The sequence below is a fragment of the Sinohyriopsis cumingii genome, chromosome 16 (genome assembly GCF_028554795.1).
Source record: "Sinohyriopsis cumingii isolate HCF-2022 chromosome 16, ASM2855479v2, whole genome shotgun sequence".
In the NCBI taxonomy this organism is placed as follows: domain Eukaryota; kingdom Metazoa; phylum Mollusca; class Bivalvia; order Unionida; family Unionidae; genus Sinohyriopsis; species Sinohyriopsis cumingii.
Window position 1 is genome coordinate 18,489,177 of NC_142976.1, and position 144,179 is coordinate 18,633,355.

The 144,179-nt window shown below is 35.9% G+C and overlaps 1 protein-coding gene across 5 annotated transcripts; it reads right to left on the reverse strand.

Moving 5' to 3' along the window:
- Positions 1-6,138: 6,138 nt before the first annotated feature.
- On the reverse strand, positions 6,139-111,770 carry LOC149780014 (large proline-rich protein BAG6-like). 5 transcript variants are annotated; one of them, XM_089936754.1, is made up of 24 exons: positions 111,691-111,770; positions 108,778-108,860; positions 107,728-107,769; positions 104,332-104,407; positions 98,689-98,876; positions 93,526-93,597; positions 90,267-90,404; positions 87,161-87,344; positions 83,408-83,663; positions 77,603-77,726; positions 74,916-75,098; positions 73,168-73,308; positions 70,500-70,776; positions 64,949-65,098; positions 56,211-56,731; positions 53,285-53,623; positions 46,718-47,024; positions 37,394-37,617; positions 33,887-33,989; positions 29,853-29,983; positions 24,929-25,189; positions 24,077-24,262; positions 21,117-21,224; positions 6,139-15,329 (listed from the first exon to the last, which is right to left on the reverse strand). In XM_089936754.1, exons 2-24 carry the CDS (start codon positions 108,838-108,840, stop codon positions 15,036-15,038), a joined length of 4,368 nt encoding a protein of 1,455 aa, XP_089792880.1. In that variant the 5' UTR covers positions 108,841-108,860; positions 111,691-111,770; the 3' UTR covers positions 6,139-15,035. The 5 variants fall into 5 exon arrangements, with proteins under 5 accessions (XP_089792880.1, XP_089792884.1, XP_089792882.1 ...); XM_089936758.1 differs by having other exon boundaries at positions 70,686-70,776; positions 111,621-111,770; XM_089936756.1 differs by having other exon boundaries at positions 64,955-65,098; positions 111,621-111,770.
- Positions 111,771-144,179: the final 32,409 nt, after the last annotated feature.

Genomic DNA, 144,179 nt, shown 5'->3' on the forward strand with positions numbered 1-144,179 from the left:
TATATATTTATGTTAGGTCTAACTGCAGAAAAAGAGATCCTGATTACCATCACATAATGCACACACATATTGGAGTTAATGCTTTATGCTATTTGTTCTATTGAATATTCCCAGCAAACTGCACAGACCTGAATCTGCCAGCACATTATGTAACAGGAGATCTGGGTCTATGCAGTCTGCAGTTGGACCCGATTTAGAAGAGAATGTATATGGTATTCATTGTCCTGTAACTAACTAATGTCAGTTCAAGGCTTTCTTATGACATCTGGTTTATCATTAACTACGTAAAAACTTTTCAATTACAAAAGGAGAGGAAAATCGAACAAACAAAAACTGAATATCTAACTAGACGAAGGCCACATAACCAATAAAAGTATTCAATTAAGGAATTGGCAATTAGGACATGTACATTGCTAATTAATCCTTATACAAATAAATCAGAACTTAAAACATAATATCAAACTGTAGACCACATGACCTTGATAATTTATATAAAGGGAGATTACCAATAATCAGCATCAGTTACCATGGTATCCTGTTTGGAAGGTAGATATGAAATGAAGCATAGAACAAATGTCAATGGATATCTGAACCCACCAACTGCATAGCAGAAAGATTTTGTTCCAAGCACTCTTTGTGAACAGAGTTGTATATAAATTGGTTACTTTTAATTTTTCTTATGTATTTGCTACATGTTGATGATAAAAGAAAAACAATAATGAAAGTTGCCTTATAAATGCCAAAAACATTGAAATTGCAAAAATGAACTCAGATACATGTATATTGTCAAGGTCTTGAGCTTCCATACAAACGTGTGCAGAACATGATATTTAAAAACAAACAAATTACAAAAGGCAGTTATTTACCATTCATGGACTGCATAACTGTTTTGTTCCATGGAGAAGATTTTTTTTGTTTTTGTAGGGTTTAACGCCATTTTTCAGTACACGATAGGCTATTTATGGCGGCTAGTATTATTGGTGGAGGAAGAACCCGGGAAAACCCTGGAAAGAACCACCGACCCACAAGAACTACTGGCAAGCTTTCTCACATACCCACATTGGCAGATTCCTAGACTCGAACCCACACAGACAGAGGTGAGATGGCAGTGATCCGTAACGGAGAGCACGTTAGACCACTCGGCCACTCGAGGCTCCACAGAGAAGAAGAATAAAGAATCTAGGTTGATAGTGTTAGTGATTATACATCAAGTTTCAAAATGGAGTTATCAGGTTAACTGGGTTGAATGGTGTATTACTGTGTATCCATGCAAACATCCACTCCTTGTAAGGATTTTTAGGTCTCAAATCTTGACATAGCATACAGGAAAATACAGGTTTGGCTTGTTTGAGACATGACGATATCATAGTCAAGCATGACACCTTCTGGTAAATTTACACAGATTGGTTGTAAAATGGAACTTTGTGACAGCAGAAAAGATGATGTTATGAATGTTGTGCTCATAAAGTAAAAAGGTCAAGTACTAGTGAGCATAAAATTTATTGTACAGGTAAAATTGGTTTGCATTTATCCATCACTGTTATGGCAGGTATCTTTATATGTTCTATTTGTGATCTTGTTTTCAATCATTATATACTTACATATCTAGCCAGCTAAATAGCTAGCAATCTCTTTTTATCTTCTTTATTTAACATGTCAAGGACCATCATTTTAGTGTGTTGTGTTGGTGTTGTGTGGTTCAACACCATTTTTCAGCACACGATAGACTATACATGGCGGCCAGTATTAATGGTGGAGGAAGAATCCGGGGAAAACCCCGGAAAGAACCACCGACCCACGAGAAGCTTCTGGCAAGCTTTCTCACATACCCACATTGGCCGAATAGGAGACTCGAACCCACGCAGACAGAGGTGAGATGGCAATGATCTGTAATGGAGAGCGCTTTAGACCACTCGGCCAATTGGGGCCCGCCATCATTTTACAAAGTATAAAAGATCATCCTTATAAATCTACTTTCATAAATAACACAAGGTCATATCAAGATGTAACAACCTACATGATGACATGAGATGTGAGGTCATTACTAATTTTAATGAAGATTTATTTTTTTAAATAAAATCACTTAGAACATGCTTGGTATGGCTCCAATTAGAAAATTTCACTATATTATTCTAATACAAAAAGAGGTCTGATCCTCCCTTACTTACAGATGGTGACAAGACTACACTTGTATATAGTATATGTCATATTGTGACATCATTTTCTAGTATATGTTATAAGACATCAGTTCAGTTCATTGTATAATACATTGATATTAGGAGTTATCTAATAATTTTTATTAAAACAAAATACTTTTAGGTTCTATTACTGGTTACAGTAATCTATCAAACTGCATTCAGTATCTGATAAAGAGCTGAGGACACCTTCAGTTCATATTAAATATGGATTTATAAAAATATTTAAACTATTTAAATTAGTAAATCTGGTGTAGTAATCCTGGGATACTGTCAAGTTGTCAATTTTATATCAGCAGACTATAAAATCAATACATGTATACATTAGTGGCATGGTTACTTAATCTGACCATATAATCAATACATGTATACATTAGCATGGTTACTTGATCTGACCATGCAATCAATACATGTATGCATTAGTGGCATGGTTAGTTCATTTGACCATAAAATCAATACCCTTCCATATTAGTGGCATGGTTACTTCATCTGACCATACAATCATAACATGTATACATTAGTGGCATGGTTACTTGATCTGACCATGCAATCAATACATGTATACATTATTGGCATGGTTACTTGATCCGACCAAAAAATCAATACTTGTATACATTAGTGGCATGGTTACTTGATCTGACCATGTAATCAAAATACATGTATACATTAGTGGCATGGTTACTTGATCTGACGATGCATTCAATACATGTATACACTAGTGGCTTGGTTACTTGATCTGACCATAAAATCAAAACACTTCTACATTAGTGGCATTGTTATTTGATATGACCATGCAATCAATACATGTATACATTAGTGGCATGGTTACTCGATCTGACCATAAAATCAATACATGTATACATTAGTGGCATGGTTACTTAATCTGACCATAAAATGAATACATGTCTAAATTAGTGGCATGGTTACTTGATCTGACCAAGCAATCAAAACACATATACCTTAGTGACATGCTTATTTGATCTGACCATGCAATCAATACATGTATACATTAGTGGCATGGTTACTCGATCTGACCATAAAATCAATACATGTATACATTAGTGGCATGGTTACTTAATCAGACCATAAAATGAATACATGTCTAAATTAGTGGCATGGTTATTTGATCTGACCAAGCAATCAAAACACATATACATTAGTGACATGGTTACTTGATCTGACCAAGCAATCAATACATGTATACATTAGTGACATGGTTATTTGATCTGACCATGCAATCAATACATGTATACATTAGTGGCACGGTTACTTGATCTGACCATAAAATGAATACATGTCTAAATTAGTGGCATGGTTACTTGATCTGACCAAGCAATCAATACACATTTACATTAGTGACATGGTTACTTGATCTGACCGTGCATTTAATACATGTATACAACAGTGGCTTGGTTACTTGATCTGACCATAAAATCAAAACACTTCTACTTTAGTGGCATTGTTATTTGATATGAGCATGCAATCAATACATGTATACATTAGTGGCATGGCTACTTGATCTGACCATGTAATCAATACATGTATACATTAGTGGCATGGTTACTCGATCTGACCATAAAATCAATACATGTATACATTAGTGTCATGGTTACTTAATCTGATCATAAAATGAATACATGTCTAAATTAGTGACATGGTTACTTGATCTGACCATGCAATCAATACATGTATACATTACTGGCATGGTTACTCGATTTGACCATAAAATCAATACCCTTCTATATCAGTGGCATGATTACTTCATCTGACCATAAAATCAATACACATATACATCAGTGGCATGATTACTGGATTTGACCATAAAATCAATACATGTATACATTTAGTAGCATGGTTACTTGATCTGACCATGCAGTCAATACACCAATACATTTGTGGCATGGTTAATTGAACTGACCATGCAATCAATACAAATATACACTTATGGCTTGGTTACTTGATCTGACCATGCAATTCATATGTGGATACATTAGTAGCTTGGCCACTTGATCTGACCATGGTATCAATGCACTTTTTCAATAGTGGCATGGTTGTCTTGTCCTAGCATGACATCATACACAACAACTAAGGCTGATTCTATGGAAGTAATACAGTCAGTAATTTTGAACTCTAATTCTTCATTAATTTTTATAGTAAATTTTGGTAATTTGGCTGGAGTAAATTTTAGCAGAGAAAATGATTTTAATCTGCAGATCATGTCCATCAAAAGGCAAGATTAATTACCATTTTGAATGTTTTCTCTGTTAAAGACCTTGAAAAACTTGGATTAAGTTTATAATGTTACATCACAGGAAAAAAATCCTTTATTTCTACTTAACAGAAGGTTGATCTTTGTCAGTGTTCTCCTACAATGATCTAATGTGAGAGAATAAAAAAGTTGTTTGGTAAGATTCAGCTTAATTTAGTTACTGGAAGTCTCAACTGTCAAAGATTAATTTAGTTATTGGAAGTCTCAACTGTCAAAGATTAATTTAGTTATTGGAAATCTCAACTGTCCAAGATTAATTTAGTTACTGGAAATCTCAACTGTCAAAGATTAATTTAGTTACTGAAAGTCTCAACTGTCAAACATTAATTTAGTTACTGGAAGTCTCAACTGTCAAACATTAATTTAGTTACTGGAAGTCTTAACTGTCAAAGATTAGTTATTGGAAGTTATACCTGTCAAATATTAATTGAGTTCTTGGAAGTCTCAACTGTCAAATATTAATTAATTATTGAAGTCTCAACTGTCATAGATTAGTTTAGTTATTGGAAGTGTCAACTGTCAAAGATTAATTTAGTTACTGGAAGTCTCAACTGTCAAAGATTAACTTAGTTACTGAAAGTCTCAACTGTCAAAGATTAATTTAGTTACTGTAAGTCTCAACTGTCAAACATTAATTTAGTTACTGGAAGTCTCAACTGTCAAAGATTAGTTATTGGAAGTTATACCTGTCAAAGATTAATTTAGTTCTTGGAAGTTTCAACTGTCAAATATTAATTTAGTTATTGAAGTCTCAACTGTCATAGATTAATTTAGTTATTGGAAGTGTCAACTGTCAAAGATTAATTTAGTTACTGGAAGTCTCAACTGTCAAAGATTAACTTAGTTACTGAAAGTCTCAACTGTCAAAGATTAATTTAGTTACTGTAAGTCTCAACTGTCAAAGATTAGTTATTGGAAGTTGTACCTGTCAAAGATTAATTTAGTTCTTGGAAGTCTCAACTGTCAAAGATTAATTTAGTTATTGGAAGTCTCAACTGTCAAAGAATAATTTAGTTATTGGAAGTGTCAACTGTCAAAGATTAATTTAGTTACTGGAAGTGTCAACTGTCAAAGATTAATTTAGTTATTGGAAGTGTCAACTGTCAAAGAATAATTTAGTTATTGGATGTGTCAACTGTCAAAGATTAATTTAGTTACTGGAAGTGTCAACTATCAAAGATTAATTTAGTTATTGGAAGTGTCAGCTGTCAAAGATTAATTTTGTTATTGGAAGTCTCAACTGTCAAAGATTAATTTAGTCATTGGAAGTCTCAACTGCCACGATTAATTTAGTTATTGGAAGTCTCAACTGTCAAAGATTTAGTTATTGGAAGTCTCAACTGTCAAAGATTAATTTAGTTACTGGAAGTGTCAACTGTCAAAGATTAATTTAGTTATTGAAAGTTGTTACTGTCAAGGATTAATTTAGTTATTGGAAGTCATAACTGCGGTCGTAAGGAAAAATATGATAAAAAAACTTTTAATTCTACAAAAATATATAAAGTTATCAGAGAAGTTAATGGCTTTTTAAAGCAAAGTTTCACTCTTATTCAATTAGCACCCCAGAGGAGTGGTCATAAGGTTCAAAAATATGTTCAAAAATAAAATATATAGAGAGATAGAGGATGTAGCGGAAACTATATTGCTTTAGAAGCTATTATAAATGATCAAAACTAATATCAGAAGTTGTTTATTAACTGAAAGAAGACAATTTATTTGTAACAACTCTGTGCACATATAAATTTTATAACCAATCAATAATAACTGGAGACTGGACTCTGTTATATATACATGTAAATAATAAGATGGGACCACACAGCAAAATACATTTAATAATGCAAGAATTTGACCTTATAGGTGTCTGATGAGAGAAGAACCCTACTCTTATAAAATATAGTTGGGAGGCTTTTTGAAAAAAAACAGGCAAGGTTTGATTAATTTTATACCATCAGACCTTTAATATATTACCAAGTTCCAACAATGACATCTGTTACAAATCTGATCATTGGCCTGTTTTCGTGACCATTCAATTTATTGACCAAGCAAAATGATGCGGTACAAGTTTAATAATAAGAAACCATGTATGTGTCGACTTCACTAAAAGTTGTACATCTCATACTACTGATCAATAGAAAATCAATAATGGTAATAATCAAGATAAAAATTAATTTTAATACAAACGATCACTTGTTTGGGGACACTTTAAAACTTATGATACAAAAAAGCTTTGTCTTACTCCTCTTTTGAAAAAAAAATGACCAAAGAATAAACTGGAGAGAAAGACAGTTTAAACAAAAATGAACAAAGAATAAACTGGAGAGAGAGATAAGAGCTTCAATTCAAATGTTTGTATGAACATGATATTATTTAAGATGGGCTAATGAGACTGGCATAATGAAAGCAAATCTAAACATTCTCCAAGAAGAAAAGTTAAAGGCATCATCTCAAGAGCAAAACCAAGATGGACAGGAGAGGGTGTGCAAACAAATAAATTCTCTTGCAACTGTAAGGAAAGGTTTTATGTTGAAACATGCGTATGTATGCTTATCCTTCATGATTGAAGTCAATTAACAGATCTGAATAGCATTAAATTGAAGAGAAAACCTTTTAGAAATACCTTGACTAAAGTCAAATTATTATTTTCATCTTAATGTTTTTGACTCTTTAAATCAATCTTGTTGCACCCTGTTTGCACATGAAAATAAAGAACCAGATGGGTCTCTCATTGCAAGAATACATATGCATTAAAAAGCATGAAAAGTATGTTTAAATGATTTTATTGTCAAATACTGGATTGACCTAGGACTTCTTAGGCAAGAGCCGTAAATAATGAATGAAATCAATTATCAGTTACACAAATCACAATTATTTCTAAGGAAGGAAAATCGTAATCTGCCTAAAAAAAAGATCAAAAACCCATTTAAATTTTGAATGTTGATTTGAAAACTGCGTATCAGACATCACAAATGGAATAAATAAGGTCTTATGATAAATAATAAGTGAAACAAATAAGTTTTATTCAAGAATCAATATATTGTTCAAGGTACACACATTTTCTATTTATTTAAAACAAAAAAGAACGTGACATCTCAGCACCTTTAGTCTTTTTTAATTTTGAAAAAGCATTTAACAGAATGGTCATTTATAGAAAAATCATTAGAAATTTTTTTTTATTCTTCCTATCATGAAATGGTTTCAAATCTTTTATCATGGTATATCTAGCTCTGTACTCAATAATGGATATTGCTCTCAATTTTTCCCTATCCAGCATGGGGTCAGACAGGCTGACCCCCTAACCTCGTATTTATTCAGAATAGATTTACTGTTATCATGTGCTGCTCTAAAAAATAATCCATACATAAACGATATAAATATCAACAACTCTGAATACAAGTCAATGCGCTTTTCATATTCTAGCTGCTTATGCTGTTCTACATTGGGGGTGAACTTTGACAAAACCCAGGTCATATGGCTTGGTGCTAAAGGGGGTTGTGGTGAAGAATGAAGAACAGCAAAAAACATATTGCTTGGAATCAGCCTGATTGTTTTACACAACTTGGAATTAAATTTGAGTTGAGCAAAAGCAGTACTAGTAATCTATACTGAGAAAATTGAATCAATTAAAACATTACTTGCTAATTGGTAATTTAGAAATCTAACCATGGTTGGAAAAATCACTGAAATAAAACATCTTGTTCTGTTAATGTTATTTCACTGTTTATGGTACTTTCAAGTTCTACAAAGGAAATCATAGAAAATCGTCAAATAATCTTAAAAACTTCCTCTGGTGTACAAAAAGTGATAAAATTAAATGACTCATTCAATGACTACCGTGATGGCTGACTGAAAATGTCAAACATTCAATCATTTTGTCATGCACTTGTGATTATATGAATTTTTGTTAAAAATTCATAAATCCTCTCAATCATTCACAACAGAATTTTCTTCTTATGGACACATTTGAAGATTTTGGATTGGACAAAATTTGTAAAGAAGGCCCCCACAAAGTTTCACATAAGTTAATACTTTTGGAAAAAAGTGTTTTTGCATGGTCAGAATTATATGACTACCTCACCATAATTCCTGAACAAATTTAAAAATGACACTCTGGTAGAATAAATATACTAATATAAACGATATTACAATCTTTTGGAAGGTTTAAAGTCTGTATATATTTTATTAACGACATAATAAAGATGGCATGATCCTTGCATATGAGTTCATACACAAATTTAATGTTGATATTACTTTTGTAAAATTCTGTGTAGTTCTTGATACAATACCAGAAGACTGGAAAAATAAAATCTGAAATAATAGAAAATTACAATGTCCACTATAGGAAAATATTAAATGTCAGGAAGCAAGACTAAACAACAAAATAATTGTATAAGGTATGTCAGAGAAAAATGAAATGGTCTCCACTTCAAATTTAAAAAAAACTGTTTTAAATACAAAGTATTCACATAATGATCAGGGAAAGAATATTGTGACTTCCCTTCTGTAATACTAATCAAACAGGATTTCTAAGTTTTCAATGCCACATTTTCCACAGAATCCTCCATACTAAAAGTGGAGTGTTTACAAAGACAATCTCTGAAACATCATTATATACCTTTAGTAATGAAACTGAAGTGATTTAACTACATTTATCTTTATATATCACTTTGAGAAAACAATATTGGAAAAAGGGTATGCTAGTTCTCAGATATCAAAATCATATTGACTTGCATTTTACAGGAGTCCATATTATCCGGAATAAGAAATTCACCAGAATTTTATACATATCCACATACACACACACACACACACTTAAGATGGCTTCTCATTGTTGTGGCTTCTGTAGAACAATGGCAGAAAAAGACAGTGGGTGATGATGATTCAATGACGTCTATTAAATAATTGGTAATATTTGTGTTTTATGTTTTTAATTACATGACTTAGTACCATGCTTGTTGAACTGACTGGGATTTAAATCCCCTGAATATAACTTATTCATGTAACAGGTCTCAATTCTCAATTCAAATAATCAAATTGTCTTTAAGAAATCACTTTCTTTAACTGTTTTGTGTTCATGCATACAATCTTCATTTATATGCAGAATTTAAATATATACAATACATAGTTTCTACAGACACTTGCAAATATACTACATAACATAAATTTCATTTTAAATACAAACTGTCAACTACTTGTAGATATTGATACACATTGTTGTACCTAGGTTGAGCCATCAGGGTACATTTTGTACACCTCTGTCCACCTTCTGAATCAGGATATGAAAATTTGCTAAATTTCGGTTTCAGGTGAGGGATGTCCCATCGGCTCATACAGGTGCAGCAATGTACATGTATGTTCTAAATTAAGAAGCAGATGATATATATATCAATTCATGAGTAGTGATAAGATTTTCAAGATGGCTGCTGTGACACTCATACTGGGTGTCCAAGTGGCACCATTTTCATTTTGGACTATCTTAACTGGATCAGTGTGTGTGTGTAATATGCTGCTGCATACCTCCAAGTAGTTTAGCAGGACTACTGATAATAAACCTGTGCTAAAGGACAGATGGAATTTTGAACAACTAGCAACTGGTACATGATCAGTAGAAGAAAAATTAAGACCATAGAAATGCTACTTATCAAACAGGGAACCGAATTGAATACACGTGTCTGTAAAAACACCTATTTCTGGCTGTCACATCTTTATCAAAATAAATTATCAATCTCATGGCAATTTTTTCCCCCTTAAGTAAGCTCTAAATTCATGTACATCTACTGAGAGCCACCATTCTGAATTACATTTGCATTACAACTGTGCTTAAGGTGTTTCAATTTACAAATGAACTAAAATTAGTTGCTAAATTATTTTGCAATTTAAATTATATTTTGAAAAATATGCAATTTTTCTATGGCCTTCATTTTCAGTAAGTGACATGGGTATTTTAATTTAGTGAAAAGTCCAACTTATAACAGTTGTGGTAAAAACAAAATTATACCAGATGTGTATACAAGGATAAAGGATTAAATTAGAACTTCATTCCCCTTGTTTTAAGTTGTTAAATTATTTCCTTTTGAGGTATAAGTTTTTACTAATGTTTTGAAAAAAAACTGTACAACAGGTCAAGATATCATGTAGTTACTCACTGGACTATGTGAATTCAAGATGTAAAATAGGTCAATATATCATACAGTTACTCACTGGACTATGTGAATTCAAGATGTATAACAGGTCAAGATATCATGTAGTTACTCACTGGACTAAGTGAATTCAAGATGTAGAACAGGTCAAGATACAATGTAGTTACTCACTGGACTATGTGAATTCAAGATGTAGAACAGGTCAAGATATCATGTAGTTACTCACTGGACTATGTGAATTCAAGATGTAGAACAGTTCAAGATATCATGTAGTTACTCACTGGACTATGTGAATTCACGATGTAGAACAGGTCAAGATATCATGTAGTTACTCACTGGACTATGTGAATTCAAGATGTAGAACAGGTCAAGATATCATGTAGTTACTCATTGGACTATGTGAATTCAAGATGTAGAATAAGTCAAGATATCATGTAGTTACTTATTGGACTATGTGAATTCAAGATGTAGAATAAGTCAAGATATCATGTAGTTACTTAATGGACTATGTGAATTCAAGATGTAGAACAGGTCAAGATATTCATGTAGTTACTCACTGGACTATGTGAATTCAAGATGTAGAACAGGTCAAGATATCATGTAGTTACTCACTGGACTATGTGAATTCAAGATGTAGAATAAGTCAAGATATCATGTAGTTACTTATTGGACTATGTGAATTCAAGATATAGAACAGGTCAAGATATCATGTAGTTACTCACTGGACTATGTGAATTCAAGATGTAGAATAGGTCAATATATCATACAGTTACTCACTGGACTATGTGAATTCAAGATGTAGAACAGGTCAAGATATCATGTAGTTACTCACTGGACTATGTGAATTCAAGATGTAGAACAGGTCAAGATATCATGTAGTTACTCACTGGACTATGTGAATTCAAGATGTAGAATAAGTCAAGATATCATGAAGTTACTTATTGGACTGTGTGAATTCAAGATGTAGAATAAGTCAAGATATCATGTAGTTACTTACTGGACTATGTGAATTCAAGATGTAGAACAGGTCAAGATATCATGTAGTTTCTCACTGGACTATGTGAATTCAAGATGTAGAATAGGTCAATATATCATACAGTTACTCACTGGACTATGTGAATTCAAGATGTAGAACAGGTCAAGATATCATGTAGTTACTCATTGGACTATGTGAATTCAAGATGTAGAATAAGTCAAGATATCATGAAGTTACTTATTGGACTGTGTGAATTCAAGATGTAGAATAAGTCAAGATATCATGTAGTTTCTCACTGGACTGTGTGAATTCAAGATGTAGAATAAGTCAAGATATCATGTAGTTTCTCACTGGACTGTGTGAATTCAAGATGTAGAATAAGTCAAGATATCATGTAGTTACTTACTGGACTATGTGAATTCAAGATGTAGAACAGGTCAAGATATCATGTAGTTACTCACTGGACTATGTGAATTCAAGATGTAGAACAGGTCAAGATATCATGTAGTTTCTCACTGGACTATGTGAATTCAAGATGTAGAACAGGTCAAGATATGTAGTTACTCACTGGACTAAGTGAATTCAAGATATAGAACAGGTCAAGATACAATGTAGTTACTCACTGTACTATGTGAATTCAAGATGTAGAACAGGTCAAGATATCATGTAGTTACTCACTGGACTATGTGAATTCAAGATGTAAAATAGGTCAAGATATCATGTAGTTACTCACTGGACTATGTGAATTCAAGATGTAGAACAGGTCAAGATATCATGTAGTTACTCACTGGACTAAGTGAATTCAAGATATAGAACAGGTCAAGATACAATGTAGTTACTCACTGTACTATGTGAATTCAAGATGTAGAACAGGTCAAGATATCATGTAGTTACTCACTGGACTATGTGAATTCAAGATGTAGAATAAGTCAAGATATCATGTAGTTACTTAATGGACTATGTGAATTCAAGATGTAGAACAGGTCAAGATATTCATGTAGTTACTCACTGGACTATGTGAATTCAAGATGTAGAATAAGTCAAGATATCATGTAGTTACTTATTGGACTATGTGAATTCAAGATATAGAACAGGTCAAGATATCATGTAGTTACTCACTGGACTATGTGAATTCAAGATGTAGAACAGGTCAAGATATCATGTAGTTTCTCACTGGACTATGTGAATTCAAGATGTAGAATAGGTCAATATATCATACAGTTACTCACTGGACTGTGAATTCAAGATGTAGAACAGGTCAAGATATCATGTAGTTACTCATTGGACTATGTGAATTCAAGATGTAGAATAAGTCAAGATATCATGAAGTTACTTATTGGACTGTGTGAATTCAAGATGTAGAATAAGTCAAGATATCATGTAGTTTCTCACTGGACTGTGTGAATTCAAGATGTAGAATAAGTCAAGATATCATGTAGTTACTTACTGGACTATGTGAATTCAAGATGTAGAACAGGTCAAGATATCATGTAGTTACTCACTGGACTATGTGAATTCAAGATGTAGAACAGGTCAAGATATCATGTAGTTTCTCACTGGACTATGTGAATTCAAGATGTAGAACAGGTCAAGATATGTAGTTACTCACTGGACTAAGTGAATTCAAGATATAGAACAGGTCAAGATACAATGTAGTTACTCATTGTACTATGTGAATTCAAGATGTAGAATAGGTCAAGATATCATGTAGTTACTTACTGGACTATGTGAATTCAAGATGTAGAACAGGTCAAGATATCATGTAGTTACTCACTGGACTATGTGAATTCAAGATGTAGAACAGGTCAAGATATCATGTAGTTACTCACTGGACTAAGTGAATTCAAGATATAGAACAGGTCAAGATACAATGTAGTTACTCACTGTACTATGTGAATTCAAGATGTAGAACAGGTCAAGATATCATGTAGTTACTTACTGGACTATGTGAATTCAAGATGTAGAACAGGTCAAGATATCATGTAGTTTCTCACTGGACTATGTGAATTCAAGATGTAGAACAGGTCAAGATATGTAGTTACTCACTGGACTAAGTGAATTCAAGATATAGAACAGGTCAAGATACAATGTAGTTACTCACTGTACTATGTGAATTCAAGATGTAGAACAGGTCAAGATATCATCTAGTTACTCACTGTACTATGTGAATTCAAGATGTAGAACAGGTCAAGATATCATGTAGTTACTGGACTATGTGAATTCAAGATGTAGAACAGGTCAAGATATCATGTAGTTACTCACTGGACTATGTGAATTCAAGATGTAGAACAGGTCAAGATATCATGTAGTTACTCACTGGACTATGTGAATTCAAGATGTAGAACAGGTCAAGATATCATGTAGTTACTCACTGGACTATGTGAATTCAAGATGTAGAATAAGTCAAGATATCATGTAGTTACTTATTGGACTGTGTGAATTCAAGATGTAGAATAAGTCAAGATATCATGTAGTTACTTATTGGACTATGTGAATTCAAGATGTAGAACAGGTCAAAATATGTAGTTACTCACTGGACTAAGTGAATTCAAGATATAGAACAGGTCAAGATACAATGTAGTTACTCACTGTACTATGTGAATTCAAGATGTAGAACAGGTCAAGATATCATGTAGTTACTCACTGGACTATGTGAATTCAAGATGTAGAACAGGTCAAGATATCATGTAGTTACTCACTGGACTATGTGAATTCAAGATGTAGAATAAGTCAAGATATCATGTAGTTACTTATTGGACTATGTGAATTCAAGATATAGAACAGGTCAAGATATCATGTAGTTACTCACTGGACTATGTGAATTCAAGATGTAGAATAGGTCAATATATCATACAGTTACTCACTGGACTATGTGAATTCAAGATGTAGAACAGGTCAAGATATCATGTAGTTACTCACTGGACTAAGTGAATTCAAGATACAGAACAGGTTAAGATGCAATGTAGTTACTCACTGGACTATGTGAATTCAAGATATAGAATAGGTCAAGATAGCATGTAGTTACTCACTGGACTAAATGAATTCAAGAAAAGATGGGCCAAACCCAGCACTGTGGTACCCCTAATCTATGGGAACAAGAAGTTCTCTTGCATGTCACAGTAAGCATTAATGAATTAAGTTACAGCATAGCAAATATTATACTCATATGATATGAAATTAAATTAAAATCCTAACATTCAAACAAATTCATAAGATCAAGACATGCACCATTATTTGTTGTTTAGATTTCCAGTATGAACCAAAGATGATTTTCCAAATGGAAATTTATTTCATCCCTGTGCTTTAAAGTCAAACAAAGATTCTCAGAAACAAGACCTAGTGGATGTCACAATATAAATGAAACCTGTACAATCTCAAAGTTTCTACATGCATTCCACCACTATATACGCCACTTGTCCACAAAGGACATAATTCTGTGGTCCTTCTGTTCATGTTCTTTATAGACAAGTTTCATTGCATTTCTTGGGACTGTTTGCTTTCTTGCAAAAATCATTTGTATTAGGAAATCTCTCAGGAATATAGTCCGGCTCATCCTGCAATCTGTCCCTAACTACGCTACAAACTTCCTCTTCAAAAGCATTCTGCAGTTCAGTATTTTCTGCAGCTTCATTGGTTAAATTTTCCATACTGCTTATTGGTTCAACCCCTGCTGCAGCCACTGCTCTTCGAATTGAGTCTGGGAGAATTTCAGAAGCACTGCCTAGATTTTCAGGCCGATCTTGAGTCATCAACTAGAAATGAAACAGACCTTAAATCAGTTGTGTTTACTATACAGTGCATTTGTTTAAGTTTATTTCCAGTCATCAACTTAACTCAGGGTTGCGTATTTCATACAGTACATTTATTCCAGTTTATCTTGATTCATCAACAGAAAATAAAATGAAGGTTAAATCAGTGATATTTTTTTATACAATGTATTTGTTCTGATTAATTTTCAGATATCAACTGAAAATAAAATGGAGGTTAAATTAGGGCTGTTTTTTTATACAGTGTAGTGGTTATGATTTATCATGAGATATATAAAATGGAGGCTAAATGAGAGCTTGATTTATAAGAGTTCTTGTTCTGGATATAAAGTACACTTCCAAGACTAATCTTGCACACAAAAACAGCTAATGTAAATCCCTGTCCAGTACAGAACACTAATATACACTACCAATCAAGTGTGGCCCCAGCAGTAGTACCTTTCAATCAATGCAATAAATTCCACTTACAAAAAACCAATCAACTGTGGCCCCAGCAGTAGTACCTTTCAATCAATGCAATAAATTCCACTTGCAAAAATCTCTTTAATCTGACAACTCAGTAATATCATCAATCTTACTGAAACATTTGTAAGCTCATAAAATCTGGAAAATGTATTCGGTAAGGTTGTAAAGTCAATTTGGCATTGAGAGTGATGAATATACATATAAATAACACCAAACCCATAACTGGAGTGGCATCCCTCTTACAGAACAACTCAGAAGGCTGAAGGATTGTGGTGATCATGCACTTGACACATTGGTGTTACACTATCATGCATAAGAAAATTTTAGGACACACTTATGTTACACTGAGCATGCATAGGACAAACTTGTGTAATACTGAGCATGCATAAAAAACAATTGCATTAGACTGACCATGCATAGGACCTACTTGCACTCACTGACTTGTGTATAGAACACACCTGTATTACAGATTCATGCATAGGACACACTGGTTTAAACTTGTTCATGCATAGGACCTGTTCGTGTTACACTGATTATGCATAGGACACACTGACTTGTGCAAAGGAACACACTTGTGTTACACTATTCAAGCATAGGACACTTGTGTTACACTGGTTCATGCATAAGATACACCTGTGGTACACTGCTACGTACTCGACAGACTGAGGTTACACTGACTCATGCACAGGACATGAGTCTCTTGCACAAAACACATTTATGTTATGCTGACTCATGCATAGGACACTTGTGCTACACCAACACATGCATCTGACACAGGTGAGTTACAATGACTCATGCAAAGGACACACTTGTGTTACACCGACTCATACACACCTCCTTAAGCGTAAACTTCAATCTGTGTGCATACCTTGTAAGAGTTCACTTACAGAGGAATACATTCTTGTCAAGTGAATTGACTTCTACTCTGTGAGACAGATGTTCTTTTATGGGTGTTATAATTTGTTTACCTTAAATTTATATTTTATTTCATATACAATTAAAACATTCTGCACATATTTACCATTCTTGGAATTTTTTCATCAAGTTTTGTAAACATCAGAAATGAACAAACAATGCAAAATTTTAGAAGAATCAAGATCATATGTGGCAGGAACATAAAATATGGATTTATTGTGATACAAAATGGACACAGCTGCCATCATTATCTGTGATTATAATTTGCTTCTCGGTTATTTATTTTTTTAAACTAATAAATTACATGGCTGTAAATTTTTTCCCCCATCACCTATTCCAAACATGTAAGCTATATATTCCAAATCTAAGAGAAAGCATGGTAATTTATATAAAGTTTCCACCAATCTAAATCTGCATTAAATACTAATTAGCTTCTGTATGAAACTTTTACTGATGTGTTTTATCTAACCCACAGAAGGCTGCAGACAAACGTTTTCACAAACCAACAATGGCCAAGCCCAAGACACCAACCCATGTGGACAGAGGTGAGATGGTAGTGATTGCTAAAGGTGAGCACTTCTGACCACCTGGGGATCCTCAGAAGCAATTTAGTACTAATTAGCTTCTGTATGAAACTTTTAGAGCTGTGTTCTATTCATTTATTGAAAATATAGCCAAAACCAAAGCAACTTGGATGGCTAACCATCACTAATCTCCATGTATTTTATATATCAAATAGCTGGAACATTTAATGGTTGAGAAATTTTAGTAATATGCCAACCTCTGCGTCAGGGACGGATGGGTACCTACCTGGATATATGGAAATCCAGCCAGGTTTTGCACAACTTGAAAAAACGTGGCCCAGCTGGGTTTTAAATATTTCATCTTGCTGGGTCAGGTCCACCCCATAGAAATAATACATTTTTTTTAAATAATACAACATTGTTTCATTCTTCACTGGGTGAGAGAGGTGGTGGGGAAATTGGACAAAATTAGAGTGGAGAAACCCAATCCAGTAAAACTGACCCTACTCTGAGTGGATCTCAAATATGAATACCATCAAAATTTATCACTTCAATTATTTATAAACTGTCTACATCAACAACTGTTAAAATTAAAATCTCCTACTGGCAATACTGGCTAACACCAACACATACATGTATCACACCTCTGGTTTGTAAGCTCTAGGTTACGATCTGTCATGATTGCATACAAAGGGAAATGTAGGGGACTTGCTTATTTCTTTTTGCACAGAGGGCTGTTTAGGAAGATTATTCATTTCTAACTTTGTTTTAAAGTTACTACACGTAACTAAATTCTTTTCAAAACAGTACATAAACACAATTCACATTTCCAAATATTGCTATGAGAAAACTGTTTATGCTTTGCAATATTTCTTGACATGATCTTTATTTCTCCAACATAAAAACATGAAATGTCATATACAAGTGGATGAAGCCTTGTGCGTTCTTTCTTATAAAAATGTACTTATCATGAGTAGTGATTCAATAACAAAGGACTCCGGATACTAATTTATTCCACGTGACATAAGTATTAACTATGGTTTATGAACCAATTTTATTAACAAAAAATTCTAAATTTGCAAAACTATCGAAATATTGATGGAAGTTTATGTTATATTATGATGTGCTCTTTGTACGAAGTTGATAGTAGTTTGTCCTGAAAAAAACATTCTCACAGACACTTTCCTTACAGGTCACAAAAAATAAGGTTCTCAGGTTATCACCAAATAATGTGTCAAATCATATTCGTGTAGAGTTTATTAGTTTGATTTTTTTCAACACAAACTTACTGTGCATGCAAATGCTGAGCTTCAATGTAGGTGCTATTGCATCTTATTAGACTAAGCTCAGTAGACAGGTTGTTTCTTTTTTCTTCCCTTGATTTTTGAGAATCTCACAGCGTAAAGCCCATGAACTAATAAACAAATATGTATTGCAGACAAGAAACAGTAAATATTTTTGTAATGAATGTTTCTCTGATATACTTACCTGATCACATTAATGTTTGGAAATCAGCCACACTAACTCTCAAATCTAGCTATCTCAGAAAGACAAAAAGTGTCTCTTTACAGTTGATGTGTCATAAAAACAAAGGAAAAAAACTCTTACTTTCTCTTGCCACCAGTAAGTGACTTCTGTTGTTTACCAGTTTAAGCTGAGCAATAGATAAATAAGGATGCTTGCAGAAGGCATGGGAATGTTTAAAAGTAATAAGATAGGGTAAGTATTCTCAGTGAAATTAGTTTACTATAAAATGAACTTTATCCATTGAATACATTTCCTGGTCACATTAACATTAGGAGAAGGGTTAAGAGGAGGAGGATAAAATGCATGCACATCCAACCTCTACCACTGGCATCAAAGGAAAGATTGTCTCAATTCCCTCAAAAATGGATAAACCAGACTCCTAATCTGACTGCAGCACAACCAATGGTCATGTAATGTGTGAAGACAACACTCAGATAATGAGAACAGAGTGAATTTTAGTTACTTAGCAAATAACAGGGCAAAAGTACTACACCCACACCAGTGAGGATATTCTGCCATCCTCATATGGGTCTGGTTGACATCTGAGCTGAAGCAAATGGACCCACTAGATTCTGTTTTCAGGTATGTGACATTAGATCTTGGAGATACAAACTCAAGCAGGTTAACTGTGCATGCCATCCAATAGCTTCTATTAATCTGTTCAAAACACTGTATTTGAACACAAGACTTGGCAAGACAAATCTAATACCATTACTGGAGATCCTCAGAAGATATTCTGTGACAATTTAGAATATGCCAATTGTTATTAACCACATCTACCAATATGTCAGGGTCTAAGGGAAATCTCCCAGCATATCCAAATAGTGCGAGAATGGTCCAAGGTGGGAAAAGGGCAAAACCATCCTTCAAAGCAACTGTGATGTCATCACTTGAATTAATCTCCTCTTAAGCGTATCCAGGAATTTGTTAGATTGGTGCACTAAGTTGTCTGCCTTTATCTACCCAGATGTGACTGAAGCCAATGCCCCTTTCCAAGAAATATTTTGATAGAGGTTTGACATTAAATATCCCCCACTATACTCAGGGGGACACATTTGACTACTACACTGGAATTTGCAAATAATTAATAATGCTTTTTTTTCTTTACAGCCAGCCAGTTGTTGTAAAAATTTGATTACATCATTTACTTCTTGTTTCCAACATTTCAATTGGCTACCTATAATATCAGACATGTTTGCTAAAGGTATTAGTGATGCAGTCCTTAGGCCAAATGTACTAATCCTCATTTGGCCATTGTGGTGATTTGAGTTTGAGACCCCTGCTTAAAATAATGCCCTCCAGTGTTTACGATTTCTTCTTCCTATCTCTTGCCTTCAGACTTTTCCACATGGCTGAAGACCAAGTTTTCTCTGACTAGGTACCATAAACATTACAATGCGATGCTGAGTTCAACTTATGGCATTTAAAGCAATTAGTTGCCACTGTGTTCTGAAAAGTCAACAAATGACATTTTGTTCTTTTGGGTTTCATGCCATTTTCAGCACATGATTGGTTATATATGGCAGCCTGTAAATTTGGTGGTGACAATACTCATGAAAACCTCAGGAAGAACTACATGCCCATCGAAAGCTACTGGCACACTTTCTCACATACCCAGATTGGCCGTGCCCAGGAATCAAACAAATGCCGGCTGAGGTGAAATGTCATTGATCTGTTAAGGCAAGTACTTTAGACCACTCAACAAAATCTGGCCCTAATGACGTCAAATGGGAAACCAGAAAATTTAAATAAATAACTATAACTAAAATTCTACCAATATTTGCAGTACATAATACAGCCTGTGTGAATGGTGTGTTGTTGTTAATGTTTTTCTCGGTTTAATGCCATTTATTTGGCACATGATAGGCTATATATGGCAGCCAGTATATATGGCACAGGAAGAACCCTGCATGGTGTGGATACTGTGTTTGACTTACTTGGTCTGAAAGCTAAGTCAACAAATCTAAACAAAATATGAAAAATCATTCACTGAAAATCATGAAGAAATTTACCAGTCCTTTGCAAAGACCTACAAATGCCACCACTGCTGAAGGATGGATTTGCTTACTGAAGATCTGGGATCTGTACAATGTACACTGATTATACTGACTGTACTAAAGATAAAGCATAAACTGGTCAACAACAGCACTCACCTAAAGGTGACAAGGGGAAATAATGGGCAAGAGTTTCTGCCTTTTGTCTATATGCCATATCGATGGGTATGACTAAATTTCAATCTTTCTGAAACTACAGGATTTGAGAGGTAGCACAGCTTATTTCCCAACATTAATGTGAATAGGAAATGTATTTGATGGAGAGACGGCTTTCACTTCTGACTCACCCTTCTTCTCTTGGGTGGTATTCCCTGAAGATAGGCATCACTATGAGGGTTTTGTGGCCTCTGTTGTCTTTGTCTCTGTATATCACGTGTGATCACTGGAACCCAATCCTAAAAAGGTGAAAAACAGAAGATACTTTATAATTTATACTGCATCTTTTAAGAAGTCTAGGCTTGGTTCTAATGACACCTGCTGAAGACAAGACTAATAATCTGTACTGACTCTTTTTTTCTCTCAGAGTTTTCAATGACTTTTCATCTCAAAAATCCTACTTGCAACACAAATTACTCAATATATTAATATTACTTAAAGGTATTTGTCACTGATTGCATAAATCGATTAAGTAACTAGAAGTGTCATGTGTCCCCACCAAAATCTTATTATATAACCTCTTCCCATTTTCTGAGTGAATTACATACTCAAAATTAAATTCTCTCCTCAAAAATGACAAAATTATTAAAGTTGTAAAATTGTGTCTTTATATATTTAATTTAAGAACATCATGACAAAATTATTTTTTGTAAATAAAGTCATGGGATTTTCAAAGGCAATCTCTTTTTTCAAGGACTTTACAATATTATACAAACAACAGACTCAGAAAAGAATCAAATCATTAAAGAACTTATTTACACATAAGCACAGCCCTAGAAAGTCTGAGTGAATACTTCGTAACATTATAATATGTATATCTTAAAGTCCAAAGCCTTGAAAATATTCACAATCAAAGATGAGAAAATTGATCAATTATGTCCATTAATTTCTTAAAGACTTTCTCCAAATTTTTTAAACTTTTGCTCCAAAAGTAAATCATTAAGGTCTCAAACAATGTGGCTTTGCAGAAGAATAAATATATACTTTTTCATTTTTTAAATAAACTTTAATTTGTACACATGTTGGATTGGAAAAGCAGATTAGAAAAGCATAAATTAAATTTAACATGCTTCCGATTCCTATATGGTTCATTATTTTTCCATGGTCAAATGCCTTGTTACAACATAAGAAAAACAACTGATAGATTAAACATTAGAACAGCTGGTTGCGTTGATTTGTTCAGATGTAGTTTCTTTATTATATCTTTCCTTTTTTCCAAACTGTGATGAGTAAATGAATCTTTCTGATGCACTGAAGTAGGATGGGAAATTTCCACCCTAGGGTCAGAATTCTGCATCAGACCCAAGTCAATATGGCATATTGTAAATACTAATGCAACTTTAGAATAGCAAAACACCCACTGAAAATGTCATCCTTAGATACAGCATATCAAGTTTACATGGAAAACTACAAATGATGTTTCAATACATATCTGCATTCAAAGAACACTGGCCCAAATTGTCACAGAATTAGGGAAAAAAAATAACTTGTTTTGCCTTAGAACTATCTGACTATTTTTCGTTGCACAGGCGTACAACGTTATCTAGGGTGAATAAGTGTTTTCCAGGTAAGCGACTGTACTAACATGTACCTTGATGGAAATTAGTTGCGACGAGGCACATTAAAAGCATGATATGCACGGGTATTTTACCCTGAGTAGTACTCACTCTCCAATGGATTTAAGCAGATTAATTTATAACTGACACACTGGTCATTTTGGATCACGTCAAGGAGTGTACGCTCTCCACTATTCTCCAGCCATAGGGGTAAGTATTAAATTTATATTTCATTTGATATGTGAAGCTTATTCAGTTTGTTATTGTTGTTATTGTAGGGTTTAACGCCATTTTTCAGCACAAGATAGGCTATACATGGCGGCCAGTATAACTGGTGGAGGAAGAACCCCTGGAAAACCCTGGGAAGAACCACTGACCCACGAGAAGCTACTGACAGGCTTTCTCACGTACCAACGTTAGCCGAGGCTGAGACTCGAACTCACGCAGACAGAGGTGAGATGGCAGTGATCCGTAACGGTGAGCGCTTTAGACCACTTGGCCACTCAGGGCCCCTATTCGGTTTGTAATGTCATATTGTGTAATAATGCATTTATTACAACGCACATTTGAAACGTTGTGAACTTTGCTATTAGAGTTTAATATATTTGCATATATCTAGAGATTTTACAGAATCAATTATTATGACCAGTTTGGTTTTATTGTAGCTGTCTGTGACTATGACTAGAGCTGTCTGGAGTTTCCAGAGTATTTAGGGCTGCGTGATGTCGATACTTATGTATGTACGTATGTCTGTACATGTGGTGGAGCCACGGACGTAGACGTAACTAATTGGAGGGTGCTGTATGATGTCTGTACATGTGGTGGATCTGTGAAGAGGGCGAGCGGCCGATAAAAGTGTGCCAACCCAAGGATGCGGTGAAACTGTGCAGTTCATCAGAGTATGAATCGTACAACTGTACAAGGATCTAGAAGCATGTTTGGTCCACTTGTTGTTTCAAATGGGTGCATTTTTATGTTCGTAAGATTATTTTGAATCTTAGTTGTGTTCCAAGAGGTTTTGTGAATCTCTCTTATAGTTTATAACATTATCTGAAACACATTTGAATATCATAAAATTATTTTGAATCTTAATCAGAGTCCATACTTGAGATTATGTGAATCAATCTTGTAGTGTATATTATTTGAAACGTATCTGCAGTCCATGAGGTTTCTAAGATCTGTAGTTCATACTGAATTCATATTCTTGGTTTATTTTCAATGTGTGAATGTTTGTGAAGAGTGATTGGATCAATCGTATGTTGAGAGCGTGAGAGAATCATTGTATTTATACACCATATATTTTTCTTTATTAATTCATTTCATAAATTTCCATCTTTCACACAGTGTGTTTGTGTTATTCATTTAATCCAAAACCCACTCAATTTCTATTCTGCGACACAGATTGTAATGAGAGACAACAGTGAAGTGATGACATATATTGTTCAAGGCTGTTTTATACAGAAAAACACAATCATACAATCACACATGGAAAACACAACCATACACACATAGGAATGTCAGAAGAGTCCTCTTACTTCAGGTACAACTGTCATCCAATCTTCCATTCCATTCACTGCCTCTTGCGGACCTTCATTTGCACTTGCCTGACTGAATGGGGATGCTGCCTCCCTGATGGCCCCAATTTCACCATTTCTCCCCTCTGAAGGTTTTGTAATTGGACTGCCTGTACTTGGTTTAGCTTCTTTAGCTTCGACATTCAACTGAAAGACATTCATACTTCAGGAAATGATGATGACGTTTTAAATAAGTCTCTGAAAACTGCATACAAAAAACTGATTGCTATTAAAAAGCTATGAAAAATGCTCTTACATAATGCCGAGAAAATCTGATGATTTGGGAGATTCAAGCATTAGCCATGCAATTGGTTGAAGCTGATTGCAAAAGAAGTGCTTGCTAGGCCATAAATTTTATTAAAAACTCAGATTCATTTCTAACATTTAAGTCATCAGATTCCAGATTAAAATCCACATGTTCAGAAATGCAGAAAGTTTTATTTAAAATTGGTACCAAGGACTACTAATCACAAACTTTTCACATTTTAAAAAAAAAACCTTTTAGTAATGTTTACAGCAATGTAAAAAGTGAAATTCTGATTGATCAAGCCACATGGTCAACAGTCACAACTTCTCAGTAGCTGAAATCAATGAAGTTTATACAAAATATAATAGATTCTGCTAAGACAAGTCCAAGCAATAATGGGTGATAAAGTCAAACAGTTCCAAGCTAACGAGGTTCTAATGTTGGTATGTTAAGCAAATTGTCAAAATTCTATGACCAAGACACTATGATGATTTTTTATTACGTTAAATATTTTATGTGCCAAAATAGCTGTTATTTATAACAAACAAATTAGAAATTGAACATACCTCAACAGCACCAGGTGACACCCTGGGTACTTCAGTTTCCATGGGAACTGATGAACTTGCATCTAATACAGACTCAGCCATCCCCTCTGATGCTGATGTTTCAGATTCTGCTGGTTTATCATTACTTGTACACTGTACAATATAATGACTAACTTGCTCCTCTGTTATTGTAATGGATGGAAGGAAGGAGGCCAGCTGTTGTGCCGTCATTGAAACCATCCACTGTTGAATCATGGGATTGACACCCTGAGATAGGCTTTGCTGAAAAACCATGAGTAAAGTGCAACACTTCCATTCCAATTGGTTAAATATGACCAACTGTAACTAGTGCACATTGGTTAAATGTGTCCAAAGGTAACTTGCACAAATTGGTGGAATGTGACCCATGGTAACTAGGACAAACTGACTGAATACAGCCAAAGGTGACTAGTACAAATTGGTCACATTAAGTTAAATATGAACAGATATAACTAATTTTACTGATTTGAGTGTCATTAAAGGTAACTGGTAAAAAATGGTCATGTAACCTATGGTAACTGGTACAAATTTGTCCAGTATGACCCAAGATAACTGGTACAAATTTGTCCAATATGACTAATGGTAAATGGTACAAATCTGTCCAATATGAGCAAAGGTAACTAGCAGAAACTGGCATAATGTGACTGAAGGTAACTGGTCCAATTTGTCCAATGTGACCAAATATAACTGGTACAAATTGGTTGAATGTCACCACAGATGACTGGTACAATTTAGCTAAATGTGACCTGAGATAACTAGTACAAATTGGTTGAATGTGATCAAAATGGTATAAATTGGATGATTGTGACCAAACTGGTATAAACTGGATGACTGTGACCAAACCAGTACAAACTGGATGACTGTGATCAAACTGGTACAAATTGGATGATTGTGACCAAACTGGTACAAATCAGATGATTGTGACCAAACTAGTACAAACTGGATGAATGTGACCAAACTGGTATAAACTGGCTAAATGAGACCAAATGTACAAACTGGATGACTGTGACCAAACTGGTACAAACTGGATGACTGTGACCAAACTGGTACAAACTGATTGAATGTGAACAAACTGGTACAAACAGGATGAATGTGACCAAACTGGTACAAACTGACTGAATGTGACCAAACTGGTACAAACTGATTGAATGTGACTAAACTATTACAAACTGGATGACTGTGACTAAACTGGTACAAACTGGATGACTGTTATCAAACAGGTACAAACTAGATGACTGTGACCAAACAGGTACAAACTAGATAACTGTGACCAAACTGGTACAAACTGGAGGACTGTGACCAAACTGGTACAAACTGATTGAATGTGACCACCATAGATAACTGGTGCAGACTGACTGAATGTGATGAAAAATACTGGTATATATTTGGTTGAATGTGACCAAAGGTAACTACACTGTGCAAGTTCTATATCATCTCTTAACAAAGATCTGTTAAATTTAGAAAACATCTGCATCACTTTTTCAAAGATGAAGCATTATTTTTATTCCAGCATTTTATAACTGTACAGGAATTATGCCAAACTCAAAGCATATTTAACATGTACATAAAGGGACCATATTATATTTGAAACACTAATTTATAAAATGTTCGGACTTTTCATACATAATTATAAAAAATACCTGACAAAAGTTTAAATTATAATCAACATATTAGCCATATAGTGTCTGCATTGATCCTTCTTAGATTTCAAAACAGCAAATTATTTTAGAAAATTAAGTTTATCCAAGACATAAACACATAAATGTTGGAAGATGCTGCCAAATCAATAAAATCTAGTGATTACAGATTTTTTATATAAAAAATTCATTTTTCCCTTCCATATTCTATACAGAGAAAAAACACTTTACATCCCTTCCCCTTATCTCTCCTTACCACTGCTTGATGGATACATTTATTTACCAGTTCTACTTGACACCTTGATAATGCTCACATTTGTGGCGAGTTGTTGAGTGCAACTGGTGAGGAGGTTGGACAGCAGCCAGAAAGGTGCCATGTAGCTCTAACTGGTGGCCAAATGGCTTATCCACGTATGAAAAATACCCCCATGCACCCAGATTTAGTGGCACCAGGGCCAAATTCAAGGATGCAAAAGGGCCTACACCCACTGAGCAGCCTCATAAAGGGAGGACAGTCTCTCAAATGATCTGATTTATTACTGAAGAAATATGATGGACATGAAAAAACTAATTTACTGGAGGTCAGCAACTGTATCATCACTTTATGTAATAGTCCATGCATCTTCAACTCCAGCAATGCATGGTGAAATACCAAGCGTGGCATATCCACAACCTCTTGGTTTTTCTGTTTGATGCTGATCCAATGTACTGGTCTCTTTGCATGCATCAATTTGAGAGCAGAAAGTACCATCAAACTGACTCTCCACTATTAATGTTGGCTAGTCTCAACTTCTTCAACTGTAAAGTTAATAAACTGCATTTCTTTTCCCACGACTGTTTGTGTCTATTTTTATTCTAAGTTCTCATCACAGTAACATAGCCTATATGTTCTCTACCCATTAATATTTTGTACAAGCAAGGCTTGTCACATGAGTATTTAAACTTTTACAGTTTGTTCATTTCAGTGACACAGCCTAATTTATGAATGACAAGAGTGATTTAAAAAATTAGAGAAATAACAACCTGATTTTTTTACTTCCATAAAAAAAGGATGCTTATTACTAAATAAGCAAACAAATATCATCAGTGTGCATGAAAATAACTAACAAGAGGTACTAACTGTGGTACAAACTATATGGCACTGGGAGACAAGTTCAGAAATAAAAAACCTAAGTCCATGACTGTGACAAATTCACATAGTTCTCAATAAATTTAAATAAATAATGATTGCAACATCTAGTACATAACTTTACACTCAATACTATTCTGAATTTGTTGACGGTGTACAATTTTAAAAGACTGACTTTGATAACTTAAAACCTATTGAATACAATATATCTTATATAAGCAAAAGCAAATAATCTGGTAAACAACTGTAGCCACCTAGTGGTCATAAAGGGAAGACTCGAAACATCTTCTTCCCTTTCTCTGTATGAAGCATAAAGATGGGAAATACGAATTTGTCATCTTTCATAACGGCTTGATTCAAGAGGTACTGGAGCATCTTCCTAATATTAATGTGATCATTATTGTAATAGAGCTGTACTGAAAATATCATACCTTTAATTTAAAGGAGTTATCTTTCTTGTCTAATCATTCTTAAACCAGAATGTAAAGGAAAATGAGTCAGAAATATGAATATATACCTCGCATTAGTATTGAATAAAATTAATAATTTTTTTAATTTTATACATATTTACCAATAATGTAAATACAGTGTTTATCTTCTGAAACAATAAAAGGACAATTAACAAGAATGGCAATATCACTGTAAAGAATGAAATGTAAACTGAACTATGCAATTTGATAACAGAAAATTTATTGTGGGATAAAAAGCTAATTATTTTGTTATAAAGATGAAATTTACCACTGAACATGTTTCTTCCAATTAATTTTCTATCAAACCCTAAAATATTCCATTCTTACATCATTATAACACCAGCTGACTGTATATCATTACTAGGGTGTAGAAATAGCTCCCTCCTGCTCGTCTTGGCAGGTACTCAAACAGCCACATGTTATGATATATCTTTTAGTGCTTTACAATTAGATGATTCCATTCAAACAATTAATAACCGGGGTTTTTTTAGAGAACATTCAGTATCAACAAGTTCATTGGTATTGATCACAGTAGAATTCTGCTGACTGGTTGATCAAGTAAATTGCTGCTCTTGATCTTTGCCCATTACTGAAAATCAGCTGATATGTGATTGGTTTATTTCCATAAGCAAACTATTCAGTGACTGATTTATTTCCACAAGGCAACCATTCAATGACTGGTTTATTTCCATAAGTAATCATTCAGAAACGCTCTGGTGGCCTAGTGGTTACAGCATCCGCCTTAGAAGTGGGAGGTCATGGGTTCGATCCCTGGCCGAGCCATACCAAAGACTTACAGAAATGGTACTAACAGCTGCCTCGCTTGGCGCTCAGCATTAAGAGGTTAGTGTTAGGACTGGTCGGTCTGGTGTCAGGATAATGTGACTGGGTGGGACATCATGCTACATGTCTGTGGCATGATGCCCCAGTGCTAGACATCACTATAAACTGTCACACTGCAGATATCATAGCAATATGACTGAAAAATTGTTACAGCTATGTTAAAAATCCAAATCACACACACACACACACACAGTAATCATTCAGTGACTGGTCTGTATTTAATCAACCATTCAGTGGCCAGTTTACTGTTATAAGGCAACCATTCAGTGACTGGTTTATTTTTATAAGGCAATCATTTTGAGACTGGTTTATTTTTGCAAGGCAACCATTCAGTGACTGGTTTATTTTTGCAGGCAACCAGTCAGTGATACCCAACTATAAATGATTTAACATGACAACTTCCTGTTTAATAAATCTGTATAGTAAGTATGTGGTGACAGTGACACATTTTTCTGAAGATAAAACTCCTCTTGCAAAAAACGAGAGTTGCACAGAAATATGAAGCAAGAGTTACAGAAAATGAAAGAAGAAAAAAAGAACTAAGGTATTAACTAACAAATGGCAAGTAAGCTGATTTCTGTTTGTTATCAATAATAACAAAAGAATGAATAATGAAATACAAATGACAAGACGACTTTACAGTATTTTCTACATTTTTGCTTTTAAGGTAAGTGTGAAACAAATCCTGGTGAGCACATGTTGCAAGTCACTTGCCCAGATTGGAGAGTGCTTCAAAATTAAAATGAATTCCCTGATTTACAGAACCTGGCAAAACTATTTACAAGGAGGTTTATAAAGTATGTACTTAGCTTGGTCAAGAGACTTACAATTCTATTGCATAGAAGTGTCTGAAATCCAGGTAAACCTCTAACAAGACAGCATTCACAAAGTTTTATTAGCTCTGTAAAGAATGTGTGTACACTGTTGTACAGGCTTGTGCCAAAAGACTGGTCTCCACCTATATTGTTCACAAAAAAGAAAGTAAATCATGGTTCACACAAGATCATAAATGTAGGTAACAAGAGCTAACTATTGGTGTAAATTACTGATAATACAAGTTGTTTCAAGTTCTTATTAATTTTGGTGTTGCTTACCCTTTGCTATCATGGACCTTTCCATGGGTCATTCTTTAAAATATTTTATTATTCTGGAAAATTTAGACTTGAATATGCAGTTCTTCAAAAGATAGTTTTGGGGACACAGCTTCAAGTACTTTACTAATAATATAATTTCAAAACTTCTACGAGAACACAATTTTCACTAATTCAGCAAGAAAGCAGAATTTTAATATTCTACAGCAATAAACCTAGTTATAAAGAAAGCTAGTGAGCAAATAGTAAAGTCTTTATGTTGCTAATAACAAAGATTTTAACCAACTAATAGCAAGAACTTTATTTGCAAATAGCAAGGACATTATCTTGCTGATAACAAAGAATTATCTTGCTAACAGAAACAGCTTTATTTTGCTGATAATGGCTTTATCTTGATAATAGAAAACAATGTACACTGCTTATAGCGGGGACTTTATCTTGTTAACAGCAAACTGTATGTTGCTTATAGCAGAACTTTATCTATTTAATAGCAAATACTGTATGTTGCTTATAGCGGGAACTTTATCTTGTTAATAGAATATACTGTATGTTGCTTATCTCATCAATAGCAAACACACTGTTGCTCATATCAAGGACTTTATCTTGCTAATAGCAAACACTGTATGTTGCTTATAACAAGGACTCCATCTTGCCAATAGCAAACACTGTATGTTGCTTATAGCAAGGACTCCATCCTGCCAATAGCAAGCACTGTATGTTGCTTATAGCAAGGACTTATCTCACTAACAGAAAGATCTTTACCTGGCAAAGACTTTTTCTTGCAAACAGCACGGACATTATCTTGCTGATAACCACAATTTTATATTACTAATTAGCAGTCTTTATTTTGCTAATAGCAGGACTTTATATTGCCAATAGCAGATTCAATCTTGCAAACAAAAAACAAAACTTTACTTTGCTATTAGCAATAAAGTTATTTTGCTAATAGCTAAGACTATCTTGATACTTCTACTACTACTACTACTACTAATAATAATAATTTGATTTAGAACAGCACCTAATAATACTTTATCTTGATAATAATAATAACAAGAAGAAGAAGATGTAGAATGCTGATTTAGTACAGCACCAAATCATTAGCAATTCTAAGCGCTTTAAAATATTATATAACCAGACCTGCCAACCCTGACAAGTCGGTCTCAGTAAGGTAGTTGATTTTTTCCTAAGATTGACCAGCTTTCAGTAAGATGTAACAAAATATCAATAACTGCTATTGTAAAGCTGGAAGACATTATTAAAAGTTTGACACAGCGATGATAAACATTATGTTTAACTGACAAATTTTTAAAGTACACAGACTTTATTTACCAACAGTACAGTTCCAAGAACTTTAGTTCCAAACCCTATGCAACTCAATGGCTTGTTGACATTTCTCAACTTGATATAATTCTTCGAAATTCTTCTTCCATTTCACATGATGATGGCAATCTTATCTCTGCCACGAGATACACTCAAATTGGAATGTGATGTCCAATAAACTTGTGTCCTTTCCAGCTTTTGTTCACAAGAATCTGAATATTCTTTTTTATTCTTCTGTGTTGATTATTAACACTTTTCTAAAGTCTCATTTTCCCTTTTGTCTTAAACATGCATCTCTTTCTGGATGCCATTTTTAAAAAATTCCTTAATAAACATTTTGATCATGCAGACACTTCGCATGAACAAATAGGTGCAGTTTAAAGCTTCTGGTATGGTGCTGTAAAGTTAGTCTGGTTTCCTGACTAATGTGACTAATTCTAATATGAAACCGAATCAAAATCAAAAACAGATGCACCACTTATCTGGATTTTTTGGCAATCATAATTTTTCCAAAGATTTTGCTTGTATGCCATAAGTCTGTATTTTAAGGGTTATTTTCGTAAGACTTGCGGCAAAATCATATGGGTTGGCAGGTCTGCATAATATATAAAAACATTAAAACAACATTATAGAAACAAACACCATGAACTTACTAAAAGACAAAACATGCTGGCAATAATTAAGGAATTAAATATTATTAAGTCTTTAACTCTGTTCTTGTAGTTGAAATAAAAGAGTTTTAAGAACATTCTTGAATGAGATCAGTGTCCTTGTGTCTAAGAATTATGGGCAATTTGTTCCACGTAGCTGGGCCATAATATGCAAAAAAACGTTGTCCATATGACTTAAGTTTTAACAGAGGGAACAATAAGAAAGAGTATTGGAAAAGAAGTGCATTTTGTATTTGATTGTGGATTATATGGGAAGTCTGTGAAGGGTACAGAGCATAGGGGAGAAGTGTCCAGTTCTTCGTACTATAAGGATGATCTGAGTGGCCATGTTTTTAACTTTTTGAAGTTTCTGAAGTAGATACTGACATGATCCAGATAGAATTTAGTAACAATAGTTTAGTCTTGAAAGGAACATGTTTTAGTGGCATCAACGTAAAGAAAATTACAAATGGAACTTGTGCATCTTAGCTCCAAATGTGCAGCCTTATATATATATATATATATATATATATATATATATATATATATATATATATATATATATATATATATGTTCATGAAAATTTGGTGTAATGAGAGCATACTGTCAGGACTGACACCTAAGTTTTGTACTGACTATGTAAATTTAATGTTTGTATTCCTGATACTTATTGTTTGAGGTGAAGAATGTGGATGAGAAAGTTTTTGTATGGTGATCAGGATGGCTTCAGTTTTATCATCATTCATCTGCAGCTTGTTATATGTCATCCATGACTTATTGGAAATGCACCTCTCTACACCTTGGATGGTAGCCTCAACTTCCGCAGAGCAGCTAATTTGTATATCTGAGTGTTACCATCAAACAACTGGTGAGACACCAGATGTTAGTCTATGACAACTGAGAATGGCTGAGTGTACAGAATGAAAAGAACAGGGCTAAGAACAAATCCTTATGAAACACCAAAACATAGATCAACTTGGGTGAAATGTTTTCCACTTAGACAAAATTTGTGTCCTGTTGACTAAGTAGGACTTAGACGATAGTATGGCTGTATCATAAATGCCAAACACATGCTGCAGATGAAGTAAAATATAAACAGTCATTAACTTCTCTCAGAAAGATAGTTTCACAATGCTGATAATTTGGGACAATTTTAAGAACAAGAATCGCATGATTTACAGCATTTCACATTCAAAAATGTAAACATTCAATCAAAGAGTAATTCCTAGTAAAATCTATAAATGACACATTTTTAATACAAGTATTGTTTCTTTGAAATTGTTTCTCTGAAATATTTTTAGATCAACATTCCGTTTCATTAACATTACCAAAATACAGTTGGGGTCCTGAGTGGCTGAATGGTCTAAAGCATTCACCGTAATGGATCATTGCCATCTCACCTCTGTCTGCATGGGTTCGAGTCCAGGTTCAGCCAGTGTGGGTATGTGAGAAAGCTTGCCAGTAGCTTGGTGGTTCCTTCCAGGGTTTTCCCAGGTTCCTCCTTCATTTATACTGGCCACCATGTATATCCTATCTTGTGCTGAAAATAGCAGTAAACCCTACAAAAACAGCAACAAACAAAAGGCAGTCAAATCTTTGCATTAACAAACATTCTGGATTACATACAAGATAAGTTTGTAAGGTGGTCCACGTAAATTTGCAAATGTGTATTGTTATCTATAAATATTACCAACTGAACAAAGCCTTTAAAGGCATGTGGTCATTGTATAAAGGCTGTCAATTCAATTGATTTAAATGTACATGTATAATAGTAATGTTACAAATAGACTATTACTTACTTTGTGTATTCATGATCAGGTTCGTCAGAGTAATTAAATGATTGGTTAAGAATCCATTAAGAGTGGCACGAAAATCAATATTGGGTCTGACTTCTGCCTGGGCCTGCCAAAGAGAACATACAAAAAAATTAAATGGAAATGGACCTCAAATACTGAATGATGGCAAGTACCTTACTGTAATTTATAGAACAATCAGTCAGTCACCTAATGAAGGTAAATTAGCCTGTAAGCATTACCATGAAGCTGCCTGAATTGCTATACATTGAATTTTCTTTCTAAAATGGAATGCTTTAATGGCATCATGCCCAAGAAATAGGAGCTAAGTGTCTTTCTTAAGGAACACCAGGACTGCTGATATAGGCTGATGTGGGAGAGTATCAATCCTGTGACCCTCAGATAGTGAGTCTGATGCCCTACCAACTGACCTACAATTACTGCAAATTTACTCAGTGATGTTATACAATACAGTGATGCTAAATTTGTCAATAAAGTGATATAGAGGCAATTAGAAGGTAAGGCTGTCTAACATAAGCAACCACCTTTATCAGACTACTTAATTGGCTGACAGTAGCAAGACCTGCCAGGTGATGTGTCCAGTCAAATTCTGCTGTGGAGGAGTCCATTTCACAAATTTGCATAGGTAGAGTACACAAGTTAGAACAACCCAATTTAATGACAGTTAAGTACATCAACGATATATGCTGAATAACGTATGTTATTACACATAAATGCACTGAATGAGAATGTTGAAACTAACTTTAATAAAGTTTGTGATTAGCAATGTTTCTTAGAATTTTTACTCCATATAATAAATGCAAAACATGATTATTTCAGTTGTCAGAATTGTGCTTATCTGTGATTCATTATAGAGTGCAATTCAGGAAGTAATAAGCTATCAGCAAAGGAAGCAAAGCCCTGCATAAATAAATTTCAGATGGTTTTACTTTGTCAAGCACAGCAGCAAGGGGGAGAATTCATTGCATATACTGCAAATATATCTAATTTACAATTATTCTGAAGTATGCAATGTCCATCAAAATAGGAGCACCATCTGTATGCAGCGTATTCAATTTGTTATGTTGTTATTCTTGTAAAAAATACTAACTATTAATTGACCCATACTTCTGTTGATTATTTTCGTCACAAAACAGATTTACTGAAAGACAACAATAAACACAAACTTGTGCTTGCACGGTTGACTTGTGCTCATAAATATTAACAGCCAAACTGAAGAGGCATTTATGACTGCTGTATTACTTGTTTAAAAAACATTTAACTTAAAAATACTATGTTCTCCCCCTTCTTCCAATGAAAAGACCAGTCCCAAATGTGATATATATTCATTTAGATATAAGCATATCTCATGGTCAAACTGCTTCAAATATAGTTATGGCAATGCTAATGTTATGGTCAACATGAACAACTCAGTTCTGACCAGGATTCACGTTGATAATCCAACAGGGAAGTTTGGACAATAGTACCATGCAGTCTCTATTGAGTGCAAAGATGATCACTAATGACACTTCCTTTTCTTCAAACTCACTAATTTAGTACTGTGACCAGTGAAGACCGCAAAGTAAACAATATATTTTGCCATCCAATTTTTTTAAAGACAGAAACTTGATGTAAATTTTCAATTAAATATCAGTGTAGTTGTGATTATGTGAATGTTTGTAAATGTGTATGTGAATGGTGTTGATATTTGACAATGCTAATTCTACCAAACATATATTTCTTTGTAAATGTATTAAATGCTTTTGAAAAACATAAGTTGTTTATTCAGATTTGAATTTCCAAACATTTTCTATTGGCTTATATGAAAAAATAGCTCATGATCAATTCCATAAAATAGGTTTTTGAGGTCATGTGGACTGACCCAACTGAAATCCCAAACACACTTTATGAGTCGCACAAAAAACTAACACTGTCTATTACATGCTACAGTAATGTAATTTTATTTACTGGATTTGACATTTTCCAAAATTTGAGTTCAGTTTTTTGCAAACACTAATAATAGAACTTTGTATCTAATGCTGACCTAGCTTCTGACCTTGATTCATGAGTTGAAGTAAACAAAATTTCTTTTTTTATTCTTTCTTATAGAGTAGGGTGAAATCGAGGCCATACTTGAAATAACTGACAAATAACATGTAGCAAATGTTTTGAAACTCTGGTTTTACCAAAAAGTTGATCCTCGTCTAGGCATCCGTTTTGTGCAGTAGCCAGATTTAATATGTATTGAGAAATAATTTTATTCTTGCCTTAACCCTGGAGTAGCTCACGTCTTTTTTTTTGCGACCAGATTGAGATTAATTTTTTATTTTTCTTCAAAGTATTTGGATTTTAAGATATTATTTTTCCATGGAAATACTTGTGCTCTAAATTAATTCTTGGACAAGGACAGATATCGAAATTTACAGAATTCAAACAATGGAATATTATTCTTTGTAATTCAAAAACGAACTGTTGACACATCAATACTACACCGACCATAGCATATGTCATTGCCTTCCATTTGGGATTCCATCGAGATTCTAACTCAGTTTCATTAAAACATTTTATTACTAGGACTTCTATTTTTTAATTCTTGGATTATTTTTGGATTTGATTTGGAAAACCTTAAGTTCTTTTTCTCATTTTTACCTTGCTTTTCGAGGAAATAAATTATTTGTTAAATTTTAAAAAGCTTGTTGTCTTCCCTTTTTTCTTGTTACTATTTAAAAGAGTCTAAACACGTGACAGGGTATATGGCAGTAATGAGCAGAAACCGTAAAAAAAAACTGGGGAGAACCAATAACCCACGGGAAGCTACTGGCAAGCTTTTTCACATACCTGCACTGCCTGAGCCTTGGACTCAAACCCACATGGACTGAGATGATCTGTAAAAACCAGCACTTTAGACCACTTGACCACCTGGGGCCCCAGCTTATCATTCATAAATGTTGATAATAAAAGATTTGCTGAAAGCAAATGTTTGCACAGCAGACAGGAAAGGTTCTGAACTCTTAGGCTCAAACACTGCTGTAGTGCTCCAGGAAACATCTGCATACAACAAAAGCTGTTCATTACTTCTAGATTTTACCCTTCTTTACTGCACTCGCCTGAATTCAGAATATAATATAGTCACTTTTATTCTAGTGCTGGTCTTCCATGGTTCCCTTTGCATAATATTAACATCATGTACGGTAATATGGAATGTAATTGTTTTGGTTTCCATGCCATTTTTTAGCATATAATAGGCTATAAATGGCAGCCAGTGCAGGTGGTGGAGGAAGAACCCCGAAAAATCCCAGGAAGAACCACCAGCCCACAGGAAGCTACAGGAAAACTTTCCCACAATACTGAATGTAAAGATAATATATAAAAAGCAACTGACCTGTCCATAAGGGGTAACAACAAACTGAACCAACAGAAGTTTAAGACTATAGTTCATAACCACTTAAAGCAGGGATCTGGAATACTAAGGTTATGGTTTAAACAGATTCTACTCTATGACCCAACACTCACCACAGTTTCTCTAATTTCATCTTGCATTCTTTCAATCAACCTTTTGACATGTGTCTGTATATTTATTACATTGACCTCCGCCTTTTGTAGGATATCTTCCCTTACAAAGTTCTGAAGAGGAACATGAACACGGTTCAATGGAGCTGGTATCCCATTAAACACTTGCAAAAGATCAGTGATTTGTAGGTGTGTAAGGACACAGTTCATCAGATCATTGATTAAACCTGAAAAAAAGATATAAATATTCAAAGAAATTGGTATGCAATGAGATTTGTGCAATTACCTGCATGTGACACATGGAATATTGAACTATTTAGTCAATTAAATGCTGACTTGAGAAATTATTCCCAAACAGATGGGTCTTTATGGATAAAATATATTTTCTTTTCTCGCAATTATATAATATCTAACAAAATACAAACAGAATAAATAATCTTTAGGTAAGACTGCAATGTTTACCAACATTTCAAAACGATTACAAAACCTACAATAAATGAATTGATCTGTGTACTCAAAATGATTAGGGGCCCAACATTTCCCCCTATACCCAGACTTACTGAACAACTGTCTAATACTATATTATGCATGCTTGCAATTGTTTCACTGGCTGTATTTAGCTTTAGTATTTAGTTAGTATTTAACAATATTACTCATTAATACTAATGACATTACTAAATACAGTAAAAACAAGCAACCACCTGTCATTTCCAACCACAATTGTAGAGCATGCATTGATTTTATTATACAAATGCTCTGCTGTGAGCGACCACCTGCTGTATGTGACCAGTGACAACGTCTTAGCAAAATATGCATTTCTACATTGCAATGAATGACTGCATCGCAAAAACAAGGGTAAACTCCACCAACTTTATTTAATCCTTGTAACAACAACCGCTCATACCATTCTAAAAACAATTAAAATAGATAAAAATAGGCTGGCTACCAATATCTGAAATTTTGCAGCTATGCTTCTAGCATTTATACTTTCTGTTGTAAACATGACTAAAGTACATGTAGATTATTCCCATATCTGGTTCCCTGCTTCATATGCTTCCTGTGTTGTTCTCTACTAATTGTATATGGGAGAGCAATGCAGGGAGAATACGAAGCAGGAACCTGACTAATTATTCCCCCACTTAGCCTGGTTAACGGCCTTATAGTAGGACCTTGCACTGTTCTCTGCTATTCGTATATGTGACAGCAATGCAGGGAGCATACAAAGCAGGAACCAGACTAATTATTCCCACACTTAACCTGCTTCCTGGCTTTATAGTAGGACCCAGCATCATCCCTATGAACCACCATATTGTGAGAACATTTACACCACTGACCTATATGCAATCAAATGTTATGACAACTGCTTAATTAGTAATGATTGCTCTGATCAAAGCAAACATAAAAGGAATAATAATTTTAAAGAAAAAAGGATTGGGGCTACAAGTGATAGATGCTACAGTCCATTAACCAGGCTATGTAAATGTCACGAATTGCCATTGTACTGCCCAGGTTGATGTAGTGGTCACGTATATTGTCTTTAAAGTTAATCCTTATTGCTTGGTGGTGAATAAGGTCACTGTCTATTAAACCAGCAAGAGAGAATCATTTGTGGGATTCGATTAATAGTGTTCAAGACTTGTGATGTTTGTTGTCCCCCCCCCCCATGTTAATTGATTACATCCCAATCACAAAGCTGTCGTCTATTCAAGTTGATGCAACTGGGTTATTTTACTTGCAGAGTTAATCCCTGTGTGTCTTCTTTGAATGAAGCCATTGACTTTTGTCTCTGAGTAAATGGTTCTGTTTCTGGATGAGATAATTGTTTCTTATTATTTCATTACTTGCTAGATATGCAATACACATGTATAGATTTTTCATATTTTCCCAAAGCCCAGTAAAAACCGTCTTTAAGTTCGATATTACAACTAAGCACTAATAATTTTAACTCCTAGAACCTTAATAACAATCGACAAAGCTTCAACTAAAAAGAGACAAATTTTAAGGCTGGAGAAAATAATTATTGTAACTGAAGGAAGTGAAAAAGAGCAGACTACTCACAAAAAAGTGGTTTAAACATTGGTAAAACAAATTTAGGTTGTTATATAGGAAAAGGAGTAATTCAGAAATGATTACATATGCTATAATATGTTATCTTCAAATGTAAATGCGATTTCATGCTTAATGATAAAAGTATATCTTTACTGCTATATAATTTTGTTTTTAGATGAATGCATACAATATTTTAGCATTAACTATCAATAAAGAATAGAATATATGTACAGTGATTGTGGTTATTTTTCTTTAAATTGTTCTGAAACTGGACCTTGGAAACGTCTTTTTGTACAAACCTGTTATGAGAGACCACCTGTCTTGAAAGACCACTTTTTGTTGGCATAAGGAGTGGTCTCACATAACAGGTTTTACTGTAATACTGATGACTTTACTCAATAATACTGACAACATTACTCATTACTTATACAATAATGCAGATTATATTACTGAAAAATTACTCAATAATGTTACTGAATAAATACTCAATACTAATGACATTATAATACTCATGACTTTACTTAATAATACTGACATTATTCAATAATTACCCAATAATGCTGATGACATTAATAAATAATTACTCAATACTCATTACTGAATAATTATAGAATAACATCACCCAACATTACTCAATAACACTGATGACATTACTGAATAATCTGAATAATTACTCAATAATACTAGAGACATTACTCAAAAATATTGATGACATAACTGAATAATTACTCAATAATGTTGATAACATTACTGAATAATTACACAATGCCTATACAAATACTGAATAATTACTCAATAATGATAACATTACTCAATAATACTAGAGACATTACTCAAAAATACTGATGACATCACTGAATAATTACTCAATAATGTTGATGACATTACTGAATAATTACACAATGCCTATACAAATACTGAATAATTACTCAATAATGATAACATTACTCAATAATACTAGAGACATTACTCAAAAATACTGATGACATCACTGAATAATTACTCAATAATGTTGATAACATTACTGAATAATTACACAATGCCTATACAAATACTGAATAATTACTCAATAATGATAACATTACTCAATAATACTAGAGACATTACTCAAAAATACTGATGACATCACTGAATAATTACTCAATAATGTTGATGACATTACTGAATAATTACACAATGCCTATACAAATACTGAATAATTACTCAATAATGATAACATTACTCAATAATACTAGAGACATTACTCAAAAATACTGATGACATCACTGAATAATTACTCAATAATGTTGATGACATTACTGAATAATTACACAATGCCTATACAAATACTGAATAATTACTCAATAATGATAACATTACTCAATAATACTAGAGACATTACTCAAAAATACTGATGACATCACTGAATAATTACTCAATAATGTTGATGACATTACTGAATAATTACACAATGCCTATACAAATACTGAATAATTACTCAATAATGATAACATTACTCAATAATACTGATGACATTACTGAAAAACGATGATGGTATTATTGATGACATTACTCAAAAACAATGATGGTATTACTGATGACAATACTTAATAATACTGATGACATTACTGAAGAAATGCTAGATGACATTACGCATAGCTGCCATCACTGAATACAAAAATACTGACTGCTTGTGACAAAAATACTGATTTTTACAATTTTAATGCAGATGTAACTATTTACAACATATACAACGATCAGTAAAGTAGGACAGTGCTTTGCATAATTCTTTAATGTTAAAGATGCATGTGTTGTACCATGTTCCATTCGGGTGCCCATTAAGAAGGTGCAAGAGTGCAACACACAACTTTCACTGATGATCTCAATTCTGTGTGATTTTCTTATTGAACTGTTTTCGTTCTAGCATACGAGTAATCTTTTGCGATTTACTGTTTGGAAAACGTGCAAAATAAATTGCCAGCAACACTAGTAATTGAAAGATGAAGGTTAATTTCCAAAAGAAATTTAACAAACCAAATTTCGATCAAATTACATCAAGGTTCTCTCTGGTATTTATATATGTTGCAAGTTCAGGCTGAGTTGTGTATGATGAAGCAGCAAGCTGATGTTTATTAGCTTTTTCATGCTCTTTGTTTCATGGGCGCCTCCATGCCCAATAGCAAAATCACATTACACAATTTGCAAAACGTAGAGTTTTCTCCTTTACTATATGGTTTCACAAATCTAAACAAGATGGCACAATTGTCCTCCCAGTTCTGTTTTCTTGTCTTTCCTGGAGAAAACTCTGAATATTCTGCTTTCCTTTTCAACAGGATTAGAAGCTGAATATTACGAAGATGAGATACAGTGACAGCACTAACTGTTTGCAAATTCCAACATGATGGATAAAGACGGGCATTGTAACCTCAATTTCGAATGAACCAATCATATTGTAAAACTGTATTCCGTTATACATGCGATACATTTCTATCAGAATGGAACCGCGTGCCCGTTCTAAAATGAAAACTGCAAGGAAATGTTTTTATAATTTTTTTAAATAAAAAAACATAGACCCATATTCAGATCCAAAATACGGGACGAATACGGAAAAAAAAACAGGATACTTGGCAGCTATGCATTACTTAATAATACTAATGACATTATTTACTGATGACATTACTAAATATGCTTATGATGTTACTGAATAATAAAAATACTGATGACCTTGCTTGATAACTACGTGACAAATCAATACATGTAATTATTCAATTATGCTGGTGACAGTACCCAATAATTACTTAATACTGATGACATTACACAACAATGATACTGACATAATATTATGATACTAATTAAATCAAATATGTAATACTAATACTCAAACCCATAATGCTGTTTGGTCAGTTTTATGGGAACTTTTAATTCTTAATGGGACACTTTTTATCCATTAATGGGGCACTTTTAATTCATTAATGGGGTACTTTTAATCCATCAATTGGGCACTTTTAATCCTTTAATGAGGCACTTTTAATCCATTATTGGGGCACACTTTTAATTCAATAATGGGGCACTTTTAATCCAATAATGGGGCACTTTTAATCAATTAATGGTTATACAGTATAATGATGAGGAAATGGGAGTAATGTACCTTTCCCAAAGACACACAAAGACAGTTGATGCTGATAGCATGAGCAGATAGCAACATTGTGACCCCTGAATTTAAAAAACAACATTAACAATTAAGCTATCATGGGTCCTTCTGATTGATAAGGTTAAGATTTTTATTGTCAGACTAACTGTACTGAAACTATATAAAATATTTTCCAGCTCGTAACTCAAAATGTTTATATCTTTCTTTAAAAAGTGTGATGGTTGGTTGATTTTTAATGGTGCCTTCTGGGCTTTACTCTTACATAATGCTGAAAAAATGACTTAATTCCTGGAATATACAAGGGAATACTCAGAGATTCTCCCATCTTTTATGATGAGACCTCATGTGTCCTCAAGCTGGCATCACTTGACCAAGTTTGCAATGCTTCGTTCATTGCTGGAACAAGAGATTATCTGTATACTGTACCACTGATTGAGAACCTCCTGCATTTTCTGGAGGACTTGTGACTAGGAATATGGAAGTATGCATCTTGGAGATCTCAAGTGATTGCAAAATCTTGATCCTGAACAATCTCTGTAAGAGCCTGGTTTTGAAATTCCACAGCCTGCAATGTTTCTTTTGACAGAGGGACTGGGTTTTGAAATTCCAAGGCCTACAATGTCTCATTAGACAGATGGACCATGTTTTGAAATTCCGAGGCCTGCAATGTCTCTTTTGACAGATGGACCATGTTTTGAAATTCCAAGGCCGGCAATGTCTCATCAGACAGATGGACTCGATTCTTAATAACAGGCATATGCATCTTGTAGAAAACCTTGTTAAAATTTGATGTAAAATGATGTATCTGCTGATACCCGAGTCTTGAAGTTGACTCTCTAATCAATGTAATAAATCAACAGCTCAATGACAAGCAGACTGATGGTCAGCTGGTTTTTCTTGGCCAATAGATCTGCAGATGCAGGAAATTCAAGTTATGAAGGAGGGAATATGCAGAAGGGAGCAAAACTCAAATAGCAGAAGCCAGAAAACTTCTTTGTTCAATGTCTGAATAGCTGAGTCTATTCTAGACATTGCTGAATCTTGGCTCTTGGGATGTGTGTGATGAAAATGGCAAAGCCACCTGAGATAGACAGTGAACACTAGCAAAAATGAACAATTCTACCAAAGCTTAAGGATAAAACATTCCAAAAAACAGTAGGGTTAGAAGTGAAATTCAGGTTTAAAATTCAAGTTTTTTTTAAAAGCTTTTTCAAGGTTTTAAAAAAATTTGCATTTCAAGACAAACCGATACAATATTATCTCCATGGTGAGCGTAACATTTATTAAAAATCTGATAAAGTATGCTTTGTTTCTAAATAAAATGAAATAAAAATGAAAATTAAGATATAATTAAAAAACAAATATTTCAAAGTGCCAAGAAATGTGTTAGCTTCCTTGACGGCTAGACTAGCCTAAAGAAAAACCGTCTAAAAAAGCATTTTTGTGGCATCCAGATAGCCATTCAACATTTTACACATTTTTAGGCTTTTTATAAATAATAAATTTAGGCTTCCTTCATATTTTTGGGCTTTGTTAGGTTTCTAATGTCAAAATGAAATCTTGCAGGTGTTTTTTTAAGGTTTCTGAGGCCCATTTCTAACCCCAAGTTACACACAGTGAAGATGCTAACAGTCTGTAAAAGGTACATCGAAAAGAAAGAATAATGGTAAGGCATGCATAATCCTTGAAACATATGGCTAAATTAAGTTTTATAAACTGTATTCCCAAAAAATGCATACTTTTTCCAAACTGTATGAGCAAACCACTTTTCCATACAATCTGGGATATTATGGGTTGTCATGTTTAACGTTTTGCAATACATCCAGTATGAATTTTTATTAAATTTACTTTTGAGAAGTTTCTATGGAGTTCAAAGATTTAAATATGGCTGTTATTTCTGTGGTAAAATTGAGGCCTAATCCAATTTATCAGCTTGAGATGGAGTCATGGAGTGTTGCGAAGTTCCAACCTTGTCTCCATCTTCTAAACTGTCTGTATATTGGGTGCAGGGAATACACACGTCACAGCTGTGAAAAGACTAGCAATTTCATTTCTTGGGAACTGTGTCGGTAATTGGGTATACCAGGAGACAGACTACCATACCCGATCCTGGGACCTACAAGCATAAGTTGAAGTTGTGCCAGTGCTTGTATTGTCTGTGGAAACAGTCAAGACAGACCGCCATACCAAGGCAGTATGGCCCAAGAGATATTGCCATGAAGACCTGTTCTGGGTGTGGAGAAAATGCTAAATTTGAAACCCACAATGATTTGGCATGCCTAATTTTCTTCTTGACTAGTCAGCCTTCTACCTACAATATATGTTATCAGAAGGTTATCAACCGAGGAGGCAGATTTGGCAGCAATACCAACTGAGGCCACATCTTTTTTAGTGCATTTCTTCACTCTCTCATCTGTCTGATACATTTGTTGGGCCAGCACAGACACATATACATTTCTGTACATACATGTCAAGCATGGCCCAGACTGCACTTGATACAACTGATACAGGTATCAAAGTTGTCCTGCACCACCTTAAAACGCTCCATCCTATGAATTTACTCCTGTCCATTGTGCTGACAACTGTAACTATCCACAGCAAAAAATGGCATATACATAGGAAATCAGTCAAGCATTGTATGAACATATGGTACAAATATGTTAATGAAAAACACAACTGCCTAAAATAGTTACATGAATGACCTCACTGTATGTAATATTATCACGCCGTGTACTCAGATGAACTGATTTACTACACACCTTAGGACAGGTAACTCGGGTGGCTCTTACATGAATATCTTAAGATAAAGTTTGACAAAAAACATGAAATTCTTCATCTATAATAGAAGTAGAGGAAGAGTCAGACAGAACTACAGATGGAGCATAATTCTATATTCTGTGAAATTTCCAAATAATCACTGAAATGATGTAAATGCACAAGCAGTTTCAATTTTGTGAGGTCTCAAAAATAAGTGTGCACACAAGCAGAAGTACTAATTGATTTAGAGATGGGATTTTAGTGTCAGTTCCTCAATCCATGGGGATGTTACTTTTGTCTGGCATCCATTTAGATTGGCAGACAATGTTGAGCACTAATGGTGCTCAAAACAAGCTTATGCAAGCTGGATCTGAAAGTGTGTAGTGGCAGTCATAATGTATCATCATCAGGTAATGTACCTTTAAGCTTGTAGTGGCAGTCCTAATGTATTATTATCTGGTAATGTACCTTAAAGCTTGTAGTGACAGTTCTAATGTATTATCATCTGGTAATGTACCTTGAAGCTTGCAGTGGCAGTCCTAATGTATTATCATCAGGTAATGTACCTTTAAGCTTGTAGTGGCAGTCCTAATGTATTATCATCAGGTAATGTACCTTGAAGCTTGTAGTGGCAGTCCTAATGTATTATCATCTGGTAATGTACCTTAAAGCTTGTAGTGACAGTCTTAATGTATTACTATCAGGTAATGTACCTTGAAGCCTGCAGTAGCAGTCCTAATGTATTATCATCTGGTAATGTACCTTGAAGCTTGTAGTGGCAGTCCTAATGTATTATCATCAGGTAATGTACCTTGAGGCAGATATGATGTGATTAAATCCAACTTAAACATACTTGTTATTTGTTGTTATAGGGTTTAACGCCATTTTTCAGCACAAGACAGGCTATATATGGTGGCCAGTATTAATGGCGGAGGAAGAACCCGAGAAAACCCCTGAAAGAACCACCAACCCATGAGAAGCTACTGGCAAGCTTTCTCACACTTAAAAATACTTCATGTGAAACTTAAATGTACTTATATGAATTCAAAGCTAAACATATCTAATTCTTACTCAAAATCTGTAGTCACATAAAAAAGATACTGACAGCATATTTTCTAATGTTTTAGAGCCCATAAATCACTTATTCACCAAAAATAATTCAAATAAACACAAGGTTGTAAATTTCATATTTCACTCTGAAAGAAAAATAATTCTATTCTATTATAATAATTATCTTTTTTTTTTGGTGCAACTGATTACTAGCATTGAATGATAAAAAACTTACGGTGAACCTGCATATCCAGTGGACATTTTGACAAGTTACAATCTAGGTAATTATTATAAAAAGTCAAACCCTATATCCAATTTACAACCTAAAGTTAATACTCTACCTTCTCCATGGGGTACATTATAGCTGTCGCCTAATGAGGAAAGAAAATCGGCCATGTTTACTTGTGGCGCAGCACCCATCGCAGCTTGTGACATAACTGTACTAATCCCAAGAACCAGTTGCGTAAAAGCCTCATCAGACAAGGATCTGGCCATGCCAGACTGGGATGCTGAACTCTGCGTTGTAGTGGTGGTAGTAGCAGTTGTACTGCTGGTGCTGCTGCCACCAGTGCTTGCTGTTGCTGTTGTTGTGGTGGCTCTGGAGTTTTGGGATTCTTGGATGGTTGCAACTGCTGCCTGACCTGCATGCTGTTTAGAAAAATGGTGGAGTTTCCATTACCGAATTGTGCCAAAATATTGTTCTTGTTTATAATCTAACAATATCTATATGCTTATATAAAGTATGACATAACAGGTAGAAGGCTCATAAGCCAATTACTGTTGAAGCCAAAACCTGTGATAATTGGACATTTAATTCACATTTAAGAAATTATTGATAGCTGACAGGCTTTTAAAATATTTTTGAATATATTCTTGATTTTAAATGAATGACCAAATATCCCTATATTTTTAAAAATTAAATTACAAAGCATTACGAATACATGCAGACATTTTTTGTTCACCACAGGGTCAAAAGTGAGTTTAGCTTTAATTTGGAAGACCCCTTGTCAACAATAGCTTCTCAAGTGAAGATGGGGTGGGTGGGCTTACTTTTGATCATGGGTATTTTCATCTGAAAAAGTATGGTATACTAGGAAGTGATTGGCATGTTGAGTCTTAAATGTGTGAAATGTGGACCAATGACAAAGAGACAAATGGACAAAAAAGTAAAAGCATTTAAAACTAAAAATGGGATGAAATGATACACATCTGCTGCATATTGATATGTTTCACGATAAATGGTCTACAACAGGTGTAAGCAACTTACGGCACACATGCCACAAGGTGGCACGTCAAGAGGTTATTTGTGGCACACAAAGGGCAGCAAAAAATCTTAATTTTAACAATGTTACTCTCTTACTGGTGGCTTGCACTCATTCTTTTGTAATTAATCCAGAAAAAAGTGGCATGCTATGTAAAATAGGTTGCCAAACCCTGGTCTAAAATATGATACTTTATACACAATAGTCTTTACATCTTTAGAAAATCTGTCAGTGTTAGGATGGTGCCATTTTATATGCTGACATACCAGTTGTATTTCCAGCGTATAGAATTTTTTTTACAGACATAGACTTATTATCTATTTATATGCCATTCTCATCCTTGACAAGATGAAATAAATACTTCCAAGCCAAGAACCTGTTAGCTGCCGTTTATTTTAATTGAGCCTTTTACACTCCTCCATTTAATCAGATGCAGGTCTCATCTTGGTCATTATTGGTGTTGCTTTTTATCTGTTTGGACTGAGTCCAGATGCAAATATATCCAGTGTGTTATCAGTGAACAAGTTACAGTTAGTTGATTGCTGTTTATTATTTTACTCTGGACTTGAACAAGCAATGACTATCAATCAGAACTGAATGCATCATGACACACTGAAAGTGCAGCCTTCAAAAATGATCCAAGTAGACAAGAAACAAAGCAACAGATAAACTTCATGTAGAAGTGGTTATTAAATGATCTGCTAAGGACTTAAATCAATAAATCTGGAATGTCTTCTTTACATTGATATATGATACCAGTGGCTGGACATGCTATCAGGATAAAATATTTAGCAACAAATGGATTGGTGGGGGGAGGAAGATTTTGAACCATACGAGACTCCTTGTGTTAGTCTGTTGGAGGCAAATGGGTGATGTCAATAGTTTTTCTTCTCTACTGACATAAATGTGTGCCTGCACCTGATATGGCTGTTTCTCAATTTAAGAATGAAAAGGCAAATGACTAATAACTATTCGACGGCTGAAGATTAAAGTAACTTTTACAGGGTAAGTATTGTGTCAATTCTTCACCTTTAGTACTGATATGGAAAAATTATTGACACAGTGAAGAACTGCGAATAGTGAATGGCATATATAAAACACTAAGCTGTATACTGCTGTGCTTCTATGGTCTTAAACTAAATAACAGAAAGAAATGAAAGCAACAAGTTTAGTACAATTCAACAATTTATTTTTCAAGAATACAAAGTGAAAATTCAAAAGGCACAGTATTGTGAATCAAATCTCAATGATCCTAAATGTCCCACCATGAATACAAAAGTATAGAATGTTCCAAATCAATTCAAAGTTTTGTATTGTGCCAAGGTACCAATAGTCTTGAATGTGCTAATGTATCAATAGTCTTGATGTACCACAATGATACAGTCCAAATTGTCTGTGAATGAGTCCTCAATAATCCCAAAGTAGTGTTCAAGTCCATAATGCCAATAAGCACTTTGTAATTCCAATGAATGATTTAAAAATAATTTCTCCACAATTGTATCAGAACACAACCACAAACTCTGACCTTAGATTTCCAAAGTCTGATATGAAATAGGAATGAAGACAATGTTTACATCGGCCTTATTTACACATCCCCACCTGACATAGATGTTAGTCATTCTAAAAGAAACATTCACTAATTTATAAACAAGTTCAGACCTTGAACTTAATTTTAGTAAACATGTTGTTTATAATGACCATTACAATCTACAACCATGGACAAAAGTTTAGCACACATTATAGATATACATAACGTGTACCAAATTTCGCAGAGATATAACAGTTTTGAAACTGTGGTAAAGTAGCAAAGTGGGGATAATGGACCGACAAAAACATTAAAAGTATTTAAACTTAAGAACGGAAGAACAGCATAAGGTACATCTGCACTGGTTTAAGATGTTCACTAGGATCCATGTAGATATTTTAAAATGGTTTTGGAGTTATTCTCCAGAAATAAAAGTGTGAAATATGTAATATGTTTTGGTGGATGAACAGATAAATGGATGAAAATGCTAAAATATTAAAACTTAAAAACTTTGAACAGCAAAACCCATTTGGTCTGATCAGATAGATTGAAACTACTTCATTGTACTGGTCATCAGTTTTTATCCCTTACTATAAATCTTTTTATAACTACTATATAAGGTGATCTGTCAAAACAGTCCAAATCAAAACAGTTGAAGTCAAAACAGTCCAAATCAAAACAGTCCCAACAAAAATGAGCAAAAAAGCTCACAGATAAAATTGCACAGACAAAATATGCCAGTAAAATTATCTCCGTTTTTGAATTTTACAAATTTGATTAATATTATGAAACTTTTAACAATTAATAAATGGTTACTTATTTTTTTTGATATAGTAAACTCCAAGAGAATTGATGTACAATGACATTGTTGTGAATTCTGGTTAAAAAAATTGAAAAAGAAATTCACTTTAAAAATTTTAATAATCACAATAACAGTTTTGCAAAATAAAATGATGATGTCAAAAAAAAACCATACAAAACCTTTTTGGAAATCTTTAGCAAATTATAGTCTGACTAAATGAGCTGTGCATGTTTATTGTTCTTAATTAGTGCATACTGTCATACTGAAAAAATTCTGTCACCAACATTCACCTGGAATCTCTGATCTGTAAACTGTGCAGATCTGATAACATTTTAAGTATTCATTCATTATTCAATGGACTATTCATGACAAGACACTTTTTCCCAGACACTTCTATCTAATAACCCTTACGTGGAGACAGGGTACTTTTTCCTGTATTTTTCTATGTGATGACGCTTACATGGAGATAGGGTACCTTTCCTGTACTCTTCAATGTGATGACCCTTACATGGAGATGTGTGTGTGTGTGTGTGTGATTTGGATTTTTAACGTTGCTTTAAAAAAAATTCAGTTGTATCACTATGATGTCTGCAGTGTGGCAGTTTATAGTGATGTCTAGCACTGGGGCACTGGGGCATCATGCCACAGACATGTAGCATGATGTCCCACCCAGTCACATTATCCTGACACCATAATGACCAGTCCTAACACTAACCTCTTAATGCCGAGCGCCAAGCATGGCAGCTGTTAGTACCATTTTTGTAAGTTTTTGGTATGTCTTGGCCAGGGATCGAACCCATGACCTACCGCATCCGATAAATATTTGAATTGTAAAGATTCTTAGCTATTTAAAAATGTAAATTTACAAGTGATAATCCCTAACAGAGTCAAGAGTGGCTAAAGACTACTAGGGCTGACTAGAACGGCACATGGACTCACTGACCAACTTTACAGATTGGGACACCATAACTTCTCAATGATTAGCTGACAGACTGGAATGCCACAAGGAATCAGTGATCCACTTGTCAGATTGGGGCCTCACAAGGTCTCACTGATTAGCTTGAAAAAATGGGATGCCACAGGGACTCGGTGATTGGGGTGCCACCGATACTCACTGATTAGTCTGAAAGACTAGGATACCACAGCGACTCAATGACATTGATTGTGGTGTCACCAACACTCAATGATTAGTTTGAAAGACTGGGATGGAACAGGGACTCAGTGATATTGAGGTGCCACTGATACTCACTGATTAGTTAGAAAGACTGCGATGCCACAGTGACTCAATGATAATCATTGGGGTGCCACCGATACTCACTGATTAGCTTGAAAGACTGGGATGCCACAGAGACTCAATGATTGGGGTGCCACTAATACTCAATGATTTGTTTGAAAGACTGGGATACCACAGGAACTCAATGATTAGTGTGCCTCTGATACTCACTGATTAACTTGACAGACTGGGATGCCACAGAGACTCAATGATTGGGGTGCCACCAATACTCACTGATTAGTTTGAAAGACTGGGATGCCACAGGTACTCAATGACTGGGGTGCCACATATGCCCATTGATTAGTTTGACAAAATGAGATGCTGCAGAGGCTCAATGGTTAACTTGACAGACTAGGGTGCCACAGAGACTCAATGATTAACTTGACAGACTAGGGTGCCACAGAGACTCAATGATTAACTTGACAGATTAGGGTGCCACAGAGACTCAGTGATTAGTCTTGACAAACCAATGATTCAAATGGTACAGGTTTATCATTATCAGTCTGGGTCATCCACAGTGGTATTTCCTAGGGCAAAGTTGTTTACTCCAATTGTTTTCGCACTAAAATAACCTACCCCACTTATATTTTGCCACAAAACACCAAACTAAACCAAACAAGATGGTATTACAAAATACAAGCAGTTTCTTCCAGTCAAAATTTCCAAAACAGTTGATGTAATAATACATTTAGCATCATCAGTGGAACAGACATAACATCCTGAGTAACAAATTTGTATCAAATGATTGTTATGAACATGAATCAAAAGAATATAAGGTTAGTAATAATGATATGCACATACTGAAGTGTTCTGCGTACAAAATACTATGGATACAAGTTATGGATAAATTGAAATAGCTGTATGGAGCCCAGGATATTTGCTGTAAGTTTTTCATGTTTCCAATTTATAACGAATATAGCGCAATACCTATATTTGTCTGAAGGGGCCCCGAGTGGCTGAGTGGTCTAAAGCGCTCTCCATTACGGATCACTGCCATCTCACCTCTGTCTGCGTGGGTTCGAGTCTAGGATTCAGCCAATGTGGGCATGTGAGAAAGCTTGCCAGTAGCTTCTTGTGGGTCGGTGGTTCTTTCTGGGGTTTTCCCGGGTTCTTCCTCCACCATTAATACTGGCCGCCATGTATAGCCTATCGTGTGCTGAAAAATGGCGTTAAACCCTACAACAACATATTTGTCTGAAACATTTAAATTGGTTTGGCCTGGTGTCTTATGACACACCAACACTTGAGGGTCATTTAGTAAAGCACCTTGCCCAGAGATGCACAATGCAAGACTCATCCAGTGCTAGGATTCAAATCTGCTCCTTTCTGTTTGCGAGTCTGAATGCTACAACTAAATCTGAAATAAATGTTCCACAAATTTCTGAGATAAACTTTTCTATTTAAATCCAATATATACTAAATTGTGAAATGAGGTAACTATTCATTTACTCTAATTGCTAAAATATGCTCTTAAATGATATGGTCATAATATAAATTGAGAACAACTATAATTGGAAATACACAAATATTGTTTTAAACACTAGAAAAGACATGATGTCATAAATTTTGGAGGGTTTCAAGGCATGAAGTACAAATTTTCACCTGAAGGGTTCTTTATAAAGATGTCAAATTTTGGAGGGTTTCATTTTCACCTGAAGGGTTCTTATTAAAGATGTAAAATTTTGGAGGGTTTCAAGGTATAGGTTTTCACCTGAAGGGTTCTTATTAATACTTATTAAGAGTTCACATCATTGTATTTTCCACCAGGCCATCATTTAGGTAAACTGAAAACTAAATTCTTATTCTTAACAGTACATGATTTAGCCTTAATTTGTAATAAATACACACTTTACTTGCTAAAATACTGTTTCCAAATATAGCAAAATGCTGCTGAAAACCAATGTCAATCAGTCTACTTATTAAGAAAAATTATCAATGGTATTAAGATTTACCCATCTTCTAAAAATATTCTCCAAATAGGAAAACAGTGGTCAATGGTGCATTTCATTATAGCCAGGTGCCTAATACTACATATATTTAGCATACCTGAAGTAATGTCCTTAAATCATTCACAAACTGGGGCTCAAGCGGGTTCTGTGTGGATTGTGAAGCTGGCCTTTGACCTCTACCTGCTGCAGAGGTCCTTTGTATGCCCACACGAAATCCAGGCATAAACGTGGGGTTTCTCATCCCTGGAGGCATACCCATTCCCCTGGGAAGAAAGCCTGGAAACATGGCTCTACCTGATGTGCTACCTGGTGGTTCTGTTGGTGTTGCTGATGTTGGGGAACTTCCAGCAGGCTGTCCATGTGTATGAGGATTTGTCTGCCCTAAAAGCCCTAACATCAGATTCCCCACCATATCAACTAAAGCTGTTTCACCAGTCTGAGAAGAATAAATTAATTAGTCAAAAGTGGTTTAAATTTCACAACACAATTTTTCATCCTTTTAGGCTGAAACTTTGTTTTCCATTGATTTTATACAGCATGTTCTTAAAATTTATATAGCATTTTCTCAATGGCTATGGTTGGGTCCTTGATATGGAAAAATAGCCCAAGCAAGTGAGGAATCATCAACTCTTGGATGAGTAATCACCTACCCATCCATATATGTGCTTAAACCGGGAATTAAACTTAGGACAAGAGTGACGCACAGCAAGCTCATTAACTAGTAAATTGTCAAAACTACATTAAAAATCCGAATATCTCTCTCTCTCTCTCTCTCTCTCTCTCTCTCTCTCTCTCTCTCTCACACTCTCACACACGCACACACACACACACACCCACCCACCCCCGCGTCATAAAATAAGATAAATTTCAAATAATCACATTTGCAAAGTGTGGCATTTTTTAAACTAATTATTGAGGGCCTAACAGAAACAAAATAATCGAGAAATATCTTACAAGAAATGCATCAACAAGATTTGGAAGCCCCTTTGAATACAAAGCTACTGATAGGCAAAGTGCTATGTAAAAAAAAATGGACATAACTCCATAAAATTATAAATATATTTAAGAAAATAATGAAAATCAAATCAACAATTATTTTGGATGCAAAGTCTCAAACCAAATCTGATTTCATGCCATTAAGTTTTATTTTCAAACTTACTGAGTGGAAACTATACTTAAGGACAAAGTTTTTTAAGTTAAACAGGAGTCACAACTCCATAAAATGTTGTTAGAAACTGAAAATCTAATGTTGTGCCTCATTACTAAATTAAATATATAGAGTTCTTCGAAAGATTTTAGGTGGAAACTAACTGAAGGACAAACTTCTAGGTCAAACAGGCTATAACTCAAGAAAAACACTTTTGCTGGAAAACAGTGAAGATAAGACGTGTAATGTCTAATACCAAATCTGATTTCAATCAATCAAGTCTTTCAAAAGTTACTGACAGGAAATAAAATTGAAAGGCAAAAAAAACCCCCAAAAAACCCAGGTCTGAGTTTTGCAAAATATTGCCTTAAAAAGGTGAAAATTGAACTTGAACTAGGTCATTTTAATATAAGGCCTTTGGGGCCCCGAGTGGCCGAGTGGTCTAAAGCACTCTCCATTACGGATCACTGCCATCTCATATCTGCGTAGGTTCGAGTCTTGGATTCAGCCAATGTGGGTATGTGAGAAAGCTTGCCAGTAGCTTCTTGTGGGTCGGTGGATCTTTCCTGGGTTTTCCTGGGTTCTTCCTCCACCATTAATACTGGCCGCCATGTACAGCCTATCATGTGCTGAAAAATGGTGTTAAACCCTACAACAACAACAACACATAAGGCCTTTTACCAATATTTCTTTATCCACAAGTCCTTCAAAGGTTACGAGCAGAAACAAAATTTATGATGGACGGGGACAAGATGGATGGACATGAACAAATCTACATCACCCTCCATAAATATGACGGTATTTTTTTAAAATACTCAAATCTACATTTTTACAGTACAGTTGCACCAAAAAACAATAATGTATGGCTTCTTTCATGGAGAAGATGGTTAGAACATTTTTTTTATAGTAATGACAGGCATATTTAAAGGCAGATCAGCACCATTTGTTGAAATTTGAAAGTCTTAAGGCTTGGATGCTTTCTGTCAACTTTGGTCAAATATTTGTTCGGCAGTGTTTGAGAAAAAGTCATTTAATGTATTAGGTACTGTTTGTGTACACCTAAAAAGCCTTCATGCCAGGCTATTTTCTATCCAGTTTTAATCAAATTCTTGGCTCTGATTTTTGTGAAGTTTTCTTTCAAATAATATACTTCTGGTAAAAGCTGCAATATTGGCATCATGTGTACAAACTCTAAAGCGCTTCCAGCCAAGATGCTCTCTGCTAAGTTTCATTCAAACTGGTCTGGTTTTGAAGAAGAATTAGTAATTATTGATCATTTGATTATTGATATTCCCGTTGATCGGGAAGCTTTATTTTGCACCGTTACCATCTTACCGTTTTAATTTCAACCATTTGTTCTTTTATATTGCTGGTTGATATAGGACCTTTTAAAATTTTTAAAAGATTATACAAATAACATTTTGTTTGGCGCTAAATAGCCTAACAGTGATGATGTGCCGTTAAAAATAAAAATCAATCAATCAGTAATTATTGATGGGCAATGACAAACAATGCATTATGCACAAAGGGCTTGCATGCTAAACCCAGCCCCAGAGCTTCTGGAACAATGGTGCTGCACAAATCAAAATGTATCTACATATGAAGCAAGATTATTCTATGGCCAACTGTACTTGAAAAAAGACCAACTGTCCTTGGAAAATGACGTACTTGGAAAATGACCACAAAAGCATGCAGATGGATGGATGGACAGACAAATGGAAAGACAGATATGAAAATGATTATTAAAGTTTCTGCCAAGGTAGGTTTAACAATAAATCGATACATACTAACTAGCATACAGATACTATATTCCTGATGGTCCTCAAAACAGTCATTATACACAGGTTTGATTTTATTTTCTTTAGACAGAACATACCTGTGGTTGTGATTCATTTGCCAGGTTACGGGCCTGCTGTGTCAAGAAGTGCCTGGACATACAGGGCAAATATGGATCGACTGGTCTAATGCCTCGGGGCATCATGCCAGGCAAACCTGGAAAACCAGGCATTACAAATGCTGCTGCCCTATGCTGACCTCCAGGGGTCTGAGTTCCAGAGTTGATTATTGGGTTTGTTCTTGTCTGAACTCCAGATGAACTCACTGAAGTGGGTCTAGTCTGAGTTGCTGAAGAGCTTGTCTGAATACTATCTGGACTGCTCTCCAAGCCTACATACGCGTCTTCAGGAAATGCATAACGACTTTGCATTGATGCTGCTATTAGTTCTGATGTCCGTCTTCGGTAATCAATTGGGTCTGGGCTAAGAGAGAAATCAGACGGTGTAAAAGGGTACCTCATATTCAGTGAAGGAGGAGGAATATCAATGGTTCGGGGCGACATACCAGAAGAACCTGCGGGGAAAGGCAGGAAATTCATTTGCATTGGTTGATGCTGTCCATCTGAAGAAAAAAATTGAAAATTTCAATCTTTCCTACATCAATACATAGAAGACATTTTCTTTTTCTATAATAATACTGGATATATTTCATATGTGGTACAAAAATAACATTTTAACAGGTGGCAAATATCTCCACTGAATCTAATGTAAAACCCAGATTTAAATTAAACATGGACAAGCCAGCATCCATAGTTTATTGCAACAATGGAGTTTTCATAATTTGTGCTTTTGTTCCATAAGTCCATATTTTAAGGGGCAATGTCTGTAAGACTTCCTGCAAGATCATAAGGGTTGGCAGGTCTGCAAGATGACTGACACAGTGACATTTCATTTAGGATCAGACACCAGCAGAAGGCATTTAGAGAAAATCGCATGCTGATATAGCCATCTACTCAGAAGAAAAACTAGGGTCAAGATTTTCAAGGTGACCAAATTGAATGTCAAAGGGGCATGATTAACTTTCTTGTAACTATGTACGATTTGATGTCTTTTAGTGAAAACCAATTCCTAGTAAACTATTTCTTTGAGAATACTGACCCAATCATAATACCTTAGGAGAACTACTACTACCTCACAAATGCCACCCTCCCTTACTGTTAGCCAAAGGGAGCTAAACATTGTCTGTCCAACCTAAGTGGTAGTCTGGCAGAGTGATCTTCCCTTAGGTATAAGACTTGATGGCAAACTCTAAGAACATGTCAGTTACTACTGGAGCAGAAGGCACGCTCTCTATCAATATAACTGTAAGGAGGCCAGAAGGATGTATGTGTATTATGATTAGGTAAGTATTCTCAAAGCAACATATTTTACTACGAAAAATTGGTTTCTTCTTTAAATATGTTACACAATCATAATACCTTAGGAAAATGGGTAAGAGGTGGATGGAAGTACATACCCTTACCCTGGAGATACCATTTCTGGTCCCCTAAGGTATGTAAGACAGCTTCTAGGTATTGACAACACCACTTGAGAAAGTCCCACACCATGACAAAAAAGTTTCGGGACTTGGTTCTTCCTTGTTGTATGTGATAAGTTACCACTTTAAGACTTGGCTACGCCTTGTCATTTGAGATAAGTGAAAACTGCTATAGACAGAATGACAACTCCCTTGCCATGCAGATATTCCTGTCACCAGTGAAAGGCTTTTGCTATAGCCGTCATCCTCAGAATTTACTGACATGAAGATGTCATTCCTGGGGAAAGCATGCACCGCTGATTTCCTGAAAGGATGGCAGAAGGTTGGCTCCCCAGCCTTCCGTTATTATATAGGTACAGACTGTTTTCTCGGGTGGTAGTACTGTTAGATGTATAAATTCCAGAGATGGTGCCTCAATTTGGTGCAGATGGTGAGAGGATGGTCCAGCAGGCAAGCTTACGACTCCATTCAGGCAAAAGAATCAATGCAATGGATGCATAAGATGGAGATCTAGGACCAAGAGGTCCACTGCTATGTTGAGCAAGCCTAATAGGCGAAGGAATTCCCAGTATGGATGGAATTCCTCTAACGTAAAGGTGCTACCATGGTTTGAATTTTCATGCCCAATCCTGCAGGAGACAAAATATGTTTTCATGTATTAAACCCCATGTGATGGTGAAAAAATTGTTGAGATGGTACAAGATCAGATTTGTCCTTGTTAACGAGAAGTCCACATTGGTAACAAGGGTTATCATATCCTGTTAGATCTAAATCAATGATGCTTCTACAGGTGTTTTCCCGGTAACTTGATTTTGCCACCATTGAAATGGTCTGGACATGTGCCATTACTTGATTCATCATATGAATGAAGACCCCGGGGCTGATGTTGAGTCCCAATGGGAGTGCCCTGCATTAAATCACAGTAACATGAAGGTGTCCACTGTTTTAATCCACACTGATGGTGAAGTCTTCTTCATGAGTGGCATTCAAATGTACATGTACTTAGTGTTCCCACTGAGAACCAAGGGGCATGAGTGATTGAGGGTGATGACCAGACGCAGCGTGCCATTTGCCATTGGGACCAAGAAAATGAAAGAAAGGACAACCTCGGTGCTATATCCTCCTTGGCATGCAAGAACTATGGCATTTGCTGGGAATAATTTTGATAGGATAGTTTTCAGAGGTTTGTGCCCTATAAGTGGTCCTTGGGTCCTTTTTTGATTTCCCCTACTATCCCTGCATCAATGCCCTGGTTATGGGAGAGAGGGAAATTGGTCTCCTGGGTGGCTTGTTTGCAGAATTCTTCAATCTGGCTGTTAAACAGAAGGTTATAGGATACAGATCGTGCTCTTAGCTTAGCCCTATGATAACCCTTCAGGAAAGTACAGGAAGAGAGCACAGATTTGGGTTCTGCCAACTGTAAATTTATAGCTGCGGTTATGTCATTGGTAAAACAGTGTAGAGCTGCTCTGTTCAGTACTCTGGCTATTCTTGAGACCAACTCCCATGCATGCCTTGAGGTATTTGGAGTGAAAGAAGATAAGTTATGTTCTGCCTGTTGAAAGATAGGCACAGAGATAAAAGTTCAACACCAAAGCCAGAGCAACAACATTGTGCACTAACTTTTAAGTGTCATCAATTACTATTCATCCATACATATCATGTGTGGCTTTGTCATCAACTGCTGGATTTCAAAATCAAAGACTGGTGTGTGGCAAGGGTAGAACTGCTGGCAAACTGATGATATAGGTGGGTCAAAATGTCTGTAACTCTCCCTGACTGAAAAAATGAAGGCAAGAGTCTTCTGTTCTGTAATAAGATCAACTGATGCTGGAGCTCTGGTTGATGGAGTGGAAGGACAAAACTCTGGGGGTCATAGGTAGAAAGGCTGAATCTTCTCATGCCACTGGATAGTGTAGAATAGATGACAACACTGGAGAACAAGCAACATCATCTAGGTTGCATGAGGTGAGGCCAAGGCCACCTGTAATGCTGCAACTTAGCTGGCGATGAGTGACATGGTAGCTCACTAAACTCGCATGAACACACTGAATTAGAAACTGTGACCTCAAGACAGTCATCGAGTAAAGAGCCTCTTCTCATGGCAGAGTGAGGAGAATTTTTGAAACGAAATTGACTGCAGCATCAGGAGCTATTCATGGCATCATGTCAAAAGTGAGTTAGACAAGTACCTGCACGTCTGCAAAAGTCAAGTTCAACATACTGGAAGCTTGGCTGTTAGTGATTGAGCCCGTAATATTGATGTTTTGGCCCTTCGTGATCCCTAGTACAAGGCCTAGGCCAGTCGTAACAGAAATAGGCTATGCGTGTGGGGAGAATATCATTAGGGTCATCAGTTTGGAACGGGTAATAGGATGTTGATATGTAACCTGTCTGTATGTCTGCTGAGTGAGAGGGCTGTCTGTTAGCTAGTTCCCTTGCTGTTCTGCAAGAGGAATCAAGTCGAACCCCAAGGAGGCAAGGTAGAATGAGTTGCCAAAAATGACGAGTCCTGTGGTGGTGACTTGGGTGCCAGCGCTGTTTCAAAGCATGTCAATGTCAGGCACTTCTGCGCTGGATATTTGTAATTATCTCCCTTGTCCATCAGAAATTCTGACGCTGAGAAAGGATAGCATCTTCATCCTGAGCGAAGTGTTTTTGCTCTTTGCCTATAGTTCTAATCTTTAAGTTAAATGGAGCAAAATGGATAAATCTGTAGCCCTGCACCTGTCTTTTAGAATGCAATGTTGATGCATAGGAAAATCTTAAAAAGTTGACAAAGAAACTGACAATAGAACATCTAATAATACAATAGAGCAGGTTAAATATAATGACAATACCACCTGTTAGGAAGAGGTATAAACCTGTGGGCCTACACTTGTGATGTTTGAACAATGTTGTGGGCACAGAGCTATACCAACTGATGGTAAAAAGAGATAGCAGACAATCTTAACTACAATGCTAACTGTCAGAATGGTCAAGGACAGCATGTACAGGTAGAATCATTGAAGCATGGCATTCCAAGGCTAGGAATGCAGTGTAAAGGAAACTCACCTGTATGTACCAAAAGTGATCGCATTATAGGGTATAAAGAGATACACACATATAAATATTGTAGCCTGAACCAATCTTGTAAAGTTGCATAGGCTACCTGTGCGAGTGACTAAGTGTACTTTAAATATGATGGAATGCTTATGCAGATAAACAGGAGTATAGTGTCGCCTATAGAAACATGCATGAGTTGGACATGACTGAGAAAACCGTGAATAGAAAGCTGACCTGTACTTATTGGGCCAGAGTGTAAGCAATACAGAAATGTACACGAGTGTCATCATTTACACACAAAAAACCTTCACATAAAAGGGAACTGAGGCACTGTTACAGACACATACAATGTAGGTGGGGCCCCGAGTGGCCAAGTGGTCTAAAGCGCTCTCCATTACAGATCACTGCCATCTCACCTCTGTCTGCGTGGGTTCGAGTCTAAGATTCAGCAAATGTGGGTATGTGAGAAAGCTTGCCAGTAGCTTCTCGTGGGTCGGTGGTTCTTTCTGGGGTTTTTCCGGATTCTTCCTCCACCATTATTACTGGCCATCATGTATAGCCTATCTTGTGCTGAAACATGGCATTAAACCCCACAACAACAACAACAAAGTAGGCGCTACAATATCCATTATGAGGCAATTACCTGTATTGAAAAAGTCCCAAAGACTGTCTATACAAGCAAAACACATTGAAGTTGGTGCCTGGATCCTATGATTGCCTTGTAATAGAAACTCACTGATATGTACATGTTTGTAATGGAATTACACATATATTAGGAGTTTTTATAAGCACTAGAGACTTGTCTGTATAACATAATTATAGCCTGAACTGAATGTGAAGTTGCTTAGGCTCCCTGTGGAAGTACCTAACTTTGTGATGATGACATAGTGTTAGCTAATTCTGAAAGCAGAGCTTTGTCACGACAGGAAGAGAAAAAGTTGGAAATATAGATAGAGTTTACTTTCCAAACAGGTGGAAAAATTCCTCCAACCTGTAATGGATTACGTTCTATATGGATTCTGGCTTTTGCAAGGTTGCTCGTGACAAGCGTGCTTCTTGGAACAAATGAAAGTAGTAACAGACACGTTCTTTCACTTTGCCGCTATGTCTCATACCTATGGGCAGATCACTCTGCCCAAATGCCACATGGGTCTGCAGACAACTTTAAGCTCCCTTTAGATAAAAGTTGTATCTGAGAGGGCTGGATTTATGAGGCAGTAGCTCCCCATAGGTATAATGATTGGGTAACATAGTTAAAGAATGTGAATAAGACTATTCATTCAGAAGTAGGGATAACAGTGTTTTCAATACTGCCACATTCTGAATGCCTAATGTTTTCATTTAAGACCAACAAGACATCATAAAAAGTCCATCCGCAAAGACCCCATTTCAATTTGGCCATCCATTAAAAAGAAGCAGTGTTCACAAGGTTTCATGATGTTGGTGCTAGTTGTCAGAGCAGCCCATATTCACTTAGGGCCAACCTGACATCATACGAAGTCTTTCTGTGAAAACCCCACTCTATATAACTATCAATTCAGGAGGATTAGCATCTTCGCTAGCCAAGCTTCTAGTGTGTTTATCCTATCTACACCATAATGGATTAATCAGATATTTCACTGCTTCAGGTCTGTGAATTTCATTAGATGTGGCGGCAAGCCAACACAATAAATCAAAATAAAGTTTTCAAATCTGAACACTGTTCCAACAACGTACAACTGGGAATGGACACTGCCGGTCCATATTTGTCCAAATACATCCTTTTCCTCAAATATGCCTGTATTGGATTCTCTTTAGTACAATGTCATATTTTCGATCTTTAACTTACAAAGCATCCTTTTGAAGTCAGTTGCTTCCACTGTTTCATCTGACATACAATACAACACTGTTACACAATACTGATTAGTTGGCATTACATATTAAGGGAGAGAACTCATGAAATCCAACAGATATTGATAGGACAAAGCACTGAAATACCTGAATGATCTGCCAAGGTGTAGATAGGTTTAACATATTGGAACCTAGCAAAGATGGTGGAGTATCTATAACATGATTTTCAAGATGGTGGCAATATTAACACCCAAGAGGCACCATTTTCAGTTATGACAAACTAGACATCATAACAAATCTTTTAGTGTAAACCCAAAGTGATCACTATGTCAGGCTTCCAATAAGGCAGGTTATACAGTGTGGAAATGGACAGATTGAGAGCCAATACAATTTATTAGTTTAAACCCAAAGTGATTAATTTGTCAAGCTTTCAATAAGGCAAGCTATACAAACACTGTGAGAATTGACAGACTGACAGGTAAATGGAGATAAATACTGAAGCCAAATTGATCACCAAGACAAGTTTCCTAAAAGACAGGCTATACAAACAGTGTGGGAATTGACAGACTGACAGGCAAATGGAGATAAATATTGAAGCCAAATTGATCACCATGACAAGTTTCCTAAAAGTCAGGCTATACAGTGTGAGAATTGACAGACTGACAGACAAATGGAGATAAATACTGAAGACAAATTGATCACCATGACAAGTTTCCTAAAAGTCAGGCTATACAAACAGTGTGGGAATAGATGGCTGTACAAACAGTGTTGGAAAGGCTGGCTATACAAACAGTGTGGGAATGGACAGATTAATAGACATATGGACACCAAAATGATCATGTCAAGCTTCTGATAAGGCTGGCTATACAAACTGTGTCAGAAAAGTAGGGAAACATCTCAAACAAAATACTATATGTACTTCTGTACAAATTTATCACCATGTCAAGTTTCCTATAAGGCTGGCTATACAAACAATGTGGGAATGGACAGATTAACAGGCATAAGGACATAAATGTCAGCATCAAAATGATCACCATGTCAAGCTTCTGATAAGTCTGACTATACAAACTGTGTCAGAAAAGTAGGGAAACATCTCAGACAAAATACTATATGTACATGTGGAACAGTCTAGATCCAACTGCAAACAACAATGTAACCTAATGTACCTGCATATCATGGTCCATGTTGCTTCTTTTACTGGTTAGTTGTAATGAACTCCACATATCTAGATCTGCTAGAATATGATGTACTTACAGATCTGGGTCTAACACATACATCCCATGCCCCCGAGGTACAAGCATAATTAATGCTATTATAAGTGTCAAAAAAGCGTAATTTGGGCATAAAATGTGTAATCTATATTACATGCCAGAATTACAGCATGTAAGAAAAGATGCATTTTTACGACTTACCTGGATCTGCATCTGGTCAAAATTCTTGTTACAAAGGGCAAAATCTATATGGATTGAAACCAAAATACAAACACAAAATATAATGAAAACTTATTTATATTCAGCACTCACTTCAACTAGTCTACATGTGTAACTTTTGCTGAATGATCGTCAACTGGAATACTGCAATGATCATGGTCTTCTTTTAAAGTTTGTAAAGCGGTCATCATTTGTCACCTTTTATGATATGACATGTTTTGAAGTTTTGAAAAGATCCATTTGCTCTAACATTTTCAGCCAAATAACATCCCCAACTAACACCAAAAAAGCATTTAACTTAATATCTGATGCCATCTTGTTTAAAAAAATAGTCTAATTCACTAACTAACTATCGTATCAATAACATAAATCTGTTAAGCTAAGTTCACATTTGAAGAAACCCATTTGTTTTCTTGGAAATGGGGTAATATACAGTTGCTATAAATAGCAAATAAGGAAAGTACATTTATGCTATTCTTATGTGGCAGTCACCTTTTTAAGAATATTTTCAAATTTATACGAATGGAATTAAAGAGATGATAATAAAATTACAAGAACATTTTATTGCTTTATCTTTATTTTATTTTTTAATGCAGCAAAATGCATAATCCATAAGCAGCCTAGCAGAAAGGATAAGTTTCTGAAAAAAGCGTAATGATTACGCCAAAATCTCCATGGTTGGCATTTATGCTAAGAGTTTGCAGGTAGATTGACTGCTGTAGGGCAAAATCTATGTAAACAAGATCAAAGACAATATATATACGAGGACTTCATATCAGAATGTTATCTGACAGGTTGGGTCGAAACTGATCCAGTCAAGTTTGCAAATATGAAAATAGCAATTTGTTGACAGACAACACAAGCTGAAACAGGTACAACCATGCTGTAAGCTCACTTGTCTTATGGCCAGATTAAACAAAAATAATTTTTTTTTAAAAAGGTCACCAAAAATGTAAGAAAAAGCAGGAAAACAAACAAAAAGACTCTTTTAACTTACGTGTACCTTGTGGTGGTAAGACAGCTGATTGTGCTATTGATTGTAACAACTGAGGGATAAGTTCTGGAGGAACTGGTGTCTCTGTTGTACTGGTTGTTGTGGTGGCCGTTGTACTGGTATTTCCTGTATTTGTGTCGGACACTGAAGTTCCTAATAATATAAAAGTGGTCCAGTATAATTACTATAATTAAATGAACTATGAACTGATTGGAATTTTTTAAAAGATATTTTAAAGATATTTCCAGGAAAAACTACAATGTTCCTGTTTACAGTGTGCTCAAGGTGATGTTTGTATCCTCATAGGGACCTAAAAATTGTAGCTCTTGCACTATGCGATTACTTCTGACTCAATGTAATTACTTCTGACTCAATGTGATTACTTCTGACTCAATGTGATTACTTCTAACTCAATGTAATCACTTCTGACTCAAAGATTTGAGGATATTAAATATTCAGTAGGTTGGGTAATAAGTTTTATTAAAAAGGATCAAAGAGAGGAATATAAAACATAAATTATAGCAGATTCAACTTACATTTCCTTTTAAAGATCACGAGCTAATATCCATATAAAAACTTTTTAATCTGATTTTTCTTTTTATCTCTGAACAGAGAAATGATCAAAAATATTAATAAAGCTTTTTGTAAGAAAATATTTAAGCTGTTATCTTTTAGGAACATTTTCTACTGAAATATTTCTGTATTATGTCAGGACCGCTCCGGTGGCCTAGTGGTTAGAGTGTCAGCCTTGGATGCAGGAGGTCATGGGTTCGATCCCCGACCGAGTCATACCAGAGACTTACAAAAATGGTACTAACAGCTGCCTCGCTTATCGTTCAGCATTAAGAGATTAGTGTTAGGACTGGTCGGCCTGGTGTCAGGATAATGTGACTGGGTGGAACATCATGCTACGTGTCTGCGGCATGATGCCCCAGTGCTAGACATCACTATAAACTGGCACATTGCAGACATCGTAGCGATATGACTGAAAAATTGTTAAAGCTACGTTAAAAATCAAAATCACATCACACTGTATTATGTCGGGCATGTGTAACATATGACCAATCACCTGTATTGTCAACTTATATACATCTTAGTGTGTGGCTTTAAAAATTGTGTATCCAGCCCGTGCCCTGGAGGTAGTAGCACATGCCTGTGTACATGTTAAACAAATTAAATAGACTATGTAAAGAGAGGTAACCACTCTAAGTCTAATCATTATTCATTGGCTTAAAATCAGAGTCATGTTCCTTTATATGTGCTGACACTACTTTCCTAAACAAAAAGGTTAACAGAACTAAATAAAGAAAAGTGCCTTTTATAAGAAACTAACTATTCTAAATAATGGATATAAGATCGTCTGACAGGTTTTTGAAGGACTGAAATCACTTCAAGTTTGCAATGAGATGTTTTGTACATATGGGTGTTTGGCCCAATCAGGATTGATTTAATGGGCTTTTATTATTATTATTACAACTGAAATCTGGAGGAGAATCTGAAATAAGTTCATTCTAACCCTAACCTTCCACCTTCTTACAAATGATTTTGGAACAGCCCCAATCAAAATCTAGAGTACTTTTCAAACAATACTTTTCATTTTCTGTGAGCAGAAACTCAAACTCAAGCTAAGCATTTCAGAATCTCAATGCTTTATCATCAAACTAAGTAGTTTAGAATCTTCAGGTCTGATGGTCCGACCCAAGATAAACATTTAATAATCTTCAGACCTGATGTTCAGACTCAAGCTACATAATTTAGAATCTTCAGGTCTGATGATCAGATTCTAGTGACGCATTTTAGAATCTTCAGACCTGATGTTCAGACTCAAGCTACATATTTTAGAATCTTCAGGCCTGAAGGTCAGACCCAAGCTATGCATCTTAGAACCTTCAGGCCTGAAGGTCAGACCCAAGCTATGCATTTTAGAACCTTCAGACCTGATGATTAGACCCAATCTACGTATTTTAGAACCTTCAGGCCTGAAGGTCAGACCCAAGCTATGCATTTTAGAACCTTCAGGCCTGAAGGTCAGACCCAAGCTATGCATCTTAGAACCTTCAGGCCTGAAGGTCAGACCCAAGCTACGCATTTTAGAACCTTCAGGCCTGATGATTAGACCCAATCTACGTATTTTAGAACCTTCAGGCCTGATGATCAGACCCAAGCTATGTATTTTAGAATCTTCAGACCTGATGTTCAGACTCAAGCTACATATTTTAGAATCTTCAAGCCTGGTGATCAGACCCAAGCAACTTATTTTAGAATCTTCAGGCCTGATGGTCAGACTCAAGCCATTTATTTCAGAATGGTCAGACTCAAGCTATGTATTTTAGAATCTTCAGGTCTGGTCTGATGGTCAGACCCCAAGATAAGCATTTTAGTATATTTAGCCCTGATGATCAGACTCAAAATAGTATTTTAGAATTTTCAGGCCTGATGGTCAGACTCAAGCTACTTCTTTTAGAATGGTCAGTCTCAAGCTACTTATTTTAGAATGGTCAGACTCAGGCTACTTATTTCAAAATCTTCAGGCTCGATGGTCAGACTCAAGCTACTTATTTTAGAATCTTCAGGCCTGATGGTCAGACTCAAGCTACTTATTTTGGAATGGTCAGACTCAAGCTACTTATTTTAGAATGGTCAGACTCTAGCTACTTATTTTAGAATGGTCAGACTCAAGCTACTTATTTTAGTATCTTCAGGCCTGATGGTCAGACTCAAGATAATCTTTTTAGAATCTTCAGGCCTGATGATCAGACTCAAGCTATGTATTTTAGAATATTCAGGTGTAGTATCAGACAAAAGCCATGTATTTTAGAATTTTCAGGTGTGGTATCAGACAAAAGCTATGTATTTTAGAATCTTCAGGAATGACAATCAGATTCAAACTATGTATTTTAGAATATTCAGGTGTGGTATCAGATTCAAGCTATGTATTTTAGAATCTTCAGGTGTGGTATCAGACTCAAGCTATGTATTTTAGAATGTTCAGGTGTGGTATCAGATTCAAGCTATGTATTTTAGAATATTCAGGTGTGGTATCAGACAAAAGCTATTTATTTTAGAATCTTCAGGCCTGACGATCAGATTCAAGCTATGTATTTTAGAATATTCAGGTGTGGTATCAGATTCAAGCTATGTATTTTAGAATATTCAGGCGTGGTATCAGACAAAAGCTATGTATTTTAGAATCTTCAGGCCTGATGATCAGACTCAAGCTATGTATTTTAGAATCTTCAGGTGTGTTATCAGACTCAAGCTATGTATTTTAGAACATTCAGGTGTGGTATCAAACAAAAGCTATGTATTTTAGAATCTTCAGGTGTGGTATCAGACTCAAGCTATGTATTTTAGAATCTTCAGGTGTGGTATCAGACTCAAGCTATGTATTTTAGAATCTTCAGGTGTGGTATCAGATTCAAGCTATGCATTTTAGAATATTCAGCTGTGGTATCAGATTCAAGCTATGTATTTTAGAATCTTCAGGTGTGGTATCAGACTCAAGCTATGTATTTTAGAATCTTTAGGTGTGGTATCAGACTCAAGCTATGTATTTTAGAATCTTCAGGTGTGGTATCAGATTCAAGCTATGTATTTTAGAACCTTCAGGTGTGGTATTAGACAAAAGCGATGTATTTTAGAATCTTCAGGTGTGGTATCAGACTCAAGCTATGTATTTTAGAATCTTCAGGTGTGGTATCAGACTCAAGCTATGTATTTTAGAATCTTCAGTTGTGGTATCAGATTCAAGCTATGTATTTTAGAATATTCAGGTGTGGTATCAGACAAAAACTAAGTATTTTAGAATCTTCAGGTGTGGTATCAGACTCAAGCTATGTATTTTAGAATCTTCAAGTGTGGTATCAGATTCAAGCTATCTATTTTAGAATCTTCAGGTGTGGTATCAGATTCAAACTATGTATTTTAGAATATTCAGGTGCTGTATCAGATTCAAGCTATGTATTTTAGAATCTTCAGGTGTGGTATCAGACTCAAGCTATGTATTTTAGAATCTTCAGGTGTGGTATCAGACTCAAGCTATGTATTTTAGAATCTTCAGGTGTGGTATCAGATTCAAGCTATGTATTTTAGAATATTCAGGTGTGGTATTAGACAAAAGCTATGTATTTTACAATATTCAGGCCTGATAACCATGTTATTATTAATTGTAAATTTTACAATATTAATTATAGTTAATTCTGAATAACAATTATGGCCTGATGAAACATGAATAATAGCTGGTATCAAACATTACAAACACAATAGGCTAATATCAATGTTTCATGTAAAGAAATAATGGAATAATGTTTAATGCTGGTTTGCAAAAACATTTGTTTGGAATACTGCCTTATCTCTTTGTTGCTATCTGTGGACAAATTTTAAAGGAAAAATTACATCTTCAAAATGCATGCTCTCATCTACAACTATATGGCTGACTTATCTACAGGCCATAATCTTTATCCTTTTAATCGAATGTTATCTTTATCTTTCGTGCCAGTGTGTATCTATCATGTCTAGATTGAATCATCTGATGCAACCAACAAATAATACCTGAGATGAGAAAAAAAAACTATTAACTATCTTATTTAATCAATGCTATAATCTTATTAACAACACTAAGATAGCATATCACAATAAATTTTCTGGCAAGGATTTCACATTATAATAATATAATTTTCAGATGTAAGAATGTCTGTATCAGCTATATGGAAGAACAAGAACAGCCACAGTGTACCAATGAAAAGCAAAGTCTAAAAATATTAAATAATAACTCAATTTTAGTACAGTTTAGTTTCACTGACATTGACTGAAATGTCAATTTTCGTGAATGTTGGTAAAATGGGTCAAAGATATAGAGGGCATAACAAATGAATAACTCTAAATACAAAAGTCATTCAAATGTGCAAATTAGGTCACAGTCATCTAGTCTTTGTATGGTGGAGTTACTCTTGTTTAGATGCAACCACATACAATTTTCACGAATGTGAATGAAATAGGGTTAAATATATTGAGAATGTATTGCAGGCATGTGCAAGCTACAGCCTTTGTTCAGTATCCAGCTCATGACCTGGTTCTATCTGCTGATTTACATCATACCTTTACATCATATAGGTAAAATGGGTCAAAGCTGTTGAGTTGCTCTTTCTGAGATGTATCTACATTTCAATTTTCATGAGTAAAAGTGAAATAAAGTCCATGATAACAAGGACACAACAAAATATGAAAATACAAAGGTCATGCAGGCAAGCAAATTAAGTCAAAGTGACCTAAATTTGGTATGGCTGAGTTACTCTTGCTGAGATGACATATCATAGTAATTTTCATGAGTACTTGTGAAATTGGATCTACAATATTGAATGTGTAACGAGCATATGGTTGAAAATTCAAACCACTTAAGTATGAAACTGTGTCACAGTGGCCTGGTTAGCAATGACAAGGGAAACACTGTCACTGCCATAAAAGTGATCCCTATGAACCTTGATTGGCAAAATACAAGATTAACAAAAATTCCTGACCCATAAACGGTCTTTAGTATATGAGCATCAATTCATACCTGTTGCCACAGGGGCACCATCACTATCATTGTCTGATTCCATTCGCCTTTCTGTGGTGGTAACAACATGAGCTGAGATGCTGTTCACAGTTATATGTTCTGGACCAACCTCTAGAAACACATAGGGATTACTAGATGTTGTTGTACTACCGCTATTGCTCAGTGGCATAGAAACAGGGATCCTACCTTCTCTTTCAGATGCCCGAGACCCAACAGTGCTAGTGGGTATTGAGGACACGCTGCTGGTAGTATTAGATGTAGTGGATGTACTTGCAGCCTACAAAAGCAAAAACGATTGTTCAGAACTGTGAATTGATATCTTTTAGAGGATATAAATGGATACAGTTTTGCTTTCAAATGTACTAATGTTTGTGGACTTGGATGAGGATCATACTGTTAATGGCTTGTGGCAAAATACACTAACCATAAGCCCAACTCAAAAAATTTACTTGCCTGACAACTGCAACAAGCTTAAATCTGGCTCAGGTAAGCTCAAGCTTGCACGACACTAGCCTGCGGGCAAGCCAAATTAATAGAGAGGGTGAGAGAGGTTGTGTTCCACTTGGCAGTGCTTTATGCTCTTTAAGCTTTATACTCTGAAAATTTGCCACACTGTATATCAGCAACTTTATATAGCATTTATATGTACCTTATTTTTCTTTTACACAACTCTTTGCAGTTTCTTTCATCCATCTACCCCTCATTTCAAATGATATACTATCACAACTTATTATTTCCAATTTGTAGCCAATGTCAAGATCATTTCTACATTTTCTGGCATGATAATCTGAATATTTACTATTGGAAGCAAATTTGTAAAAATAGGTAATAAATATTTACATTTCAACATATCACTTGCAATGTCAACTAACCAATAGTGTCTAAAAGTGATGCATTGTATCTCAGCCAAATATGGTGGAGGCAATTGACTTCAAAAGGATACTTTGCAATCTTAACATTAAAAGTACAACTATATACCAGAGAGAAAACATTACAGGTGTATTGAGTGAAAGATATTGGTACAAATATGGACCGGCAGGGGAAAATTGCTTATTTATGAGTATATTAAATTTGTGTACACACCTTGTCTCAATCATGTAGGAACAGTATTCAAATTAGAACTTAATTTTCACTAGATATGGTGGCTTGCGGCTGCATACAATGAAATTCACAAACCTGAAGCACAGAAATATCTGCCAAGGTGCAGATGGGGTTAACATATCAGAACCTTGGCTAGCGAAGATTAGTGCTAACATAGCCACAGGCATTTAATTTGTTCAGATAAGTGCTGAGATTGCTGACTCCAAGACAATCAGCTTATCAATATTGTTTTGATGCATGTTACCATTTTTAATGTGACTATCTGATTAGGTGAAAATTGTTAGTAATATAACTCATGAGATTTCTTCAGTTTTTGAAAATAAAAGGAATTCTTTGATAATTATAAGCCATTTAGATTTCTTTAAAAGCATGAACAATCAACTGCAAATATAGTACATCCAAGCAATGTTTATTATCTATTGTTTATGTGATGAATTATGAGACTGAAAAATAAATCATTATAAAAAGTTGAATTTTAATTGATTGTTTATGTAGTTGAAGAGAGGAATCTGGGCAAAAAAAGGGAAACTTTACAAAATTTCCAACAACAAATCCAGTGAACCTTGATTTTTGTCTGACGCCAGCGATGTCCAAAACCCTTAACTGTATATCCATTTATCTGTCCAATTTTTTAGTCTCGCTAATAAATTCCAGAAATTTCTGGCATCATTCAAAGACGTAACAAATTCAATGACTTTTAAGAACAAAACTAACCTTAAATTCAAGGAATTTTGAAGTCAAAATCTCAAATTCAAGGACTTTTAGGTTGTACAAAACTCAAATTCAAGGACTTTTAGGTTGTACAAAACTCAAATTCAAGGACTTTTAGGTTGTACAAAACTCCAAGATTGACCTTCTGCTCAGGCCATTTTTTAGATTAGTTCTGCATTTTGTATTCCTGGATTTCTCTAACTCTAACCATTTTTTTAATCCTTTTCTGGATCATTGACTTGAACTTTTTTATTAAGTCTAGACTCTCCCAATATACAGAATAGTTATGTACACTTGTTGATTATAGACATGACTATCTCTTTCCCTTAATCTTTTCAACACATTAACTTTCAGAATAAAATACAAAAGTTGACTGTCATTGATTCGCTGATTTACTTGCCTTTGTAAGTCACTCCGCCACATAACATGAGGCAAGTAAGGTTTTCTTGAACTGTGTAAATGGATTAGTTGTTCACCTGTTCATTACGACTCACCTTTTCAAAACAAGCAAATTAAAGGATGATAAACTAGTCAAAAGTACACAATTCCAACAGTAATCAAACATCAGCAGTTTATTTTATGCACTTATAAACTGACTATAGGTAAATTAAGTACCTGTATTTTAAAATGTGATTTTTCTTATGAAATCTGGATGATTGAAAATAAAAGATATAAAAGATTTTCCAGCTGTCAACTGTAGGCTTTCTGATAAAAATAATTACCACTCATGGTGATCAAACGCTACCTGCAATATTGGCAATCAGAAGAGTGATCTAGAGAAAGATCAAAAGACAGAAATTAAAGAAATATTTGTAAATTACTTTAAACACTGCTATAAAAGCTCTATCAACAATACCTGGGATGGTTGGGATGGTGTAGCTTGACTACTAGTTGTTGATGTGGTGGAGGTGGTGGTGGAGGTGGTGGACTGACTAGCTAATCTAGCCTGAAGGTTTGCTGCTGCTGCAGACATATTTACTGGAACACTGATCTGAGCCTGAAATTTATCAAATCTGACTTAAGAGTATAAAATGGAAGGGAGGATGGACAGTAGGTAGGTCGGTATGTATGAAGACAGACAGTGACATGCATGCATACATGCATTAACTCTCTCTCTCTCTCTCTCTCTCTTTCTCTCTCTCAATATACAAATAAACCAACATGCACAATTAACAAATAAATGCATTGTCCATTCAAAGAATAACTGTATTAGTTTATGTTTCTTTTAAAGTCTTACTTTTAACAGTCTCCTTTTAATCAATATAAAGCAATATTATAGCCCAACACATTACATACAAATCAATACAAAAAGCCAAAAAAATCTTTTTAACCAAATGGGAGTTAATTTACTGCCTTTCATAAAATGTGCACTATCATCGGTTTCATTGTACTTCGTCCTAGAACACATTTATCCAAATATCAAGGAGGATAACGATTCATCTTCTTTCTAATAAGTTACACTTGAACTTTAAAGAGCTTTCTTTAATTGCAGCAAAGTTAAAAACCAACAAAATCTGCAATGACAAGCTGACTTTGTAATCCAAAATAACGCATTTGTCTCTGCAAGTTTACTGATTTCTTTACTGTAAAAGAATGTCTTGGGTTATAATGTGTTCTCCAGAAATCTTGTGGCAAACGAGGGCAGATTTTTAAAACTTCTAAAACCCTATCACGAAAGGATTATTCATTTTTGCAGTATTCACAATCACGTGATCAGAAGTCATACCTGTAATTCTAATGGAAGTGCCGTATTCCAGTCAAGGGAATCATTTTCTCCATTTTTCATTAAAGTTAGATCCACAGTTACTCTTTTGTGTTCTGCTTCTTTCACTTTCTTCGCTAATGATTTTTAGTGCATGACTTTTTAATCTGGAGATCACTTTCTAGTGCAACAAGCACTGAGGTTAAACATCTAGATGATAGCTTGCTGAGCTCGATGGAAATCGTGTGACAGCTTCCGAGATATGGGGAAGCTACTCCGTCATAACATTGCCTATGCTAGTCTGGTTCATTGCTTTGTATGTTCCCTGCATTGCAGTCTGCTATATGAATAGAGGAGCGCAAGGCAGGGAGCAAACAAAGCGAGAACAATTCATTGCCTCTGCTCGAAGTATATACGATGCCATCCATCGTCCAATGCATTGGGTATTAAATGAATCCTGATCATATTATGAAAATCTGTTGCGTCAAAAAACGCACGGCAACAAAATGTATGCATCAATTTTCTCCAGCGTGTGTCCCTGATGCACAAATGTGCATAAAGGGAAACACTGCATACATACATACATACATACATACATACATAAACACAGACAGAGAGACACACACACACATGCATACATACATGGAATGGCTAACAACAGACTTGTAGTCAAACATAACATGATAAAAATCCTCACATACTTTATAATGCAATTACCTGTTTAAGATATATTCCAACCAAAAGTCCCAGTAAAACATAAAACATAACACATTTACTTTGTTACAGCAGATAAAATATGAAATATGTAATTTTGCAGTACCCTTAGTGCCATGTAGACAAAGTTGTGCAATAAGAAAACTGTTTTGGTCACAGCAGAGAGATAGCATGACATTTCAACTAACCTGTACTGGAATAGTCTGCTGTATGACAGCAGCTGACGTTGGAACTGCCAGAGCAGCATACAACTGTCTGGGTGGTCGCTGACCCAAGTCCACCATTAGGTCACTCAAACAATGATAGCCATGACTTGTGGCATGAAGCACATCGGTCATCATGTTACAAATTCGCTGAGCTTCTTGGACCTCCTACAAGAAAATCAAAATGCTCGTTTCTTATCAATTTTGAAGTAGTAGCTAAAACTTGTGAGCTGAAACGCTTTGCATCATCAGCAGTGAGGCCCTCAACAGAGCCACTGATCAATTCTTCTCACTAATCCAGATAAAAATTTAGATTTTCTGCATAATTTGTCTAAAAAAATGAAAGGGTAGTGATCTGTTTTGAGAGTTTCTAAATATGCAAGTAACAAAAAACTAAATATGCAAATAACAAGATACTCCCTTTCTGTTGCACCAAGCTTTAATGTAACATATATACTCATTTAAAAGTTGACTCTAGCAAACAATACAGATCCTGAATTCCCAACATATAATGGGCCAGAAGAACAGAGTCTATGTTATTTATTATAATGATTACTCCTAATAAACTACAAAAACCCAGATTTGCCAGGCTGAGTGCATTATGATATGGCAGATCTCAGTCTGTGCAGTTTTAAGTTGGAGCTGACTGGTAAGCAAGAACAGACAATAGCTAGAAAGTAAAAAGCTCAAAACTTTGATTGATCTTGAATACTTTAACACTCAGCTTAAGATATGAAGTGGATGGGTACACAAATAGACACCAAAGAAATCGCAATATTGAGCCTGCATCAAGGCAGTCTTGACAACAGTTTACAATAAAGCCTGCATCAAGACAGTCTTGACAACAGTTTACATTAAAGCCTGCATCAAGACAGTCTTGACAACTGTTTACATTAAAGCTGCATCAAGACAGTCTTAACAACTGTTTACATTAAAGCCTGCATCAAGACAGTCTTGACAACAGTTTACATTAAAGCCTGCATCAAGACAGTCTTGACAACAGTTTACATTAAAGCCTGCATCAAGACAGTCCTGATAACAGTTTACATTAAAGCCTGCATCAAGACAGTCTTGACAACTGTTTACAATAAAGCCTGCATCAAGACAGTCTTGACAACAGTTTACATTAAAGCCTGCATCAAGACAGTCTTGACAACAGTTTACATTAAAGCCTGCATCAAGACAGTCCTGATAACAGTTTACATTAAAGCCTGCATCAAGACAGTCTTAACAACTGTTTACAATAAAGCCTGCATCAAGACAGTCTTGACAACTGTTTACAATAAAGCCTGCATCAAGACAGTCTTGACAACAGTTTACATTAAAGTCTGCATCAAGTCAGTCTTGACAACTGTTTACAATAAAGCCTGCATTAAGACAGTCTTGACAACAGTTTACATTAAAGCCTGCATCAAGACAGTCCTGATAACAGTCTACATTAAAGCCTGCATCAAGACAGTCCTGATAACAGTTTACATTAAATCCTGCATCAAGACAGTCTTGACAACAGTTTACATTAAAGCCTGCATCAAGACAGTCCTGATAACAGTTTACATTAAAGCCTGCATCAAGACAGTCTTGACAACAGTTTACATTAAAGCCTGCATCAAGACAGTCTTAACAGTTTACATTAAAGCCTGCATCAAGACAGTCTTGACAACAGTTTACATTAAAGCCTGCATCAAGACAGTCCTGACAACAGTTTACATTAAAGCCTGCATCAAGACAGTCTGGACAACAGTTTACATTAAAGCCTGCATCAAGACAGTCTTGATAACTGTTTACATTAAAGCTGCATCAAGACAGTCTTGACAACTGTTTACAATAAAGCCTGCATCAAAACAGTCTTAACAACTGTTTACATTCAAGCCTGCATCAAGACAGTCTTGACAACTATTTACATTAAAGCCTGCATGAAGACAGTCTTGACAACATTTTTACATTTGCTTTTCACAAGAAATTCGATGGAACCCCTTTATACAAAAAAAAAAAGATGTTTAAAATGTCCATGTGATTCATTTATTTTTCTGTTCAAGTTTTTAGCAAACTAAGTTCAGCTGTCCCTGTGATTTTACTAAATGCCACACTATGTAATGGAATTCATTCCAGATTTACTAATTGGATCAATATCTGGTGAGGGAGTGGGGTTTTAGGAATGAAGAAGTAGAAGAAATGTGAATACAACGATGGTGAATTTAGCATAAAGTAAAGGAAGTCGTTAAATTTAATTTATACATTTTCTAGACTACATTATATACACAGGAAATTTCTGTGCATGCTTCAGAATTGGTTTCTTACATTTATAAATATCAGACCACATATGTTTATGTAACAAAATGGCTTGGATTGCCTGCCATCAGTTCAAGTTTGGCAGAAACACCAGTGAAGCTTATTGACTCTGGCTAAATTGTGCAATATTTTGCACACAGACAGTTCTGTAACTTTGTAGATCTCCAAATAAACAACTTATTCACAGGGGGTAGGTGGGTGGAGTTTAAGGATTTAATCAGTTTTTGTATTTGAACTGAAAATATGCAATCGAAAAAAGAAACAAAATGAATTTGTCGAAACAATCACAAAACCATTGCATCATACATGTAGTTAAAAAAAACAAAAAAAATTATAAACATCCACCATCTAATCATAAAAGATTTTATCAATATTAAACTCACATTTTCAGGTAGTTCTGCATCTTCCATGAGGATTCTTTGGAATCTCTCTAAATATGGCTCCATTCGCCTGTTTAGTTCTTGTACCTCCTGTAACACCTGACCTAATTCAGAAATATTGGGACGTCTGGAAAATAGAAATGAAAAAAAAAAACAAGAATATAAATACTACAGAAGCTAATATCTCCATCTAAACTGCTTACTGCAAGACATGGCTATTTCTTAATGTCTCATTGTTAGATTTAATTTCTTTACAAAGAAAGAAATAATCTAAATTTTAATTTAAAAACGAGAGTACATCACAGGGACTGATACTATTGCCCATAATTGTTTTCCTGGAATTTAAGATAAGATTATTGTTTTTTTTTCAATACTGTGTTAAAACCCCTTAGGTAATCTTGAGTGCCAATGTTTTCATATTAGCTACAGTGGCAGCCTAATTTGAAGTAAGATCTGATCCATTTTCATTTTAGACAAAATGGGGACCTCGAGTGGCCGAGTGGTCTAAAGCGCTATCCGTTACGGATCACTGCTATCTCACTTCTGTCTGCATGGGTGCAAGTCTCGGATTCGGCCAATGTGGGTATGTGATCAATCTTGCCAGTAGCTTCTTGTGGGTCAGTGCATCTTTCTGGGGTTTTCCCGGGTTCTTCCTCCACCATTAATACTGCCCGCCATGTGCTGAAAAATGGCTTTAAACCCAACAACAACAACAACAACATTTTTGACAAACTAGACAAAAGTAGAAGACTTTTGGTGCAAATTCAACACTGACTGACATGGCCATCCATTCTGGAAAATTTGTGACATGATTTTTAATATGTCATATTTAAGGTCAGATCTGCACTATTTTCAAGCAGGACCACCAGACAGTATAACTAGGCTCATGTTGAAAGCACATATGACATTTCCTTTACAAGAGAGTAGCAATAACAACATTTTCGAGATAGCTGCCATAGTGGCCCCACTGGAAGTCAGATCGGTACCATTTTCATTTAGTACTAATGTGACATCATAAGAAGTCTCTGTTTTATCCTTGCTGTTGGTTGTCCCTTCTCCGAAATGATCCCTGAGCAGGACATCCAGATAAGGGAGCTGCTTTGACAGATTACTGTCACAACTCTTGTGCCCAATGTTTTCTGACATCCTCAATCTGACCCAAGAAACAGAAAGGGAGAGTCAAACGGGAGGTTGTGCAAGAGTGCAACACGGTGGGACTTGAGAGAGAAAGGGTGCTAGAGTACATCTTATCTAAGTCCATGTTGCAGTAGGCCATCAGGGCATTAGCCATGGTGTAGTGAGAAGCAATTTTCATGACCTTGGCTATGGATCACTGACTCCAGGAATAACTGTTTCTAGAAAGATGAAAAATTGCCACAGGTGCTAAGTCAAGTAGCAAGGGAGCTGATACTACATTTCTCATTAGCTTGGCGGTGGCATTAAAATCTTTTAAATAAACCAGATAACAAAGTGGGGCAGTCAGGCCAAAAGCAGAAGCATCGTCGTCCACATTAGGTATTTCCAAACAGAATGCATAAGAGTATGACTTCTACCAGTCAGACAAGATGCTAGCTTACAAATGACTCAAAGAAAATAAGGGTTTTGCATTACTGGGGTTGCAAATATTCTCTCAGTGATGACGGTGATTTCTGAAACATTTGCGCCTTTCAATTTCTTGAATTTGTTGCACCATGTTGTCATCTATGAAAAAGAATAAACAAGTACAGACAGCACTATATATACATATTCCACAGGAGAAAAATGTATGTTTCCAATTAAAAGTATAATGTACAATATGATAATTAATGCACAAGTTTAAACACATTTTTACTTACTGTACCACTGAAAATGAAAAGTGGATAATTAATTTTAAGTTATTTAATTTAACTGGATTGTATGGAGGACATCCTAGTTCTTAATGTAATGTGATCAGGTATTGTATTTGCTGTCTAACATACTGTTGTAGGCAATATGGCTAATTCTGATCAAAGTTTGTCCGTCCTTCTAGCGATGACTGCCTTGTCCTTGGAGCTGAGATTGCTGTGGGCAAAAAGCAGAAGGTAACCAATTTCCTTATGTTCTTGATAAGTCATAGAACAGGTGGAAAGAATCGAAAGGTTATGATAGCAGTGACAATTTGTGGTGGGGCCTGAGTTAACTCATTAACCACTGGAGTTTTTGTCATTTTCACCTGAAATACGAGTAGAAAACATGTATTGGGGCTGCTTCTGAATATATCCTAATAAATCTGCATCTGAGTGATTTCCATTTGGCCTGAGGCCTAGTTGTGTTAGAAACACTGGTTTTCATTGGCTATTTCGCTCGCAAATGTACAGAAGGGTATAAGTTTGTTTGTTTGGTTGGGGTTTTTTTTGCTTATTGGACCCATCATTTTAGATTTGAAATCGCCAACTTATCCTACTTTTTAGCAAATGTTCGCCTGGCTGTGTGCAGTTCAGACCTGTCTACCTTAGAGATGAGGACAAAAGTATAAAATGTGAGAAAGCTTGCCAGTAGCTTCTCGTGGGTCGGTGGTTCTTTCTGGGGTTTTCCCGGGTTCTTCCTCCACCATTAATACTGGCTACCATGTATAACCTATCGTGTGCTGAAAAATGGCATTAAACCCTACAACAACAACAACAACAAAAGTATAAAATCCAGATGCAAAATCTGATTCCAACGACAGGCAAATATTTTGTGTTGAAAAAATCAGGTCTCAAAAAAATACATTATTCCCTTTGTATATTGTAATGTGAGTGAGTAAAAGTCCAAATAATTTGGTATCATTGTAGAGCTACGTCAGTCAACCTTTCTGTAATACCATCCATTTTGGTGTATCTTAAATGACCTTGATGCTACAGAGGTCGGAAGTAGGATACTACCACCTGAAGCTCAAACATGGCACCAGGGGTTAATGGGTTAAGACACAGCATTGTCATGTCTCACTAAATCCAGACTGCACATAGCAGTCAGCATGTTTGTGAGCTGACCTGTTTAAAGTTTTCTGTAATGAGACATGTTGACCCCAGGCATGAAAATTACCTGCTTCTTCTGCAGGTCTGAAGATTGCCAAGTGAAGTCTAGTTAAGTAAAGATGAAGGCACTATAATATTTCTCACTAACTCTGACGCTGCCTCAAAGGTTTTATTGTCAAATTTATGGAAAAAATGGGAAAGACAAACTTAATATTCCTACATATTGTTCAAATTTAAAACTTTTATGTGATTGGTGTCCAAGTACATTCTGTACCAAGAGGCTGAGACTTATGCCAACAAAGGGTTTTCTGAAATGAATAGTTACCAGAGTCCTGAAACGGATAGTTGATAATCACATTAATCTTAACAAAGGTGAGTTGGTCATCCTCGTTACCTGTGTCCAAAAGATGCCCAATTCAAACATGATAGTGATGGCAGATCAGCAGGATCCAAGATCCTGTAGATCTCTTCCATCACAGCTGAAAGCTAAACTCAGTATTCTCCATAGAAGAACCAGAATTCATAAATCCATAGAGATTGTCCCCACAATAACTTTGTGGGGGAGGGGAGGGGCTATCCTTATTAAGCAAGACTTTCACATCCACACAGAACACACCAGGAAGAAGCATCATAATGATCATGTTCTGATACTGGACAATAGGATAAGCAATAAAATGTGAAAATGCCATCTGCATTGATTTAGAAGGAGCTTGACTAATGGGCAACTGGAGGAGCTCTAGCTACTGAAGAAGCCAGCAAAACAACCATTGTAAGCAACATGATGACCATAATTAGCAACATGGCAACCATTGTAAGCAACATGATGACCATAATTAGCAACATTACAACCATTGTAAGCAACATGATGACCATACATTCAATAACAGGCTAAAGATGATACAGTCTGATAGTTTGCAATCTGACTTGCTGTTATAACTAATCTCTGATCAAAAGTAGCAATGGAGAGCTGGTCAACTCACTGGATGGACTGCTCAGGAGCTAAAACAATAGTATATGGTAATAATGACAGGTACAAAATGAAAAAACTCATGATAGGTCAGCAGAAAACCTGTGCTGAGATTTTACAAGCACTCTGGCAATGCTGTAGCATGTGGCATCCCTATACACAATGGACTGCCAAAAAAGGGTCCATATGCACAATGGGGTGTCATAAAGGGGTCCCACACACAATGGGCTGCCAAAAAGGGGTCCCTACACATAACGGGTTGTCAATATGGGGTCCCTACACAATGAGCTGCCAAAAAGGGGTCCCTACACATAAAGGGTTACCAAAAAGAGCAAGCTCGCCAATCATGTTCATGTAGTTTACAGGCAGGAAGAACGGGTCTCCTGGTTTAATCTACTAATCTGAGATTGAGCAGTAAATGGGGTTGCAGAAAAACATTTTAATCCAAGTTGTCTGGAAGTGATAGTCAATTAGCATCACATCATAGATACCATGGGAGGGGAAGGGCATACAGGGGTTCACCCACTGTACTGAGAATCAACTCAGTGTGGGATGAGGATTCTGGACACAAACATGGTTCTATCTTTCAATTGTTCCCACAGAAGCTGACCCCAAATCAATGATTAGTCTAAAGCAACTGCCTTTACTAACTACTGACATCTAACCTCTGTCTGCATGGATTTTGTTCATGAAGGCACGCGATAAAAAACTTGCCAGTAGCTTCCCACAGTCTGTGGTTCTTCTTGGGTTCTTTTTAAATGAGGGATACTGGCTGCTTATCATATGCTGAAATATGACATTAATCCCACCAAAGAACCAAAGACAAATTCCCTTCCAGCAATACAACATGAAAATGAAATACATTTAGTACACTGGCATGTCTCATGAGTGTCCTTTTAGACCCCAAACTTGTAACACTTGGTGCATCTAGTCACCATTATATATTTATAATGACAGTGAAAAATGACAGTCATGCAATGAACTGACAGAGGTCCAAACTGCCCATAAATTTCTGCACTGAAGCTTAAACTAATGAAAACATAAAGACATTCAACAGTGCATACAATCAGTGCTAATGTGGCATACAAACAGCAAACATGGCATTGGGAGAAAATAAACAAAAGTACTGGTGCAAAAAGTAAAGTTATCAATGCCAAAAACAAACTTAATTCAACAAAACAATATAAAGTTCACAGACAGATTAATGTCTGATATTTCCAATGCATTCTAGGAGGGATATATAAATAAATAAATATATACAGAGAGAGAGAGAGAGAGAGAGACACACACACACACACACACACACAAACAGAGACAGAGTGCAAGCTTAAACTGAATAAGATCCACTATACCAAAAGATACATAATGGTGTTGAGGGGAAGTAATTATTACAGAATACTGAAGATTTACTTTCCATAGATAGTCTATGTTGTTATCAGGCAGAAAAAGACAAATGCTCTCCAAAACTTTATCCAAACTTCTGGCATCCTGTTCTCTCTCAAACACTGACACACCATGTTTTGTAAGTATGCTTCTCTCTTTCCATTTCCATCAGTAGATGAGTAGAAACTTTTAACCAATCAGAATACTTTTTACAACGATTATGTGTTAAATAATATATGGAACAAACACTTTACAGGGATTATAGCAGAATGGGACCAGACAGATTTTTTTTAAAAACCAGACTGGAGATGAAATAACTGGACTACAATGAGAATATGGTTTTTCTCTTATGGAGACAAATGGAATTCCACTTTAAAACAGAGAGAAATCATGCCTGTTAAGTATGAAAATTTAGCTTTATCAGCCCACACAGGTAATGTGCAGAGACTTCAGAAGTCAAGAACCAAATGTTTTTAAACTTACAAAGGTCCTCTCTGCTGGCTAGATGCCTGTGGTCTTTGGTCATTTGACTGCTGATTCTCAGTCTGTGTTGTATCTGCTGCTCTAGACTGTGAACTGCCTTCTGTTGCCTGATTCTCACTAGTTTGATTTGAGGCTGTAGTACCAGTCTGCACTTCAGGTTCCGTAGTTCTAGATTCTTGTACAGTCTCATCACTCGTCAAGTCCGTTGACTGTGTCCTCTCTTCTGTTCTACCAACTTGTCTTTCTTGGCTTTCATCTGTACTTGGAATAATAGGAATTACTAACACCCTGACAAATATCTGTGTCCATACCCCTTGGGACAAAGAAATATATCTCTGTACAAATATTGTACCCCCAGGGCTCTAAATATTACATATTTTTCGCAAATAAATTGAATAATAAATTAAAGAGAATCATTTCAATACATTCAAAATAAGTAACACATTAATGTTGAAAAATTAGTTGAACGTCTTCAGTGTATCTTATATTTAATGTGAACACAGGATGCTCTATGCTTAAATAAATTTGACTCTAAAGAAGAAACAATCATTGCAAAATATGCTATCAGAAACAAGCTCTTTGCACTAACAAAACACAGCACTATTAAATTCATAAATATTGTGTATCTAATAAAGCTTTGTATCCGAAATCATTGCTTGAATTGATGGGTTCTTCTTGAACATCTTAGTGACAAGAACTAAGTCTTGTCAACAATGATTTGTGTTGTGTGGTATTTACCAATTACCCCAATGATTTGTGTTGTGTGATATTTACCAATTACCCCAATGATCTGTGTTGTGTGGTATTTACCAATTACCCCAATTTGTGTTGTGTGGTGTTTACAAAATACCCCAATGATGCTTCAAGTTACATAATTTATTAAAACCAGGAATTAAATGACTCAATCAAAATCTTGCTTTGAGTTCTGCACAGTTTTGATTAAGAGAATGATTTATATCTCAATTCTTGCAATGAAAGTGTTAATTCATTTCACTGTTCAACTACTCAATGTAATGTTTAAGGTTTTCTATTGTGACAAACTTAATTTAATTCATAAACTGCAGTGTTTTCTTTAACACAAAATGTGTTTATCATCTTTGCCTCCCATTTTACATTATCTTTTAAGTTGCAAGATTATAATAATTCTTTATTATGGCATAAATATAATGACCAACCAGTCAGCCTTATTTTACATATCAGAAGAAAGAAACCATAGCAAAAATAATTCAGACCCTAATGCAGCAAAACAAAATTAATTACAAAGATGCTTAGACATATACAGTATAAAAAGCTAATCTAATTACAAATTAATATTACAGTGAATAATTTCACCATATGAACTTTTTAGAAACAATTCATGTGAATTATGACTCTAATGGTGGCAGTCATAACCACCAAGGATCTGATGTGTACTGCATATTGTTAGGGGTACCACTATTCTAAATGTGGTTGAGGCTTTCTGTGAAATCATTCATTATATACTATTGAGTACCACAATTCTTAGTGTGGACAAGTTGCTGGTGTCTTGGTTTAACGATATTCCATTTTTCAGCACACAATAAGCTATTTGTGGTGAAGAGTATAACTGGTAAAGGATGAACCCGAGAAAACCCTGGCAAGAACGACTGACCTATTGGAAGCTTATGGCAACCTCTCTCACATACCCACATCGATCGAACCCAAGACTCAAACCCATGCAGACAGGTGAGATGGCAGTGGTCACTCATGGTGAAAGCTTTAGGCCAATCAGGTGCCCATAATGTGGATGAGGCTTTCTGTGAAGTCGTTATATTGTACTAAGCACCACTATTCTAAATGTGTGTGTGTGATCTAGATTTTTAATGTAGCTTTAACAATTTTTCTGTCATATATATCGCTACAATGTCTGCAGTGTGACAGTTTATAGTGATATCTAGCACTGGGTCATCATTCCGCAGACATGTAGCATGATATCCCACCCAGTCACATTATCCTGACACCAGGCCGACCAGTCCTAACACTAACCTCTTAACGCTGAGTGCCAAGCGAGGCAGCTGTTAGTACCATTTTTGTAAGTCTTTGGTAATACTTGGCCTGGGATCGAACCCATGACCTACCATATCCGAGGTGGATGCTGTAATTCCATAAGGTCATAAATGTAAAATTACCTCCACAGCATTGTATCTTTTATTCTTCATTTGATAATTTCAAAATTTACATTCTTGCCATGGTTGAAGCAAGCCATATTGCCTGTACCACTGAATACCACCAACACAATTTTTCCCCAAATTTTCACTCTGTTGAATTCCAATGATTGAAGTGAGGCAAGCATCTTACAGAGCTCCCCTTCTTTTCGAAACAATTTTGGGATTCCTCCAGTTTCAAATTGATTTTATTTTCAAGATTCAATTATGACTTTTAAAATCAAAACTGTTTCTTTTTTTTGACTCTCTTATAATAAGTAAATGAGACATTTGACCGTGTCCTAAGTGAGAGTCTGTTTCATTAAAAACAAGTTTAACTACTGAAATACACAAATTTACATTTAACTCATTAGAATTTACAGAATAAAAATGTTAACTTTATCCTGCCTAACTGCACATGTTGGTATGAATAGGGTTGTTTTAGAAAAGGGATGTTTAAAATTAAGCAAAAAGCAGTTAAAATTGTGTACCTTTGCATATAAATAGAAAGACATTTTTTTTTAAGTCCACGTATGTCTGGTTTGTTTCCAAATGTCTACTTTCAATATAATTGAACTATGAACTATATATTTAATGTAGTAATTGCCCGTGGGTAGATTTTTATGTATTTAGATTGCAAAATTCATTGCAAAGGTAAATTAGGAATGGTGGTTACTACTGATGGTAATATTTAACACCACATTCTCAGTGCAAGTACTAAATAATAAGCAAACATTTATCAAAATTAATTTTTGCTATCTTAACATATCAAAAGAGGAACCAAAGGATATAAACTTTTATAAACTTTATATGTTTTCCTTATAATTGATGAGATCACCAGTCTAGCTGACCAATCTGATCATTTCAATGCTTTGACTGACATAACAAATATGCTTAGGGCAAGCATCCAAATGATCCATATTGCAACTTTATCTCAAGTGACTAAAGAATTCAGCATCTACTGGTAAGAACTCAATTCAACTTGTGATCAGTTCAATCATGACTCAGTTTTGTATTTCTCTATGATCAAGTGGTGGCTGAACATTTCCCTATGTCACCAACTTTTATAATATTTACAAAACTAACATCCTTTTTCTGGTTGGGAATAAATCCATTCTTTCTCCCTAGTTTTCCCCCGATTTCCCTGCAGTGTGGGAAATCTGATCTTAATATAATTTGCTTTGGATAGTATGCCTTGATTTTTTGCTACCTGAGCAAATTTCAGCAAATAACTTGCCAACATGTACATGGATAACCTCTTGTGATGATGACTGACTACATGAAGTGAGTCTGGTTATCATTTATCCACCTGTTAAATATGAAGTCGGTAGAGCGTTTTCTTCTTTTGTTGAAAGTATTACCATCAGTGCACAATATCCAGGGCTAATAACTGCCATCAGATCTAATTAGTACTCTAAATCCGACTTGCCTCCCTTGGCACATAAAAGTGACATGAAAAAAACAGCTACACTTTGTTACTAATTTAGTAAGACCATTACATTTGTTACCGTGATTAGAAATAAAAACTATAGTTGCTATGTAGAAGAAAAAAATATGAACACAATCCAAACAAATGTGATCCTCTATCAACCTGGAGTTTCCGAGATGTCCATGGGGGAACCTGAGGATGTGGTCTGAGCCTCTGCTGGTGAATCCACAGATACTGACAGATTCTCTGTTACTGATTCACTTGTTTCAGTCTGGTTTAAGGATGTGGCAGTAGAATTTCTGCTAGATGAGGCAGATGTCTCTTCTGCCCTTCTTTCTGGTGGATTCTGAAAATATTCAAAGCAAGTACTTCATATGTATAGCTAAAGTTAAAATGGTGAAAATTACATGCCTTACACAATTTTAAAACCTTCCATGTGCAGACATGAAATCAACATCCTTTCGTTTAGTGTTCAAAACTGCTGTCTGCATTAAATTGTTACCTAACAAGTTTAGTTTGGTTTGGAGTTTTATGGCACAACAACATGTTATTTAGTGCCAAGGAGAAAATGCTTTGTCCACTGTAGCTAACCTGATATTCAGAAATGATCATTTTGCCCAACTTCATGTCAATAACAAAACGAAAACTGAATTTGTCAAGTATATGCTACTATGAAGGATACTGGACAAACATTGTTTTGAATATTCCAATTGCCAGCCAGTCCTTGAATACAATGAATGTTTAATGATATGTATATTTCATTTGTTTTATTTGTTAGTTTTATTTTAATTTTTTTATTCATTACATGCTATTGTAATGTAACACTGTATGTTGGACTTCACCTTGTCAAAACTTGAATTCATTTCTGCTTGACTTGAATTGACTTTATTCTGTAAACAACTATACATAGCTAAATTAATCTCTATGTGTATGGGTTTAAAATCAGTATTATTATTAATAGAAGTAAATATGTTTATTTGGGTCTATGACTAAGTTTTGGAATTTCCTTAGTGTATTTTACATAGTCCAGGTTCTGGTTTTTATTTTGTAAACATCAGGATCATTTGAGAAGATTATTTTCAATCAAGTAATAGTATTTTTTTTATATAGAAAATGCTAATGGTGACCTAAAGTCAAGTTGAAAACTATGTAATCTTGTAACTGAGGATTTTTCAGTTGTGCTTTAAGATCTAGCAATTTAAGTATGTATTATATGTTGTGTCCAGTACTTCATTTTGGGTCTGGAAATTTTATTGCTTCAAATTATTTAATTCAAGTGATTATTTTCTCTGGTAATACAAAAGTGCTCTGATTTAATTCTTGGACAGAGACATTCACTGGAATTTATAGTGAATTAAAAAATGAAATTATATTACTGTGCTTCGACAAAAGACTGTTGACACATCAACACTCTGCAAGCTATCACAGACACATCGCCTTCATTTTTTTGGATTTATTCTTGACTTCTACTGAATTTTATTCAGGACTTTAAATTATTGGGACTTCTGTCTCTATTTCTTGGATTATTTTGGGATTTAATTTGCAATACCATAAGTTCTTTTTTCTCATTTGGACTTTGCATTCTAGGGAAATAAATTATTTGCTGAATTTTACGAAGCATGTTGATTTTCACTCTTTTCTGTTACTTATTTTTAGAGCATAGACTCATAACAATAAGTACACATTTTATTCATACCATTTTGACTTAAGCTAAATTTTCACCAATTTCTGTCATTATAAGGCACAATTATGTCACAATTATGTACACTTAACCTATTTCCATCACTATTATGTACAATTTGCCTATTTCCATAACTATTATGTACAATTTGCCTATCTCTATCACTATTATGTACGATTTGCCTATTTCCATCAATATCATGTACAATTTGCCTATTTCCATCACTATTATGTACAATTCACCGAACTCTATCACTATTATGCACAATTTGCCTATTTCCAATAATATTATGTACAATTTGCCTATTTCCATCACTATTATGTACAATTCATCTGTTTCCATCACTATTATGTATAATTCGCCTATTTCCATCACTATTATGTACAATTTGCCTATTTCCATCAATATTATGTACAATTTACCTACTTCCATCAATATCATGTACAATTCACCTATTTCCATCAGTATTCTGTAAAATTCACCCACTTCCATCACTATTATGTACAATTTAGTCAAGTACACATTTTATTCATATATTTTGACTAGTGCTAAAAGTCACCTATTCCATCACTAATATGTTCACTTTAGTGAAGTATATATTTGTATGAAATAGTTGTAATACTCATTTTTTTTTCCAAAGCTTTCAACAGCAGTCTAATTTGTTCCAAAGATATCAACAGTTCCTGCCAACATTCCACTATCCCTGACAACTAACACTATACTCACACCGTGTAAATGCTGAGCACATTTCATTACTTGGAATTTTTCTGAGCAACATTGTGGCCCAAATAAATCCAAATCAAATGTCACTTGTGGCAAGTGAAAGCAGATTATTTTAGTACATCCGCCCTCAAGACAATACATGTAAAGGCATCTTCTCTCTGTTCTAATTAAAATTCTGACACTGACTGGTTATGCACTAAAAGTTAAACAATTATAAAACCAAATTATGACGCATAAGTGGTCAGGGATTTTAAATTAACAAGACAGACTCCAGTTAAATTTCTGACACCTGACTGGTCAGAGATTTGAACTTAACCAAACATTTGTACTAAGACAAAAACTGGTCAGGAATTTGAAGTTATCCAATCAGACACACTAAAATAAAACTTCTGACACCTGATTGGTCAGGGATTTGAAGTTATCCAATCAGACACACTAAAATAAAATATCTAATATCAGAGATTTAAAGTTAACCAATCAGACACACTAAAATAAAATATCTAATATCAGGGATTTAAAGTTAACCAATCAGAATCTTGAGATGATTCAGAATATGAGCATAAGAATGTTTCTAAATCTTGAAGACAGTTTTTGTGCATCTTGAATTGGAAGCTACAGTCATTGTGAATAACAGTTTAAAATAACAGTTGTGGGTTTCAACAATAAGAGTTGACTGGAAAATAAGCTTTTGTGTTATCACTATTCATTTATAATCATAAAATATTCATTTACTATCATGCAATGTTCCATTTTTTTTATTCCCCCCAATATAACATATTATCATTATTTTCTTTAATACCCAAATATGTTATGTTCAAGTTCTTTCATAAGTTTACTACTGTTACACTGATATTTTATTCTTACTTCTAATCTACCGATGGTTTCATTGGCAAGACGAATCATTCTGCGAGCCTGATTTAATCTGAGCCGTGATTCACTTTCAATCTGATCTGCAGGAATTTGTCCAAGATTGATCTGTACGTCTATTGCTGAGCCATCAGTCTGAAAACATACAAGATATTTCCAATGTAAAAAGTCTAATATTCCATAATAAAGGTGTACTATGGTATTTTCATTAAATACAACTTAATAATTACAACCCTCTTATAAGCAAATTAACTGATGAGCACAAAATAATGCTTCAAAGATTTATGTTGTATAGTCAAGCAGGCTATGAAAAATACTACAAACACCAAGCAACATTTGACAAATCTTAAATTAAAAATAACCTACAAATCTCTTACCAGAACTGTTTTTCCTAGCATGAAAAATGAGATTTAAAACATCTTTTATTTCTTTGATTACAGTCATAAACACCACACGTAGGGAAGACAGTAACCATGAAGAATTCATTCATAACAAATTATTTTTGATGTACCACAAATGTTTATTCATTGATTCTTCTTGGTTTTATATATAATAAATTCCAAAGACAGCCAAGAAAAACTAAATAAATAAAATAAAGAATTGTGTTTTACGAAACATATGATATGCTCCCATGATAAGCTGTGAATTAACAAAAGACATAACACCATCATCCCATGACCCCATCCTGGGGCATGACACAAGAGTGCAGCTGACAATATTATCAAAAGACATGACCCCATGGTCCCATCCAGGGCATGACACAAGGGAAGAAAAGCTAGATTAAGTAACACAAGCATATGATGTTATATACTCCAAAATAAGGTGCAAACAAACAAATGAACAATAAGGATCTGCGATAGCTCAGTTGGTTGAGTGTTGGGTTCATAATCCAAGAGTCACAGGTTTGATAGCCACCGAAGCCAGCTCAGGTTGACAGGTTAAGAAAGGCACTTCACTTCAATTTTCTCAGCATGCCATAGCTAATAAAGTGCTAGAGGTGCTGTTAAAAGCAACGATATATGCAAGCAAACAAAAAATTGTTCCTACTCTCTGATCCAATAACCCTACAAATGGACATAATATAATAGTAAGAGTGGTACTAAGCACAAGGTAAGAAGGTGATCATGCTCTGTTCCAAATATGCATTGAATTGGATATGACTTTACTGAAATTAATAATAATAATATTAAACAGTAATAATAATAATAATATAGTAGCTCCTGTCTTGAGCGACCACTGCTATGAGTGGTCATGTGTTATTTACAACAATCATAATGCACGTATCGATTTTATTATATGATGCACTATCATAAGCGAAGACCACCTGCTGAGCATGACCAAAGACCACAATGTCTTGACACTGCTATCAAGTCGCAGGGCAAAAACAGAGATAAATACCAGTGACTTTTATTTAATTCTTTGTAACAATGACCACTTAGAGCATTTTTAAAATCAATTAAAAACATAGGCTGGCAACTGATTTCTGAAATTTTATGAGTCATGCATAGAATATCATGTATTGTAGATTGTTGTTCTAGGGTTTAACGCCATTTTTCAGCACAAAATAGGCTATACATGGCGGCCAGTATAACTGGTGGAGGAAGAACCCTGGAAAACCCCAGGAAGAACCACCGACCCAAGAGAAGCTACTGGCAGGCTTTCCCACATGCCCACGCTAGCCGAGCCTTGGACTCGAACCCACGCAGACAGAGGTGAGATGGCAGTGATCCGGAATGGTGAGCGCATTAGACCACTCGGCCACTTGCGGCTCCGTATTGTAGATTGTAAACCAAAGTACAAATAGATTCTTCCATTATGAACAACCATATCATGAGAACTGAGACAAACACCACCAACCTTTATTTAATCCCTTGTAACAATGACCACTTGAAAAGAGTAAAAACTGTTGCAATCAACAAAAGAAAAGAAAAGAAAAGTTGGCTTGGGGCTGATTTATAAATCTGTCAGGTCAAGCCTTTAGTGTCATTTTTATAGACTATAAATCAGGCTAAAGTACATGTCATGAACTACAATTGTAGTGACTAGTGTAAAGGGTTACAGAAATATGCCTCTTCTTTCATAGCCAGTGTACAATGGTGTACAAAACCACAGACCAGAGTAAGCACAAGTTACTGAGGGACCTATGAAAACTTAAGAAGGGGATGCCATCCTGGCTAGATATTGACAATAATTAGATGGGCGGGAACTGCTAAATGGTTTAATACTTGTTTTGGGAATATGCTCACTACAAACTTTGGAACTTATTTCTCCATAATGAACCAAGTCTGTGAAACAAAGATTTTCGTGCAGCAAGAATTCCTTTCGCTTGCTTCACTTGCCAACATTGATCAGTCTTGCAAATTACTAGAATTAACCACCTGATCACTGTTAAATACTTTACTTAAATTACCTATATAATAATATTTATAACAGTGTACAACTGGTCAAGTGAAATGAGTTGACCTGACTCATTATCATATAACTGCTAGCTCTTACAATATAACACTTCCACAAATCGGACATCAAAATAGGAAGCACTTAATCAGCTTTTCAAAAATGCTCATGGACACAGGTGTGATAGAAGACTATCACTTTTCACATTTTAATACAATAAGGCATATAGAATTTAGAATGATTATACTGAAACCAAATTAAAAGATAAAGCTAAAACATGAATTTCCCTTGACAAAGTGGCATTCATTTCTTAAAATGCTGCCACCAGTAGGCTTTACCAACATATTCATGAAGCAAAATATCACTGAATATTGTTATTTACAGTGGGGGGTGGGGGTGGTTATTTTATATATATATATATATATATACTCTATGCTAAAAGTGGGTTTGCAAGTCTTCCAAGTCTGAATTATTGAGGTACAAATGTATAAGTGACGGTAAAAACTTTAACCAAAATGTGTCCTCAATATAATTCTTGACATGGCTCAATCCAACATCAGTGCCCAGGGGAAAGCATTATACTGAGAGATGTTGAAGTATGTGATGATTCTGAACATAATGTGAATTTTTTGACGTGCTTATGGAAATACAAGGTATAAAAAATCCTCCTTGTTGAACCATAGAGCATTTTAAATTTAACTTATCAATTACTGGTGTGCTTTCTGGGTGAGACACATAATAAGGTATCATGATAAATAAAACATTTTGCACAGATTTTTCATCTTCTAAGATAAATGAAAATAAAAACACCATTGGGGCAACAGGCTTACTCAGCATTACTGAAAACAAAAATTGTACTTACTGAAGTTCTGGTAGACACTCTGGCATTTCTTCCCAAATCTCCAAGCCCAGTTACTGCTTCTTGAACAATTTGCTGAAACAAAAAGCAACACATACTGTATAAAATGGGGCACCTTCATACACATTGCATGCTGTCTAAAAGGGACCCTTTCATACACAACAGGTTTCATATCTCGAAGTTAATTATGCTAACAATATTTAAAACACCTCTCTTCCTACCATTCGCAAAAGATTAAAACATTTGTAGTAATCTACAAACAAACACATGTCCCACTTATCATAAGACACCGTAAATTCAGAAATAGTAATATATACTGGGCATGTTGGAAAACGATTGATTTCTGATGGACTGTAAATGTCTCAAGTTGGACATCTGGAGTTCAGCTAATAAACTCATATTCAGACTTGAAATTGTTTTAGCTGGAAGTCATGTATGAGCAATGACTTCATATTCTTACTGCCTTAGGGCCCTTGTAAAAGGTACATTGTAACATCTACCTGAGAACTAACTCCCTTCTTCAACCAAGACTGGGAGAAGAGAATTCAATTCCATGGGTAAATTGGAATCTTGAACAATCATGGCATCTTATAAAAGGTAGATGAATGAAATAAACCCTATACGGATTAAAAATTATATAGATAAATATATAACTATATGGATAACTATAACTATAGGCATCAGAGTGAATAAAACTGTTGACAAACACCTAGGCATTAGAGTGAATAAACCTATTGACAAACACCTAGGCATCATAGTGAATAAAACTATGGACAAACACCTAGGCATTAGAGAGAATAAAGTTATTGACAAACACCTAGGCATTAGAGTGAATAAAACTGTTGACAAACACCTAGGCATTAGAATGAATAAAGCTGTTGACAAACACCTAGGCATTAGAATGAATAAAGCTACTGACAAACACCTAGGCATTAGAGTGAATAAAGCTATTGACAAAACACCTAGCATTAGAGTGAATAAAGCTTTTGACAAACACCTAGGCATCATAGTGAATAAAATTATTGACAAACACCTAGGCATCATAGTGAATAAAACTATGGACAAACACCTAGGCATTAGAGACAATAAAGTTACTGACAAACACCTAGGCATTAGAGTGAATAAAGCTATTGACAACTGCCTAGGCATCAGAGTGAATACAGCCACTGACTGTTAGGCATTAGAGTGAATAAAGCTATTGACAACTGCCTCATCAGAGTGAATAAAGCTATTGACAACTGCCTAGGCATCAGAGTGAATAAAGCTACTGACAACTGCCTAGGCATCAGAGTGAATAAAGCTACTGACTGTTAGGCATTAGAGTGAATAAAGCTATTGACAACTGCCTAGGCATCAGAGTGAATAAAGCTATTGACAACTGCCTAGGCATCAGAGTGAATAAAGCTACTGACAACTGCCTAGGCATCAGAGTGAATAAAGCCACTGACTACTAGGCATTAGAGTGAATAAAGCTATTGACAACTGCCTAGGCATCAGAGTTAATAAATATACCAATAACTACATAGGCATTAGAGTGAATAAAGATACCTACTGGAAATGACACATTAAGAACATCACAAACAAGGCAAAAAATCATTGAAATTTCACCAAAAAAAAACTATATACGTTCAACCACAATCAGAACAGTGATCTTTATCTATGATGGACATATTGGTTGTCTGATTGGCACTATTTTTTATTTAAGGCCAAATATACATCATTAGAAGTCTTTTGGTGAAACCCTATATTAATATGACCAAACATTCCGAAGGAATAGTGTCAGCAAGATTTTCAAGACAGCTATTATGGAAGCCATGTTGTGTCAAAAGAGGAATACATGTGAAAACCACATGCTGATACAGCCATTGATTTGGAAGGAGTAGAGATAACATTTTCAAGATAGCCAACATGATGGTCATTTTGAGGAACAATTTGCATTATTTTCATTTAAGGTAAACCAAACACCATAACAAATCGTCTGATTAAAACCCCAAGTGAAGATGACATCATTTTAAGAGAAGTAGATATAACAAAAAGTTTGTAAGATGGCTATATCAGACACCAGATCAGCACCATTTTCTTCTAGGACCAAGACGATATTATCAGAAGTCTTCTGGTTAAAACCCCATGTTGACATGACTTTTGAAGAAGTAACAAAAAGAAGATTTTCAAGACGGCCATAATGGATGTCAGACAGGAACGATTTTCATTGATACTGCCATACTGGATATTTGATACACACAATTTTTACTGAGGATTAAATATACATCATATGTTCTTCTGGTGAAAATACAATGCTAATATGATCATCCTTCTAGAAGTAGCAATAAAAAGATTTTCCAGATAGCCACTGTGGTGGCCACAATGGTAGTTAGATTGGAACAATTTTCAATGGCAAGTAATTAGACATCGTGAGACATCTTTCAATGAATATCCCATGTTGATACAACCATTCACTCAGGAGAAATAACTGATGACTAGATTTTCAAGATGACAACTATGTTAGACATACTGGATGTTTGGTGTCACCATTTTCATTTTGGAACAACTAGAAATCACAAGTCTTTTACGAAAAATCCCATGTCAATACAACCATCCATTTAAAAGGAGTAGAAATAACAAAATTCTCATGAAGGCAGCAATGGCAGACATACTGGACATGCGAGCAGCACCATTTTTATTTAAGACTTTTTTATAGGAGGAGTAGCAATAACAAGATTTTCAGAATGGCTGCTGCGCTTGCCATATTGGACATTGGACCAGTACCGTTTTAATTTATAGCCAATTAGACATAACAAGTCTGTGTAAAAACCCCATGTTCACATGACCATCCATTCACAATAACAAGTCTGTTTTAAAATCCCATGTTCACATGACCATCCATTCACAATAACAAGTCTGTGTAAGAAAAACATGTTCACACAACCAGCCATTCACAATAACAAGTCTGTGTAAAAAAAACATGTTCACATGACCATCCATTCACAATAACAAGTCTGTGTAAAAATCCTATGTTCTAATGGCCATTCACAATAACAAGATTTTAAAGATGGCCAAAGTGATGCTAATTTTAGATAATTGAACTGCACCATTTTCATTTAGGACCAACTTATTATCACAAGAAACCTTTTAGTGAAAACCCTATGTCAAAATGACTTTCCACTCAGGAATAGCAATAAGAAAATATTCAAGATGGCTGCCATGGTGGCAATACCAGACTTAGATAGGCACTATTTTCAATTATGACTAACCTGTTGTCATAAGAAGTCTTTTAGTGAGAGAAAAAACATGCTGACATGTCTATCCATTCAGGAGGAGTAAAGATACAAAAAAATTCAAGATGCTGCCATGGTGGCCAATACTGGACTTCAGATGGGCACTATTTTCATTTATGACCAGCTAGACATCACAAGATGTCTTTTAGTAAAAACCACTTGTTGATATATGTATCAAAACTGGAGAAGTATACCAGACCTGCTTACCTTTTCCCAGCTTCATCAGTAGTCCCAAAGCAGTCTGTCCATAGGTTTGGACAGCTATCAGTCATAGAGCTATAAAGCATTTATTATCATTACTGACAACAACAAAATAACAACTATGTTTCTTTTACCAAGAAAAGAAATGTCCTTTTCTTAAACCAGTATCACTCTACCATTTCTTACAATATTTTTAAATAGTTTACCTTCCTTGCACCGATTTTGCTGTCCAGAAATGTTTTCTTTCAATCCCAGTTTACTAAATCAACTCTTTTCAAAGGCAAATTTAACTTGGCCAAAAGCTGATATATCATCACTTCAGCACAGACAATCTGCATTTACTCACTGTCAAACAGTGCTTTACAGAATGAAGAAAGAGACCATTTTGTGTCATTTATTTGACAAATTCCTTGTGAAATTTGCATTCAATATCTTTATACATCGCCACTACCAACATCTGCAACAGAAAATTCCAATGCACACACACCATAGTGAACATAATGAACTCCCTTGTTAGACTGTTTTATAAAAGGCCAAATATCTGTATAAATCTTTAAAAACTTCTGACTAGTACTTGACCTTTTAACTTCACCAATTTTCTTTTTATATGAAGCTGGTGTGCCATTTTCAAAACAACTGCCACTTGATCCTTTTGATTCCAGCAGACAATTTACCAGTTTGTGTGAGAAATATTGATAAAGTATTTCTTTGACATTGATCAAATATATTTTTATGAACAGAAATTTTAGAAGTGGAATGAAATGTTAAGACAATTTTTTGCTGGTTTGGCCAGTTTCCATATTCTTGCCTAAACAATCCATACAGAGCATTTTATTGGGCTTCATCCATACAAACTATGGAGAAATCTGGAGGTGTAAACGAGTCTGAGTAAAGAAAAAAGAATTTCAAGATGGACACCGTGGTTTCCATTAGTTGTCTGTGCAACACCATTTTCATTTTGGACCAACCTGACACTGAGATGAAATTGGGTTTGTAGCAATCCTCCAAGAAGTCTATGACCAATAAATTTAGACTCTCAAAATTAGAGGCAAGATGAAAATATAATGCCTTCATGATGTCAACGCTAAGGCTATAGATGTGAATCTAATGTTGACCAATGATGTGTAAAGTAAACCAATATTTTTAATGCTTTTACCGTAATTGCTTTCTTTCTTGTTAGCATGACTTTCTTGCTCAGCTCTACAGAAGTGCATTAGAAACGACTTAAAACAAAAGCAATAAACACTGTACATTGATAACATGAATGCACTATAAAAGTCAACATTCAAAGTTGTTACCATAAATATTATAAAACAAATTTACATATGTACAAGACAACGTCACCAATAAAAAAGGCAAAACTGGTAAAGTGTCATGCATCTTTTACCAATTTCATCAATAATTTCACTTTGTTGAGAACCAATTGCAAAATTATTCCTCAAACTGATTATAAGAAAAGTTATGAAGGATAACAAATACATCATATGCCCATTATTAGTCATTTCAAAGAGACAGCATAATTTTTTTATACTGACTGAAAACAACATAAAGGGTTGTGCTGTATGTGACACCAAATTAATAATGTACAAAATATATCAACACTAAAAGCAAGCTGAGCAGAAATCACTGTGCATCAGAGCACATAAACAGCCCTACTATGCAAATGATGAAAATACACAGATGCAGTTACCTGAACTTGAGTAGGATCAATTATGTCAGAGGGAAGAGTGAAGGACCCAATAAACACATTGCTGGCATCTCTTGGCCTGTCCGCAGGTGGTTCCGCTCCTACATTTCCACGGGATCCACCATTAGAGGTGGACTGGCTAGTTGCAGGTGGAGCTCTTTGCACGACATGAATTACTTTTCCATTCACATCTGAAATTTAATAATAATGTCAATAATTTAAGGGATCTCACATGATCCCCTACCTGAAACAGAGGTTTTCTATTTTGAAAAAAAACAAGACCTTGGATGAAAGTCAGATGGAAGGTAATGATAAAATGATATATAAAAAAGCTTGCAGATTTATATAATGTGTAGCTATTAGGGCTGAACAAGTTCTATGAAAGTCAGCTTGCCCATCCCTTGAGCAACTGGCTTGAAAACTAAACATGCCTTGGGATACACAAGCTTATCTACAAATACCACAACATAACAACAAAATTTAAAACACATGTAAAATAAAATCACATGTTTTCTTTAGAAAAAATGTTTTTAAGACCAACAGTTTAATATACTGTTTTTCATTGTATCATTTCTATTAAAAATTATGCAAGTAATTAAAGTTATCAAAAATGATATACAGGGGAACCCCACTATAACGCGATAATTGGGGTCCACAAAATTGGATCGCCTTAATATCGGGGTTGCGTTAATGCGAAGTTTTACAGTATTTTACTTTTTTGAGAGAACAACTCATTGGCACATCTAGATGTATTCATGTCTACAGTATATGATGAATAGGGTATCAACACTGTTTACTATCGTGCCGTCGTGGCTATAGTTCATCTATAATGCATGTAATTCCATTGCAAAATTGCACACAGATTTACAATATTCAATATTTTTTCCTCTGATCATTGTATCTGAATTCAATGTCTAATATATAGCATGAACAGAGTATCAACACCGTTTACTCGTCATCTGATATCGTACCGTCGGGGCTTGAAATTAATCCATAAAATATGTAATTGCATTGCAAAAATTGCATACATATTTAAACTATTCATTAATTTTGTCACACATCATTAAGTGTCTGAATTCAATGGAAAAAATTAACAGTAAAATTAGGTTAAGAAATGAATGATTCATTACGTTCCAGGGTCTATGAACGGTGTCTGTACAAATTTCATATTGCTAAAATTTTCTCATATGCGTTTCCATGTACATTTATCCATTGCAAAATTTCCATTAATTAACTCCTGTATGCCTATTCATTTGAACGACTACAACAAGAATAATTACAAATCAACACATGCTTTTAGTGTGCATATAACTTTTACTTCAGATTTTGTGACTATTGAAAGAAACATGTGAAAACTACTATACTAATCATGGCGCAAAGTGCAGTGAACAAATTGCATTTGCAATCTTGCGTTAACGTAACGGTAAAATATTTTTATAAAAAAAATAGGAAATTAATAACGAGTTCATAAGTAAACCACATACACATGTAAAACCCAAGAACTAAGTGCAGTAGGCCTGCAATGGTCATGAGTCACTTTTATAAAAAAAAAAATTTTTAAAGCTGAATGCATGTACAATTTCATACTATTTCAATTTCCAGCAAATAAAGCAGACATTATTTACTGGTAACATGTCCAATAATGTTTATTTTGTCATAACACTTGAAGAACCTGGTGATATTGTTAAATTTTAGAAGCTACGCCGCAATCGTATTATATTAAAATTCAGACGCAAACTCTTCCCCAAACTGATAAGAAACGTTTTACACACTACTTCTTGTACTTGAAAAAGTATTTTGTCCCAGTATGAGGAATATAAACATACATGTATTTAAAATTTCATAATGATGTAACTGATGAAGACCAGCACGGTTTAATAGTGGACAATCACACATTAAAACATAAGCTGACTTATACTTAATGATGTAATTGATGAAGACCAGCACACTTTAATAGTGGACAATCACACATTAAAACATGAGCTGACTTATACATAATGATGTAACTGATGAAGACCAGCACACTTTAATAGTGGACAATCACACATTAAAACATAAGCTGACTGATATATAATGATGTAACTGATGAAGACCAGAACGCTTTAATTGTGGACAATCACACATTAAAACATAAGCTGACTGATATATAATGTAACTGATGAAGACCAGCACACTTTAATAGTGGACAATCACACATTAAAACATAAGCTGACTGATATATAATGATGTAACTGATGAAGACCAGAACGCTTTAATAGTGGACAATCACACATTAAAACATAAGCTGACTGATACATAATGTAACTGATGAAGACCAGCACACTTTAATAGTGGACAGTCACAGATTAAAGCATAAGTTGACTGATACATAATGATGTAACTGATGAAGACCAGAACGCTTTAATAGTGGACAATCACAGATTAAAACATAAGCTGACTGATACATAATGATGTAACTGATGAAGACCAGAACGCTTTAATAGTGGACAATCACACATTAAAACATAAGCTGACTGATACATAATGATGTAACTGATGAAGACCAGCACGCTTTAATAGTGGACAATCACAGATTAAAACATAAGCTGACTGATACATAATGATGTAACTGATGAAGACCAGAACGCTTTAATAGTGGACAATCACACATTAAAACATAAGCTGACTGATACATAATGATGTAACTGATGAAGACCAGAATGCTTTAATAGTGGACAATCACAGATTAAAACATAAGCTGACTGATACATAATGTAACTGATGAAGACCAGCATGGTTTAATAGTGGACAATCACACATCAAAACTTAAGCTGACTGATACATAATGTAACTGATGAAGACCAGCACAGTTTAATAGTGGACAATCACACATTAAAACATAAGCTGACTGATACATAATGATGTAACTGATGAAGACCAGCACACTTTAATAGTGGACAATCACACATTAAAACATAAGCTGACTGATACATAATGATGTAACTGATGAAGACCAGCACAGTTTAATAGTGGACAATCACAGATTAAAACATAAGCTTACTGATACATAATGAGGTAACTGATGAAGACCAGCACACTTTAATAGTGGACAATCGCACATTAAAACATAAGCTGACTGATACATAATGATGTAATTGATGAAGACCAGCACTATTTAATAGTGGACAATCACACATTAAAACATAAGCTGACTGATACATAATGGATAATCATGGCACTGGAGGAAATGTCTGGGAGATTCAATCTAATTATCTGCAGCTTTGAGAAAGATGGATTTAGCAATCTTGAGATAATGTACATAACAAAATGATGTGTGTACCAGGAGACTTTCTTGATATGTTCATTCAGTGGTTCTGTAAATTGTATACAAAAGAACAGATCAAGGTAATGCCATAGCTGCCAACCTTCCAGGCTCACAATTAGTGAAAATAGGGATAAAAAGTTGTGAATTTGGACAAGAATTTGTGAAAAATACCATGACAATAACTCCATCCACTCTTACCACTCCATCCACTCTGACCGTTAATACTACACTATATCAAGTTTGCAATATAAAACTAAAACCCTACATATATGTAGAAATATTTATTTATGAAGACATGATACTGTGGCAGACTTGAACTTCCTCAACTGCTGGATCGTAAATTTGTTTTCTAAACAGTTCAGACTTCTTGCCTGCTGGCTGATCTTGGTGACTAAAATTACTGACAAATTTTCTGCAGCTAAGGAGGCCCTAAAGTCTGTCTTATTTTTCCTCACTAGAGAAAACACACTTTCGCTGTCACTGTTGCTGTGAGGATTGCACAGGAGCTGCAGCACTTTTGGTTCTTCCACAGGAAAATTTGGAAGCGATTTTCAGGTCCGGGAACATTTGTCAGAACAAATATTTAGCATGGTCTCTAGCTGATAAAGGTAGATTATGTTTGACAAGAAAACTCACAAATAATGCTTCAGCGTTGGTAGCCTGCAGATCTTCCACCAATGGTTTAAAATATTCCAGAGCTGAAATCTGCGAATTCTTAATTTTCCCAACTTATACGTGTTTTTTTGCAACCGACGTGCTTCCTCACATCATCTCTGCAATGGCACACTGAGTGCAAAAAGCATGATGAATATCAATGTTTAATGTCTGAATGCACTGCCAATTTTTGATATATTCCAAATTAAACTTCACTTTTTGAGCAATACATTTCTTTTTCCTTGGTGGTGAAGACATTTTCTAGATCTTACATGCAATGCTGAACGGTAACTCAAATCAGTGTTGGTGACACATGCACGGTGCAAAATTCCGGTTAGGCCCCAGTTTCTCTCAAAAGCATTTGTAAAACTACTCGTATACATATAGATTAAAATAGGCTAAAATGCTTGCTACCGGGCAAACTGTACTAATCGGCTGCAGATCTACTAATATCGCGACCAGCAGTACTGGACCGTTTCAGCAACTGCGAATATCAAGACTAGCACTTAACGGGAAATCGGTTATTTTATTAAAGATTTAAAATAATTGACGATTGGAGAATTCATGAATTTTTGGCTTGCGGCATGAATCCATGAATCGTTGAAAAAGTCGTGAAATTCACACCAAATTCGAGAGGGTTGGCAGCTATGTAATACAGATACAACTGCAAGGAACAGAACTCAGTAGAAATTGCAAACATGTGATTCTAATTATTCATCATGTTACTTCCCTTGCTTTGACAGACAAACCAGCTTACACCAAAATCTTGCTATTATCTCTTGTCAAAGTTGATTCAACAGTTTTAGGGAAAAAGGTATTTTAAAGGTTTATCTATGTTTAGTAACACTGGCCATATTAGATGAAAGATTGGCATCATTTACGTAATTTAAAAGATTTTCATGCCAGGATGCTTTATTTCAAATTTCATCCAATTCAGATGAGAAATTTTTATAAATAAATGTTATTTAAAGGTTTTTTTTTTTAAATAGCCACCATATTTAATGGTGAATCGGCACCATTTTAAGAAAATTTAAAATACCTTCTGGCCAGGATGCTTTCTGTCAAATATGGTTAAATTCTGTTCAGTGGTTTTAATAAATCAATTAAAGGTTTTCCTATTATATTTCGTGCTCTTGCCATATTTTGTGGTAGATTGGCATCATTTGCATAAATCTAAAAGGTCTTTATACCAGCATACTTTCTTTCAAATTTGGTCAGATTCTTCTGAATGGTGATTGAGAAGTAGTTGCAGATAACAATCATGAACTGACAAAAGACAATGCATGAGAGACCAAGGACCATACAGCCAGGCGAAGCAAGAGCAGTGTGACTTGCTGCACCATTAAAACTGTGTCTTGGATGAAAGGATGGTCAGATAACAAAAAGACTACTATTTAAAGTGGTCTCCTTCCTACAAGACCACCACTTACGTGGGTTTATAAATTTTTAGATTTTTATTCTTTGTTGATCTTATTTTCCATGTGTTTCGACATGGTAGATCATATTAAAGATCAATAAGATGTTCCTTTAAGCAAAATCAGTGAAATTTTAAATCTCCAAAATTGTTGCATTTGAGGAAATTAATCACTATCAGAAAATGCTGATTGGCATTTGCAATCCTGATGAATTCCATAACCAACAAAGAATGTTTTGTTAATATGCAAGAGAAGGCTGTAGCATATACAAACCGTAGTCTTTCAGCAGTTTATCATCTTGGAGGACTCTTCCTTGGAATATCAATCTCTGTTTGTCAACTGGGATATTCTTTAAAACGAAAGGGAGAAGTTTATTAAATACTGAAATATAGTAAAACAGGTATTTGTGGATACCTCCATTTAAAGAACACCTCATTATGGAGCCCAAAATTCTGAAGGCTCTTGCCAGACATTTTTTCCTGAAAATTAATGTTGTGGCTAGACTTTGTGAAATTTAATATCAAAATGTTCAAAAGTTTCAACAAAGAAAACATTAATATAATTAATTATTAAATGTACCATAAATGTGTCAATTTTGGTACCAAATTTACTGTCACTTTAGTTTTATACAAGTTTTTTTAAATTATGCTACAGTATCATCCAAAAAGGGTAATTTATTCTACTCTTCTGTTTTTAAAATTGTATATTAGCTGACAAAAAGCTGACATAATACCTTGAAAATACATAATACTTCACTGATGGGCACTTCCAGCCAAGTCTGTTGGTCATGTTTTATTTGATCAAGTCTTCAAGCATATTCTGGCGCTTAATAAAAAAGTTCATTGTTGTTGCTATTATCTTTTTTATTTTTTTATGAGGACCTATCCTATTCAGACTTTTTATCAAAGGGTTTGATGTGTTGGAACACTGCTATATAACATAGTCAAAAAGCATATGGTATACGAGACTAATGCAATGTCTAAAGTGCAGTACAGTTCCTGGATCAATCATTTAATTATAGGGTTTTTATAAGTCTAGAACTTAAGATTTCACACCTCATTCGGTTTGTGCATGTAGCTATCTCGAGTTTAAACAACCAGAAAAAACTAATAACCAAACATTCCATGGGATTAACATGGACACCTTATCTACAATGTCCAATAAAACAAGTCTGCACATAATCAATCAAGTTAATTTGATTGACATGTCTCGTAAATATTACCATTTTAGAATCTGTGCTTTGCATCAGGAAAAACACAGAAGAATCTTTTTATAAAGTTTCCTTGAGTGTCATTTATAGGAGAGGTTTCATTTTACCACAAGTATGAAAAAACTAATAAACAATCAAGATGCTTCATAAAAATAAATGGCATAAACATGTATACAACTGATCATGACAAGGAAATTCATACAGATTATTATATACACCTGATCACAACAAGGACAATCATACAGTTATTTATATACACCTGATCACAAGGACATTCATATAAATATTATATACAGGTGGTCACCACCAGGACATAATACAGATATCATATACAGCTGATCACAAGGACATTCATAAAAATATTATATACAGGTGGTGACCACCAGGACATAATACAGATATTATATACAGCTGATCACAAAAATGACATTTATACAGAGTATATACAGGTGATCACAAAAATTACATTTATACAGAGTATATACAGGTGATCATGACAAAGACACTCATACATATTTTATACAACTGATCACATGAAGGACATTCATACACACATACACAGCTGATTGTGACAAAGGCATTCATACACATAATATACAACTGATCACATGAAGGACATTCAAACAGATATACACAGCTGATTGTAACAAAGGCATTCATACACATAATATACAACTGATCACAACAAGGACATTCATACAGATATTTTATATACAGCTGATCATATAACATACAGATATTATATATTATATATATATATATATATATATATATATATATATATATATATATATATATATACACACACACAGTGTGACCCCGCTATAACACGGAAGTTGGGTGCCATAAAACCCAACCATGTTAAAAGCAATCAGGTCAGCAGGTCAGTTAGCTGAAGAAATGATGCATGTACCCCAAAACAACTGCAGGGGGGAGGAGGTAATAAATGTGGGCTGTAAAATGTGCTTCATCGGCATAGTCACCATCTTAAATCGATGCATATTAAATGAGAAATACACATTTAGTGAAACAGAGAAGGCATATATAATAGTTTACTTTATTTAGAGCCACAAATTGGTATATATACGTGGATACTGTTTATATATACCTGTCTAATGTATAGCATGAATAGAGTATCAACACAGTGTACTTATCCACGAATATCATCATATACATTGAATTGACAATACAACTGAATAAATGGAAAATATGCACATGCACATATTTAAAATATTCAATAATTTTAGTTTTCAGTTCATCCCAAGTATTTAAAAGTTAGTTTGCGTTTGAAGCCACCATCGGTAGCATTAGTAAGTATAAACTTTTTTCCCTGCAAAAAGGAAACTTTCACAGAACAGTTAATGTGTTCCAGTCATGTTGAAACATGCAAAAATCCATAAGATTCCATTACTTTCATTTAAGTTTGCTACTGAATTCCTCTGAAGAAAAGTTCTTTGTTTATACTGAAGATTGTAGTTGGCTTTCTTTGATGAAGGGTGCATGTGTTAATGAAGTCACTACTAAAGGACAGCTTTGGAGAACCAAACAAATGCCCTTTTTTATTGTGGTGGTAACATCAAATAATTGTATTGCATGATTGAGACTGATTTTTTTCTCTCCATTTGCTGAGTACGTTTACATAACAGTCAGTGCTTCAAAGGTAATCTGCAACATTAGCAAAGCCCTACGCAATTCCAGAATAAGTTTTTTATGCCTTATTTTTTCGTACTTTTAAGAAAAAAACAACAACCTTTTCGTGTACGAGAAAAATACATATAAAATTTCAGGAGCCACACCACAATCATCTTGTATTACTCATATGTGATCTCTTCCCCAAAATGATAATAAACATTTTACATCTTTTTTCATAATATTAAGAGAGAGTTTTTTTTGTGTACAATAAAAATACATGTACATGAAATTATGGGAGCCACACCATGACCATGTCATATCCAAATTTGTGTTATAACAAAGCATGCTATAGTGGGGTCACACACTATATATATATATATATATATATATATATATATATATATATATATAAAAACATACAGCTGATCACAACATGGACATTCATACAGATATTACATACAGCTGATCACAAGGACATTTACACAGATATATATATATATATATATATATATATATATATATATATATACACATACACAGTTGATCACAACATAGATATTCATAGAAATTGTATATATAGCTGACCACAACATGGGTATTCATGGACACACACACACACACATATATATACACATACATACATACAGCTGATTATGGCAAAGGAGACTAATAAGATGGTTGAATTCACATGGCAAAACATGAAATATAATTAATCATTGATCATTCAGATACTAGGTCATTTAAAGAACATGCTTTCTAGTATCCTGTTATAGCAGTGCATAATTTCAATCCTATCACACTGATTGTAAGATCTGATTTATACTTACAATTGAATTTGCAATCTTTTCTTTGAACTGCTTGACAGTTACCTGCAAGATGAAAAATACAGTAGTAAACTTTAAATATTGTATATAGTGTGCCACCCCTGACCATGTCTCCCTCTCACAGCCTACTACTCTCACTATGCAGACATGTCTATAGTAACAAGATTCACAACACTTCAGAAAATAGTGCATGTAAAACATATCCTCTGATGACAGCCATAATGTGTATCATGTTTCAAAATGATCCACTAAAAAGTGAAGATTGTTTGCGTTTTGTGACGCACTGCGTTTAATTGCAAGTCAAAAAGGACAACAGCTCTTCAAATGATGACAATAACACCATGTACAAATTTTCATAACAATCCAACTAAACTTTGAGACTGGTTGCCTTGACAAGATGCTGTCAAATACATTCAATGGGAAAAACAAAAAGAGCAATAACTCAAACAAAAAATATAGTAGCAAAATGAACTGTTGATTTGTGAATCACCAGCTTATGACCATAAAATTCAACAAGTTTTATGAGGATCCTTTGAAAAATCTGAGACAAATTGCGTTCAAGAGATTTTATCATACACTGAATTCAGCTGCAAGTCAAAAGGGCAGATACTCATAATAATTATGTAAGCAAAGTGATTTGTTAACGTCTATCTTCAGGCCAGCGTGATTTTTACCAAATTTCATTAAAAACTTTCGGACTACTAGTTACAGTCACGAGATTTAGTGCCAAGCATATGGAAGGGTATATGGATGGAAAGGCGTGTGGACTCGTACATGCCCCAGAGGATGAGCATAAAAACATATCATTGCTAATATTTATTCTTTTCTTTTTGTTTATCATATTGCAACAGACCTTTCTTAAGTTTATCTTTTTTGTATTTTTAATAAATTGCTGAAAATTCTGTACTGCAGTATTAAAATGGAAGAAGCTTTCAACAAACAAATTCATGCCCAAATATGATTAAAATTGTTCAGAACATAAGCTAAACATATTACATATGTGACACATTTCAAAATAATGATTTCAAACAAATAAAATAAAAACATTTTTACATTGTCTGGCACACTGTAACTTCTGTTATGACCGTCTAGCGTCTTTACACTGATATCCATCATCCTGAACTTTAAGTGTTAATCTGAAATGAATAATAAGGTTATATTTATACTTTGCAGGTTATACCATGCTGAGCCATTTAAAATGCCTTGTTCGAGAACAGACAGCGGTAGCTAATCTGGGCTGATCTAATGGTGGGAATCAAATACACACTATACTTGATCATGACTTTAAAGCCATAACCAGAGTCACTGTGCCTCTTAAAAAAAAAAAAGAATTCTACCGAATTCTATCTCTAGCCGGTTCCACTGTAGCATCATCTGCGAGCCAGCAAATGCCTCAGCAGCCCAAAAGTAGGTCACTGGGACCTAAGTTTGGTCTTAACTCGGTACCCTCCGAACTGAATAAGCAGCTCATTATTGTACATACAACGTTGTCAAAATAACATATCAATGTAGTGTAACAAGTTGGTCACTAGCCAGTGTGGTGAGTAGTACTCTTTACGACTATGCATACAATAATATCAGATGAAATGAGTTCTATTGGTCACTCAATAGTAATTAATAAATTTATTTCGACTGACCTTTGTATGCGAATGTTAAGTAAAATTCGTCTTCATTTGACCTGTGGCATTAAATCCTTCAGAACAACTCATTTTTAGTATTAATCCCTGTCAGAACATAACACCTGTGTATCCCTCAGTTACTGACCTTCTGTTCTGAATTGATGATGAATGCATAAAAAGCAGCATCACCCCTGGGCAACAACAATGCATGGAGACCATCTAGCAATGCCAATATCATGAGGAACTCCACATGTTACTCTTGCCTTGGGTTACACTGCCCTGCCAACAAAACATCACTTGGTCAGTCCATTATAAACTCAACCTCTCCTCCATCAAACTAAATGGCTTACTGAACTATTAGGACCACTGCCATTTTAATGAACATGCCATGCTTTGTGTAACTTTTGATTGTTTCACTTGCTGTACATCCTTATCTACTTATTTATGACAAGATTCAGCATGCAAGACATCTTAATTTGTGTGTGCGTGTGTGTGATTTGGATTTTTAATGTAGCTTTTAACAAATTCAATCATATCGCTACGATGTCTGCAGTGTGGCAGTTTATAGTGATGTCTAGCACCAGGGCATCATGCCGCAGACATGTAGCATGATGTCCCACCCACTCCCATTATCCTGACACCAGGTTGACCAGTACTAACACTAACTTCTTAATGCTGAGCGCCAGGCAAGACAGCTGTTAGCACCAATTTTGTAAGTCTTTTGTATCACTTGGCCAGGAATCTAACCCACAACCTCCCGCATCCGATATCTTAATTTAATATATCTGGTAATTTAAGTAAAAAATTCCAAATCACCACAATATTGCTTCCTACATGATAAAATTGAGAAATAAATGCAACTGAACCTACTGTGTGAGCATGTGCATGGGATGATTCTGTAGAAATCATGGTAGCTGACAAACTTGAAATGGTGTTTCTCTAAGATGAAATGTTATAATAAATGTTATTGTTTTAAAACAAATGCTGCTGATCAAAAGTTCTGTTAGCAATCAGAATTTTCAAACTTAAATAATTCTTCTCACTCCTCTAATAATGTTGACCATCATTACCCCCTGAATGGTTCATTTAGTTTCAAATTAAATGTATCAAGAAAATAACACAAACAAAACTGTTAATATCTTCAAAAATATATTTAGAAAGTACTTTCATTGATTCTTTTCCTCAAACACAAGTTGTTTCTTACCTATTAATGTTTTAAGTTTTAGAAGACAAGTTGGTACGTTTTCATTATCAAATGATAACTTACGGATATTGCGTGCAATAATAAATTATAACATGCAAGCAAAAGGGAATAACAGTTAATCAGCTATTACAATATACGCCTGTGCAAAAGTTTTTGTTGGTGAATACAGTTTTGCCTGGGGCTACAACATGATAACTACTTGACTGAAGCATTTTGAAACCAATAAACTAATGTCACTTTCCTTATAAAACAAAGCAAAGTTTACATTCTGTAGGTGACAGCATCACCCACTTCACCTGACAGCATGAGTGACCCCTGCTGATTGCATATTGTGCAACACATCGGAATTATCAACAAATCAATACACTTAAAAGAAAATAAATCTGGCATGATTAATTTGTACCATTTTAAACATCCTTAATATACTAGAATAAAAGTATGACATGGAGTTCCTAATGATATACTATACAGTCCACACTAGACAGTTTCCACACTTTGCTCCTGCCTTGGGGTGATGCTGCTGTCCACATGTGCATTAGCAAATTTCAAACAAAAGGTCAGTAACTGATGGATACACAAGTGTTCTGTTCCGACAAGGATTAATACTTTAAAAAAAGGTGTTCTGAAGAATTTAATGGCATGGGTCAAATGAAGATGGATTTTACTCACCATCCACATATTAAGGCCAGTCAAAATAAATTTATTATTACTAGCAAGTGACTGATAGTCAGAACTGATTGGAGGGTGAAGTCTTTATTCCAAACTGTACCCGGCACGGTTGGTCTCTACCACCAGCAATGTCAAGAGTCACAAAAAATGCAGAAATCAACCTGTTGGTCTAGCCTATTATAAGTATATAATACAATCTAGATATTACCAGGAAATACAATTCTTTACAATGTATAGAATTGTCTGTACTCATTTTAAGTGACATGGTCAAAATAAACTATAACATGAACAGTGTTATGATGAACCTTAATCACACCCCCACCCCCAGCAGACATACAACCATTTTTTTGGCCAACCCCAATATACAAATTGTACAAAATACGGCCACTAAAAAACAGACAAACCTTGCTCACATATGTCTCTAAAACAATCAAATACTTGTTTATAATAGTATAAAATCAATGTAACGTGTACTGATAATTTCAATCTTCCTTTGTATAAGTCTGAAACCAAAAGAAGTGCATGGACTTTTCCAAAGAGAAATTCACGAATAATATTAGTCTGGTTCCCTGCTTCGTATGCTTCCTGCGTTGCACTATGCTATACGAACGTCAGGTGAACGCCGACGCCATATTGTCACGTGATCAAAACAAATGGCCTCATATGGAGAGATCGAGTTAATCTTACCACGGCACATTTATTCCTTTAATATTTTGTTTGTTAGTTACACAATGTAAACTTCACTAATACTTTCGATTTGAACTATAGCAGTCGTTATACTGTGTTCACACTCAACCACCAGTTCGGTTATATAGTTATTTTTACAGATAATTTTACTAGTAGGCGATGATGAAGGAAAAGGGTACTCACAACGATATTTTGTCAAATTGCACATTTCACACAGTCTCATCTGAATAAAAAAATCATTTTCCAATCGATTCATTCATCAATTTTACGTGGACATTGATGTGAGGTGATGTACCACAGCCTAAATATAGCCAAATATTAAGACGAAAATATCACTCCTCTTCTTACGAGGGGTGAGGGTAACGATGGTTTTGCAAATATTGCACACTAAATACCGCGTCATCTAAAATATAATGGTTGCAATAAATTCTTTGATTAATTTTACATCGATATTGATATATTGCTGTACATGCCATCACCGACTTTGCCAAATATTTGGATCGAAATAGCAACCCTATTCAACTAGTTGGTGATTGTGACGATATTTTGTTCAATATTGTACACTCCTACTGCATCATGTAATCTGTAAACGATTCCATTTGCAATCGATTCATTGACATCTTTTACATCAGAATTGATTTAGGGAAACATATTACAGCTATCATTTGGCAGTGATCTAAGACTAAAATATTATCTGCCTTATGAACGAGGGGTGGGGTGGTAACGATAATTTGTCAAATAAGTGTCGCTGATACTACATCATCGAAACGTTTGGTTTGTATTGATTCCTTGATGAAGTGTACATTGATGGTGATGTATCATTCATTACAAACATTAACACCAAAACACCATCTTCTATGAGGGGGATGGGGCCCCCGAGTGGCCGAGTGGTCTAAAGCGCTCTCCGTTACGGTTCACTGCCATCTCACCTCTGTCTGCGTGGGTTCGAGTCTAGGATTCGGCTAATGTGGGTATGTGAGAAAGCTTGCCAGTAGCTTCTCATGGGTCGGTGGTTGTTGCCGGGGTTTTCCTGGGTTCTTCCTCCACCATTAATACTGGCCGCCATGCATAGCCTATCGTGTGCTGAAAAATGGCGTTAAACCCCACAACAACAACAACAACTATGAGGGGGAGGCTGATGTTTTGGCCAGTATTTGACATTTTTTCTGACCAACACAAATTCCATTTGCAATTGATTTCTTAAACAAAGTGGCTTAGCAGCTGCTCAAGCAACCCTCACAAACAGGGGTTGGAAATGAAATTACCATCAAACGATGTTTGGGGGGAAGGGTCCCCAAAATTAAGTTTGGGTGGAGTAATGTAAGAATTTCTTGCTATGCCACTCCTTCAACAATTTTACATTGATACTGATATATTGTTTTACATACATTATTTCATTGTGTGTCATTAGGCAAAATCTGGAAAAGTGATTTGATTGGCTGATGAGATAAGGTGGTATAATAAAAAATCAGTGTTGTGATTTGGTTTTTAATGTAGCTGTAACAATTTTTCAGTCATATTGCTACGATGTCTGCAGTGTGGCAGTTTATTGTGATGTCTAGCACTGGGGCATCATGCCGCAGACATGTAGCATGATGTTCCATCCAGTCACATTATCCTGACACCAGGCCAACCAGTCCTAACACTAACTTCTTAATGCTGAACGCCTAGCGAGGCAGTTTTGTGAATCTTTGGTATTACTTGGCTGTTGTTCAAACCCACGACCTCCTGCTTCTGAGGTGGACACTCTAACCACTAGGCCACCGAAGCGGTGTGTCAAATGGAAGCTGCGGAAATTAAATTTATTTTGAACAAGTGGTAAGGACAATCCAGTAAAAAGTAGTTACATGTCTCTTTTATTCCTGTGAAATGCATTCAGGTTTTATTGACATGCTTCTGTTGTTAAGATCTGTTCAACAGTCACCAAAACTGAAAGACAATGATATTATTTTTAATGTAACTTAAAAAATATTGTAAGTGCAGCACATCAGTTTTTTATGTTTTCATCACTGATTTCATTTGCTTCTATAGTGAATACTGTTTGCAATATTTGGTTAGTATAAACCTACTATTTTTGTCAGTATCAGTAAAATGTTGAGAGATTATTTAATAAAAAGTTGACAAGTTTAGAAAAATCCTTTAGGATATGAGAAATTATTTGTCTTTCAAGCATGAATCCAATACTGGAATTTTATTTATGCTTGACTTTGCATTTGTATATATGCTAGTCAGTGTGGCTTTTAATCCATGGGTCATCAAGTAAGAAACCATACACTGTATAAAATGTTTGATTTTGTATATCCAAGTCAAGAGCCATGAACTGTTTGGAGAATAAAGAAAATATGTTTTCACTTCAGAGTATGTTCTAGAGATTGCTCATTCTGGGACTGGTGACCTTAAAGCTGAATCAATTACATTTTAGAAAAACAATGACTTTTTCTTTCCAAAATACTCGAGAAGAACCTGAAAGGAAATCTAACACTGGAGAGTGGCTGCAGAAACCAATGTTTGAATGATTATTGCACAGTCCATATGAGGCTGCTGAATTTGTATGTTGTGACCTTTGTCAAAGTGATACACCTAGGAAACTGCAATTGGTACGATATTTGTAACAGGACAAAATCAAATTGATACATCATGCACATGACTGAAATAATAAAAGTTGATGTATCTGGCAAAACTGCTTTTCACCTGACTGATGATTTAATTTGGCATGTAACAGAAATATTTGATATCACACCTATCATACTTGGGTACATTGCTGATTTATTTAATGCATTTACTTGGAGGAAATAATAATACATGATTCAAATCAATCAAGTAATTGTCTCACCTGTCACCCTGCTTGATACAAATCCATTTTAATTTTTTATTGACTATGACCTTACCAACTGGGCAGAAGAAAGTTGGGCATGTGTTCAAATTTAAAAATGATGTCAGTGACACTCCCCCCTCCAGTCTGGGGTTTGATTTTAATAAAAAAATTATTCAAGATTCTCAGATATGCTTGAATCAGGAACATAAGGACTTAGACACATATGTGAAATGCGTACTTGTTCTCACATCCTAAAATGACACCAGTTGCTACAGAGTTAGGGAATTGTATTGAAACATGAAAAGTTATGCCTTAAGATTATACCAGCTGAAGACACTATGACTATAGATGAAATCAGTACAGACTGTGTCTTGCATTTACCGAAGCTGGAAAAACGAGTTAAAAAAATTTGTACAGGCTACTTTCTTAACTAAATCCCCACATGTCCAACATCTCAATTATGTGCATGTGATGGAAATTAATATGTAGTTATTGATTAATAACTGTGCATGTACAAAAGGGTAACTATTAAAAAATTTGTGGCAGCATAGTGGTTGGTGCATGATGTTTTTATCTTCACAAGATGACTATACATGACACATAAAAAAACTGAGATCAGTGACAGACAATTGTAATGGATTCTTTTCGACTTTAATTTAGAATGGGCTGCTGCTACTGCTTTGTATTTGCCGTCATCTAACATGCAGTATTACTATGGCAGATATAAAAAGTCTCAAAAGGGTAATGAATTCTTGTTAAATTATAAAACAGGTATATAAAATCCAGCTTTTGTGGGTCTTGGCTAGATCTTATTCAGTGAGTATCAGATTAAATCTTGTATCATTATTCATCTGAGATTCTGTTTATCACACGGTTTTTATTTTCTTTGAAATAGTTAAGAGAGAAAGAAGAAGAAAATCTCTGTCATACTGGCTTAGATGTTGCACCTTTCATGTGTTGCAAGTAAAAGACACCAGTTGAATGAATAATGTGCAGTTCTGTAATCAGCAACGTTTTAGAGTTGTTGTTACAAATTAAAATTCAAAGAACAACTGTATTTTCAAATCAATAGAACATTTGACACAGACAGCATCAACAGACAGTATGGAAATTCTTGTATGATGTCACATAGTTGGTTTAGGTTAGTTAAGCCATATTCATCAATTTTGATGAAATTGTTTACAATGTTTGCACTGAAGTGTGTCAGTTTCACTACTAAGTATTCCAGTTGTTGAATATTCATGCAAGGGGATGATTACTGGATGCAGAAATTCCAGATTTATTGTATGCATTATTTGATTTGGTACAGTACATTAGAATTGAACATATTTTATCTTAAGTCAGAATTGCATCAAATAATAAGAAACATTAGCTCCATGGAGCTATTTTACTATGTAAAATTTCCTGTGGTTGAATAACATTGTCAGCTGGGAGACCAGCATATGTTCACATTCTTTCCTAAACAGAGGTGAGTTATTTACTTGTATATATTTACTTGTATAAGTTAACATTTAAACCACACTTGCCATAGGGTGGGGTCCATGATACAGGTACCCCCAGCCCCCTATCCATGGACTGATACCCTTAGCTTTATTTGTAATGAGCCCTTGTGAGGTAAATTGGCCATATGCTGACAGACATAGTCTTTTTGTTTGCCAAATCACCCAAGGCAACCGATTTGGAAAATGTTCATATGTAGTAATAGTAAAGAAAAAGTTTCAGAAAGCAGGGTAAGGAAAATTCTCATGAAAGCAGCCAATCAGTAAAGAGAATATTGTGGAAGAATTTTATGGGCTTATTTGGACCAATCAGAATCACAGTGAGATGTTAATATGTTGTCATATCAAAAATATTAAACTGTACATATTATGTGCAAAGTGTACTATGTAATAAAATGGTTTCCTGACAATTCCAGGAGGTACGTTTCCTGATAGAATATTTCTTTCCAGATTCAAAATCCAATCTAACTTTGTGATAGTCAATTGAGGATTTGAACTTGCGCCTGTTTATTAAATCTTCTGGTGCCTGTATACTTTTGTGTGCACTGAAATATTTGTCCAAATGTGGTACAAAATGTTTGACTTTTTGCAGATCATATGTCATTTTCCACTCACCTCTAAAAGAATTATTCTGTGGAGCTCTACAATGATACCAAATAATCTGGAAGTTCTATTTGCACTACAAAATACAGAGGGAAAAACCTCATTTTTTGGACCCTGTTTTTTTTTCACCCAAAATTCGCTCGTGGTCAGAATGCAATTTTGTGTCCAGATTTTAGACATTTTGGCGTCAGATCTAAGGCAGACCGGTCTGAACTGCACACAGACAGGTGAACCTTGGGCATTTGGAATAAAAATTGGTCTCCATAGAAAATGATGGGTTCATTAAGCAAAAAAAAAAAACTTCAACCTTTACCCTTCTGCTCAGGCACAAGCAAAATAACCAATGGAAAACGAAGTTTCTAAATCAACTAGGCATTAGTCTCATGAAAAATCTGTTGAAAGCCGATGTATTACGATGTATTCAGAAATAGCCCCCCAAATGTCTTTCCTATGTGCATTTCAGGCAAAAACGACAAAAACATCTGGGGCCGAATGAGTTAAGCATCTGTTTTGTCCTTTTGACACGCTGTTCTATTATTTGATCAGCTGGGGAATGACTATCTTTCCCCCTGATATTGAAAAAAAAGCCATTCTTTGATATGCAGTGCACAGACTATATGATGCTTGCTGATGGCATAATAAGTACAAGATCTCTAGAGTATAGTTAGTTATGTTGTTATGAATCTTGAACATCAGTATGGCAACCAAGTAACCTGTTCTTGTCAGATCTGTGTATCATATCCAAAAGCTCCATGTACAGTAAACCAACCTGTAACACAGTGTGGCTATATACTGCAATAAATCTAAAATAAAACATCAGATATTGTATTTGACCTCTGCAACATAAAATACAGCATACAGTGATAGCTAAATGCTTATAAAATTGACACGCGTATAATAAGCTAGTGAAATGTGAGTCATTATCCAGACAGAAGTAGACTGGCTACTACCAGAAATTGAACCTGGATCTTCCACTATGTCTATGGATGCTCTGACACTGAGCTATAGTAGCTTATAATGTGAAGCCAGAATGAACTTTATATAAAAATATTGGTAGAAAATGAGTGTTACATCATGTGATTCACACTGTGCTTTTGACAGTATAGTTTGAACATAACCTGTACACCATTTACAATGTATACCAGGGTACTGTTAAGTATAATGTGATTAATTGTGTAACATAGTGTTGCAGATTAAAGTTCCTTTAAGAAAATTTGTTTTTGTTGATGTTTAATTGATTAAAGCTTAAATAATAGTTACTGGCACTCTGTTATTCTGGTTTGTGATAACACTCTGGCCTTGAACTATATCGGTGCCAGCCTAGCAAACACGGGACCCGATTTGGATCATTTTGGTGGTGCCCCCTAGATTTACTCGTGGGGCATCTGTGATCACGGCATTGGAAATAAACTTATAAACAAGTTTTATATGATACTGAACTTAAAATTTTCTTCCATTGTTTAAATTTACATTCTCTCCCAATATATATTTTTAAAACAACTAAACCACAGGGTTCCTGTGAGCGCGGCGCCCAATTGGGCCAAATCGGTTGAACTGGCCTAAGCCAACCCTGAACTAATAAAAGAAAAGTGAGAAAACCAACAAGTTTTGTAATCAACAAATAATTTATTTCACTAGAATACAAACAATTTAAAAATAACAGTATTTCAAATTAAAACACAAATAGTCCTAAAAGGTCTAGTTTGAACTCAAAATGTATTGGATGTATATAGAATTGCTGTAGTCTCAAACATGCTAATGTACCACTAGCCAGGAATGTGGAGATGTGTTAAGTCTTTTGATGTATCACAAAAATATAATCCAAAATGTCTTTGTCTGAATACACTATAATTCCAAATTAATGATTTAGTCCAAAATTAATATTTTTAAAGAAAACAACATTATGTGAAAAGCTAAGACACAATAATGTAGCCAGATTGTAGCTCAGTCTCTTCTCTAGAACATTGTCAACAAGTTTAGAAATTTCCAAGTTAAAAACTAACATCCTACATTCATATAGAAGTTAACATGTTTACTTCCAATAATAATGATCTGAATATTTAATATATACTGATAGAGAAATATTAGATATGTATTATGTTGCTTGCACAATAAATGTCACTGGTCAGGTACACCATTAACTTGATTTTGGACAAAGGTCGAGTAAAAAAATACATATGAGAATATCTAAGGTAGGAAACATTATTAGGTCTTTTAAGTTTGTTCTTGCAGTTGAAATAAGTGAGTTTTGAGAGCACTCTTGAATGGGATCACTGTGTCTTTGTGTCTAAGTTCAGTGGGCAATTCATTCCACATTGCTGGGCCCTCGTATGCAAAAAAACGCTGTCCACATGACTTTGTTTTCATAGTGGGAATAATGAGTATACGATTGTCAGAAGAGGAGCGTAAATATCTTGCTGGTGTGTACACCTGGGTGAGGTTGGATAGGTATATTGGACTAGAGTCCATCAGTGAAACATAGCACAGAGAGCAAATTTTATGTTTGATTCTGGAGCGAATTGATAGCCAGTGTAGGGTACAGAGCAGCGGGGAGGTGTGCTCTGATCGTGGTACTCTAAGTATGATCCAAGCAGCTATGTTTTGAAGTTTCTGGAGTAGATATTGAGATGAACCAGACAGAATTGAGTTACAATAGTCCAGTCTTGAAAGTACTAATGAACACACAAGTGTTTTATTGGCATCAACTGAAAGATATTTGCGAATGGAGCTGATGCATCTCAGCTCAAGATATGCAGCCTTGCATATGTTCATAACATGTTCATGACATGTTGGTGCAATGTGAGAGTACTGTCCAGAGTAACACCTAGGTTTCGTACTGATTGTTTGAATTTAATGTTGGTAATGCTGATATTTATTGTTTGAGGTAAATGAGAAATTCTTTGTGTTGTGATCAGAATGGCCTCAGTTTTATCATCATATAATTGTTAAGAAAACAAACAATACAAATTAAATATACATACCAGGTTATGTTCCCAAAGATTAAGGTTATGCACATATTATTCTGAATAGATGAATAATAAAGTTTTTGAAATGTTTCTCATCTTTTATACTTATTAAAATTTGAATTATTACATAAAAAATGTAACTGATAACTTTCATATCAAGATGTACATGTAAATAGTATTTGGTATGGTTTTTATAGTCCTTTATAGTTAAGGGAGGGTGGGGACTGAAAATAATTGAAATTTCACATACAAATGAAATTTTTGAGGTGACCTGTCATCAAAGACTAGGGTTGAGAGAAAGAGAGAAAGAGAAAATCAATGAAATTTTTGAGGTGACCTGTCGTCATTGACTAGGGTTGAGAGAAGGAGAAAATCAATGAAAATTTTGATTTATTTAAGACAACTAGTAAACTTTTATTGGTGTAGTATACTCTGCAATGTGTTAAATAATGTACATGTATAAGAAAAAGCCGTGAATTTGAGTATTCTTTTTTTTTTGTTTTTTGGGGGACACCAGACATCCTAGCCAAAAATGGGAAAGTGTTTTATGTATACTTGAAACCCCCTGATATGTTGCTCTGTTTATACTTTTTAAAAAAAGGATATGGATCAAAAATTTTATGTTATGAAGTTTTTGACAGGGTATTTAACTCCTAGTGTTTTCTATAGGTTTGTTCTTCCGGTTTGGTTTCTATCACCTAAAACCGGGGTCACTCCCCTATTAATATTTTGGTGACCTTGGCTAGAGGTCTCCTATGTCCCGTGTTTGCTATCTGTGAGTATGCTATTTGTTTGTTCGTGCTATAGTGTGTCTATGTTGGGACAGCCTTCTGAATCAAATTTGTTCCCAGTTTTCTTACCACAGTTTATAAAGAATACCTGTTAATTTTACTTGTTTTATTTGAAATTTTGAATTTTGACGAAGTTACGGTGTACTGCTTTTTAAGAAAAAAAATAGCTTATTGTTTTAATGCATGCTATGTGTGAGTCGTACTTCGCTTTTTCTTTCTTTTTTTTTTTTTTTTTTTTTTTGTTAGGTCAGCATTATTTTGGGCTTTCTTTATTTCCATATACATCACCCTTATAAGGGTTGCTGCCTTTTATAATTCCATTTTATTAAATCGAATGGTGCCAAAAGGTTGTTAATTTTCCTGAACAAGGTAGTTATACAGTCTAACGGCTGTATGGGGTTGGTATGTAGAGGGTGCTGGATATTTCTGTTTTGTTTGTCCTGATATTCCTCATCTGGAGAATTTTCCGGACTCAACCCAGGCCTGTTCACTTCGCGTAGCTCCATGTGACATAACCCCATGGCATCTTCATCTCATACTTTCTCCACATGTGGTCCCTGTTCTTGGTTTTCCTCAAAGAAAGAAGAAGAAGATATTAGTATCTCTAAATTTTACAAGGCAATTATTTTCCGATACAAATTACTTGGCCACAGGCCCTCATTGTTTCTACAATATAGCTTGTTATCATATATAAAGTTTTCTTTATAAAGTTCCCATCTATATATAATAAGTGTTGATGTTTGTATATGTTATTTGTATTAATTTCACTTATAACTTTATCTCTCTTAATTTGTGGTATTGGACATTGTACCATTACATGATATTTAGAAAAAGGACCTTTTTTACACAGTGGACATTTTGGTGGTTCTCTGACCATTCACCGTCTCACTGCTACCTCTCCTGTCAACCACACATCATGTATGTATTTGAAGCAAAGGCTTTGTATTTTCAGGGAGCCTAGTTTTTTCCAGTGCCCCCATGCTTTATTCCAATTTACCTGTATATTTTCTTTCTCTACTTTACTTTTTATGGGTTTTGTTATATCTTCACGTATCCAGTCATATGTCAGTTTTTCTTCTCTATCCCATAAGTCTTTTTTATCTCAGTATTTTATCAAAAATTCTTTAATACTTCTATATTTCCTAGGAACTACTAACATTTTAGTTAGTTTATTACTTTTATATATGTCCGCTCTATTTCTTAAAGTGAAACCATAACGGTATATATAAATACCTTCCCATGGAATTTTCGGTTCTGCACTTAATCTTTTGAATCTATTTAAAATATTAGTGGCTTTCAGTAGTATGGGGCTCTGGAGTGCAACTCGTCCCCTCTCTGTGGCCTTGTAAAGCGTTTCTTTATTTACGTAATGTAGTTTGAAGTCCCAGATATAGTCAATTATGGTTTTATCAATTATATTTAATTCAGTATTACTGATTTCTAAGGACTTTAAAATATAGTTCATATGAGCGTACATGTATGTTTTTGCAACTTGTACTCTTTCCATTAGACATAATGGCGTGAGTGCCCAGTTTTCACATTTCTTTCTATGGCTTCTTTATTTTTTTTGCAGTTTTCCTTTTCTTCTCCTTCCCCAATGTATATCCCTAGTGCTTTGACCGTCTTTTTTATTTGGTGTGGAGGTAACCCTGGGTGATTACCTCTCCAATTTCCTATTTTAAGTATTTCTGTTTTCTCATGATTAATCTGTGATCCCAATGCTTTTCCAAAATTTTCAAATTCTTTGATCAGGTGTTTAAAGGAGTTTTGATCCTTTATAAAGTTGGTGCAGTCATCAGCATGTTGCAGCATTTTCACTTCTTCTTTTATATTTGGTATCTTAATACCTTCAATGTTCTTGTTGAGTTTGATGTTTATCCTTAGAATTTCAATTGCTGTTACATATAATAGCATCGATAGTGGGCACCCTTACCTCACTGATCATTTAATGTCAAATTTTTCTGTTCTGGCTCCATTTACCTGTACTCTAGAAGTTGTTTTATTTATACAGGATTTTAGTCCATTTTCGAAAGTTATTTCCGTATCCAAATTTTTCTAGAACTTTTTGTATGTAGTTATGTTCTAATCTGTCAAAATCTTTTTCTTGATCAAAAAGTACCAAAGCAGCTTTTTGTACATTGTCATTTATATATTCAATTATTGTTTTTATACTAAGTATATTATTTTGTATGTCCCTACCTTGTGGTCCGCATGTTTGGTTTATATTTATTATATTTCCCAGTCCTTTTCTTAATCCTTTCCGCTATTATCTTGCTTAGTATTTTGTAGTCATTGTTAAGGAGGGAGATGGGCCTCCAGTTTTTTAAATCTTCTCTATCACCTTTCCCTTTATATATAATTATTATAATCCCTTCCCTCATTGTTTCAGTCATAACGTCATCTCTAAGTAAAATATTATTGAATAAACATTCCAAAATGGGCGACAGCTCCCCACAGAATTTCAAGTAGAAATCCGTGGTGAGTCCATCTCCACCTGGAGATTTTTCTTTAGTAAGACTTTGCATGCTTTTAAAAATTTGAGTATTGGATCATAAGTTCACTTATCAGTCAAATCCTGTTAGAAAATACAATTAACGTGTATATATAAAAATTATGGTAGTCCTCATTTATTCCATATTGTCAACAAATGCGCTTCACAAAACAATTCACTCTGATATTCATTATCCTAGTGGTACGTGGCTATATAGTTGTGAATAGGCTACATGTACATGTACTTAAATTTCTTTATTTTGGTCAGACAGAGAACTACCATGATGCTGAGGCTACCATGGGGATGAGGCTATTCATAGGGAACTGAAAACATGTGAACAAATCTTAAAGTTTAACAAACATTTTTGAGAGATGTCCCACCACCATTTAATTTTACAGCCAGATATCTATTGTTTCAAAATATTGGAACTTAAATTTGAGTTTTACACTGACATTGGTAGCATTCGCAAGCATTAACTATTTTGTTCCAAGCAGGAAACTTTCACGGCACAATAAATAATTCCAATCACTATGAAATGTGCCAAAAAAAATGAAAAAATGATTTTATTTAAATTTGTTGCCGACTTCCTTTGATCACAGGTCTTCGGCATGATTTGATGAAGGGGCATCTGCTACTGAAGGTGCAACAAAAGGCCCTCTTTCAAGGGTCAAACAAATGCCAGTTTGTCACTGCTGCAGCAATATCAAATAATTGTAGAACACTGAGATAGCATTTTGTTTTTCATTTGCTTAGTATATATACAGAACGATTGGTGCTTAAAAGTTAATCAGTTTTCTTTGAAGTTTCGTAAAAACTATTTTTTTTTCTGGTACATTTTTTCAAAAGAGAAATATATTGACATTGTCTGATCGATTGTAGTCGTTCCCATTCCCGCCTTCAGACATGGTCGATTGTAGTTAGTAAGGTAGCACGAATATTTTGGTTATATTACTGTATACGGTACTAAGGCCAGATATCAGCATAACACTGTGGTCTAAGCGGATTATGATGTAACAATGCCATGGCAGGTTGTTTTGCCAGTGTGAACAAAAAGGATTTGTTATGTAACAATAGATTCCAGTGCAATTTTATATCCAAGTTTGTGGCTTCCTATCGTGGTGCCTTTGAAATTATACACTCCAAACACAAGTTTTTAACAGCCAAACATGTTGTTGCCAAAAACATCGCCAAATGGTATATTTTGTTGCTAATAAGAAAACAAAATCACGATTTGCGACATTCACAAAGCCCAGTAAATCCCTGGTTACAGATATAAAAACAATGTTAGATAATAAAAAAATAATTTAGAAAATCTGTCTCACTACTGTATGTCAGATTTGAGACACAATAAACATCTTTTTTTAAAAAGTCTTGAAGGCAAACCTGGAAGAAAGACATTCAGACTTTGATCAAATTAATCAGTACAGAATGTTGCCAACTGGAAGCGTAAATGCAAAGTAAATATAACATACTCCTGTCTCTGCTTCTTTACATGCACTGGAGTCTTTCCCGTTGGCAATGACCTTTGCCCGTTAGGTGTGCAAGCCGGGATGACACTCTATTCTATAAAATCAAATATAAAATTATTAATGAAACAGACCTTTCTATCTTGAAATAAAATACTAATTAGAATCCAATATTATATATATATATATATATATATATATATATATATATATATATATATATATATATATATATACACACAATGCTGTCTGGCATTTCTGCACATCTAAGGTCTCCATCACCAATATTGAAGAAAAAAAAAGCATACTGAATTTGACCGATTGACGAAAATAAAAGTGCAATGCTTACTATTTGAAAAGTAATATTCTGTTCAAAATATTAATTTTGAACACACGGAATACCACCCTTGTTTGTTCTTGACTCGCAATATGTCGGCCTATTATGCGCATAACTTTGAAAAGATGTAATGTTTAATAATCGGGCTATGGAAATGAAATGCATACTTTGAACTGTTTCTGTCAACATTTTGGGCAAATAATTAGGTCAATTTTATAACTGACTTTACAAAATTCAACGTAACAATAACAATAAATGGCAAGAGATATTAAGCAAATCATGCTCATCTTGTAAAAAAAAAATCATTGAAGTTCAGCATTTTATATTTTAAAAAAAGAAGCTATTATGTTGAAAAGAACCAACAATAAATATGATGTAATGTGTTTACGTCTCGTTTACGGGAAAAAATTAATAAAGAATTTAGAAACAGACTATAGGATGGAGAATTTCTGGAGAATGCCATTATAGCAGCAAGATGACAGTTTCGATAGCAGACGATTTTGTAAGTGTGGAACAGCTTTTTGCAAAATTGGAAAGTTGGATTAAAATGCAGTGTTATTTTAAGGTATAAATGACCATCTTTTATATAATTTATTTATGTGTATGATTCTAAAAGATACATAGTAAATAGGATTTTCTGTGTTACAAGTTCAAGAAGGTCATAGAGTCGGTCTTCATTTTGACATTTAGAAAACACATTTTCCTGTGCATTTATGGTAAAATGTGGAATATTTTTGTTCACTTTATGAATAACACTTCTTTAATAAAAGGATGATCATAATTTCTTGATACAAATTAGATATTAGACCAAAAACAACTCCTGATCCGATGTTTACAGGAATGTTGCATCATTGCGCAGAATTGGCCGACATGATGGCATATACACGCACACACACACACACACACACACACACACATTACGTATTATGCCACTGACACTAACTGAACATATAATAATATTAAAGTTCTCCTTCATACAAGTGGATATTTATTTAACTTAATGCCATGAAGATTCAGTCACAAAGTTTTGCATGTACATGAAGTTTTATTAATGCTTTACCGAGTCAACCCACTCTCAACGCCCCATCCCCTAACCGCCTGCCTTCATAGAAGAGATGGTATTTTGGTCTTAATATTTTGCAAATGATAGCTGTAATATGTTGCCTTAAATCAATTCTGACGTAAATGGTATCAAGAAAATGATTGCAAATGGAATCTTTCACAGATTACTTGATGCAGTCGGAATGTACAATAATGACCCAAATATTGTCACAATCACCCACTCGTGGAATAGGGTTGCTATTTCGATCGTATATCTGGCAAAGTCTGAGGTGTCATGTAAAGCGAGGTATCAATATAGATGTAAAATTAATCAAAAAATTTATTGCAACCAGAATATTTTAGATGACGTGGTGTAAAGTGTGCAAAATTTGAAAAACCATCCTTACCCTCACCCCTCGTAAAAAGAGGAGTGATATTTTCGTCTTAATCTTTGGCTATTTTTAGGCTGTCGTACATTACCTCACATCAATGTAAAATTTATAAAGGAATCGATTGGAAAATGAATTTTTTAGATGAAGCTGTGTAAAATGTGCATTATTGACAAAATATCGTTTTGTACCCATTTCCTTCATCATCACCTACTAGTAAAAGTATCTGTAAAAATAACTATGTAACCGAATTGGTGGTTGAGCCTGAAAACAGTATAACGACTGCTATAGTTAAAAATCGAAAGTAGTAGTGAAGTTTACATTGTGTCACTAACAAATCGAATAGTAAAGGAATAAATGTGCCGCGCTTAGATTCATCCATCTCTCTACAAGAAGTCATTTGTTTGATCGCGTGACAATATGGCGTCGGCGTTAAGTATCGGTGACGCTCACCAATTAGTATGAACTTTTGAGAGAGTGACGTATGTAAGGTGAAGTTGTTTGCATTTGAAACATGCACGGTAGAGAGAATGTTGGCATGCCTTTAATGTAATATGGCTGACATTTCTTGGGATATTGTACTTATGGAAATTGTACATGATCTAACCGTACTATCTGGCAATGGAATTGGGAGGGGGGGGGGCTATCCAAAAACATACCTGACCTAATGCACAAAATCATTAATGCAACCAATAAACCTGACATAATCTGACTCCAGGAAACACAGTTACCAGAGAATCCGAAACATGTATCCAGTATTTCCGGATACTCACCAGGCATATTCAAAAGATGTAGCAATGGGAAAAAGGGAGGATGGACTCGCAATATTTCTAATTGATTCCCTGCTCTACTCTGAAACATTAACGATCCCAATGCCAATAGACATAAATAATAATTTTGAAATTCAAACTGTATTAGTCAACATTGGATCGAATAATATAATAATAACTAATACATATGATCCAGGAGGCAATGACCACCCAGACAACTTAGAACCTTATCGACAAATCTCCACTAACCAGACTGGAAACCAAATCATTTGTGGCGACTTCAATGCTCACAATGAACTATGGGAAGAAAGTAGAAGGGATAAAAGAGACAAATGAATTGAAGAATGGATTGCTGAATCAAATCTAACCATACTCAATGATGCGTCTAAATCTCAACTTAATCCTGAAGATGGCTCCCTCTCAGCAATCAATCTTACTATATGCACACCCAAACTTACAAACTGGTTTGTTGATCAAGATAACACATTAGGTAGTGATCATTTACCCCATCATAATCTCCCTCCAAATATCTGTTCAGCACAACCCCGATGAAGCCCCACCCAAATGGATATATGATGAACCTGATTGGGATAACTTTAAAAACATACTAGCCACTATTAATACCAAAGAACTCGAAGACCCATATATAACAATATTCCATGACAATGTAATTAATACTATACTTAATGCAGCTACCCTAAATATTCCGACACAAAAAAAAACACTCAAACTAAACAATCAGTACCATGGTGGGATGATCAATGTCAAAAAGCATATAGAGATAATAAAAAAAGCACTTAACAAATATAAGCCAACAAGAGACTCAACAAATTTCATCCAATATAAAGACATCGAAAAACACCTCAAAGGGATCATAAAACTAGCCGAAGGAAAAAACATGGCAACGCTTCTGTTCCAAATTGAACCTCTAAACAAGTATGGGATAAAATAAAAATCTATCCGGGGAAAAGCTATCAATTTAACACCTAAGCTGAAAAATGCTACAACCAACCATGACACAGGTGATCTACTTGCTAACCATTTCTCGGCCATGAACAGTAATACCAATCACACTAGGAACTTCCAAGAACACAGAAAGAAAATTGAAACCACACTTCCTAACCTCTTTAAAGACCTAGAGTTCAAGAACTCAGATTTAAATTCCGAAATCACCCTATACAAATGGAAAATAGCGCTAGGGTCTAAAGAAGAAACCTCACCTAGAAAAGATCAAATTGGATATATCATATACAACATTACAACAACCATTATAAAACTGCTCAATCAAATTTGGCGAAGTGGAAAACTACCACTCAGCTGGAAACAAGGAATAATCATCCCAATCCCTAAACCAGGTAAAGACCCTAATAATATTAACTCGTATCGTCCCATCTCCCTCACTAATAACATATGTAAAATGATGGAAACACTCCTAGCCAACAGATTAAAACACCAGCTAGAATGTAATCAATTCCTATCAGAAAACCAATGTGGCTTCCGTAACAGGCGCTCTACCACAGATCAACTTCTAAGACTAGAATGGGATATCAAACTTCCTTTCAACTCCAAAAGAAAATCAGACAGACAACTTATGCAGTCTTCCTTGACCTTGAAAAAGCGTGTGAACTTGTCTGGACCAAAGGATTAATTGCAAAACTCAGCCACTTCGGAATTACTGGGCGCATGTTTAACTGGATCGAAAACTTCCCACCAGATCGCAGAAAAATCACTAGAGTAAGAAACACCATCTCAAAAGAATACCCCCTTGAGAACTATACCCCACAAGGAAGTGTACTCACTCCTACGCTATTTAACATCATGATTAATGACCTTGCCCTCAACCTAGCGACAAAACGGGTTAACATTTCCCAATTCGCTGATAACAGCGGTATCTGGAGGGCAGGAAACCCTGCTAGCAATCAAGTAGTCAAAGAAGTCCAGAAAAGCCTACATAACATAAGGAGATGGGTGGATAAATGGGGTTTGGAGATCTCACTTGAAAAAACGATAGCAGTAATCTTCTCACCTAAACGCAATAACTAGATAATTTACCACAACTTCTATATTCAAAACCAGTTAATCAAATATACCAAGGTAGTAAAATTCTTAGGTATGTTGTTCGATAAGCATCTAACATGGAAACACCAGATTGAACAACTAATTCAAAATTGCAATAAATATATTAATCTCTTAAGAAATGTTAAAGGGACAACCTGAGGATCCAATCAAGAAACCCGATTAAACATCTATAGATCACTTATAATGTCGAAGCTAGATTATGGATGCCAAGTTTACAACTCAGCGAAACAAACATTACTGAACAAACTGGATACCATCCAAAGGAAAGCATTATCTGTTTGCACTGTCACTCTACCATCGACATTATTGGATGAACTTCAAGTCCTCACCGGTGAACTGCCATTAAAAATAAGAAGACATGAAATGCTCCTCCGATACTCCAATCGATTAACAAATCACCCCGACTCGCATGCTACAAAAGGAACCATTAGCAAATGCAACAAACCGTTTAGCCGCAAACTAGCTCCTAACCCACCCGGTGGCAAACTCTCTAGGATCAACACTAGAGTCACCAATTATGGAAACAAATTGGAACAAGAATCTAAACTCAAAACCATCGGAGCAATGGAAATACAAGACACCTACTCTGGCTTCATAAAAATGTTCACTGACGGATCCAAAATACCCCCCCCCCCCCCGAAGAGCAGCAGCAGTGGTTATTCCCGAATTCAACATACAACTGGGATCCAGATTACCACACCACTGCTCTACTTTCTCTACAGAGTTCTGGGCAATAATAGAATCATTAAAATGGATTAAAGACCAAAATGTTCCCAAAGCAGTTATCATCAGTGACTCACTTAGTGTAATAGAATCCATCAAATCTCACAGACCAAATCAAGAGAACAATTTTTGGCTAGAACTTGTTATATGCGTAAGGAACTATCCAGATAGTTGAATTAATGTGGATACCCTCGCATATAGGAATCCCTGGTAATGAGCTAGCCGACAAAGTCGCAAAAAACATGTTAGGGAACCCTAACCCTGCCCCACTTAGATATAGCATAACAGAAACCCATAGCATAACAAGAAACTATATTAACCAGAAATGGCAGGAGCACTGGAACTCCACTACCAAAGGCAGGATAGTCTACACCATTATATAAGAAATCAATAGGTCCATCAAACCAGCCAAAGTGAACGGCCTGGACCAACAAATTATCAATTGCATCGTAACCGGAAAAAAAACAAAATTAGCAGGAAGTTTTGGCAAACATCTATTACACAAACCTGCTAATATCAATTGCTATCACATCAAAACCATTGAAGACCTGCCACATATATTCAATAGCTGCTCAAAATATCAGGAAGCTAGAATGGAATTTCAAAAAGCTCAAAACAAAATTGGATCCCCTACCACTTACCCAGATTTCCTTAAAAATAACAACCCCAACATAAATATGACCTACCAAAACATGTTTAAATTCCTAGACATATCCAAGCTAAATGAAAAAATATAAAACACCCCAAAATCATCAAATAAACAACCCGACCACACTTAAAAATAAATTTCCACTAGCAGATGGACACCTTTGACAGGTCCTCGAGGACCTGAGTATTCAGCAAGGGTGTCACTCTAGCTTAAAAATAACAATCTGTAAAACATACATAACCCACCCAAATACTCTCTAAAACCAGATAAATATACATAGACGGGCGCTTTTTATACGTCCCTAGGGACCTCAGTACTCAGCAAAGGTTACCGTGTTCTTAAATCCCAAATATATCCTTAAAAAATAAACAAAAATAATATTTTTTTAAAAACTCTTCTCTCTTCTCTTCCTAGCCCTAACATGAAAGACAGTCAAAGTAATACTGCGGCCTAACTATGTGATACAGACCATACTAACACTAAAGCAGTACAGAGTTTTCCATCCAATGTAATCTAGCTCATCTTTAGAACAATTTCAGACACAAGAACCAAAACTCAAAATTTGTGCAAGTACATCCATTTAGACAAGTACCCTGGAATCAGTGGACTCCTGCCTGCATATGGTCGCCTGCCTTCCTGGTCACTACCTCCTTTGCCTCAGTCGGACACAAGTCGGATCTAACATAAATAAAAGCAAAAATAAATAAATAGCGAGTAGCACTATGGTGTCAGAATCCTTACACAATTCTGTCAAAAGGCCTACAAGAACTACCAACTACCCAGTTCAGCAGCTGGTAGAAGCAGCTAGCTACAATTTTACGCTACACATCTACCATTTCCTTGATATTACCTGAGAGGAAAAAGGAAATGTGGAGAAATGTAAAGAACCAGAAGAAAAACGGGGAACTTCTGATAAAGAAAGCCCTTCTCAGGGCTACCAGTACTGCCTCTTATCCAGGGAACCATTTTGGCTTGGTATCCGGTTTCAATAAAAATATTATGTACACTAACTTGATCCGTCAATCCATCGGTTCAAAATGCAAACCTTTTATGACCTAACAGAGACCAAATTTTTTACATGTCGTTTAGACATATTAGTTATTAAACATGTGTAGGGCATCTACAACGTACAATATGTACTAGAATTTTTACGATTGATAGGACGTAGGAAAATTTTACAACTTGTTTTGATTTGATCCAATTGCACAGATGGCTAACACATTATTGTTATTTTTTATTGTCCATTAGTACAACTAGAATAAATTTGACTAAGTACGGACTGACATTCTTGGGAGTGCACGACATCCATGGCTGGCTTGCCGAGTTCCTTGCTCTCTTGCCTCTCTCGGACATGGTATAACGGCGGAGATGTGGAGCAATTTCCACCCGCCTAAAGCTAGGTGTCCCGATGCGACCAATCGCAACGGGCGTTACATACTGCTTGGGTCGACAACTAGTACAGAAAATACGGACTGAAATCGTGTGTTGGCATCCGTTAGTCTCGAGAGACGATGTAACTGTGCCCATAAGAGATGTCCCGGTTGGTGGTTGTGCAGCGTCTGTTGTGGATATGTAGTCCAATGCGGGAGTGGCAGTCCCTGCTGCACTTGCTGCACTTGAAGTTTGCGTCTGGTGTTGGTTGGAGCTGCTTCTTCTTTCTCTGCGATCGTCTTTCATCAGCTACCAAGCGTAGCTTGTCCTCTCCGGCTTTCAGACCGGTGATCAGAGCATGTCGCCAGCTTGATCTGTCTAGAGCGAGCTCTTCCCAGGTGTTGACATCGATATCAAGGGATTCGTGTCGTGCTTGCAGACATCCTTGAAGCGGAGCTGTGGCCGTCCGATCGACCTTTAGCCAGAGGCGAGTTCCGAATAAAGAATGTCTTTGGGGTTCCGATCGTCATCCATTCGACGTACATGGCCCAGCCATCTGATGCGACGTTGGCGGAGGAGTGTGACCATTCTGGGAATCTTGGCACGCTCGAGCACCTAGCAGTTTGTTACTCGATCGCTCCAGGTGATCCCGAGTATGCATCGGAGGTATCGCATGTGAAAGGCGCTCAATCTTTTCTCTTGTGAGGCTTACAGAGTCCAGATTTCACTGGCGTACATGAGAGTGCTTAGCACGCAGGCACGGTACACAGTGATCTTAGTATTCAGGGTCAAAATGATGTTGCTCCACACTCTCTGCGACAACCTGGAGAGAGTTATTGATGCCTTTCCGATCCGCCTATTGAGCTCAGCATCGAGCGAGAGGTTATTGGTGATGTTAGAGCCGAGGTACATGAACTGACTCACCACCTCAAGTTCGTAGTTGTTGATGATGATGCTTGGGGGGGGGGGGTCCGCGTCCTGAACCATCACGTTTGTTTTATTTAGGCTTATGGTCACCCCAAACTCATCGCATGCTTTAGCAAAGCGGGCCATAAGGCGCTGAAGCTCAGTTTCTGTGTGGGTGGCTAGAGCAGCATTGTCTGCGAAGAACATGTCCCTGATGGTTACTTTACGCACATTACTCTTTACCTTCAGTCGTGCCAGGTTGAACAGTCTACCGTCTGATCGCGTGTGCAGGTAAATACCTTCTGTGAACGTCCCAAAGGCGTGCTTGAGCAGGACTGCGAAGAAGATGCCGAAGAGCGTGGGGGCAAGGACGCAGCCCTGTTTAACTCCACTGTGGATGTCAAAGGGGTCGGATGTTGAGCCATCGTAGTGCACTGTGCCTTTCATGTCATCGTGGAAGGACTGGATCATGCTTAGCAGCTTTAGAGGGCAACCAATTTTCGCTAGCATTGTGAAGAGTCCATCTATGCTGACCACATCGAATGCCTTGGTGAGGTCTATAAAGGCCATGAAGAGGGGTCTGTGTTGTTCTCTGCATATTTCCTGCAGTTGCCTGACAGAGAAGATCATGTCGATTGTGGAACTCTCTGCGCGGAACCCGCACTGCGACTCTGGGTACACTCTGTCAGCAAGCGCCTGCAGTCTGTTCAGGATGACACGTGAGTAGTGAAGGGGGATACTCTACGGACAATGGGAATTAGCATTACAGAACCCCTTGGGACACTCTACGGACAATGGAAATTTAACATGGCGAAAAATCGTGGGACACTCTACGGACAAGGGGAATTAACATGGGAATTAATCGTGGGACACTCTACGGACAAGGGGAATTTAACATGGGAATAAATCGTGGGACAATCTACGGACAAGGGGAATTTAACATGGGATTTTTTTTTTTTAATTTTTATAAAAAAAAGGGGTAGGCAATGGAAAGGCTATCTCTTTTCGAGAAATATGGCTGGCCCTGAAAAGGGCCTTTGGTTTATGTTAATATGCCCTTAACATAAAGGGCATTTGCGACATCTTCTTTTCCTCAAACTTCGTCTTACAGCAGGGCCATACATCAGAGTCCTCTTGAGGCAACCTTGTCTCTCTATATAGACTCTTCTTATCCACAGGCTGCTGTTGGTCCTGTGGACAACTGTCCACTTGGATCGGACATACATGAGCATGTCCGTCCTGAACATCATTGTTGACACAAGGGTTGAAGATTCAACGTCTGTCCACATGTTGAGGCTCCGAGAATAGGTGAATCAATGCAGTGAACGGCGCTTATTTATAGGGACAGGAAGGATTGAAACGGATTGAGTTCATTCACCAATCCGAACACGCGTTACAGAATTCAGTCAGCCCGCATCCAATCCGAAGAGTGCAGTCTGTGACGTCACGTAGTCTATATAGATTCGCTAGCGCTTGTGTCCAGTCAATCTATGCGACAGTGATTCAACATGACGGAAATTCAGAAAACGATCCATTGGGGTGCACCAGCAGGGGAGACTGCCCAAGGGAACTCGGACTTACTTTCAGAAGAGGTGAATTGGGATTTTGTGGATTTTCTCTCCTCGCAAGAATTTGTTCCGGAACCTTCGTTACCTTCTTCATTACCGCAAGTGGAGAATTTTAGACAGAGACAGAAAGAAGAATTGGAGAAATTTATACAACGACAAAAGGAAGCGGAACAGGCTTTTCTCCTACAGCAACAGCAACAAGAAGAAGAGGTAAGAAAAAAACAACAGCAACAACAGCAAGAAGAAGTAGCAGCAAAGAAACAAGAGGGTGAAAATCAAACGGTCACGGTACTGTTGGACATTTTAGCGGAGTTAAGAAGTCTGAAACAAATGTATCAGACTTCTTTATCACGACCGAAGAGAATACGACCTTCCCGAGCTAAACACGTCAACCCTGTGACTAAGCCTACCGTACCACCCTTAGTGATTTCAACCCAATCATCATCAACATTACGCAGTCCAGAAGTAGGCCTTGGCCGTGGCAAAGGCATAAGGCAGTTAAAGTTGATTGCTTAAACTCACCCCTTCACCATGAAGAAAAAGGCCCTTTTCAGGGCCACCCACATTTCTCGAAAAGAAATACAATTTCAATTTGCCAATAACTCAAAAAAAACCCACCCATTTTTACCCTTATAGTACGTGTTTGTGTATGAGTGCGTGAGTGTAGCTTCTTATTTTAAAATCACAACTCAAAGACACTTACCTTTTATCATTCATTTATTCTTTTCTCCATTTTTTTACAATCCAATTCACAACACAACACTTTAATAAAAAGTTCATTGACTTCTTCTTTCTCCTTGTTTACTCTCTCTGTTTTTTAAATTTCTTCACCGTCTTTTCCTCATTTTCTTCCCTTCTTCTTTTCTTCTTCTCCTGTTTCTTTGCCTCTTGTAAATAGAATTGTCTTTTTTCTTCCTCTTCTTCCTCAGAAGAATCCCTCTCTTCCTCTGAAGAATCCCTCTCTTCTTCTGAAGAATTCCTCTTTTCTTCTGACTCCTCTTGTTTCTTTTTTGGGCAATCTGGAGACCAATGTCCTTTTTCTTTACAATAATAACAGGTATCTTGACTTTTGTCTTTTTTAGTCCCTGTTTTTGTTCTTTTTTGACGGTCTGGACACTCTGAAGACCAATGCCCTTTCTTCTGACAGATATAGCAAGTATCTTGACTTTTATCTCTAAAGGAAGGAGAGTAGTCCGTCGGCTGGTCTGAAGAGAATTTTCTAATGACCCCTCGCAAAGCTCTGACGAAACGTTCCATCTGGTTAGTCTCTTCCATCGTTGTGCTCGGCTTGAGAGTGAAATGAATAGTGAAAGGACAAGACACACACCCTTTTATATACGCTGGTCTGCCATGACTATAAAGTAGTTTATGGTGTTTGAACTTGAGTCATTTGACTTTTTGCTTTCAAGATGAAACGATCCCATTCATTCGAGAAGAAAGAAGAAAGTAAGAGACAGAAACGTGATCTATCGCCTCGTACCAGGGCTGAAATCTTGGCACAAATTCATGCCAGTGATTTTGAAGAGGACATGAGTGAACCAGAATCCGAACCCTCTAAACCAAGTCCACCACCCTTTGTCAACCCTGAAAAGTACTATTCCATTCGAGAGACGGAAAAGCGCTCCTCTAGAAAATTTAGAACCACGGCTTACAAATACACGGTGAAGTTTAAAGATTTCAAGGCTGAAGTGCCGTTAGAGAAAGCAGAAGTGTTCATCACCGAGGTGTGGGATTCTTTGCTCACTGCACTCAAGCGACAATGTCAACCCAAAGAAGACGATCGCTTGAGACTTTCCATACAACACGACGGTTTGAAATCCCCTGTTTGGATCGAGTTTAGCACCCCTGCAGAATTGACTGCTTCCAAAGTCATGGACAAGATTCAACACGTACAACAATCTAATGACCAGTTTGACATCACCGATGGTAAAGCCACACTGGACATGACCCACGTCTCTCCTCCTCAAGGGACAGGACGCAAAAAGATGTTATTGGTGGACGACCTTCGCAACACCAAAACAAGTCTCGTCCGAATTAACAACCCTCATGACCAGATGTGTTTAGCCCGTGCCATCGTGGTGGGACGAACCTATGCCAACAAGAACGACACGGTAGAATGGAAAAGAACCTGGGACACTATTCAACGTTCCGACCGAGCCAAACAACGAAACGAAGCAGAACTCCTGTTACAACAAGCCGGACTGCCCAAAGACACACCCTGCGGCATTCCTGAGATGCAAAAATTGCAAGATGTCCTAGCTCCACGATACACCTTGAAAGTGCACCCTCAAGAAATGCGCGGGCCTCTATTGTTTCGAGGCCAAGATTTTAAGGACGGAAAATACATTCATGTTTATCATCACGATGACCATTTCGATACCATTACCAGTATCACCGGATTCCTAGTATACGGTTATTACTGTGAGAAATGTGACCATGGTTATAACAATCGAGAGCAACACAAGCATTGTGGATCGAAATGCACAGGATGTTTGGCCTCTTCACCCTGTCTGACCGAAGAACCAGTGCCTTGTTCCACTTGTCTGCGCACGTTTGTCAGCCCTACCTGTTACCAACAACATTTGAAGACGCAAGGTTCACAGAAAAAATGCGCTTGTCAACTCCTGAGATTGTGCTCTACGTGTGAACAAGTCATACGTACCAATAATACCAAGGCACACGTATGTTCAGGAAAGAAAAAATGTCACATTTGTCACCACATCGTGGACTTGGAACACGAATGTTACGTGCAAAAATACCAACCCCCAACAGAGAAAGAGGACGGTCACAAGAAGAAAGGCAATTTCATCTTTTTCGATTTCGAATGCATGCAAGAGACTGGCATTCACATTCCTAATTTCTGCGTGGCTCATCGAGCGTGCGAGAAGTGTATTCAAGAACCTATCTTCAGTCATTGCCCTCACTGCAGCAAGATTCCCGGAGGGCGTGAAAAAAATCTTTCGGGGACCAAACACGTTAGCCGATTTTGCCCAATGGGTCTTAGACCCCGTCGACAAGACGTGGAGCCAAGAGGACATCCAACGTTACGGAGATTGTCATCGTCATGCCACGGTGATGGCTCACAATTTCTCCGGATACGATGGACAGTTTCTTCTCAGATACTATACGGAACAAGGCACCGAGCGTCCTAAAGTGACTTTGAACGGAGCCAAAATCATTTTCATGCAAGTGGGACAAGTACAGTTTAAAGATTCGATGAGCTATTTGGCCATGCCTTTGAGTCGAATGCCTAAAACGTTTGGAATGACAGAAATGGCTAAAGGGTACTTTCCACACTTTTTCAATACGGAAGCCAATCAACATGCCGTTCTACCCCATTTACCAGAGGCTCACCATTACGACCCCGACAACATGCGTACCGAACAACGAGAAGCTTTCTACGCTTGGTACCAGATTCACGCCTCGGACCCTTTCGACTTTCAGGAAGAAATGCTAAAGTATTGTCGTTCCGACGTGGACATTTTACGGCGTTGCTGTGGAAAATTTCGAGAACTGTTCATGGAACACGGAGGGGTCGATCCTTTGAAAGAAGCTTGCACCATTGCCAAAGCGTGTTCCTTAGTGTACCGCCAACGATTCATGCCTGAAAACACCGTGGCTGTCATCAGCCCTCAAACGACCCACTTTGTCAAACGTCAATACTCGGTCAAAGCCTTACGCTGGTTACATTACTTGTGCGACAAGGAAGACAAGTGGATTCAACATGCCCGCAACGGAGGGGGCGAAAAGACCATCGGAACGTATTCGGTCGATGGCTGGGACTTAGAAAACCCCAAGATCGTGTACGAGTTTAACGGTTGCTTATTTCACGGATGTCCCGTCTGTTACCCTGACCGTGGCACTAAAAATCAGTTTTTGCAACGAACCATGGAAGACTTGTACCAGGACACTTGTCAGCGGCGCCTAAAGTTAGAACAGGAAGGATACCAAGTGGTGGAAATGTGGGAACACGAGTACGATCACCGTATGAAAACCGATCCCGAGTTTAAACGCCTCGTGGAAAGTTACCAGTTCATGGACCCGCTGAACCCGAGGGATAGTTTGTACGGAGGAAGGACCAATGCCACCTGTTTGCTGTACCAAGCCGACGAAGAGAAAGGAGAAGAAATCAAATACTTGGACGTGTGTTCGCTGTATCCCTACGTGTGCAAATATTGTCGCTTTCCTGTAGGGCACCCGCAATTGTTCACGGAACACATCGACCTGAAAAACATTCGACAATACGAAGGCTTGATCAAGTGTAAAGTTTTGCCTCCCACGAACCTATACCATCCCGTCTTACCTCACCATTGTCAAGGCAAACTGATGTTTCCCTTGTGCCGTACTTGTGCCGAAACGTGCAACCAAGACCAACCTTGTCAGCACACCCAGGAAGAACGTGCCTTGACGGGAACCTGGGTCAGCGTAGAATTGTTCAAAGCTCTGGACATGGGATACCAACTGTTAGAAGTGTACGAAATTTGCCACTTTGCCAAGACACAACAATACCACAAGGGTGACCCTACTCAGAAAGGCATTTTCGCAGACTACGTGGATGCCTTTTTGAAACTGAAGCAAGAAGCCAGCGGCTATCCGTCCTGGTGTCACACTCCCGAAGACCAAATAAAATTCAAAGAGAAATACTACGAACAAGAAGGCATCACTTTAGACCACATCGACAAAAAACGAAGGCAGGCGATCGTTTGCCAAAGTGATGTTAAATTGCTTGTGGGGTAAAATGGCACAACGACCGTGTTTACCCAAGACGGAATATTTGACAGAACCTTCCCGCTACTTCCAGATGATTCACGACAAAACCAAATACATGAAACACGTGGACGTCGTTCGAGAGAATTTGATCTTGGTCAATTACGAAGAAGATCTGGACTTTGTACAAGACGACCCCTTTGGAAATGTCATCATTGCGGCTTACGTGACAGCCCATGCTCGCTTAAAATTGTACGAAGCTTTAGATCTGTTAGAAGAACGCGTCCTGTACTTTGACACGGACAGTTGCATTTACATCCATCACCCGATTCAACATCACCCTAACATCGAAGGAGACCGTTTAGGAGCCTGGACAGACGAGCATCCCGACGACAAGATTCTAAGTTTCGTCAGTGGCGGTCCCAAAAATTACGGCTACGAATACCGGGACAAACAAGGAGAAGTGCACACGACGTGCAAAGTGAAAGGACTGACTCTGAATCATCGTACCAGTCGAGTGGTCAACTTTGGGGTATTGAAAGAAGCCTTGCAATCGGGAGAGGATGGAAACTTTAAAGTGACCACCTATCAACCGAACAAGATTGTACGTTTACCCACTCACCACATCGTCAGTCGACCCTTGGAAAAAGTCTATCAAATCGTGTACCAGAAGCGAGTGCGACTTCCCAATCATTTCACCTTACCGTACGGTCACGTTGGTATTGGTCTGTATATAAAAAGGAACCCTAGGCAAGATCGATAGTTCATTGGGACTACCAAGACCGAGCGAACAAGATGAATACTTTGAAAGAGACATCGTTCCAGTTTGGGGATTGTAAAAAAGTTGTATCTTCCTCTAGTGTGACTAATACTGGATGGATAAGACCCAGGCATTGCGACGGAAAATGTCCGGAAGGAAACTGCGATTGTCCATGTGGTTACCATTGTAATTGCGTAACGGAGTTTGCAGACGAGTGCGATTGTGAGCCTTGCGATGTGTACGATGCTGTACGTTGTGACCTGAGCGATACCGTAAAGCATCATGGGAACTTTAGTGTCCCTACCCCTATCATGGAAAGCGATGCTGTGCGTGTCAAACCTGTGGGATGCGAAAGTGATGCTGCTCGTCCTCTTGGACATTTTACTGGGTTTCGTTTTAAAGGGGAATGTCCACCTTCACGTCTACCCCCCTACGGATGTCATCCAGCCCTGAGCAAACTCCTGCCCATGTCACTCAATCCTCATCGAAACGAACCTGTAAAAGACGAATATTCGTTTCCTGTGCGTTTGTCGGAATACTGCGACTTTGAAAATCGTCTTCAATCGTTCAAAGGAAAATGGCCTAAGTATCTGGGAGGACCGACCCCCGAAGAATTAGCCAGAGCCGGATTTTTCTACTTGGGCGAAGGAGATAAAGTCAAGTGCTTCAGTTGCGGTGTGTCACTTCACCACTGGGAACCGCAAGATTCGGCCTACGTAGAACATGCTCTATGGTCACCGAATTGTCATTACTTACCCTTAGTGGGACCGAGACATTGAAGTAACTTCTTACCATAATAATCTGTTCATGGATACTTTACAAGAGAACATTTGTGCTTTGCCTGTGGAGTTGAGAGAACGCATTTACCGAGAGCTGGTCAAAATACAAGTGAAACGTAAAGAACAATTGCATCCGTTACGTCACCGGTGTTTGAACCACTGGTACCTGAAGGCTATACAAGGACTGATTCAATTGAAAGTGTTCCATCGGACGGACATTGATGAACGATCCTCTAGTTTTAAAAAGGATTGGTTTGGTATGGACGATTCTATCTACTACATCACTGTAAACTTACTGCATCGAATTCCAGAGGAAGAGTTAACGAATTACCAACATCTTCAACACAATGTCAACTTAGTGAAAGAGGAAACTTCTGAACGAATTGTAATGTGTAGATTAGTGACTCAACGATTTAAATTCGACACTGAAGTAAAACCATGTTTGTGCAAAGAGTACATTTCTTGTGTCAGACCAAAGAGGATTTAGTATGACCTATTCATGGATACTTTGCTAGAGAACATTCGTGCTTTGCCTGTGGAGTTGAGAGAACGCATTTACCGAGAGCTGGTCAAAATACAAGTGAAACGTAAAGAACAATTGCATCCGTTACGTCACCGGTGTTTGAACCACTGGTACCTGAAGGGTATAAGAGAACTGATTCGTCAGAAATTGTTTCAATGGTCAGACCTTGTTCAATACTTCCAGGCCCCCGATGATTCACGTGTTGATCATTTTGGTTACTTCGAGATTCACCTAGAGCAACCCATTGAGGAAGACGAGGTAAAGGATTACCAACATATTTTCCGTGGAATCTACTTAGCGGAAGAGGAAACTTCTAATCGAACTCTGACGTTTCGGTTACAGTATGCAAGATTTACATTCCCAACTGGAAAACGAACATCACTGGCTAGAAAGTACGTGTATTCTTTTCGAAACAAAGAGACTATAAAAACAGGCAGCTATGCCACGACTTATGTCGTATGTCATCCAACAGATTCCGTGGAAGGAACTCAATGACCATATTCAAACCGTGGATCATTACCATCGATTATTACAAGAACTTTATCCATTCAATTTGGGACGACAAGTGGTGTGTGTCTTAGTGACTTGTTTTCTGGGATTTCGTTTACCAGCCGATTCTTTGTTGACTCTTTACAATCAGTACTTACCACCTCCATGGCCTTAAATGATCACGAAAAACTCCTTTTGCTCAAAGCCTTGCGGTTTCATCTGGATACTTCTCGACCTCAACAGGAAAAAAGATTCGTCAACTTTTAGCTACCCAAGACGTGTATGACGATGTGTGTGTAGCTTGTGACTTACACCCTCATTGGACAGATGTTCGTGACTGGAAAAAGGGGGGTTTTGAGGCTTGGACCCAAGAAGTGGCCCAGTATGCACAAGAGTTGTTCAAGGAAAAAAGTTACTTTTCAACCTGTGTTAGTGACGGTGCCAGAAGAACCCGTCACCGAGAACAACCACTCGCTTCAGGACAGGACTGTCATGGACATTCCTGAAAGGTCATTCCGGGAGGACACTTGTGTGACAATACCTCATGTAGAGACTGTAAGAACATTACACACTGTCCCTAGGACATCTTGGTTACCCAAAACATGTTGTACAGACACTTGTTTATATTCCACTTTGATCGCTTTGCTGTGTTTTATATTCCTGTACATCACTATTTGGGTTGTATGTATTTTTGTCTTTCGTGTTCATATTTGAAACATTCAATAAACGTGTTCTGAAAAAGTATATAAACTCTTGTCTTGTTTGTTTTTCGTGTCACAAGTGACATTTCTCATACCATGGCTACCTCTGCTGTCTCTGCTCCCTCTTCCTCTACTGTCAAAGTCATCGACGAACACTTAGATCGTGCCAGTTGGGAGGCTTTGTATCTTCGCCATCCCTTTAACATGCTCATTGCTGCACCTAGCGGTTCAGGCAAAACCGAATTCGTCAAACGTTTGATCGAACATAAACATCATTTGATCGATCGGCCACCTCAACGGATCGTGTGGTGTTACAAAGAGTGGCAATCGGCGTACAGCCTTTTGCGAGAAAGTCAAGGCGATTCCATCGTGTTTGTGGAAGGCATTCCTAAAGAAGACGACGGCATCGTCTCTGACTCCCGTCAAACCCATTTGGTCATTTTCGACGACATGTTAGGAGAAGACGAAGAAGAAATTAAATTGTGGTTCACGCGCAAAGGGCATCACCGTAATGCCAGTGTCGTTTACATCACCCAAAATTTGTTTCAACAAAGTAAAGCCCATCGTACCATCAGTCTCAATGCACATTACGTGGTCTTGTTTAAAAGCCCTCGAGATAAATCGCAAGTGCAAGTCTTAGCCAAACAGTTAGGAACACCTTGGCTGACTCAGGCGTACGACGATGCCACTCAAACTCCACACCCCTATTTACTCGTCGATTTGAAACCTACCACCCCCGAGGATTTGCGATTTCGTACCCACTTGTTTCACCACTGGTGCCAAGACGGAGGGCCTGTCCTGTACACGTCTCCGTCCTCGACTTCATTTCACTCCCCATCAAAAAATCTATAAAAACCTCAGACCCTTTTTCGTCTGTCTCACTCTCAGTGCGAACATGACGTCCCTGCAGTCGCATCTTCCCGTCAAATTGATTCGTGCCTTGTATGGCATCAGTCGAGAAAAAGATCCACAAACACGAGCTCGTGTCTTAGAAGCTAGTCTCAAAGAAGTCTTACGATGGTTCACGGTGACGGCACGTCAATTACTCCAAGGAATCATTCAGATTCCTCATCAAACCCAACGCTTTTTCGATCGAAACAAAGTCGCTTTGGTCCAACTGGCCGATCCCCGCATCGACACTCAAACCAAAAAAGAAATCATTTTGAAACCTGGAGGGAGCGGTACTCTAGGAGGGGTCATCATTCGCTCACTCTTAAGATGGGATCCTAATGCCCCCAAAGTTATCCCTAAGACAAAAGTCCAACGAAGCCCCAAGAAGAAAAAGAAAAAGACCAGGTCCCCAAAGAGAAGAACTTCTCCAGTGGCGGGACCCTCCTCTTACCAGACACCACCCCGGAAAAATAAAAGAAGCCCCAAGAAAAAGAAACAGAGAAAAAGTCCCCAGAAAAAGAAAAGTCCACAGAAGAAAACTAGTCGCAAGAGAGGCACTTCGGCCAGGACGCAGCCTTACACTCGCAAACCACGACCTGCCACAGCGGTGACTGTGTCTCCGACAGCCTCACGTTTATCCACTTCTCCGTGTCACCAGGAACTGAAGAGTATTTGGAGACGTTAATCACACCAAGAACTTCTCTGTTGATGACCCCCAAAAGAACTTCCCCAGTGGCAGGACCCTCCAATTTAGTGGCAGTGGCTGCTGCTCAAAAAGTACCTTCTCCCAAAATCAAAGTCCATGAAAGATCGGGCATGTTACAAAGTTTACTGGATTTGTCCAAGCAAGAACTGGCTCGATTTAGTCCGTTGCGTACCCCTGCACGACGTGTCATGCCTGTCATGAAGTTGATACGACGTAAAGACAATCAGTGGCGACGCGTTCCAGTATAAAAAAGGCC

Excerpts from the sequence above, each read along its gene's own strand:
- LOC149780014 (XM_089936754.1), bottom strand. The coding sequence starts at position 108,840 with ATGATGGATATCAGTGTAAAGACGCTAGACGGTCATAACAGAAGTTAC. Across the intron at positions 77,727-83,407 it reads AGCCAGCAGAGAGGACCTTT|ACGTCCCAATATTTCTGAAT; the intron begins GTAAGTTTAAAA and ends TCTATTTTCCAG. Across the intron at positions 70,777-73,167 it reads CACCATCCCAACCATCCCAG|GCTGCAAGTACATCCACTAC; the intron begins GTATTGTTGATA and ends TTGCTTTTGTAG.